This window comes from Rhineura floridana, chromosome 3, assembly GCF_030035675.1.
Source record: "Rhineura floridana isolate rRhiFlo1 chromosome 3, rRhiFlo1.hap2, whole genome shotgun sequence".
NCBI classification, from domain to species: Eukaryota; Metazoa; Chordata; class Lepidosauria; order Squamata; family Rhineuridae; genus Rhineura; species Rhineura floridana.
In genome coordinates this window covers 202,912,521-203,049,463 of record NC_084482.1, presented here as the reverse complement: position 1 = coordinate 203,049,463, position 136,943 = coordinate 202,912,521, and the positions used below count along the sequence as shown (strand labels likewise).

The 136,943-nt window shown below is 42.7% G+C and overlaps 4 protein-coding genes and 3 pseudogenes across 9 annotated transcripts; 4 read left to right on the top strand and 3 right to left on the bottom strand.

Moving 5' to 3' along the window:
* Positions 1–29,362: 29,362 nt before the first annotated feature.
* LOC133381173 (zinc finger protein 91-like) lies at positions 29,363–39,722 on the bottom strand. The gene is made up of 2 exons (XM_061619859.1): positions 39,634–39,722; positions 29,363–32,553 (listed from the first exon to the last, which is right to left on the bottom strand). The coding sequence occupies exon 2, from the start codon at positions 31,883–31,885 to the stop codon at positions 29,513–29,515; it is 2,373 nt and encodes a 790-aa protein (XP_061475843.1). The 5' UTR covers positions 31,886–32,553; positions 39,634–39,722; the 3' UTR covers positions 29,363–29,512.
* Positions 39,723–43,025: 3,303 nt separating this feature from the next.
* LOC133381186 (zinc finger protein 79-like) lies at positions 43,026–48,933 on the bottom strand. Of its 3 annotated transcripts, XM_061619888.1 has the most exons (3): positions 48,865–48,933; positions 48,651–48,712; positions 43,026–46,718 (listed from the first exon to the last, which is right to left on the bottom strand). In XM_061619888.1, the coding sequence occupies exon 3, from the start codon at positions 46,024–46,026 to the stop codon at positions 45,370–45,372; it is 657 nt and encodes a 218-aa protein (XP_061475872.1). In that variant the 5' UTR covers positions 46,027–46,718; positions 48,651–48,712; positions 48,865–48,933; the 3' UTR covers positions 43,026–45,369. The 3 variants fall into 3 exon arrangements, with proteins under 3 accessions (XP_061475872.1, XP_061475874.1, XP_061475873.1); XM_061619890.1 differs by lacking the exon at positions 48,651–48,712 and having other exon boundaries at positions 48,865–48,905; XM_061619889.1 differs by lacking the exons at positions 48,651–48,712; positions 48,865–48,933 and adding an exon at positions 46,987–47,143.
* Positions 48,934–49,245: 312 nt separating this feature from the next.
* LOC133381184 (protein arginine N-methyltransferase 9-like) lies at positions 49,246–58,249 on the bottom strand (annotated as a pseudogene).
* Positions 57,817–115,901, top strand: LOC133381174 (zinc finger protein 624-like). 4 transcript variants are annotated; one of them, XM_061619860.1, is made up of 3 exons: positions 57,817–58,201; positions 107,850–108,006; positions 111,463–115,901. In XM_061619860.1, the coding sequence occupies exon 3, from the start codon at positions 111,700–111,702 to the stop codon at positions 113,647–113,649; it is 1,950 nt and encodes a 649-aa protein (XP_061475844.1). In that variant the 5' UTR covers positions 57,817–58,201; positions 107,850–108,006; positions 111,463–111,699; the 3' UTR covers positions 113,650–115,901. The 4 variants fall into 4 exon arrangements, 3 of the variants coding, with proteins under 3 accessions (XP_061475844.1, XP_061475846.1, XP_061475845.1); XM_061619862.1 differs by lacking the exon at positions 57,817–58,201 and adding an exon at positions 66,062–66,115; XM_061619861.1 differs by lacking the exon at positions 57,817–58,201 and adding an exon at positions 105,798–105,873.
* On the top strand, positions 88,209–96,244 carry LOC133378877 (zinc finger protein 850-like; annotated as a pseudogene).
* A 9,382-nt stretch (positions 115,902–125,283) lies between the features above and the next one.
* Positions 125,284–126,179, top strand: LOC133381188 (zinc finger protein 664-like; annotated as a pseudogene).
* Positions 125,931–126,641, top strand: LOC133381189 (zinc finger protein 41 homolog). The gene has a single exon (XM_061619892.1). It carries the CDS (start codon positions 126,195–126,197, stop codon positions 126,444–126,446), a length of 252 nt encoding a protein of 83 aa, XP_061475876.1. The 5' UTR covers positions 125,931–126,194; the 3' UTR covers positions 126,447–126,641.
* The last annotated feature ends 10,302 nt before the right edge of the window (positions 126,642–136,943 follow it).

Here is a 136,943-nt window from a genome sequence, read left to right as displayed (position 1 = left end):
ACGTGGGATTAGAATTGCAGCTCATTATTCCCCGAAGCCTCCAAGTTTGTTCCTGTACCAGGGAAATATTTCCTAGAAACGTTTAACCCTATTTTCCTGATTGTCTCGGTACACTTTTAGGATCTTTCATTTATTTCTTTTGCTCTTAAAATTGGCTGGACTGGAGGGAGAATATTAACAAATGTGCTGTATTGAAAACCTGTCATTTGTCTGTCATCTATAATTTCCTGTTGTACTTTAATTAATACAATTAATTTGTTTGCCATTGCCCATGTGGCAACCACATAGGGATTGCTTCATTTAGTGTGGCAATTTATTATTTGTTTTTATGCAATGCCTTCTTTGTTCTTAAGGAATACTTTTCACCATTTGTTTCAATAAAATGTTTGTCTTTTTGGTGTGGTTCTGGCTTTTCCGTCACTTCCCATTGCTCTGGAGCCAGTTAATACAGACGGGGAAAGAATCGCTTTTCATTCTTGAAAGAACATGTCATGTAAGGAAGCATGAATCGCTTGCTTGCTTGCTTTTCCAACTGCACATTTTCATTTTCACTGCCCAAGCATTCTCAGTGATTGAGACGGTCCTCAGCCAGAAGCGCTATTCAGAATGCCCTCCTTATGCACCTACATTTTTTTCTGATTGGCTCCTGCAAATCTCTCAAGAGCTTCTGTTTTAATTTTAAAATATTTATTAGGGCTGTGCATGGATTCCCTGATCCGATTTGTGGCTCCAGTTTGGAAATACAGATCAGGTCCAATCTGGTCTGGATAGATTCAGACATGATCTGACCCGATACAAATCCAGATCACAATCCGGATATTACAAATCTCCAGAAATCTCATTGATTTACATTGCAAAACCAAAGGGCATAACTTTCTGAATGTTTTTTAAACCTAGGGACAAGACATTTGAAGACATGATAGCTACTATATAGGGGATTAAACCTGCCAAGTTGCAGATGAATAGCTCCAGGGTTTTCAGGCCAGCAACCTTGAAAGTTTAAATGTTTTAAAAGTTTAAATGGTCATAACAGTTTTGTTTTTTCACACAGGCATGAAATTTGATGACATTGTAGCCCCTGTAGAGAGAATTAATCACGCTAAATTTCAGGGGGGGTTTCATGCTAACCCTTTAAGGTTGCCTTTTTCCAAAGATTGTTTTTTTAAAGAGACATGCCAATTCTCATGTTCCTGTGCTTCCCCTATTCCTTTCTTCAAGATTTTGAAAAAATTGAGGTTTTTAAAAATTAGGTTTGCAATACTAGACATTAGTAGGTAGCATTATGGAGACAATATGCACGTAGGGACATAAACTTTGGGGGCATGGTAGTTCCTATACAGAATATTAACCCTGCCAAATTTCAGGTAGGTAGCTGCAGAGGATTTCATGCTAACCACCTTTAAAGTTTGCTTTTTCAAAACAAATGTTTAAAAATAGACTGTAAGTGTTCATATGCCTGTGTTTCCCCTATTCTTCAAGATTTTGAAAAAAATAGTGTGTGATACTAGACACGTCTAGATTTTTTTTTAAAGACTCTGTCTTAAAGAATGCCACCAGCAGGGAAAAATGAAAATAGTATGCTCCATTTCAGAGACACCCTGTCTGGGTTCCTTAGAGACTGTTTTGAGCTAGAGATCTGTACTAATCTCTACAAATCGATTCACGACTAGCCGATTTTGAAGGAAATGTTTTTAAAGATCTGTTTCAGCCTGATTTCTGGCCTGGTTCAGGGATAGAAATACTTTTGGTCACCCTGGCACATGTCTCCTGGGAAATAGGTGGAGTAGAGACCTCTCAGCTTTCATCATCCTTGACCATGGTATCCTGGGTTATTTTGCTGGGTTAAATTAGGGTTGCAATTTTGTGGTAGCCTCAGTCGTTCCTGGTGGGATGGACTCGGTTGGTGGCCTAGGGACGTCTGCCTCATGGACTTTGGCTTATGGGGTGCTGCAAGGTTCCATTCCATCCCTCGTGCTTTTCAATATCTTTATCAAAGCATTGGTTTGGGTTGCAGTACCTTCGATCAGCTTAGGGTGCTTCCCCAGCTGTGAGTATTCTTGCCCCCTCATTTGACCCTCTCATCACCCACATGCTCCCCATTGCCTCCAAACGTGAATCTGGGAGAGAGAGGTTTTCTGTGGGATGTGGGGAGGAAGGGCAGGGGACTGGAGTATATTTTTGTTGCTACGTTATACTTGAAAATTTATGAATAAAACGGTGTTTTAATCCTGCTTCCCTAGGAAGCAGAGCTCAGTTCATTTGTCCTGGAGAGGACTGAGTGACGGACACTGTCTCTCCCCATCTACAAACCGTACGACAGGACTTTTTAATGAAAAAAAAAACATTTATTTAATAAAAAACAAACATAAATAAAAGAAGGCCCATGTATGGTGGAACTCATGTATGCACCCTTCTATATAATCAGAAAGAGAAAGAAAATTATGTCAAGGATCTTCCTGTGCCAGCATAACGCTGTATGTCTCTACCACACAGTTCTTCAACCTTGGATCCCCAGACGTTGTTGGACTACAACCCCCATCATCCTTGGCCATTGGCTAAGCTGGTTGGGGTTGATGGGAATTGTGTTCTGACAACATCTGGGGATCCAAGGTTGAAGAACACAGCTCTACCATCTACATCCCCTTCCAGATTATATCTCCGCACAAAAAGAAGTCTTGAAAGTCTTTCTGCTGGTCTTGAAAGCCAAGTGATCTGTACTCCCCACACACCCCAATTATTCCTCTGTGTAAGTCATCTACCAAGGCTTTTTCTGTCCTGTGTGGAAGGAAAATAACTTCAATAATCAAATTTAGGAGAAGCAGTCAATTGGACAAGTTTATTGCAATAAAGAAAATGCTGATGTACATCAGGAGACAGTTACCTGCACACAGGAGAAAGTCTCTCTGCCTGTGACATAGACGCACACAGTTATATAGGCATGGCAAAGCATCAACAAGATTACCATATATGGAGATTGACAAGAATGAGGAGGGGTTTCCAGAGCACGTGATGAGTGCCTTCTGAATGTTACCTCCCATTTCATATTTCTTGCTAATTCCAGTTCCAAAAGACATCTGCTACATGTGAAATCCCTCTCTTAACCACAACTTCCCCTTTTTCCCAGCTAGCTGGCCCGGAGTATATTTCTTCATTTCCTCTAGCTTAGCAAAATGCACTTTAATATGTGAGCTTAAAGAACACATTTTAGCTTTATAGGCAGATACAGGCATATTGATTATTGAATCCCTCTTTATTGAGGAGGGACCCGAGTCAGACCAGGAACCAGACCTAACTGAATGGCTTCTTTCAAAACTGCCAGCGAGACATGGAGGAGCCTGGTGCATGCTGCAACTCTATGACATCAAGGAAAAGACTGAGGGTTTAGCAATTGTAGGTTGTGCTTAGGGTTGCTGATAGAGCCATATTTCCCTGTATCGATGTACCTTGTGCCTGTGGTGGGTGGCTATGCTTCAGGCTTTTCAGAAGGCCTCAAAGACTCATTTGTTTCATTTGCCTTTTGTTACGTGCCCTCAAGTCGATTATGACTTTTGGCTATCTTATGAATCAATGACCTCCAAGAGCATCCCACATGCTGCATAAGGCTGAATTGTTAATAGAATCCCACTTTTATTCCTATGAATCTAGCTTTAGTTGTAGTACTATTGATTTTTCATACCTGAAAGATAGCCTTACCCCTCATATACCCAGCTGATCACTGCACTCTGCAGGTGAGGGCCTCCTGCAGATACCATCTTATCAAGAGGTCCATTCCACATCACATAGGAAGCAGGCTTTTAGTGTTGTGGCACCTACCCTCTTGAATTCTCTTCCCTTTTCCTAATTACTGATTGGTTCCTTTTCAGTTTCCCCCTTGCTCACAACTAAACTGTGTTCCATATTGGTTAATGACAGGTCACAACGGAAACACCTGCAGGAACAGTTTTCTGTTGTTTTAGAGGTCGACATAATCTCAAATCTTGCATTCCACCCAGAGTGGCATCACATTCAGGCAACATTCTATCATACATTTATTCCACTATTATTCCACTTTAAACAGTCATGGCTTCCCCCAAAGAATCCTGGGAGCTGCAGTTTGTTAAGGGTGCTGAGAGCTCTTAGGGGACTCCTATTCTCACAGTGCTACAGTTCCATGAGTGATTTAACAGTCAGTTCTTCCCAGAGAATTCAGGGAATTGTAGCTCTGTGATGGGAAGAGGGGTCTCCTCACAGCTCTCAGCACCCTTCACAAACTACACTTCCCACAATGCTTTGGGGGAAGCCATGACTGTTTAAAGTGGAATAATAGTGGGATAAATGTATGGTATGAATGTAGCCTCAGTCAAGTTCTCTTTCAAGCCTCCTCATGATTGGAAACCTCAAGAAAGAGTTTCCAATAATTGGGGGCAGTTGCAGAACTGAATGTGATGACAACCCCTCTTCAGACCTTCACACTCAATGCAGGAAAGCATGGGGTTAAACCAGTGTGTCTGCCCATCTGTGCAGTATTATAGGTGCTAGATGTATGCCCAATACATCTAAAGCACATTCAAAGCACATTTTCCCCTAAAAGAATTTTTATCCCTCACAGAGTTACAATTCTCAGCAACGCTTAAGAAACTGCAGTGCCCAGAATTCTCTGAAGGAAAAAATGTGCTTTGAGTGTACTGTAAATGTATAGTGCATACACAGCCTTTATCCTGACAACCACCCAGTGAGGTAGGCTGGACAGAGGGGGGAAATGGCTCAAGACAACCCAGTGAGTTCCATAGCCCAGTTGGGATTTGAGCCTGTGGGGCCTTGTTATATCAGTACACCACCCAGACTCTCACTCTGGTTCATCTTACAGGGTTGTTTCCAGGAATGCTGCGGAATGCTGCTATGAACCAGTAGTGTAGTGGCAAACTGAGAAGTGCAAGGTCCCTTTATGAGAGTCACAGCCATGCCGCTCTCATAGCCACACACCCTTCTAAGATTATACAACCTTCTATGAGTCTGCGAGCTTCATTCAGGTGGATGTGGATTTGTGGTTGAAGCAGGAGAATTAACTGGAGCAAAAAAATCTCATTGTTTTCAAGGGCATCACTAGGGTGGTGCGGCAGGTGCGGGCCGCACCGGGTGACACCCTGAGATGGGGTGACACCACGAGCCCCCCCCCCCGTGGCCACCGTCGAACAACAGTCGGCGAGGCAAAGTCCTCCTCGCCAGATCCAAAGAGGCCCCCCTACTGCCCTCGGGGAGATTCTGGCCAGAGCCGGAAATGAACGGTCGCGCGCTCGCCAGGCCAGCACGGAGCACCAAAGGCCCACGGTACCTTGGAGGGAGGGGCTGTCCACAGAGAGAGAAATGACCTCTCCAGGGTGGAAACCGGAGGCGTGGCCGTGAAGATGAGAGCCCCTGGTGGCTCCCTGCCTTCCCCTCCCCGCGTCTCCTCACCTAAGGGACGCTCTTGTCACTCCACACAGCAGCCCTCCATCCCTCTATTCACTCAGCCCCTGCCACCTTGTGCCCCCAGAAAGGGGCTCTCCTCCATCCCACACCCTTTTTACCCCCTCCACGACAGCTCATCCCTGCTCCAGATTAGCTCCCCGCCGCAGTTGGTGATAAGCCTGGCCTCAGCCCAAGCATGAGAGACGTGGAGGAGCCTGGCGGCGACCCCACCCTCTACCGGCTGCCTCTCCTCCGGCGGGCTGAGGCTGGGCTGAGGCTGGGGCGGTGGGTGAGCAGGGAATGAAAGGCCTCCTCACTCTCTCACAGGGGCAGCTCCACCCTCACGGCGCCCAGCCTGAGCAAACAAAACCTTGCAGAGGCCCAGTCGGGGGAGGGGGAGAGAAAATTGGACGGGGGGGACCCCTGCATTGGGGGCCTGCTGCTTAAGGGCGGCAGAAGGGACACTGCTGTGAGGGCTCGTGAGCGACAGCTTGGCCATTCAGAAAGGGAGCAGCAGAACTGGGCACCCCCAACTTGGCCGGTTCCCCAGCACAGAAAGGGGCGTGGTGCCGAAGATGGTGGCCGGGACCCTTCGGACACTGCATTGTGGCTGCCAACTCCTCCCACAGAAACAGTAGAGCCTGGACAGATCCAGAATCCCATTTGAAAAGCGGAGGAGGAGGAAGAAGCACCTGTTGCCTTTGGCTCAGGTAGATGCAATGGCAGGTGGGCGAGGGAGGCGCACTGGCATTCCCAGGCCTGCTTCTCCAGCTGGGTGCCCCTCCAGCGCGCGCCCTCCCAGGGGCATGGGTGACTGGCGTTGTGTGCATGCGTGCACACTCAGCAGGACATTTGGGGGCTCGCCAAGGAGTTACCGCACCGGGTGACACCAACCCTAGTGACGCCACTGATTGTTTTAACTGCATTTTTATCGCTTGTCTTATTTCTTATATTGTATTTTATTTAACAGATTATTTGGGATTCATATCGCGGCACAATAAGACACAATATATAAGAAATAAAAAAGCAATAAAATAGAATTAAAAATCATTCATCATCTAGACAACACACGGCAATTGCTACAGCAGGTGGAAGAATGATTAAGTAGTTCGCCAAGACCATCAGCAATTTTCAAGAGGTCCTTGTAAAGCAAAGTTTGGGAACCACCGCACTGCACCACACAGCCTCACCTTACAGGGCTGTTGTGAAGACTGCACGGGTATTCTGCTATGAACTGTCAATAGCACTACAAGAAACTCCAGAAAAGGGATGTTATAAGGCAAGTTGTGAGGCTGAGCGTAGGCAAGGCTGGCCCCAGCAGAGAAGACCCTGCGGCCTCAGCAACCCGCAGCTCCTAATACTGCAAAAGAAGCAAGAGCCATCTGGCAGCTTATAATTTATTTATTTATTTATTGGATTTCTTTGTTGCCCATCTGGCTGGCCATCCAGCCACTCTGGATGGCCAGAGTGGCCACAACAGAGAGTCCAGCTGAACTCTGAAGAGGATGTTGGCAGAAGCCCCTTAGACCTGAGCAACAGGAAGTCCAGCTAGGGAGGGGCATTTATTTTCCCCAGTCCCTGCCTTGAGACGTTTGAAAGTGAAGAAAACCTGGTTTGTTCAACCGACAGAAATTCAAAGGTGGCTGTCCTCCAGCTTTGGCCCTCAAAAGCAGGCTCATCCTCCTGTCCCCTTTCACACACTGTTCTCTGTGCATCCCCCCACCCTGACACATCTCATTGACACAATTCATGTTTGTAGTCTACTTTGCAGTGGGGTACCTTTGGATTCTTGGGGGAATTATCTGTTTTTATTATTTATTCATTTTACTATTGCATGTATATCCCACCTTCATGGAGCTCAAGTTGGCGTACATGGTTCTCCTCCCTCTCCATTTGATCCTCACAACAACCCTGTGAGGAAGGTTAGGCTGGGAGGCAGTGACTGGCCCAAGGTCTCGCAGTGAGCTTCCTGGCTGAGTGGGGATTTAAACCTTGGTCTCCCAGGTCCTAGGCAGACACTGGATTTAGATTAACTGATTCTCTTTGAAGCCCTCCTGGGAGATCAAACCAGTCCCCTTGGGCTTTTGCAGGGGGAGGGTACATGAGTGCAGAAGAAAAAACAACTCTCTAATTAGGTTGGAAGAGAAAGGAGAGAAGAGCCCCCTCCTTTCCCTCTCACACCTATACCTACATAGGACTCAACCTCCTTTCCTCTCCTGCCACTAGGTAATGCTGCTTCCCAGAATGCAAGGCACTCAGGGGCAGCACCAAAAAGGGGGGCAGGAGGGAAGCACCCCCCCAAACAAGGACTCACGCCTCCCACCTAGAATATTTCACCCATCTAGGAATATAGTTTGCCCCTTCTGTGCCCCCCATTTTTTTCTGGGGCCATTGCTGAAGGCACCCCCATTTCACCTCCCCTAGGCTCTAAACACACTAGTCACCAGATCAAAGTGTTTTCATTGGCTACACTTGGAGGGGGAATGGGTTGATCTGCCAATCAGTTGCAAAATCTCTTTGAAGGTGAGTAAAAAAAAAGAAGCACTCAAGCTGCTCCCACCTGGTTTTACAGTAAAAGGGGTGGGGTTTGACTAGTATTGTGTGCCCCCATCTTCAGAAGAGAGAGGTGGAAACGCACTAGAACCGGCAGAACGGTGAGTGTGTTTCTACCCCAAAAGCTCACAGTGAGTGAGTTGATCTCCAAGGAAATCTTCAAAGAGGATCCTGCAATTAAAAAAAAATGCAGCTGGAATTAATAGACCAGCCTCTGCCTAGGATTCAGAGAGGGAAGTAAGGTTTGTCTCTTTCTTCCCCTAAGAACAGATTCTTGTCCCGCCTTTTTCCCCATCACCCCAATGCTCCCCACGCATCACCTCCTTTGCCTTGTCCTCTGAGCGTATCAGTCTCCACACTTCCTCACCAAAGAATCTCACGAGGCTTACCCCCACCCCTGCTCCTGAATACAAAGGTAGCACATTCACTATGATCTGCCTCTCTAGGGACCACCACTCTAGTCGTCTAACCCTTGGAGTCCCTCAAGGATGGATATTGGGACCTGTGCTTTTTAACTTACTCATAAATGATCTAGAATTGGGAAGCAGTGAGGTGGCCAAGATTGCTGACGATACTAAATTTTGTTCAGGGTTGTTAAAACAAAAAGGAATTACAAAGAGCTCGAAAAGGAGCTCTCCAAACTTAATGAATGGGCAGTAAAATGGCAAATGCAATTCAATGTAAACAAGTTATGCATATTGGAACAAAAATCTTAATTTCACATATACGCTCATGGGGTCTGAACTGGCAGTGACTGAACAAGAATGAGATTTTGGGCTGGTTGTGAATGACTCAATGAAGATGTTGACCTAGTGTGGCAGCTGTGAAAAAGGCAAATTCCAGGTTAGGGATCACTAGGAAAGGTATTGAAAATAAAACTACCAGTATCATAATGCCATTAAAAAAATCTATGGTGTGGCCACATTTGAAATACTGTGTACAGTCTGGGTAACTTCACCTTAAGAAAGATACTGTAGAGCTAGGTTCAGAAAAGGGCAACCAAAATGGAGCGACTGCCCCATAAGGTTGCATAATTTGGGGGCTTTTTAGTTTAGAGAAAAGGTGAGTCAGAGGTGACAGATTGAATGAATGAATAGTTTATTGTTCATAGCCATTGGCCGCCACAACATATAAAATATATTAAAAAGTACATATAAATCAGCAAACGTATAATACATATAACACCAAATCAACATACCTATAACATACGCAGTGAAAGTGATATTTTAGCCTATAACAAATTTGCATTAACTATCAGGATTAGTGTGATTGGTTTAGGAATTTAGCCCTGATTTTAGCTGCTGCCAAAGCAAATTTTGCTACTTGGGTGGTTAAGTAAATATCACTGCCGGCCAAAAGTATACAGATTCGCTCAAGGGCAGTCCTGTTTGACAGGGATAATAGAATGGAATGAAGAAATCTAAGCCGTGGAGGATTGTACAATGGGCAGCTTAATAGATAGCAGACAATGTCCTCAACCTGTCCTGTTTGGCAAATACATAATCTTTGTTGTATTGGGGTATTTGCATATCTCCCTTCTAAGAGGGCGGAGGGCATAGTCTGGAATCGTAGCGCTGTAAACGATTTTCTCAACATTCTGGAGGTCAAGAAAATAAAATAATATTCCAAGCCAAAGGTTGTTTTAAACAAAGGGTACCATCGAGAAAAGGCTGAGTGAATAACTGCATAGAGCTCCCATCTTCTGGAGTAGAGCTGGATTCTGTCCCTAAGGAGACGCTTCGCTTGATGAGAGGGATTGATTGGAAGAGTGTCTATACTTATCCCATAGGTGGCAAGAATTAACTTGGTCCGGTTGAACCAAGAAAAGGGGGATGAGTTTTGCATTTGTTCAAGTAGACTTTTTTTGGGAGTCTCGACTCGTTCATGCAGGCCAATTTAAACCAATACCAGGCGAGGGCGGAGTGGATCAAAGACTGCAACGAGGGGAGTCCGGTTTCTGTCCTCATTAGGGCGACTGGCATGCCTTGTGGGGCCACCAGAATAGATCTTAAAAAAGAGTTCTGATTTATCTCTAAAGAGGACATATTTGCATACCCCCAGATCTCAGCCCCGTAGAGAAGCTGGGGAACGATTTTCCTCTTAAAGGCTTCTAGAACTGGAGAGACCAAGCATCCGCCTTTGATATTATAAAAGCGGAGAAGCGAGTGAATGGAAGGTGAGGTCTTCAATTTAACTACTTCAAAGTGTGGATTCCATGTGAGCTTAGTGTTTAATCTCAGCCCTAGGTATCTGGCGCTACTTCGTTGGCCAATCGGTTTGGCATTTAATTTCCAGACGTGGGTCTTCCTTTTCCTTCCAAAAACCACCACATTGGTTTTTTCATGGTTAATCACTAGGTGTTTCTTGACGCAGAACTTGTCCAGATTTCTTAATAGCTTTCTCATCCCAATTAATGTAATGGAGAGTAGAACTAAATCATCTGCGTACAAAAGAACTGACAGTTTAGCATCTAAAACTGGGAGGAAAATAATCAGGGCCAGTCAGATCCTGAACAATATTATTAATATAAAAATTAAAAAGAAAGGGAGCTAGAAGACAACCTTGACGAACCCCTCTCGAGGTAGAAATGGGTTCAGATAACAAGCCATTTGCGCCAAATCTGACCTTGAGTGAGGTGTTTGAATGCAGCATCTGAATTAGATAAAATAATCTTCTGTCGATATTAGTGGATGCTAGTTTTTGCCACAGTCGACCCCGGTCTATAAGGTCGAAAGCAGAGGAAAAGTCAACAAAAGTGGCGAATAACTCTTTCCTATCACTAACGGGATATTTCTGAATTAGGTGCAAAAGCGTGAAGCATTGATCTATGGTAGATTTCCCTCTGATAAACTCTGCTTGTTCTTCTGCAAAAACCATGCTCACTTCAGCCCACTGTTCCACTTTAATTAACAGAAATTTAGCGTACATTTTAGCCACCACATCCAAAAGGCTAATTGGTCTGAAGTTTTTTGGATTTGCGTTGGATCCCTTTTTGTGGATGGGAACCACGATACTTAAGTCCCAGCCCGGGGGGGGGGGGTTCTGTGTTGGTTAATAAATGTAAAGAGTTCAGCAAGAATTGGTGCCCACCACTCCGGGTTGGATATGAAGAGTTCTGCCAGTAACATATCCTCACCGGGAGCTTTTTTTGGTGGGAGAGATTTTATCAATGCTACTATTTCACCTGGGGTTACTGGGTCCCATTCTGGGCACAAATGCAGGGGAGAGAGATTTAACGTCTGTGGGATGTCTGCCATAGAGGAGGAACCAATGAGGAAAAAAGGTCAGTAAAATGAGAGCACCGTTGTTCAGAAGTGACTTGATTATCCAGGGGGGTATAGACCCCCTTTAACCTTTTGAGATCAACTCCCAGGACCTTACCGAATTCTTTTCAAGAGAGGCAAGACCAAGTTCCCTCCACTGTTGGGTTATAAAATTTTATTTTTTCAGACGGAGAAGGTTTTTATACGCTCTGCGTGAGAGAATATAATTATTAAAATTTTCTAAAGTGTCTGCCGTCCTTAACTTGCATATGGCTCTTGTAAGAGAGCGTTTATAAGAAGCACACTGCTTATCAAACCAACCAAAACCTGTCTGTCTAGAGGGGGCTGAGGAGACCAGTAAGGGTCTAATGGTAGTTACTATGGTATTATACAGTTCCAATGGATCTAACGAATTTAGTAACTGGTCTCTCAGGATTAATAAACTGGATGAATTTAGTTGTAATTTTATGTCTTCTTGAAGCATCCCATTCCAGCAGACTCTTTTATTGCCCTGTGAACATAAATTCTCAGGGGGAATGGGTGCAGTGGGTATGGAGACAGCTGGGAGAGCAAAGTGTGCTTGGAACGGCATGTGGTCACTCTCCGCTCTTGCTAAAACCTCAAAGAAAACCAGGTAGGGAACCAGAGGTTGGGAGAGAATCATATAATAATACTCTTGCCCCTGGGACCAATGTATCTATATTAGTCCAATGTCATTCCTTTAAAAACTCCGTTGCAAATGAACAACTGAAACTTAAAAATCAGGGCGAATAAAGACTGTCCCGCGGTGTTGATAACTGGATCTCTTGACGCCCTTACAGGTAGGAGCGCCAATTCCTCCTGGGCTAGGCCAAGTTTTTGTCCGATTTTAAAATTGTTTGGGCCCAGTCTTGCATTCAAGTCGCCAGCCATGACAATTAGAGGGTCTGGATTGGCTTGGTACAGACAGGAAAGGACCTGATTTAAATCGGCCCATATTTAGAATTCGATGGAGGGCAGTAGACATTAATCATAAAGAGCTTTAGCCCACTAGGCCAAACAATCTGGGTAGTTAGAATATTGCTAGAATTACCCATATCTATTTGAGTAACGGCTGGATTAGAGTCTACCGAAATTAGAGTTGCAAGTCCTCCTCTCGGTCTTCCACCAGTGTCAGATTTTGTTGCCGGGGCGAAGAAGGATAGATAGCCCGGATAGGAGGGAGAAAATGGCGTGGACATCCATGTTTCTTGGAGAAGAAGTATCTGAAATTGTTTACAGAAATCTTTAAAAGAATCGTCTGCAGTTTTAGCCGGCCAGCCCACTACATTCCAAGATAAGATCTTGATGGGTGGGGGAGCATTTATGGGCCCAATTTGCGAGGGTCATGAATGAAGACAGTCCAATGGTTTTTCGACAGGAAATGATGATGTATGGGAGTCATTATGATGGACTATCACTTCGCAGGTGTGTGCTGGCCTGCTGACATTTGATATAAACCCCATCCTGGGGTTTGGGGTCGCCTTTGTCCGGGGTTTCGCTGGGGATCCCAGTTCCTCTTCGTCCAGGTGTCTCACGTCCGTCCAAGAGGGGATAGGGTAGGTGTCAAGATATATCCTCTGCTGCAAGGTGGACGGACTGGGGCGGTCAGGGCAGTCGTATTTCCCTGGATTTTGTGCCTCGTGATTTCTGCCCACATAAGGGTCAGAGTCTTGTAAGTTAACTGGACAGTGGGGAGAGCCGAGAAGATTTGCTGGAATCATAGAGTGATTAATCCTGTCCTGCAATTGATTGTGCAATCTTTGAAGTCTTAGCATTATATCCAGCTGGGCGGGCGCTGGCAGGCTGTTGAATGCTTTGAGGAGATTCTCCTCCTCTTCAATGTTAAAACTATACAGTTCTGCGTTTTGAGTGTGGATTGGTTCAAATGTTCGATTTAAATCGAGGGTCTTACAAAATGTGGCAGGTTGTGGGTCATGTGGTAAGTCAAGCTTACTAATGGGGTTGACGGTAGAATTCACCTTATCAATAATGGGTGGATTCGTTATTTTTGCTGAAGCTCTATGGGAGGTATTTATCTTTCCAGTGTCCAGGCTAAAAGATTCAGCTCCAGGATATTGTTTTGTCATTGGACAAAGCAGATATGGGCCAGCAAAATTATGAAAATATCTTTAAACAGATATTCCATGAGTCAATAAATTTTGTTTACTTGCAGTGAGTTTGCTTTTTCTGGGGATCTGAACGTCAAAAGAATTTTTGTGTTTAAAGGATCGCTGTGTAAAAATCAAACTTTAATAATATCTTCTGGCTTTATTTGTTCTGGTAAAATTGGCTGCAGAAATCTAATAATGCGCAATTTTCTGGACAATTACAAAGTACGAGGCCCAATTGGAGGGCAGTTTATTAAGACTACTTTATGAGGAATCAATATTAAATTCCATAGGCTGTCCTTTTTTTTAACTGTCGGTTGAGGAGGTGAAACTTGTGAAACAGAATGTATGTGAAGTGTTTGTGACTGCAAGCTGTGGAGTTCAGATGTCTTAAGCGGCAGAGGAGGTGGAAATGACATCGGTTGGCCTTGTGTTTCCGTGATAGAGCTACAACAAAGTAGGTGGTTTTTCTGGGGTTGAGGATGATTATCTGGGGTTGGTAGAATTCTAACTTTAATTGGGTGCTCCAATAATTTAAAAAGTTTAGAAAAATTCATTTTCCTGATCCTGGGCGCCTTGAAGTTCTTAATATTTTTAGATTTTTTTGCCTTTACCGCCTTTTTAGCTTTATGTCGGGGGTTAGGATTGGATGCCCCCATAGGCTTTGTTGGTCATTTTAGGCTTTGGGTCTCAGCAGCCAGGAAATTGATAGCAGAGGCGTCAGTCTTTTGACATACACTCAGTTTCTTAAATTCTTCCATTAGAGTTGTAAGGAGACTGTTGACCTCTTTTATAAAAATTTTAATACAAAGAATCTCCCTCAATATTACAGACAGATGGACGTCCAAAGTGTTGTAATCTTCTGCTTGGGTTAAAGGAGACTTGAGAGGACTTGAAAGATTAAATGGAAAGTCCCCCTTTAATGATGTAATTGAGTTTAACTCTTGAGAAGAATTACCGGGGAGTGAATTTTTATGCAACAATTGACCCGAGTGACTGGAGATTAACATGTCCGCCTGCTCTAGTTCAAATGCAAGATTTATTGCTGAGCAGGGGAGTTGATCTGGGAGCATCGTGCCCTTCGTATCTAGCAACCAGTCAAGCATCTCCGGTGAAGGATTTTGGGTGGCAGTATTAATACTGAAATTGCTCCTGCCGACGCCATCATTGGATCTTAGGTCCTGAGTAAATGAGGGGGTAGAATTGATTTCTTTCTCCTTCAGGTTGGACTGAAAGAAGTGAGTTATTTTAGACTGCTTCACCTTGGGGGGAGAAGCTATTATTTCTCAATCTAAAGCTATTTCTAGATCTTTGCGCATCTTCTTGGTAAAGACCATCTTAAACTTCCTTTAACTGCCCTCAGCTGTGGAATTCACAGCATAAATAAGTCACTCATTCTTAGTCGTTCGTAGCGTTTCAAAGATTTATAAACACAACCAGGAGAGGCAAATTATCTTGCAGATAAGTTAAGATAACAAACCGGGCTTTGAGGGCTCAAGGTCAGTAGATAAGGTAAGAACAGATATTTTCTGTTCATTTGGTTCCGGAGAGGCTCATGCCGCTTTTACAGCCTCAGCTTGAAGGAGCCGTATCTCGGTCGAGAGAACATAAGATAACTAGTTCTTAGACAATAATATACAATACTGTCATGCAACCTTAAAGTCTTACGATGCTGTGCAGCAAAATAGTATGATGAGGCTGTGGGAGGAGTACAACCGCCCAGCTTCTTTCTTCAGGTGACAGAATAGAAATGCATAAAATTATGCATGGCATGGAGAAAGTCGATAGAGAAAAGCTTTTCTCCCTCTCTCATAACACTTGAACTCATGGACATCCAATGAAGCTGAATATTCAGGACAGACAAAATAAAGTCCTTCTTCCCACAGCACATAAACAATGGAATTCACTCCCACAGGAGGCAGTGATGGCAACCAACTTGGATGGATTTAAAAGAGGATTGGACATATTCATGGAGGAAAAGACTATCAATGGCTGCTAGCCATGGTGGTTATGCTCTGCCTCCATAAGCTGAGGCAATATCAGTTGCTGGAAACTGCTGGAGAAGACAGTGCTCTTTGCACTTAGGTCCTGCTTGCAGGCTTCCCATAGACACCTGGTTGACCATTGTGAGAACAGGATGCTGGATAATTTGGGCCACTGGCCTCATCCAGCAGGCTCTTCATACATTCTAAGGAAAATGCTAGAAGACACTCTGAACCAAATCTTTTCCCAATAACTGAACAACCTAGCACTAGAGAAATTAAGTAACAGAAAACCAAAGAGAATCAATAGATATTGAACAGAGGAATAAACTGAGTTAGTTAAATACTTAAATCAGTACGGTAATTCAGACAGATACTGGAGGTGTAGTGCTGGAAATGTCTCACTGAGGTACATGATGTGGGCATATCCACCAAAATTGTTGTCCATATTAACTCTGTATTGGCAAAATCCCTAAAATTTGAGGATGTTCATGTACTTTTCAATTATATTCCTGTTGTATGGGGATTAATGGCATGGGAATTAGACTTTATGTACCCTAATATTTCAAGCCTGGAAGAACACATACCTGCTACCTATTATGCAATGGTTTGATGACCTAAATGCCCTTGCGACAGTTGAGCATATTTTCTATAAACATCAACTTCACCTGGCCACATATTTGGACACTTGGATTGTCAAGAACGCCTGGTTTGCTAATAAAGATGGTTCTGTGGCAAGGAATTATGGGGAGAACATCTTGCCTGAATTAGGGCCTCTAGAAGACCACGAGACTATCAGTTCTCACAGCTGAATCCAATTAATTAGGCAGGCATTGGGAACACCTGCTTATCAGCTTGAGGCTAATACCTCAAGGCCACAGGCCTGGGAAGGTTGGAGAAATTGTGCAACTGTTAGACGCAAAACCCCTAGAACATTCCATCATCAGGAAGACCTAAAAAATGTAAATGTACTGCCTTCAAGTCGATTCCAACTTATGGCGACCCTATGACTAGGGTTTTCATGAGGCTGAGAGGCAGCGACTGGCCCAAGGTCACCCAGTGAGCTTCATGGCTATGTGGAGATTTGAACCCTGGTCTCCCAGGTCGTAGTCCAACACCTTAACCACTACACCACACTGGGTCTCCTCAGGAAGCCCTAGGATTGGCAAATCCTAAAATTTTGGGTCTTTGATCCCCAATATTCCATGGTATTCCTACCTGATGTTGGAGTTCCATCTTTCTGCACTATCCAGACTGTACTGTACATCTCTGGGGGAGATGTGGAACCATGAAGTACTTTGCCTGTCTTCCTTTACTGTGCGAGTATAGAATAGGCTAGACAGATGTTATTTTTATCCTATGACTGAACTCTGTATTTTTGTATTTTACCTAACTGCCTGGGTGTTTATTTTAAGGAACTATTTTGCTGCTATATTTTTGCACTTATATTCAATCAATCAATCAATCCTTTATTAACGATCACAAGGATCCATACAGCATATAAAAAACATTTATAACAACTCGGTTTACAGTTCCGAATATAGTCATATTTTAATTTAAAACTTTTATATCATATCTGGTTCTCATAATATTAAAAATTAAAATTCTATAAAGACTCTTTCCTTTTTAATATTGCTATTGTAGCAAATTTTGCTACCTTCCATGTGATTTCTTTCTTATGGTCAGACAATAAATAGTCTATTCGTGAAACATCAGAATTTAAAATTTGGTTGTCTAAAAGAGGTGTAATAAGGTGCAATCTAGGTTGATCGTATATAGGGCAATATAATAAAACATGGGCATTCGTTTCAATCTCTCTTCTTTCACAGGGGCATAGGCGTTCCATATATGGAGTCTTATTATATCGACCCTCCAGTACAGCTGATGGGAGGACATCACACCTAATCCAGGTAAATGCTTTTCTGTATTTGGGTATATTAAGATTAGTCAAGTAAGGCATCGGGAGGTATGGACTGACATTATATCTACATTTCTTCGCCATTTCTCGATTTGTTTGTAAGTCAATATCCCTTATAAGTTGCCTGATATTTATCCTTGCCGACTCGTATCCCATCTGTCTTATTATTTGTATGGTAAAGCCGAGATGTTGAAGTTTATCTGTAATTGTACTGTTCCATATTGACTTAAAATTATCCTCAAGAATGTGAGGTGCTAAGCCTTGGGGTTCTAAATATAATTTTAGCCAATAATTAATCCTCAATATCCAAATAATTGATTCTATGGATTGTACTCCAGTTTCTAGCCGTATAAGGCTATTGGGGACACATGTGGGTAGTGCCATAATGGACCGTATAAAAGAGGTTTGCAACGCTTCTATCTCTGGAAATTTGTCCCTTGTTGTCGCTTGCATACCATACGTCAGCTGTGGGATTATTTTGGCTTTAAATACTTTCAGGGCAGGGATAATTAGTTGTCCACCATTGGTGTAATAAAAAGTTATCAAGGCTTTTGATGTTCTCTTGGCATTTAATATAGTTGATTTAATATGATGGCTATGGCTGCCTGTCGCTTGGAAGGTGAAACCTAAGTATTTAAATGAGTTCACCTGTTCAATAATGCTTCCGTTTAGTATCCATTTATGTTTCAAATGTTTTTTACTAAATACTAATACCTTGGTCTTTTGGTAATTTATTTCTAGGCCTTCAATTTGACAATATTGAGCTGTTCCGCTTAGTAATTCCTTCAGTCCTATCGAGGTGCTTGATAATAGAGCAATATCATCAGCATATAAGAGGGCATTCCTGGGGATATTAGCTAGCATAGGGGAGTGTATAGCGCAATGATTTAGCTTTTTAATAATATATCATTAATATATAAATTAAAAAGTAAGGGTGATAAAACACATCCTTGTCTAACCCCTTTTTGCGTTTTTATCAGATTGGTTAGATGTCTCTGTATATTACATCTAACTCTTAGTTTAGTATTTTTATATAAGCCTTGCGGCAAGGTTAATAGACGTCTATCAACGCCAAGATGGTATAATTTCGACCATAGTCTTATCTTGGGATCGAATCAAATGCTGCTTTCAGATCGATATAGGCAACATAAAAAAAGCTCCCTTTTCTAAGAGTGTATTTATCAATAATATGCTGCAGGACTATTATGTGGTCCATTGTTGAGCGGTTTGGATGGAAGCCAGCTTGTTCTGGGATTATTACATCTGTTTGTTCAGCCCAAATACTCAGTTTGTTAAATAAGTGATCGGAATATAACTTACTTATGACATTTAACAAGCTGATTGGTCGATAATTAGCTGGATCTGTCCTTAGACCCTTCTTAAAAATAGGTACTACTGTCGCCATGCCCCAATCATCTGGTATAGTCATAGTATTATCAATATATGAAAATAATGTCGCCAAAATTGGAGCCCACCAATTAACATTATTTTTGAAGACTTCAGATGGGATGTTGTCAGGCCCAGGGGCTTTGTTAGATTTTAAATTCTTAATCAGTCCTATAATTTCCTCTTCAAATGCAGATGTCCATGTATGCAAATCATTCAATAATGCATATTCATATATGTCCTCTCTTCCTAGATTATTATATAATATTTCAAAGTGTTTTTCCCAGTCTCTAGCCAAAATATTACAATTAGAGTGTAGATGAGATCTTGGCCAGTAATGTGTAATCAATTTCCAAAATATATTTGGGTTTCTTAATTTAGAAGCTTCCAGCAATCGTATCCATATTTCCGATCTTTCTTTTCGTTTATTCATCTTGATTAGTTGTTTGTATTTTTTCTTGACTATTGCATATCTATGTAAGTCATCATGTAGGCCTGTCCTAATGTATGTTTTATATATTTTGCGGAGTTGTTTTTTTAATTGGATACATTCCTGGTCGAACCAAGTTTTCCTTCTATTGACTTTACCTTTTGAGTTTTTTAGAGTCTGTTTTGACAAGGAATTCTTTAATATATCCATTATTTTTTGGAATTGATTCACTGTTTCATTTACTTCTAATTTATTTATTATTTTTTGTTTAATCATGAACATCTCTGTGGAGTTAAGTATATTTGTAATTTGATCAGCTATTCTGGGAATCCATCTAACTCTCTTAGCATTTACCTCTATACTCTCATTGGGGAAGGAGTCTTTAACTAAATGGATATGTTCTTTATTAACATTTATTGTTAAAGCGATTGGAAAGTGGTCACTTTCTATACGTCTAATAACTGTAAAATTTGACACCAAAAGAAAAAGTTCGTTTGAAATAAAACTTAGGTCTATAAGAGATGTTCCTGAATATGAGACATAAGTAAGTTCTCCTTCTATATCCCCCGGGCAACGGCCATTCATCAGAGTCATATTCATTTTGTGTGTTAGTTTCAATAGCAAAAGTCCCGCATAATTTATTCCAGGGTCTTTTGAGGCTCTTGTAGGAAAGATCGGTAGCTCATCAGGGATTAAATGTTGTTGAGAGTACTTAGAATACAATGCTTCATCGGAACTGCCCATTCTGGCATTAAAATCTCCCATTAGCAGTATCGGGAATGCTGGGTATTTAATTGCCAATTCAGTAAGATATTTTCCTAAGAGGTTAAAACTATTAATAATAAGATCTTTAGCCCGGCCAGGGGGTATATAGACGTTAATCAAAATAATTGATATATAGGAGAATTCCAATATTATAGCAACTGCTACGTCATCGAGGGAATTTAATTGCTTTAATTTAACAATTAGCGATGTTGAGATTAGTACTGCCATCCCTCCCTTAGGTCTCCCTCCCGTAGAACTTGAAGTGGCTGGAATCTCAAAAGTAATATATCCACTGATATAAAGGTTTTCTTTTAACCAGGTTTCTTGCAATAGGATAATGTCATGGGATAGTAGAAACAGCTTTAGATTTTCATCGTTTGCTTTGGTTTGCCAACCTGCGATGTTCCAAGATATTATTTTAAGGTCATCCGATGAAGAGTATCTATTCCGTCAAGAGGATGGACCTGTAGTTTTACTATATTCCTGAATTTGGTCCAGTATGATAGGATTGGTTGACGGTGTAATGGAGTTCATCTTTGTATAATCCAAATGTGATGGTTCTAGGTTATGTTCGGAGGGTTCAGCATCTGTATTCAAATTTAAAGGGGACTCTTTTAGTTCTTCATCTTGGTTAATTTATATATTTCTTGTCGTTTCCCTTTCAACAATTGATAGTAGCGTTCTCAATCGAGTGATGACATTTAGCCGCTCTGATATATTGTTTCCTTTACATAGATCTATAAGCATCAATTCTTCTGGAAGAGTAGCCGGGGATGAACAGTTGTCTATGATAGTAGGTTGGTCAGATGTGTCCTGCAGATAAATTATAGACTTTTCTGGAGGAGATGTTTTTGATGTTAATTTAGGGGCTAAGTTTCTCTTTATGGTTTTTTGGTAGGTAGACGTTTGTTTAGTAGATTTAAATATATTAAAGTTCAACGGGGAGCGATATTTTTGAATAATCTTGATATTTGGATGTTCTGATAATTAAATATTGACCTTTTATTATATATGAGTTTCACAGTATCATGATCTTTAAAAGTGACTATTGCTCTTGCCTTTTTATAATTAAAAAATAGATATTGGATTGATAGGATCCTATCTATGCTTATCAATCCAGTTTCCGTGGCTTCTATAATATTCCAGCAGTGTAATTAGCGTTGGTAAGGACTTAGCATACCTCTCGGTTTTGGATAGTTGATAAACACCAATTTATAATCGTTTAAAATTAAATTCCATTTATATTCAGCTGGATTTGATTCATTATTGGGCACTGAATCTAAATTGAAGCACGTCTCTTCTTTGGCAGACTCCGATATAATAATCCGATCGCTCTCCCCGTCAGCCGCGTCCTCCATCATCTCTCCCGTGATAGCCCCTCCTCGACATTTACTCGAAGCACTCAGCGGGGGTCACCCATCACCAGGTAGAATCTCCGGAGTGTGGCACTTCCTCTCCCCAGTAGGCTCCGCAATCAGCCGACCGCTCCCACTATCGATCACATCCACCATCATCTCTCTCAAGGCCTCATATCTCCGAAGCTGGGTCATTGGGGGTAAAGGTGAAGGTAGATTTTGTTCTAGGGACCGGCTCAGTGAGGATGTGAGTGAGGGAAAGTTTTGTTCCTGGTTAAATCCGTTCTTACATTTTTTATGTTTCCTTCTCCTTTTCTTTTTCTTTTCTTCTTTTTTCTTAGCCAGCTGTTGTTGCGGGGTATGTAAGAGAGCAAACAGTTTCTTAAAATTAAAAGAAGAATGGTACTTTTCTTTATTAGCTTTTGCTTTCTGGTTTTTTTTATTATTTATTATCTTCCGGGTCATCTTTATTCCCTTTTTTTCCATTAGCGAGGGATCTGTTAATATTGTTTGTGTAGCTTGTGTTTTCCTGGTGAGTTTCATACCATCTTTGATTTCAGGGATCTTTGTATTCGTTATAATTTCTGTTAATAGTGTAAGTAAAGGTACAGATTCTTCAATGTATTTGGAGATTTGTGCCAAGGAAGCTGTAACTGCTGTTGTCCATGGTTCTTCTATTGTATTTCTATCATGGGCAGGTATCGTCTCTAAGTTCTCCATATATCTCCAGAATGATGTTGATGATCCATCCCTATTCCGTTGCGAAGTCCTATCTTCGAGACTTTCATGATATCTGGTATTAGGGGTTGTCAGAGATAAATTCTCGTAGTACTCAGGTCCTTGGTCGATATTCCCGGGGTGTTGAATCAAATCTTTTAAAGGAGACTGATCTCTCTCGAAAGATGATTCTAGTGTTGGCATGGAGCTGCTTGTACTATTATTTATGATCATATTTGTAGGTGTATCCAAGCTTAGATCTTCTTCGTCTGAGGCTGGAAAAAAGTTTTTTAATTCACCTTCCCCTAGTAGTTCAAAGGCTATGCTATCTTTTGGTAAAATGTTTTCTCTTGATGGAAGTGAGGATAATCTTTCTATTGTACCGTGTTCCTTTAAGTTACATCCAATTAGTTCGTTCACTGGCAGGTGGGTTGATTCTCCTTGCTCTCTCTGTTTATAATATTGTGTTATTTTTGGTTGTTTTTTCTTTGAAGGTTTTTTATTTATATTACTTTTACTTATATTCACTTGTGCATTCATGACTGTAGAGGGGGTAATACCCTGCTCTCTGTAAGCTTGTCTTGTTAAGACCATTTTATTTCAGTTACTCCCCACTCCTTTTTATAGCGTACACAGTTTGGTCTTTCTTTTTTCTTTCTAGCACTATCTGTTTATTTTCTAATTTAGTTTTTCTTCTCCTCATGAGAATATTTCAAAAGTTTCGAGGGTCCAGGTTAAAAAATATCCGTCCTTCAATGATAAGACTAGAGTTTGGAGGGAAGTTCTTTAAGTTATAGCTGAGTTACTTGCTGTCTCTAGCGTCGAATGGACTTCAAATAAATAGTCGCAATGTTCATAAATTACAAAAGTCCTGCATTCATCAAGCTAGTAATATCTTCTAGGGAGTAGCACAGGAAGTAAATCTGGTATTTATGAGTCTCAGAGTCAAGGTTAAAATGCAATAAATAAAATATATTCACGGAGCTTCGCTGCTATGCGTCCTATCGCGTAGCCATCTTGCTCACTCTCCTTGCACTTATATTGTATTTTAATAAAGCCTCTTATTTACCAGTGTGTATTTTGCCTGAAGGCTCCAAGACAAGGAGTGCACTTTTGGCTTTTTTAATCCTTAGCAGGTCTATTTCTGGCACTTTGAGTTTCCCGTTGGCCCTGAGTGGGTGACCAGGTTTAAGGGGTGGTGTCTTTCTACCTACCTTACAGGGTTGGTGTTGGTTTACTCAGCCCTGGTAAGGGAGGCACAGGTTGTGCCTGGCTGGGACCAACTGCCCTGGAGTTGGCGGGTGAGCCCAGGGAACTCTTCACAAGTTCTTTACATGGATGTCATATATTGATTGATATGTGTAAGCTAAATGCTGTTTAAATGTACTGTTAATGTGAGCTGACAGTCTTTTCTTTTTCTTTTTTTCTTTAACAAAATTGCAATTAAAAAAAAAGTACTTAAAAAAGGGTATAAATTCCCATTGGCTTTTTTTTCTTGGATATAAATTAGTGTTTGTGTTAAACTGTTTGACTGCAATTTAATCTGGAAAATCTTTAACTCGGAAAAGTGACCAAAAACCTAAAATGATATCAAAAAGAACACTATTTTATTTAAATAACATTGACAATTTCTGCAAAAATTGGAGTGCAAGTATTATATAAAAACAAGCAATATATCAAAAGGGTGATGGTAAAAAAGAAAACAGGAACTACTACCCTAATTGCATTAAGTAAATAAGAAATCATAGGTGACAAATACAACATATCTTTTAATATCCTGCCTTCGGTCCTGCTGCCTTATATACCCAGTTGGTCACTGGGCTCTACAGGTGAGGGCCTCCTGAAGATACCTTCTCATCAGGAGGTCCATTCCACGCAACACAGGAAGAAGACAAATGTGTACGCGTTGTGGCACCGACCCTTTGGAATTCCCTCCCCTTGAATATTATCCAGGCACCATCTCTCTTATCTTTCGGCACCTATGAAGACCTTCCTCTTTCAATAAGCCTTTTAGGTAGAAGCCTTACCCCAGTCTGCATATGTGTTGGAATTGCTTTTAAAGACTTTTAAATATGTTTTGTTTCTAAGGTATTTAATAGATGTTTTTAGTGTTTTATCACCTGTTTGCTGGGCTCAGTTTGGGAGGAAGGGCGGGATATAAATTTAATAAATAAAAACATAAAATACCTTGAGAACAGAAGCCGAGCAGTGGTTTATATTTTTTTTCTGAATAATTTTGTAAAGGGTCAGGAGAACCACGATCCTTAAAACATGGGAGGTCATGAGCAAAGCATCCCATCACTGGAGCCCGAACTACACTTCCCTTCTTCCTAAAGGTTAACCACCACCATGTAAACTGCAAAATATTCTAAAGGTCCAGGCCTACCAAATTGGCTATGGCGAGGTCTGCTGGCTCCAGTTGTAGGATTCCAGAACAGTGAGAGTCCACGGAGACTAAGAGGAAACAAGAAAATAAAAGAACCTAGAAAAATTAGCCTATGCCAAGCTGGCCCTGAGAGTACAGACCTCCTCTTGGTAAGAGTAGAATAGTTTATCCCCAAAATGATTTAGGGTAAAAGCTAAATTTAAATGCAAAAGGCAACAGACCTGCTCTACATCCAAAGAAAACCAAACCTTTAGCATCCAGGAGGGATGCTGCTAGGAGTTAGCAATGTCTGGAGGTGCTATGTGTGTGAGAGAGAAATAGTAATATGCACTGGAAGTTGGAAGACAGAAGAGACCAGGAAGAAGACAACTTGTCCTATTACCTTCCCGATATAAACCTCCTCTTTTTCTAAAACAGAAGAAATTGATTCCCAAATAGGAATATGCCTTGTTGCAGATATGAAAGTGGTGAGTCTTCAACAAAGGAACTTCAAGGCAGAGTCTAACATGAAAGTGGTAAATTATGACATTAGAAGAGGTTAGAAATGGAGTGTTAGTCAGGGATGATTTGGACTAAATCGTCCAGCTAAAGCATTTCTCCAATTTCTAATACAGAATAGGTTAGTTTATTATGTTCAACGTGACTTTAGCACGTGGTCCAAATTGTCTTGACTACCTAATTTACAGGTATATTATGAAGCATTTCAGTTATATCAATTAACCTTTATTATTTTAAAAGCTAATAAAACCTGGATCCAGTTAGAAGAAAGAGCACTAAATTTAAGTCCCCCATTTACTTCAATACAAAGATCCTTTATAAACAGAAAATAAAACCCTTTTACGAGATCTACTTTTATAGTTTGGAAGAAATGGTAATTAAAATTATCTCTGGTATATTCCCCTCTTTATCCCATTTCAGAGATATCTAGGTCTACATGATGAGTCACTAAGACAAATTCTTAGGGGATGGGAAAGATAGGAATATCATTGTCTACGAGATTTTTCCCCCAGGGGAACACCAGTTACAATAGCCCAGCATACAGTAGATATACGCAATTTAAATCTAAGCTGGTTACAGTTACATCTGTTAGAGGGTAGCCTGAAAAATCCCTATATAAAAACTCATGCAATAAAGCCATAGACAAGAGGGAAAATACTTTGTTTTGGTTTTCTAGAGAACTCTGTTGCAAACACACGAGAGGCTACTTCCCAGGCCTTCAAAAACAGTGGGAAGACCTGTGAATACATATTGAAATACCGGAGTGGCTTGCCCTGTGCTATACGAAGAGGAACAAGTCTATTTCTGCAGCCATTGGAGAAATTAATCTAAAAACATTTCATAGGTGGTACAGAACACCCGTTCAAATGTCACATATATCATCATCATCAAATGCACCTACTTGCTGGCAAGGCTGTACGGACATGGGGATGTACCTTCATCTCTGGTGGTCATGTCCAAAAGTAAACATTTTGGAAAGTTGTACATCAAAATATTTTCAATATTACTGGAGAGAATGTGGAATTAACACCAAGTTTATGATTCATAGGGTCACCATAAGTCGTACTTGATTTGAAGGCACATAACAACAATGAGGGGCCTAGTCTGGATTTAAGATTTAAAGAGTTAATTTCACTTTTATTAATGATGGCAAGGCAAGCAATAACACTGAGGTGGAAGGACTTGGATGGGCTGGATACATCTGCTTGGTTTAAAAATATATGCAGTATGGCAGTCTTAGAAAAAATCACAGATAATCTACATCTCCTAAATGGAAGAACTAATCCGGGAGTCCTTTAATATCACATGGTAAAAATTTATGGAATATACCATTGATCATGACATGTATCAACTGCCAAGCGTAGCTAAAAAGGATATGGTTATAATGATACTATACACTCAAATAATGAAATGTAGTTTTAAAAATATGTACTGCAAACTCCTACTGGGGAGGGGTATAAATGTTGACACTTTATGTTACATTACTTCTTAAAATAATAAAAATATACAGTAAATATACTTGCAAAAGTACTCAGACTTTCAAATCAGCACGGCCCAATAAACTGCATCCCAAACTATTGAAGGAACTGCCTGAAGAACTCTCAGAACTGCTGTCTACTATCTTTGCAAAATCGTGGAGGACTGGTGAAGTGCCGGATGACTGGAGGAGAGCTAATGTTGTCCCTATCTGCAAAAAGGAGGAACCAGGGAACTACAGACCAGTCAGCTTAACATCAATCCCTGGAAAAATTCTGGAGCAGATTATAAAGCAGTCAATCTGTAAGCACCTTGAAAACAATGCAGTGATTACTAAAGCCAACAGGGATTTATGAAGAACAAATCCTGCCAAACTAATCTCATCTCGTTTTTTGATCGGGTAACCTCTCTTGTAGAATGTGGGAATGCTGTGGACATAATATATCTTGACGTCAGCAAAGCTTTTGACAAAATGCCCCATGATATTCTAACAAGCTAGCTAAATGTGGGCTGGATGGAATACCTATCAGGTGGATCCACAGTTGGCTCCAGAATTGTACTCAAAGAGTGCTTATCAATGATTCCTTCTCAAACGGAGCGGATGTAACGAGTGGGGTACCACAGGGCTTGGTCCTGGGCCCAGTGCTCTTCAACATTTTTATTAATGACTTGGATGAGGAGGTACAGAGCATGCTTATCAGATTTGCAGATACAAAATTGGGGGGTACAGCTAATACCGTGGAAGACAGAAACAAAATTCAAAGGGACATTGATAGGCTGGAGTATTGGGCTGAAAACAACAGAATGAAATTCAACAGGGATAAATGTAAAGTTCTTCACCTAGGAAAAAGAAACCAAATGCACAGTTATAAGATGGGGGATACTTGGCTCAGCAATATGACATGTGAGAAGGATCTTGGAATTGTTGTTGATCACAAGCTGAATATGAGCCAACAGTGCGATGTGGCTGCAAAAAAGGCGAATGTTATGTTAGGCTGCATTAACAGAAGTATAGTTTCCAAATCAAGTGAAGTATTAGTTCTCCTCTATTCAGCACTGGTTAGGCCTCATCTTGAGTACTGTGTCCAGTTCTGGACTCCGCACTTCAAGAAGGATGTAGACAAACTGGAACGGATTCAGAGGAGAGCAACAAAGGTGATCACTGAAAGAACTGGGCATCTTTAGCCTGAAGAGAAGACTGAAGAGAGATATGATAGCGCTCTTCAAGTACATGAAAGGTTGTCACACAGAGGAGGGCTGGGATCTCTTCTCAATCGTCCCAGAGTGCAGGGGACAGAATAATGGGCTCAAGTTGCAGGAAGCCAGATTTCAACTGAACATCAGGAAAAACACCTTAACTGTTAAAGTGGTATGACAATGGAACCAATTACCTAGGGAGGTAGTGGGCTCTCCAACACTGGAGGCATTCAAGAGGCAGCTGGACAGCCATCTGTCAGGGATGCTTTGATTTGGATTTCTGCATTGAGCAGGGGGTTGGATTTATAGGCCCCATCCAACTCTACTATTCTATGATTCCTGACCAATACTCTCATATTACTGAATTACAAATGGTACATTGTAATTTTGTTCTGTATGATATTTTATTTTGAAACACTGAAGCTCAAAATCAATTACTGTAAGGTGACATTGATTTTATGTTGGGAAAGGTTTGTAAGAAACATAAAAAGCTGAAACATATTGCTTGCATAAGTATTCAACCCCTGTGCTGTGGAAGCTCCCAGTTTACACAGATGGAAGAAATTGCCCTACTGAGGACACAATACCACTGGCCTCCACCTGTGAACCACTAAAGTTGCTGTCACATTGGCAGGATAAAAACCTGACTCCTTCCTTTCCATTATTCTTATCCTCCCCTCCTAATCCTCCCCAATAATCATTGCCCAGTGAATGGGCAGTCCCCCTGCACTGCTGAAAAGGCCCTTGGAAGAATGAGTGGTCTTTCGAAGAAAGGTACCATAGACTGTGCATCTTAGGAGCCTAGACTTCCCTATCAAAATAATCACAGCTATGCTCCGAAAAGCAAATCTAGTGCCTGCTGACTGTCTCTACTGGAAAGAATATTCCCCAGGTGGATTAGTGTAGAATATCTGGCTTTGTGAAAAATCAGAAGATCAGAATCTTAAACCTGGTTTCTCAAAGCAGCTTTAGACACTGAGTAAACATCTGTATGGTTCACTGATGCTAGTAAGATCTCCAAGTACTGAAACGGTTTCTCTTCTGTGTGTGGTCTGTTAACAACAAATCAGGTCTGGAAGTTGACTGAAGCTTTTTCTACACTCCATATATTGTTTTACAGGGCTGTTGTAAGGATCAGGGCTAGATAATACATCTGAAGTTTGAAAACCTCAAAAACACGGTATAAATATGAAGTATTATTAAGAAGGAGAGGAGCATCCCAGTCTTGAATGCACTGCATGGAAGCCCTATTGATTCCAAGTGAGTGTACTCCCAGCTGATGATGCTTGCCCTCTGGTTAACAAAATCTTGCAAGTCTGAAGGCTTCCGAGCTCTTGCCTAGTGGAAGCCCACAAGCACGACATGAGGGCGATAGCTCCCTCATGCTGTGACTGCCCAGGGACTGATATTCTCAGGAATGGTGCCTCTGATCCCAGACTTAGTTTATATAGTTTATAGGAGTAAGAACATTACTCCTATATTAATATATATACTCCACATATTGATATAGTTCCACCAAAACATTAAGAAGCTGTATCAGTTCCTCATACGTTGATATGATTTTGTCCCAGTGTGAGTTGTTTCAGTGTGAATTAAGGCTTGAGCATTGAGTAAAACTCTTAGTAGACACCAAGCATTCATATGATTTATCTTGTGTGGATTCTTTGATGTAAAGCAGAGGCTCTACTCTCTCTGAAGCTCTGTATATATTTATATGGTTTCTCCTGTGTGGGTTGTTTGATGTTTATTAAGGGCTGCACTCCAGGTGAAGCTCTTTCCACATTCCATGCGTTTATATGACTTCTCACCTGTGTGGGTTCTTTGATGTAAAGCAATGTCTCCATGTCTCCAGTCTGACCTAAACTCTTTCCACACTCTATGCATTTATATTGTTTCTTCCCTTTGTGGGAATTTTGATGTTTATTAAGATTTTCACTCTGACTGAAGCTCTTTCCGCACGCCAGGCATTCAAATATTTTCTCCTTTAAGAAGGTTCTTAGACTGAAGCTATTTCCACGCTCTATGCATATTTATGACTTCTCACCTGTGTGGGTTCTTAGATGTGAATTAAGATGTCCACTCTGACTGAAGCTCTTTCCACATTCCATGCATTGATAGGGCTTCTCACCTGTGTGGGTTCTTTGATGTATAGTTAGACTTCCCCTATCGCTGAAGCTCTTTCCACACTCTATGCATTTATATGGTTTCTCACCCGTGTGGGTTCTTAGGTGTGTATTAAGATTTCCACTGATACTGAAGCTCTTTCCACACACCATGCATTTATATGGCTTCTCACCTGTGTGCGTTCTCTGATGTTTAGTTAGACCTCCACTATCACTGAAGCTCTTTCCACACACCATGCATTTGTATGGTTTCTCACCCGTGTGGGTTCTTAGATGTATATGAAGATGTCCACTCTGACTGAAGCTCTTTCCACATTCCATACATTGATAGGGCTTCTCACCCATGTGGCTTCTTAGATGAGTATTAAGATAGCTACTCTGCCTGAACTTTTGTCCACATTCCATACATTGATAAGGCTTCTCACCCAGATGGCTTCTTAGATGCACATTAAGATATCCAGTCTTACTGAAGCTCTTTCCACACACCATGCATTTATATGGTTTCTCACCCGTGTGGGTTCTTAGATGTGTATTAAGACTTCCACTGGTACTGAAGCTCTTTCCACACACCATGCATTTATATGGCTTCTCACCTGTGTGGGTTCTTTGATGTTTAGTTAGATTTCCACTATCACTGAAGCTCTTTCCACATTCCATACATTTATATGGCTTCTCACCTGTGTGGATTCTTTGATGCTTAGTTAGACTTCCCCTATAACTGAAGCTCTTTCCACACACCATGCATTTATATGGTTTCTCACCCCTGTGGGTTCTTAGATGTATATTAAGATGTCCACTCTGACTGAACTTTTTTCCACATTCCATGCATTGAAAGGGCTTCTCACCCGTGTGGGTTCTTAGATGCATATTAAGACATCCAGCCTGACTGAAGCTCTTTCCACACTCTATGCATTTATATGGTTTCTCACCCGTGTGGGTTCTTAGATGTGTATGAAGATGTCCACTGATACTGAAGCTCTTTCCACATGCCATGCATTTATATGGTTTCTCACCCGTGTGGGTTCTTAGATGTGTATGAAGATGTCCACTGATACTGAAGCTCTTTCCACATTCCATACATTTATATGGTTTCTCACCCGTGTGGGTTCTTAGATGTATATTAAGATGTCCACTATCACTGAAGCTCTTTCCACATTCCATACATTTATATGACTTCTCACCTTTGTGGCTTCTTAGATGTTTGTTAAGTTGTCCACTCTGACTGAAGCTCTTTCCACACACTATGCATTTATATGGTTTCTCCCCTGTATGGGTTCTTAGATGTGTATTAAGACTTCCACTGGTACTGAAGCTCTTTCCACACACTATGCATTTATATGGTTTGTCACCCGTGTGGGTTCTTAGATGTGTATTAAGATTTCCACTGGTACTGAAGCTCTTTCCACACACCATGCATTTATATGGCTTCTCACCTGTGTGGGTTCTTTGATGTTTAGTTAGACTTACGCTATCACTGAAGCTCTTTCCACATTCCATACATTTATATGGCTTCTCACCTGTGTGGCTTCTTAGATGCCTATTAAGATGTCCAATCTGACTGAAGCTCTTTCCACACACCATGCATTTATATGGTTTCTCACCCGTGTGGGTTCTTAGATGTGTATTAAGACTTCCACTGGTACTGAAGCTCTTTCCACATTCCATACATTTATATGACTTCTCACCTGTGTGGGTTCTTAGATGTTTATTAAGTTGTCCACTCTGACTGAAGCTCTTTCCACACACTATGCATTTATATGGTTTCTCCCCTGTATGGGTTCTTAGATGTGTATTAAGACTTCCACTGGTACTGAAGCTCTTTCCACACACTATGCATTTATATGGTTTCTCACCCGTGTGGGTTCTTAGATGTGTATTAAGATTTCCACTGGTACTGAAGCTCTTTCCACACACCATGCATTTATATGGCTTCTCACCTGTGTGGGTTCTTTGATGTTTAGTTAGACTTCCACTATCACTGAAGCTCTTTCCACATTCCATACATTTATATGGCTTCTCACCTGTGTGGGTTCTTAGATGCCTATTAAGATGTCCAATCTGACTGAAGCTCTTTCCACACACCATGCATTTATATGGTTTCTCACCCGTGTGGGTTCTTAGATGTGTATTAAGACTTCCACTGGTACTGAAGCTCTTTCCACACACTATGCATTTATATGGTTTCTCCCCTGTATGGGTTCTTTGGTGTGTATTAAGATGTGCCCTCTGACTGAAGCTCTTTCCACACACTAAGCATTCATATGGTTTCTCCGAGTGCATTCTCAGATGTAAGGGTACCACTACATCTAAAACTCTTTCCACAGTCCGTGCAGTTATATGCCTTTCCGCATTCTATACATATAGGGCTTCTCACCAATTTGAGTTCTTTGGTGTATAGTGAGGCATGTACTCCAACTGAAGCTCTTTCCACACTCCGTGCATTTCTAAGGCTTCTCCCATGTGTGGGTTCTTTGTTGCGCATTAAAATGTCCCCTCTGACTAAACTTTTTTTGATATACCAAGCATTTATATGGTTTCTTCCCTGTGTGGGTTTTTTCATGCAAAAGTGCCATGCCGACTGGAACTCTTTCTACACACAAAGCACTCATATGATTTCTCCTGTATTTCTCTTTGACGAAGCTCTTGCCACGTTCTATGTGGATTCTTTGATGTAATTTAAATTTTCCATTGCTCTTTCCACATCCCATGCATTTATGAGGATTCTCCCCTGTTTGGGTTCTGCAATGTCTATTTATTACCAGTTGGTCATTGAATATTTTCACATACACTGGAAACTTTTCTGTCTTTTTCCTTCACAATCATCTGCATTTAGGAGTTCATAGATGCCGGCATCCCGAGAAATTAAATTCAAAATGCCTCTTTTCCCAATTCATTCTTAGTTCTTTCCAATGATTTCACAAATGGCTCCCTAGTGTCTTAGCTATTATCTGGGGAGAAAAAGAACATCCTATTATGAGTTCACATCAGAAACAGGATCACATCAGAGAACAAACACAATTAGCTCTGTTCTCAGCATCTCCAAGGTTCCTCCATTTACTCTCTGTATACCCTGCTGAAACATGACACCTTTCAAATATGCTCCCATCTCTGACAACATGAATTCCTTTCTGCTCCATTTCCCCCTTGATTTCAGTAGCCTCAGCACTATGTGGATTTTCCCCTGCTTTGATATAAAGGGGGTAATTTCCACAAGATTATATACAGAAAAAGGGTAAAACACAGCTTGTGAGAGAAGACAAAGATAAACCAGGATAAAACTCTTTCTTCTGTAGTTGTATTTCAATCTGGCTGCAGTCAAAAAAGTAGATGGTCAGATGCGAAGGCTGTGATGCGCACTGGTGTTCTGTACTGTAAGGGGAATTCCTCACCAGTAAATACCCAGGAGACTACGTATACCTCTGGACGGGATTGCACTCCCTCTGAAGGAACAGATGTGCAGTTTGTGGATACTCCTAGATTCATCTGTCACTAGAGACTCACGTGAACTCTGTGGCAAGGAGCCCCTGTTATCAGCTTAGGTTGTTATGCCAACTACACTTTTTTCCACTGTGATTGATAGGTTGGTAACCTCACAACTGGACTACTGCAAGGCACTGCACGTGGGGCTTCCCTTGGGATTGGTCCGGAACCTGCAGCTAGTGCAGAATGCTGTGGCCAGGCTGCTGAGTTGGGAGCACCTGCATGTCCATACATTACTCCTGTATTGAGGGAACCACACTGGATGATCAGCTGCTGAGCCATGTTCTAGGTCTTGTTGTTAGAACAGAAAACCCTGAACAATTCAGGAGCACTCGGGAGCAAGTTACCTAAAAGACCATCTGTCTCTATATCGACCTGTAAGATCACTTCGATCATCTGTGGAAATTCTACTCATGGCACTGCACCCTACAGAATATCAGCCACTTTCTACTCTTGCTCCGCTACCGCGGAATGCCCTTCCCTCTGCCATACATGAAGTCACTTCAGATGTCTTGCGACTTCTCTTTTGCCCAGGCTTTTCCTGACCCATAAGACTGAATCCTGTTTTACATGCTTAAATCCTGATTCTCTGTTTTATTTGCTTTTATAGTTTTTTATGTTGTTGTTTTATTGGTTTTAGATTGTGTTTGTTCTTGTTTCCATGATATATTCTTGGTTTTTTAGACTGTACACTGTACAAAAATTAGAAAATTTTGAATTATGAAGCGATTTATAAATGTGTTTAAAGAAATAAATAAAATCTACAGGCAAGGCAATGGTGCTTGAGGCTTCTGCATTCATCTGGTCACTGGATTTGACCTGGGAGGGATTTTGAGGGAACAACTGGGGTTTTCTGACCTTTGCACCAACCTGAGGGAAGTTTTGTATGGATGATTCTATAGGGGCTAGGAATCCTAACCTCTCTCAGCCCCATCTCTGATATGTCATATTTATATCCTGTAGTAGGCCCATTTAAATAATATATGTTTTATATAAGGTTATAGAGTTATAAGTTTGCCCCCCTTCAGAGTTGGAGAAAATGCATTTTAAAAATACAAGCGTTCCTGTACCCATTCTCCCCCTCCAGGAAGTCTGGGCAGTGACCTGACCACCTCACCTGACCACCTCACCCACATCTCTGGGAATATCTATGAGGAAGTTTATAAAATGGAATGGCTATGAGAACAATCAAAGGTGATTGTTTCTAAGAATGTCCCATGAGAAAGTTTATGACAAATTTGTGGGAATGAATTTGTGAGAAAAGATTGTGGGAACAGTATGATGTTGCAGATCAGATGATCTAGAGATGGGAGACTATAAAGAGAGATCACAAACGCAGTTGTTTACCAGTCTAATGCACAAGTCATGCTGCTGTCAGGTTGCCTAATTGCTGAGTTTTATTCTGAGCCCCTGTGGGTGAGATTTAAACTGTCATTCTTTTATATATGTATGTGTGAAGGTATTTAGGTTGTATAAGAATGTATTGCATTACTTAATAATCTTGGGTTCTGTGTTGTATTATTAATTCTGATTTATTCATTTACTGGTTTTGACCAGACTAAGTATATTCATACATACTCATACAGAAATGTGTAGTCAATAAAAAGCCTAAGCTCCTTCCACTGTTCAACTCTGTTTTTTTATTCTGATTTCTCTCTAGTCCTGATAGATTTCCGGTGGGAGTTTCCTGTTAAAGTCTGCCCATATTAGATTTCCTGCTGAGGCGCAGCACAAGTCCAGGCAATTGCGATTGCCTCATACAAGGACTCTATACAGCCTTAGGCTTAAGGGACAGGTGAAGAACTCTTGAATCTATGAATAGGCACAAAAGAGGTAGTTCAAACTATTTCAGTCTTCTCCTTCAGCAGAGCCCAGAACTCAAGCTTAGTTGATGGCAAGCATGCGTGCTACATGTGCGCACTACTGCCATCAACCAAGATGGCGGCAGAGGCTTCAGCCCCTTAGGGAAACCTCGGCTGCCATCTTGATTGATGGCAAACCTGCATGCGCAGTGCGCGCAGCCGCAAAAAACAGCAGAGACAAAGGTAGGTGAAGTGGGGGAATGGTGGGCGGCTCTGAAGCTCCTGCCCTGCTATCCATGGCAGCAATCCTGTCGTGGACTGTGGAAGGGGAGCGCAGGGTCCCCCACAGGGGCCCCTGTAGCTCCAGGGGCCCTCAGCCAGTGTCCCACCTGGCCATCCTTTAGAACTGGCCCTGATGACATCATGCCAAGGCCAGGGGAGGGCTGGGGGGACAGAAGACGTGATAGGAAGACCGTTATTCTTTTTTACTTGCTTGAGTTTCATAGCTCTTATCATTATAAGCTGCCTCATGTTTCTCAGGAGTGATAAATGGGCAAATGGCTCTTTGCCATGCGTGTCTATTTGGCTCTGTTTTAGATGCATCTGCTGATTTTTGCATGTTTAAGTGGTTTCTTTTTCTTTTTTATTGTACATCACCTTCAGATGATTGCGTAGAAGGAAATTAATAAATTATTAATATTTCATTTTCCTACGTTGTTATCCTTCATGTCCCATTTGCTTCAAAGGGTCTGATTAGAAACGGCCTAACATTTACACCAGGTGTGGGGAACCTATGGCCCTCCCGATGTTGCTGAACTACAACTCCCATCAGCTCCAGCAAACATGGGTGATGCCAGGGATGATGGGAGCTGTAATTCTGCAAACATCAGGAGGGCCAGATTTAGACCCTCAATGTATTTCCAACCTCCTTCCAGTCGATGCTTGGGAAAGTCTCTCCTGTGCCCACAATTCAGTCTAGGTTATCTTGGTCCCCCACCACCCTGCTCGCTTCCATACATTTTATCCTCCACTTTGTGACCCAGGTCCAGCTGTGCAGGTAGGTCTCTTTTACCAACCTCCAGGGGATGTGAAAAGGCTCTGTCATGAACCCTCCACATGAAATATGGAGATAGCTAATAGTCTGGGGCAATTCAGTGGGCAACTAAAACAATTTTAAATAGAACTGGATACAAAGCACCTTATAATCTATATCATCTAATACACATTATGTATAATTGAATATGTATTACAATCTAATTTACAATATCTACAATCTATAATACACATCAAAGTAAAAAATTAGGGTGAATAGAATATAGATCAGGACCTACTAATATATCTATGGGTAATTTGTTGTATTTTAGCAAAGATTTATTTTCAATTGTTAAATTACAGAAACAGCAAAATGACTTTCCCCACCTAAATGAAGCTGCTGAAACAAAGAAAGCTAATGAAGAGTGGAGTGTTATGAGAAAGGACTGTGAATTCAGTTAAGTTCTGGTAGTGAAAACAGATGTCTTGGCTCTGCATGTGGTCCACCAGCAGGACCTGAGTGCAAAGAGCACTCTCCCTCCTGCGGTTTCCAGGAATTGGTATTCAAAGGCATGCTGCCTTTGCCTATGAAGGCAAAGCATGACCACCATGCCTAGTAGCCGCTGACAGCCATTTCCTCCATGAATTTGTCTAATTGGCTTTTAAAGCCATCCAAGCTGGTGGCCATCACTGCCTCTTAAGGGAATTGTCAATAATTTATGTTTTCTAAAATAGCTCAGAGGCAAGGAATTGTGGGGGAAACATCTCGATTGAAATGGGGCCTCTGTGAAGGCCGTGAGTTTGCCATTTTCACATCTGAAGTCAGTTAATTAGGCTGCAAGTAAGAACACCTGCTTATCAGTGGAGATTGGTACTTCAAGGCCAAGTGGCCTGGGAGGGTGGGGAGTGCGTGACCATTAGGTGCAAAAACTCCAGAAATGTTTCATCATCAGAAAGCCCCCCGATTGGCTAATTAATTCCTGGCTGTTGCTGGGCATTTTCCCATAAGTATAGGATCCAAACCTTAGCCTTTGTTCCCCACTGTTGCCTTATGGTTGTTGATGCTACCTAGGTGGGGTTCCATCTTACCATCTGCTACACATCTCTAGGGAGATGTGGAACCATGAAGCTGCATTACTGTTTACCTCTTTGTAAGTATAGATTAGGCTAGATAGCTTTGTTATTTTTTGTCTGTAACTCTCGGTGTTTTACCTGGTCCCCAGGGGTGTGGGAGTTAAGGACTATTTTGCTACTATATTTGTGCACACATATTTTATTTAATACAGCTACTTCACATTTACCTGTGTGTGTTCATTGTAGGGGTAGTGTGGCTCTGCATCCAGCACCTTGGCCAATTGACCATGGGCTACTGTATATTTGGGCATTTTGCCTGAAGGCTCCAAGACAAGGAGTGTGGTTTGGCTTTTCTCTGTTGGAATTCTTGGCAGGTCTATTTCTGGCACTTTGGGTTTCCCCTTGGCCCAGAGTGTGTGACCAGATTAAGGGGTGGTGGCAGTCTACCTACCTTACAGGGTTGTTCTTGGCTTACTCAGCCCTAATAAGGGGAGGCACGGGGTTGTGCCTTGCCAGGATCAATTGCCCTGGGTTTGGGAAACTGAGTCCTGGCACTGAACTGGCAGCAGCAGTTCATGACAGGAGCAAATTCCATTGTTTAACTATGTGCTGTGTGAAGAACTGCCTGTCCTGAATCTTCCAACATTCAGTTTCATTGGATGACCACAGACTGAAGTGATACGAGAGGGAGAAAAGCTTTTCTCTATTCACTTTCTCCATGTCATGCATAATTTTATAAACATCTATCAGGTTGCCTCTGACTCGCCTTTTTTTTCTGAACTAAAAAGTCCTAAATGCTGCAACGTTTCCTCATAGGGGAGTCACTCCATCCACTTGGTCATTTTGATTGCCTTTTTCTTAACCCTTTCCAGCTCTAATATCCTTTTGGAGGACACAAAATTCCGAATTCAGCAGCACCATAGATTTACATAACATTATATGATATCAGTAGTTTTGTCTTCAATACCTTTCATAATGATTCCTAGCATTGAATTTGCCTTTTTCACAACTAATTGGGGCTGACGTCTTCATTGAGCTATCTATGACGACCCCAGGGTCTCATTCCTCCTCAGTCACAGCCAGTTCAGACCCCATGAGTGTAAATGTGAACTTAAGATTTTTTACTCCAATATGGATAGAGAAATGTTTTTCTCCCTCTCTCATAACACAAGAACTCGTGGACATCCAGTGAAGATGAATGTTGGATGACTTAGGCCAAACAAAACAAAGTACCTCACCACAAAGCACCTAATTAGACTATAGAATTTGATCCCAGTGATGGCCACCAACCTGGTTGGCTTTAAAAAAGGATCTGAAATGTTCAAGGAGGAGAAGGCTATCAGTGGCTGTGCTCTACCTCCACAGTCAGAGGCAGTATTTTTCCAAATACCAGTTGCTGGAAACCGCAGGAGGGGAGAGTGGTCTTGCATTCACCTCCTGCTTGCTGGCCTCTCATGGGCATCTGCTTGGATGCTGGACTAGATGGGCCACTAGCCTGATCCAGCAGGCTTTTTTTATGCTCTTATGTCAGTTCAAACAGAAGGAACCAGAAGGAATCAAGGGGATGGAGCGACTCCCTTACGAGGAAAGGTTGCAGCATTTGGGGCTTTTTAGTTTAGAGAAAAGGCGGGTCAGAGGAGACATGATAGAAGTGTATAAAATTATGCATGGCATTGAGAAAGTGGATAGAGAAAAGTTCTTCTCCCTCTCTCATAATACTAGAACTCGTGGACATTCAAAGAAGCTGAATGTTGGAAGATTCAGGACAGACAAAAGGAAGTACTTCTTTACTCAGCGCATAGTTAAACTATGGAATTTGCTCCCACAAGATGCAGTAATGGCCACCAGCTTGGGCAGCTTTAAAAGAAGATTAGACAAATTCATGGAGGACAGGGCTATCAATGGCTACTAGCCGTGATGGCTGTGCTGTGCCACCCTAGTCAGAGGCAGCATGCTTCTGAAAACCGGTTGCCGGAAGCCTCAGGAGGGGAGAGTGTTCTTGCACTCAGGTCCTGCTTGCGGGCTTCCCCCAGGCACCTGGTTGGCCACTGTGAGAACAGGATGCTGGACTAGATGGGCCACTGGCCTGATCCAGCAGGCTCTTCTTATGTTCTTATGAACTTCAGGAAGGTCCACAAAAGCTGCACAGCTATCTTCCCCCTCCACCCCCCCGTTCAGAAGCTATTTCATAGGCACACACGCTGCTTCCATGTCTAATCGACAAAATGCAGGTTTGTGGTCTAGTGGGTGCATTTGGGTTATTCGAGAGCTTATTAATCATCCTCTTTAAAGCTCTCTGGGAGATCAACCGCGTCCCCTTGAGTTTTGGAGAGGGAGGATTGGAGGAGGAAGAAATGAAAAAGGCCACTCCTTTCAAAAATGTGATAAACCCTCCCCACTAAATAAAGATGATTCGGCGACCCCAAGGCGCCCCACCTCCCCACCACCGCCCAAATGTCACCAAGACTGAACCGATCTCCAAGGAGCGCTTCAAAGAGCATCCTGCAGCAGAAACCCTGCAGCTGGACTGGGGAGACCAGCCCCTGCCTGCGATGCTGAGAGCGGAGTCGGCTGAAGAGTCTTTTCCCCACTAGAAAGCAAATTCTCTTCCTAATCACCCAAATGCTCCCCCCACATCACCTCCAATGGGGCCCTTTTATGTTTCTCCTCGGGTCTCTGAGTCCATAATTCTCCCGCCTCCTCCCGAAGGAATAGCAGGGGTCTTATTTCCCTTCCGGGGAACAGAACAGGAACCCAATGCGCTATTATCTTCCCCCTTCTCAGTTGTCCAGCCTCTCTAGGAACCAGAGCTCGGTACATTTAACCCTTGGAAGACTAAGTGCCAGAAGTGGACATTTTCTTCTCTCTCTCTGTTGTTCTTACGTGCCTTCAAGTCGATTTCAAATTATGGCGACCCTAGCAATCAGCGAAATCCAGCAGCATTTCTTGTAAACCACCCTGTTCAGATCTTGTAAATTCAGATCTGTGGCTTTCTTTATGGAATCAATCCATCTCTTGTTTGGCCTTCCTCTTTTTCTACTCCCATCTGTTTTTCCCAGCATTATTATCTTTTCTAGTGAATCAGGTCTTCTCATAATGTGTCCAAAGTATGATAACCTCAGTTTCATCATTTTAGCTTCTAGTGATAGTTCTGGTTTAATTTGTTCTAACACCCAATTATTTGTCTTTTTTGTGGTCCATAGTATCTTCAAAGCTCTCCTCCAACACCACATTTCAAATGAGTTGATTTTTCTCTTATCCGCTTTTTTCACTGTCCAACTTTCACATCCATACATAGTGATCGGGAATACCATGGTTTGAATTATCCTGACTTTAGTGTTCAGTGATACATCTTTGCATTTGAGGACCTTTTCTAGTTCTATCACTAGAAGCTAAAATGATGAAACTGAGGTTATCATACTTTGGACACATCATGAGAAGACATGATTCATTAGAAAAGATAATAATGCTTGGAAAAACAGAAGGAAGTAGAAAAAGAGGAAGACCAAACAAGAGATGGATTGATTCCATAAAGGAAGCCACAAACCTGAACTTACAAGATCTGAACAGGGTGGTTCATGACAGACGCTCTTGGAGGTCACTGATTCATAGGGTTGCCATAAGTCGTAGTCGACTTGGAGGCACATAACAACAACAAATCCATGTACATGTTGTTTGTGGCAGATGGCTGCACTTCAGGCTTTGGTGAACAAAAATTTGGTGAACAAAAGCCCAAAGCAGAGGCAAAACCTCACAACTTCAGAGGTGCTTATCCCTATTTGAGAAATATAAGCATAGGACTGAAAACATCTCTGCAACTACAGCTGCACATTTGGCAACTCCCCAACGAATTTCATGTGCTTACAGATGCACACTGTTAAGGACCTCCAGGGACCACCCCACGGCACCTAGGTCTTCCTGCCTGCTTAGAGGCAGGATAGGTGCTCTAGTCAACAGGAGCTGCTGGTAAAGGATAACTAGAAAGAAAGTCTGCTGGCAGAATAAGCATGCAGCTTCCTGTCCTGGATGACCTGAGGAGGCAGACAGGAAACTGCTGGAGCCAGGTATAGCTGATGACCCTGAGACTTCAGAGCGGCTCATAAGAAGAACTCAGGAGGACGATATTGTAGAGTTGAAAAAATTTCAGAAAAGGCCAACCAGAAAGATCAAAGGGATGCAGCGACTCCCCTATGAGAAAAGGTAAGAGGTGACATGATAGAAGTGTATAAATTTTGCATGGTATGGAGAAAGTGGGCAGAGAAAAGTTCTTCTCCCTCTATCATAACACTAGGACCTGTGGACATCCAATGAAGTGAATTATGGAAGATTCAGGGCAGACAAAACGAAAATACTTCTTCAGCAGCACGTAGTTTAGCTATGGAACTAGGGGACGAGTGCTCTTGTGTTCAGGTCATGCTTGTGAGCTTCTCATGGACATGTGGCTGGCCACTGTAGAAACAGGATGCTAGACTAGATGGTCATTGGCCTGATCCAGCAGGCTCTTCTTACGTTCTAATAGTCGCTAAGAGACTTATACTTCAAGCCTGGAAGACCAAATAACCAATTATGCAATTGCTTGATGACCTAAACACCCTTGCTACATTTGTGCTACTTTCTATGAACACCAACTTTGCTTGGCTATGCATTTGGACATTTCGATGCCATATATTGTGAACTGACAGTTTCTTTTTCTTTTTCGTTTCATTTTTTTTCTTTAATGAAATTGCAATTTAAAAAATCAAATATATATATACATATATCGTACTTAAGAAGGGGTATAAATACCCATTGGCATTTTTTTACATAAATTAATGTTGGAATTAAAATGTTTGACTGCAATTTTTATTTGGGAAATCTTTTGAGTTATCTCAGAAAATAGCCAAAAATCTAAAATCACATTTAAAAAGTTGTTTTATTGAAATGACAGTGAAAATTTCTACAAAAATGTAGTGGCAGTGTTATATAAAAACAAGCAATATATTGGATTTATGCATAATCAATCAAGCAATTAAAATGTGGCTAGCACAAGGGCAATGGTATATATGAAAAAAGGAACTATTACCCTAATTGCATTAAAGACAAGCAAAAATAATAGGTGATGAATATAGCATATGTTCTAATACCCTCCCTCCAGTCCAGCTACCTTAAGAGCAAAAGCAGAGAAGTAGTGGTTTATCATGGTTTCTAAATAATTTTCTAAAGGGAGAAACACAAACCTTAAAAACATGGGAGGTCATCCTGTCACTGGAACCCAAACCACACTCCCCTTCTTCCCAAAGGTTAACCACTACCATGTAATCTGCACTATATGCCAAAGGTCCAGGCCTACCAAATTGGCTATGGCGAGGTCTGCTGGCTCCAGTTGTAGGATTCCAGAACAGTGAGAGTCCACGGAGACTAAGAGGAAACAAGAAAATAAAAGAACCTAGCAAGATTAGCCTCTGCCAAGCTGGCCCTGGGAGGACAGGCCTCCTCTTGGTAAAAGTAGAATAGTTAGCCCCTAAAATGAGTTAAAAGCTAAATTTAAATGCAAAAGGCACAGACCTGCTCTACTTCCAAAGAAAACCAACCTTTTCGCATCCAGGAAGGATCCTGCTAGGAGTTAGCATGTCCAGAGATGGTATGTATGTGAGAAAGAAATAGTAAAATAAGCTGTAAGTTGGAAAACAGAAAGATCAGGAAGAAAACTTGCTCTGTTACCTTCTCACTATAAACCTCCTCTCTTTTTCTAAAATGGATGAAACTGATTCCCAAAAGAGTAGGAGTATGCTTTGTTGCAGATATGAAAGTGGTGAATCTTCAGCTAAGTATCTTCAAGGCAGATTCTAATGTGAAAGTGGTGAATTATGACATTAGAATAGGTCAGAAATGAAGTATTAGGGGCAGTTTATGTTGTGCGGTGATTCCAGCGTATGCCCAGAGACCAGTTGTACCCGGTTGTGCCCAGCCGTGTGCCCAAGACAAATAGACGCAGTCTGGTATAGGTTTAAGAGTCTTTTACTGACTAGCAGTTACAGACATTAATGCAATCCTGGCTTCTCCTTACTTCTAACAACACCCCCACACTCTGTGCTTCAGCTATCAAGATTATATAGTTTACACTGCCCTTCGCCAGCCGCATCTGCTGTGAGCTGACCTTGGCAGTCCTGCACACAGTTTAACTCCTTAATAGTCATTTCTGCACCGTCTTTCTGGAAAACTCTTTTTACACTTCTGAGCAGCCTACAGTTTATACCACCAGCTGCAGTTATGCCAAGCATTTCCTCAATTTCTAATACAGATATTGGTTTCTTAGATTTCTTAGAAACATTACCCACACCTGACACAATAATTCTTATTGATTATTGTGACATGTTGTTACTCAAATCTCACTTCCTCATCTCTCTCAACCATAACTCTTTTACCCATTTAATTTCTTGGGTCCAACATAACACTCAACTCTTTCCTTCCCATTATTATCCCTTCATCCAAATCCTCCCCAATAATTATTCCGCAGTGAATGGGCAGTCCCCCTGCACTGCTGAAAAGACCCTTGGAAGAATGAGTGGTCCTTTGTAGAAAGGTACCATAGACAGCAAATCTTAGGAGCCTAGACTTCCCTGTCAGATAATTATGGCCATGCTCCAAAAGGCAAAACTATTGCCTGCAGATTGTCCTCTACTGGAATATTCCCTAGAAGCATGAGTGTAGAATATCTGATTTAGGGAAAATTCAGAAGATCATAAGCTTAAAATCAAACCTGGTTTCTCACAGTGGCTTTAGCCATTGGGTAAACATCTGTATAGTTCACTGATACTAGTAAGATCTCCAAGTATTTAAATGGTTTCTCTTCTGTGTGGGGTCTGTTAACAACAAATCGGGTTTGGATGTTGACTGACGTTTTTTCCACACTCCATATATTGCTTTACAGGGCTGTTGTAAGGATCACAACTAGATAATGCATGTGAAGTGCTTTGAAAAAAATAATAAAATGCACAATACAAATGTGAAGTATTATTAGGGAGAGGGGCATCCCAATCCTGAATTCACTGCATGGAAGCCCTGCTGATTCAGAGGGAGTGTACTCCCAGCTGATGTTGCTTGTCCTCTGGTTAACAAAGTAGATCTTGCAAGCAGGGCCAGTGTCAGCGGGTGGCCACGTCGGGCCATGGCTAAGGGTCCCTGGTGGCTAGTGCTCCCTTCTGTGATCCACAGCAGCGTCGGCTCCTGACCGTGCCGCGGATCACAGAGAGGGAGCTCCCAGGCAACCCCTACTACTGTGCAGGCCCGCGATGCCCACCAGCATGCCCCACCTACCTTTCCTTTGAAGCAAACGCTGGCTGCGCTGTGGGCGCGTGCCTGCCAAGATGGTGGCCAAGGTTTCCCTAAGGGGCTGATGCCCATGTAACCATCTTGGTTGATGGCAGGCCTGTGTGCATGTAGCATGCATGTGTGCCATCAACAAAGATGGCGGCAGAGGCATCAGCCCCTTAGGGAAGCCTTAGCCGCCATCTTGATTGATGGGAGGCATGTGCGCACAGTGCGGCCAGCATTCACTTCAAGGGAAAGGTAGATGGAGCATGTGGGTGGGTGCTGGGGCCCAGGACAGGCTGGTGCCCAAGGGTCCCGGCCTGCCTGGTGCCAGCCCTGCTTGCAAGTCTGCAGTCTTTCTAGCCCTTGTCTACTGGAAGCCCACAAACAGGACATGAGGGCAATAGCAACCTAATGCTATTATCCCCCAGGGACTGATATTTCAGGAGTGGTGACTCTGATCCCAGAGGCTGTTTATACCAATCACGAATATTAATATATAAGCACTACTCTGACAGAGGTTCTTTCCACACTCCATATATTGATATTGTTCCCCCAAAGATAAAGAGCTCTAAAGAAGCTCTGTCAGCTTTTCACACATTTATGTAATTTTGTCCCAATGTGAATTGTTTGGTGTGAATTAAGTCTTGAAAGTCAAGTGAAGGTCTTAGCAGACATCAGGCATTCATATTGTTTTTCCTATGCGGATTCTCTGATGTAAAGCAGAGGCTCCACTCTCTGAAGCTCTTTCTATTCATTTATATGGATTGTTTGATGTCAATTAAGGGTTCCACTCCAACTGAAGCTGTTTCCACATTCCATACATTTATATGGCTTCTTGTCTGTGTGACTTTTTTTTAATGTTCAGTCAGAGTTCTCCTCTCACTGAAGCTCTTTCCACATTCCACACACTTATATGGTTTCTCCCGTGTAGGTCCTTTGATGTGTATTAAGGGTTCTGCCTTAACTGAAGCACTTTTGACAGTCTGTGCATTTATATGGTTTCTCACCTGTCTGGGTTGTTTGATGTTTATTAAGATTTCCACTCTGACTGAAGCTCTTTCCACATACCACACATTCAAATGTTTACATTTTGTGGGTTCTTAGACGGCTATTAAATGGTTCACTCCGACTGAAACACATTCCACACTCCATGCATTTATATGGCTTCTCCCCTGTATGGATTCTGTGATGGATAGTTAGTTTTCCACTTTCTCTGAAGCTCTTTCCACATTCCGCACATTGATAGGGCTTCTCACCTGTGTGTGTTCTTTGATGGTGAATTAGATTTCCAAGGACACTGAAGCTCTTTCCACATTCCATACATTGATAGGGCTTCTCACCTGTGTGGGTCCTTTTATGTTGAGTTAGATTTCCACTGACAGTGAAGCTCTTTTCACACTCCAGACATTTAAATGGATTCTCCCCTGTATGGGTTCTTTTATGTTTAGTTAGACTTCCACGCTCACTGAAGCTCTTTCCACACTCCATACATTTATGTGGCTTCTCACCTGTGTAGGTTCTTTGATGTTTAATTAGGCTTCCACTGTCACTGAAGCCCTTTCCACACTCCATGCAGTTATATGGCTTTTCACCTGTATGAGTTCTTAGATGTGTATTAATGGTTCTTCTCCAGTTGAAACCCTTTCTGCACTCCATTGATTTATATGGCTTCGTACCTGTGAGGGTTCTTTGATGTTTAGTTAGACTTCCGCTGTCACTGAAGCTCTTTCCACATTCCATGCATTTACATGGTTTCTATGTGGATTTTTTGATGCACATTGAAGTCTCTGCTCTGATGGAAGCTCTTTCCACACACCAAGCATTTATATAGTTTCACTCCTGTGTGGGTTTTTTTTTTCATGTGCTGTAAAGTAAGGCTGATATGCTGGCTGAAACCTTTCCCACAAACTATGCATTTATATGGCTTCTCTCCTGTGTGGTTCTGTGATGTAAATAAAGGGGTCTACTTTCTGTGCATTTATATGGTTTCTCCCCTTTGTGGGTGTTTTCTGTGAAGTAGGTGATGCAGACTGAAACCTTTTCCACACTCCATGCACTTAAACATTTTCTTCCCCCATGTAGGTTCATTGACATACATTAATGTTTCCTCTCCTGTTGAAGCTCTTTCCACACTCCATGCTTTTATCCGGGTTCTTCCCTGTGTAGGTTCTGCAATGTCTATTTAATACAAAATTGTATTTGAATATTTATCCACACGCTGGACCCTTTTTACCTTTTTTTCCTGAATTTAGGAGGTCCTATATGTTAGCACCCTGTGACCTAGAGGATTTCTTCCCCCACTTCCCTGCTTGGCTTCTCTTGTGCCTTTTTGCTCCCCTTTGATTCTGAAATATCTTGCTCCTCTCTGTGCTTAGTTATTTCCAAAGATATCACAGTTGGCTCTCTAGAGTTGTCATTGTCTGAGCCACTCCCTGCTTGGGAAAAAGAACATAATGAGTTTAAAGCAGAAACAGAGAATCACGTTAGGAATCAAGCACAACTTTTCTGTATGACTCAGCTGATTACCCAAGAATTGCATTGATACTATTTGCACCTGGCACAGCTCTAATGACATTATCACCCAAGGCTGCAGTCCTAACCACAGAGGGGCCTATTGAAGAAGAAGCAATACAGAGAGTTGCACCGCCTGGATACGGGTGAAAAAGATGCAACTGCTAGCAGTTTCACAGAGCTTGTTACCTTTGAAGTATGATCTTGAACATTAACTTGTGCATAGGTTGATCAGGAGTAGTGGAACTGAACACCACTGCTGTGTCCATCCTTCGCTGCTGGTCTCCAGATATTTTCGAGTACAACTCCCATCAGCCCCAGCCAGAACAACACTGGCGGGCACCAAACTGATGAAGTCTACCCTACATGGTTATAGGAAGCACTATGGTGACTTCCTCACAGTGCTTACACTTCCTTCTTCCCCTTCCCTGTGGTAATCTTGTGGGCTTTCCTCCCCCATTGCTCTAGCTCTCCTTCCTCTTGCTCCCAGCCTTTCCCAACACCACTCGGATAAAGTAAAAACTGTGCATAGAAATCAAGAGACAAATTCAAGATTTTATTATAGTTGTACTTGGACAGCACATATCCCACCCAAAAAAACAAAATGGAGTAGCAATAAGAGGTACCCCTGGTATATCTAGCTTGGGTCCGCCGTGGTGTACAAAATTCATTTTTTAAAGTTTTTTGAAGAGCCTGACCCATCTGCCTGCGAGTCAATGAAGCATGAGGCTTCTGCAAGCAACAGACAGCTGTATGTCCTGACCCAGGAGGGGTTTGAAGGAACAACTGAGATTGTTTTAGGATTACAGCGACCCCAGAAATGTTTAGTATGAAGCCTTGGATGGTCCATTGTTGCTCTTTCCACTCTGCTGGCTGGGGCAGATGGGAACTGGAGAAGCAGGAAAGGGAAGACCTTCATTCTTTTTACATGTTTGGTTTCATGGCTCTATTATAAGTTGCCTCGTGTTTCTTGTGACTGGTAAATGAACCACATCAATTAATCAACCAATTATTTCACTTAGTGGTATTTCCCCTGGATGCTCCCTTTGCTTCAGATGGCTTGACCTAGAAACGGCCTCACCTTTATGCCCTCAATAGGTTCCCAACCACCTTTCCAGCTCTATACCTCTGAGTGTCTCCCCAATCCAACAAGCCATCTTGATTATTGCTTGTTTGTTACTACTTGAGAAATAAAATTAAGAACGCATAAGGACTGGAAATGTCTCTTTGTAATTTCTCCCTAGGGAGGCTGTTTCGTGTGTATCAGGGCACCCCACCCCTCAAGGTCCCTTGGAGACTGGACCGAGCTCCAAGAGGCATAACAGGGAAGAGTGTGGCATCAACACACTGCACTTTGGGGTCCACTTTGCAACTGGAACCTCTTGGATTTTTTTGGGGGGAGGGGGTTTCTATTGCGTGATTCTCTTTGAAGCTTTCCTCAAAGATCAACCCATCCCTTGAATTTTGGAGGGAACCGTTTATTGGTGCAGAGAAATTAACTTTCTTAGGCGAAGAGATGGGGGTGGGGAAGGGGAGGAAGAAGATCTTTCTCAGACCCACACAGAAGCTCTTTCCCCGCCTCTTCTCTCCCCCCACAGCAGCTTTCGCAAAGCAACCCACCTCCCCTTCCCCGTCCAAATCTCCTGGCGGCTGGGCTGAACTCCACGTGAAGTTCCAAAGAGGATCCTGCAATGGAAATCATGCAGCTGGGCTGCATAGAGTAGCCCTTGCCTAGGATTCTGAGAGGGGAGTCGCGGGGAGGTTCCTCCTCTCTCTCTTTCTTGCTCCAAACCTTCTCCCCTCTTCCTCCTCACCCAAATACCCCTCCCTCCCCGTCATCTCCAGGGATGTACCTTGATCTCTTTCTTTGACCTGGTCTCTGCCCGCATCAGCCTCCCTCCCTCAGTCAAGGAAACTTACGAGGAAGAGAAAAAGAAGCACGTTGACTACAGTATTAGCTTCCCTTTTTATGTACAACTTAATTCATTTAACCGTTGGAAGACTGGGTGGCGGAAGCAGTCTCTTCCCGGGCTACAAGTCTGCAAACTGCATTCATTTGAACCTTACCGATGGTTCTCTCTGTTCCAGGATTGTTTCCCCTTTCTGGAATAAACCAAGATAACCTGGGAGGGAACCCTTTGGCTTTAGGGGAGATAGAACAGCCCAATTGGTTTTTTTAAACCTTGCTCGGAAGACGTGAAAAGAGAGCATTTCCATCCGGAGCCCATTGCAGTCAGCGGGGAAGGGGGCACTGGGTAACTTTATTATTTATTTATGACATTTGTATACTGCCCCATAGCCGAAGCCCTCTGGGCGGTTTACAACAATTACACATAAAAACAAATATACAAATTTAAAAACACATATTTAAAAGTTGTTGCCAAACCAGTACTACATTTCACAATTGTTCAATAGAAGCTGAGATCAATTAAGAAAGTGTAACCCTAGGACGTGATTAACTTATGTATAAAAAACTAAAATTGGGCTTCTTTTTAAACATACTAAAAACAAACAAAAAAGCCCTGTAGCTGATGGCAGTTTACTGTTTTACTGTAATGCTAACATTACTTTTGTGATACTGAATGCTGAGCACAAGTTCATCTCCTGCTTGAACTTGAATAGGCTTATCTAATACAACAGTAGCTTGCTTCCAGTAACTTCTCTACTAGAACTATTCAAATATGGATTAATGAGATCCACTCGCAGAAGTTCCACTGGTTTGCTTAAAGGCATGTATGGTATTGTAGACAAATCCAAAAAAACAGGGACAGGCACCTTGAACTGGTTGATAAAAGGTGCAATGTTGAAACTGAGTGTGGGATCTGTCCCTTGAACTGTGGTCTCAAGTACCAATGACCTGGATTCCACAAGCCTTCCATACATCTTCACATGCTGTGGGAATATCTTCCCTCCAGAGTGAAGCAAACACCTGGATATTGCAGCCTTTTCCATCACATCCTGCTGAATCAGACCAGATATCTCTATGACATCCAAAATTATAATACTCCACAACTTGTCAGTTTTAGGCCTCTGCAATACGACGTTTTCGTCCTGTAGGTGGTTAAGCCAAAACTCTGTTTCCCTAGGAAATTTGTTGGCTTCCGAAATCAGGCTGAGAGCTACTTGGTGCTGCTCTTTTTCAAGAGCTATATGCCTTAACTGGCCCAAATTTGCCTGCAATTACTGGCAAAATTGAAACGCCCTCTGATACATCCAACACATACAGAGGATCAGGAATCATGGAGTTCTTGCTTTGGTTCTTTTCAAGACTCAGCTCATCACTGTGGTTATCCACATCCATTGAGTGTAATTGTTCATGGAGGCTTAATGATGACAGCACTTTGCTTTAGCCCTCTTCAAGCACTCTGAAGGAACACTGAGGTCGTACATGGGGAGAGGGAGTGCCTGAGTCTGGATCAGTAGAGTAATCAGAAGTGCAGGGCCCCTTCATGGTAATCACAGCCATGTCTCCTCGCTGGCTTTTTTTGCTGTGGGGTTGAGAATGAGATCCTTGATAATGCTTAGGAAGAAGGAAATGATATTTTAGAAGGAACCCGTTCCTTGGGGGAACCAGCAGATATCCTCTAATACTGAGGATACGTCTCCAGGGAGTGGAGGGATCCTCATAGTGGGTGGTTTGAAAATTTGTACCATAGTTAATGGGGGGTTTTATGGGCTTTCAGACCACAGAGTGATTTGCTCACCTGCCTGACATGAAGGTTGCGGACGTCACCCATCGATTAGGTATCTTGGTAAATAGTGCTGGAGAAGAGTCAGTGGTCGTGGTACATGGAGGCACCAATTACATGGGGAAATGCAGTTGTGAGCTCCTGAAAGCAAAATTTAGTCTCAATGCATGGATCAGAGGATGGTGTCTGGAGGACCAGGGGTTCAGATTTGTTAGGCACTGGGGAACATTTTGGGACAAGCCAGGCCTACAGAAAAGGGACGGGCTCCACTTGAACTAGGATGGAACCAGACTGCTGGCACTTAAAATAAAAAAGACGGCAGAGCAGCTTTTAAACTGATTGAGGGAGGAAAGCCGACAGGAGCTGAGGAGGGAACAAATCTGGATAAAGACCAAAAAAAGATGAAATTTTCAATGGGGCAGGCCTAGAACTGGGCACTCTTGAGTGCAGGGACGCAGGATAGCAATCCGGAGAAGCAAAAGTACGACAAGCCAAAATTAAAGTGCCAAAGAGAGTTAAGGCAAGAGACACGGTAGATGAATGTTTATACACTGATGTTAGAAACCTCTGAGCCAAGATTGGAGAACTGGAGTGCTTGGTCTTAAGAGGACAGCACTGATATAGTGAGCATAACAGAAACATGGTGGAATGGATAAAACCAGTCGGATATGGTTATCTCTGGATATAAACGATATTGAATGATACTGAAGGACAGGGAAGGGCTTATTGAAAGTGGTGGTGCTCTACACGTGAAAGAGGGCATTGAATCCAGCAAGCTGGAAACTCCCAAGAGGCAGACTCCTGCACAGAACCTTTGGGGTGGTGATATCAGCCCTAAGAGTAATTCAATACTGGGGACGTTCTATCTTCCTCCTGACCAAAAATGGTGAGGGAGATCTTGAGATGAAAAATTTAATTGAGGAAGCATCCAAACCAGGCAATGTAGTAATTGGTGACTTCAACTACCCTGTCACAGACTGGCTATATATGTGTTCCAGTCATGACAAAGAAGTGCATTTTAATTGTCTGTTTGTTTTGTCTGTTGTGTGTATGAATGAGATTGTGTGGATGTGTTTGTGTATATTTATGTGTATTTTTATGCGTTGTTGTGTGAATGTGTTTGTTTGTATTTAAATATTTTTAAAATGTGCCTGGGAGAGCATGCTTTGTATTTAACGGGGGGCTTCCGGGGGCCCCAATTAGCGTAGTGACGGGTAATGGGAGGTATGGCGTTAGGAGGAGAACGTGCCAGGTAAGGGGAACTCGCCCCAGACAAGTTGTGTCTGTGCCTTGTTCCGGTTCTCCTCAAGACCACAGAACTGCTGGTTGTTCTATCAGCCAGCCCTTAGATCTCCAGGTGCTGCTTTTGAATGCCAGGTCGGTATATAATAAAACCTCCCTTGTCCATGATTTAATTGTGGATGAGGGTGCCGACCTGGTGTGTATAACCGAGACCTGGGTGGGTGAGCAGGGAGGAGTTGCCCTCTCTCAGCTTTGCCCACCTGGGTATATGGTGCAGCACTATGGCAGATCTGAGGGCCGGGGAGGCGGGGTCGCTGTGGTCTATAGGAGTATTTTCTCTCTCACCAGGCATCCTGTCCAGATGACGACTGGTCTAGAGTGCCTCCACCTTGTACTGGGCCAAGGAGACAGACTGGGAATCTTGTTGGTGTACCGCCCACCTTGCTGCCCAACAGCTTCCCTAGCTGAGCTGACAGAGATAGTCTCGGAGGTGTTGTTGAGGTCCCCCAAACTTGTGGTGTTGGGGGATATCAACGTTCATGCCGAGACTGTCTTATCTGGAGTGGCTCAGGACTTCATGGCCTCCATGACAACCATGGGGCTGTCTCAATTTGTTACTGGCCCAACGCATGTGTCGGGTCACACTCTTGATTTGATCTTCGCCACTGGTCATGGAGATGGTGATCTGGAGGTGGGGTATTTTTCATCTACTCCATTGTCATGGACAGATCACCGCCTGCTGAGTTTTAGACTTACGACGACTCTTTCCCTCTGCAAGGGTGGGGGACCTATTAAGTTGGTCCGCTCCCGGAGGCTTATGGATCCTATTGGTTTTCAGAGGGCTCTGGGAGTTTTTCCAGCTGATAGTACTGGTGCTCCTGTCGAGGCGTTGGTCGAACTGTGGAATACAGAGATGGCCCGGGCTATCAACACAATCGCTCCCGCGCGCCCTCTTCAATGCAGAGCTCATATAGCTCCGTGGTATACCCCGGAGCTGAGAGTGATGAAGCAAGAGAGAAGGAGGCTGGAGAGCAGATGGAGATGAACTCCAGACGGATGCAATTATGCTTTGGTAAGTGCCTCTACTAAGTCGTACATAAAAGCGGTAAGGGCGGCGAAGAAGTCCTACTTCGCTGCCTCTATCAAGACATCTCTCTGCCGCCCAGCAGAGCTTTTTAGGGTTGTACGAGGACTCTTACATTCTGGTCCTCAAGATACCATTGAAACATCTGAAGCTCGCTGTAACGACATTGCAGGGCACTTCCAAAATAAAATCGCATGCATCTGTAGGGACCTAGACTCTGATGTTATGACAGATGGATCCATTGAAGTGTCCAGAACACGGTCTTGTCTTTCATTATTGGATGAGTTTCAGTTGGTGCAGCTTGAGGAAGTGGACAAGGTGCTTGGAATGGTGCGGGCGACCACGTCTGCTCTAGATCCTTGTCCATCTTGGCTGGTCAAGGCTAGCAGGACTAGTACCACCGGCTGGGCCAAGGAAGTGATAAATGCCTCCTTGAGTGAGGGAGTAGTCCATAGTAGCCTCAAGGAGGCAGTAGTGAGACCTCTTTTGAAGAAACCTTCCTTAGACCCAGATAACTTGAACAATTATAGACCGGTGGCAAATATCCCCTTTTTGGGCAAGGTTCTGGAGCGGGTGGTTGCCAATCAGCTCTAGGTGGTCTTGGATGAGACCGATTATCTGGATCCGTTTCAATCCGGTTTTAGACCTGGTTTTGGCACTGAAACAGCCTTGGTCGCCCTGTACGATGACCTCTGTCGGGAGAGGGACAGAGGGAGTGTGACTCTGTTGATTCTCCTTGATCTCTCAGCAGCATTTGATACCATCGACCATGGTATCCTTCTGGGGAGACTCGTGGAGTTGGGAGTTGGAGGCACTGCTTGGCAGTGGTTCCGCTCCTACTTGGCGGATTGTCGCCAGAAGGTAGTGCTTGGGGAACATTGCTCGACACCTTGGACTCTCCATTGTGGAGTCCCTCAGGGGTCGATTTTGTCCCCCATGCTTTTTAACATCTACATGCAGCCTCTGGGTGCCGTCATCAGGAGTTTTGGAGTGCGTTGCCACCAGTACGCTGATGACACGCAGCTCTATTTCTCCTTTTCATCTTCTACAGGTGAGTCTGTGGATGTGCTGAATCATTGCCTGACCGCAATAATGGACTGGATGAGAGCTAATAAACTGAGACTCAATCCAGACAAGACTGAGACACTGTTGGTGAGTGCCTTCCCTGCCCACATGGTGGATGTTCACCCTGTTCTAGATGGGGTTACACTCCCCTTGAAGGAACAGGTTTGTAGTCTGGGAGTTCTTTTCGATCCTTCCTTGTCTCTTGAGGCGCAAGTGGCCTCGGTGGCAAGGAATGCATTCTACCACCTTCGGTTGGTAGCCCAGCTACGCCCCTATCTGGACAGGGATGACCTCGCCTCAGTTGTTCATGCTCTGGTAACTTCTAGGCTGGATTACTGTAATGCGCTCTACGTAGGGCTGCCCTTGAAGACAGTTCGGAAGCTTCAGCTAGTGCAAAACGCAGCAGCCAGACTGCTGATGAGGACCAGCCGGTCAGCACATATAACACCTGTTCTAGCCCGTTTGCACTGGCTACCTATTTGTTTCCAAGCCAGATTCAAGGTGCTGGTGTTGACCTATAAAGCCTTACACGGCGTGGGACCACAATATCTTGTGGAACGCCTCTCCCGCTATGAACCGACCAGGTCACTTCGCTCAGCATCTAAGGCCCTCCTCCGGGTACCAACCCATCGAGAAGCCCAGAGGACAGTTACTCGATCTAGGGCCTTTTCTGTAGTGGCCCCCGAACTGTGGAACAGCCTCCCCGAAGAAGTACGCCTGGCGCCTACGCTTCTATCTTTTCGGCGCCAGGTTAAGACCTGGCTATGCTCCCAGGCATTTTAAGCGTTTATGTTATAATTTTATATTTTTCTTTTTTCTTTTTTCTTTAGTTGCTGCTTGTGTTTATTGTTTGTTGTCTGATTTTATTGTTGATATTTTGTATTTTAACCTTTTTGTACACCGCCCAGAGAGCCACTCGCTATGGGCGGTCTATAAATGAAACAAATTTAAAAAAATAAAAAAAATAAAATAAGTAACATTTCTAGATAACTTAAATGACTGTGCCCTAGAACAGATGGTCATGGAACCAACCAGAGGGACAGCAAGTCAAAGAAACTATTAGCAGCAAGAAGGCTTCCTTCAAAAATTTGTTACCCGAATGGGAATAAAAAGGAACACAAACTCTGGCAAAAGAAATGCAAGATGACAAGAACAATGCTAAAAAGGAATTCAAGGAGCACATTGCTAAAAACATAAAAGCCAACAACAATGAATTCTTTAAATACATCTAAAGCAGGAGACCGTCTAGGAAGGTGGCTGGACCCTTGGGTGACAAGGGAGCCAAAGATGAGCTAAGCAGGATGAGCATATTGCAGAGGAGCTAAATGAATTTTCTGCATGTGTCTTTACAGTGGAGGATATGGGGCAGATCCCTGTGCCTGAACTATTGCAGGAAAGGTGAAGAACTGAGGCAAATAATAGTGATGAGAGATGAAGTTCCAGGCTGAATAGCCAAAATAAAAACTGACAAATTGTAGGTGGATGGCATCCACCAGAGAATTCTCAAAGAACGCAAATGTGAGATTGCTGATCTTCTAACAAAAAATATACAGCCATGAGAGAGAAAATTAGGAAGATATACTTAAATCTATACTGTACAGTAAATGTTTCCCTGATACCGGGATAGACTTAGCGGCTTTGGGGAACAATGACAAAGAAAAGGGTAATCTTTTTAAATATACAATTTCATGTACCACTGCTTAATTTATTATTATTCCTAAATTGCAACTTCTTATGAATGAACAGTAACGATAAAAAGGAAGAGGAGCAGCACAGTCCTTAAAGCCATTCACTGGAAGCCAAACTACACTCCCCTTCTTCCCAAAGGTGAATAGCAACCATGTAATCTGAAAAATATCCAGAAGGCCCATGTCTACCAAACAGGGTATTGTGAGCTCTGCTGAATCTAATCAAAGCACTCTAGAACAAAAATAAGAGTGCACAGAGACTAAGAAAAACCAAAAAGGGTAAAGAAAAGAACACAGAAAGATTATCCTCTGCTGGGTTGGCCCTGGGAAGAGTACAGAGAAGTTTACTCCAAAAATGATTTGGGGGAGAAGCTAAATTTAAATGCAAAAAGCATATCCTTCCCACGAAACTCAAGCTGGTGTGCTGCGGGATCAAAGAAATATACTGGCAGGCCTTGAGGGGGGTGGAATATAGGGTTCCTCGTTCTGGGAGGAAGGGTGAGGTATAAATTTAATAAATAAATAAAGGAGCTGGATGTTAGAAGTCAGAGAGCCCTGGAAGAAGAAAACTTACTCCAGTACATTCCAATATAAACCACCTCTCTTTTTCTGAAACAGAAGAAATTCATTCCAGGCAATAGATGTGTGTTTGGTGTGCGGATCATGACTGGTGCATTTGATTGGCTTGGCTAGTTCGGATATTAGTGTTCTGACATATGTACAGCAAAAATGTATTATTGCATGGAACATGGTTTCTGTGAATGCTTTGTGGCTTATTGCATGAATCCCATCCAGTACTTTGGGAAGTGCATAGGTTGACATGCCTAAGTGCTGATTACCCCAGATAAATTTTGTGAATCCCTCCAAATCAGACTTCTGTTTCATTTCCCCAGGCCCGGCTTCTCCTCCCTTTACAGCAGGAGTGGGGAATCTGTGGCCCTCCAGATGGTGCAAGACTCCAGTTCCCATCAGCCCTAGCCAGCATGGCCAATGGTCAAGGACGATGGGAGCTGACTTTCAGCAACATCTGGAGAGCAACAGGTTCCCCACCCCTGATTTACATGGCCCAGTGGAGACAGCACAAGTCCCAGAAATGGCCTAGTTTCCCGCTCCTTTCTCTTAAAAGCAGGCAAGTCGACAGATCTATAGAGCACTTGACATGCATACATATGTGTCTTTCACCCTCCAGTCACATAGCTTTAAAACCTTGTCACTCTCCACCAGCTTGTGCAAAAACCTTGGGGTACCTTGGTTACTGTCTCAGCCAAGAACTGAAGCATGTCAATAAAGCATGTAGTTTCTCCAACTCAGGCTCCAAGATACTGGATAGTCTGTCGAAACATATCTATGAAAACAGAGCAGAGTTCACAAAAGCTCCTTCCCAGTTCACTGGTTACAAAATGGCTTCCCACTGGCTCACTTTGGAGACTTCCATTCTCTGTGAAATGGCTAAATACAAGGGGCCACCTCAGCTTTGTTGCAGTGCCATTGGGACGTGTGGGTCTGATATTGTTGCCCGAGACTGACAAAAAGCTGGAGCCCACCCCCTAGGTAAAAAAGAGATTTTTTGGGAGAGATGCTAGGTGCCTCTATATTTGCCTCTCTCCTGCTTGAGGAGGGCAAAAGTTACCCTGTGGTTCCTTCCTCACTTAAAGCAAACACAATGATAGCCTGACCACTGTTGTCCATGTACTGGTAACCTCCAGGCTGGATTACTGTAATGTGCTGTATGTGGGCTGCCCTTAAAGTTGGTCCAGAAGCTGCAAAATGCAGTGGCGTGACTGCTCACTGGGGCAGGGTATCACCAACATGTCACCCGACTGTGAAAAGTAGAGCACTGGCTGCCCATTAGCTACCGGGCTAAGTTCAGGGTTCTGGTTTTGGTGTACCAAGCCCTAAACAGATTGGGACCAGATACCTGAAAGATTGTCTTCGCCCTTATATACCCAGTCAATCACTATACTCTGCAGGTGAGGGCGTCCTGCAGATACCATATTATCAGGAAGTCCATTCTGTACAACATAAGAAGCAGATTTTTCAGAGCTTGGAAGTAACTCGTTAAAAATATCGTTCCTTTTTTACCTAACGAGTGGGTAATTCCATTACCTTTTGCAAGTAATAGAACGTCTAGTAATTTCACTACTTTTCAGCTGCTACTTTAACGTTTTAGCGTTAGGTTTTGACGTTACTTGGGGGTGGGAGCAATCGGAAGAGTTCAGCTCCTGTGACTGGTGGACACAAGACATGTGCCTCACACACTTCTGCGCAGCCTCAATCTTCCCTCTGTGTTAGGAGACAGGAGGCAGGGGGCCGTGGAGCGCCAGAGAGAAAAAATGGATGGTGGAGAAGAAGGCAGCAGCAGCAGCAGAAAGCAGGTGAAGAGCTGTGGAGGGAAGTGATGATGGTGTGTGTGTGTACCCCCCCACACCTCCTGCTGTCCCCCTGTGCGTCCTGTTTCCCCCACCACGTGTCCTGCCTGCTGCCATCGATCACCGCCATCGCCTATTCCCCCTGCTGCCGATCGCTTCCACCGCCCCCCCACCGGTCTTCCCCCTCTGAGTTTTACCTGAAAAGTTCTCTCTCTCTCTCTAACACACACACACGTGCAAGTCTTCTGCTCCTGAAGAGCTGTGGAGGTAAGCAAAGATTGTGTGTGTATATATGTGTGTGTGTGTGTGTGTGTGTGTGTGTGTCCCCTACGTCTCCTGCCGGCCCCGCTCGTCACCTCCCTCGTGCTTCCCGCACCTCCTGCCGGCCCCCTGCGCGTCCTGCTTTCCCCACCGTGTGTCCTACTGCCCATCGCCGCCATCGCCTATCCCCCCCTGCTGCCGATTGCTGCCCCTCCATGGTCTTTCCCCCGAGTTTTACCTGAAAAGCGCGCTCTCTCTCTCTCACACACACACCACACACACACGCACGCACGCACACACAAGCACAAGTCTTCTGCTCCTGAAGAGTTGTGGAGGTGACAGTGGTGTTTGTGTGTGCGTGTGCCCCATGTGTGTCCTGCCGCCCCCCGCTCCTCACCCCCTCATGCTTCCCGCACCTCCTGCCGTCCCCCTCGCGTGTCCTGCTGTCCCCTGCACATCTTGCTGGTCCCTATTGCCGATCACTGCCGCTGCCCATCCCCCAATCGTAGTGACTGCCAGGGAATGGATTACAGTACTTTGTTTTTAGTATATTTAAGAGCAGGAACCATGTAAAGGCTGTGTAAATAAGGGTGAAGAAATCTCGCTAGAGAGAGGCACGTTGTGGGACAATCTGATTGGCTGTTTGGTTCAGAGTGCAGCCAAGTTTTTTGGCTACTGGCAGTCATAAACTCAGTGGGCTGGTGCTCGGCTTTATAGCTGCCCTTTTGATCTTCCTTCCTTGATTTACCTTTCTGTTGTCTTCCCTGACAGCATAAGAGACAGGCGCTTGGGAGACAGGGTAATACGTTCCTGTTACTCTTGTTACTCTGCAGGTGCTTTCCACTCTCCCTGCCCCGCTTATTGTTGGCTGCACATAAACTCCTGTCATTCCTAGTATTTATCATATGTACACCCTTCCAGACGACAGCTTTCCTGTATTAGACACACATACACCTGCATTTTATTCCTAGTTTAGCAAAGCCCTGAGCTCCAGTTATTGGGGCTCATGAAGCTTATGCCAGTGCAGCGAAGTGTTAGTTGGAACTGAAAGGCCTAAGTTAGACCAACATCTCACCAATGGCATTTGGTGTATTTGTTGCCAGACCTGAGCCTCAACTATTTCCACTCCTTTTTCAAAACAACATTCACAGAAATAGACCTTTTACACACACACACACACACACACACACACACACACACACACACACACACACACACACACACACACACACACACACACACACACACACACACACACACACACACACACACACACACACACACACACACACACACACACACTCTCTCTCTCTCTCTCTCTCTCTCTCTCTCTCTCTCTCTCTCTCTCTCTCTCTCTCTCTCTCTCTCTCTCTCTCTCTCTCTCTCCCCAGGAGAAAAAAGACTGTATACAATTGCATAATTCTCAGGTCTGTTAAAGCACTTGCCTGCACCAATAAATATTACCTTTTTCATGGAATTAGGGGGAAAGATTAGAAGAATAACTCATATCTCAATAGAGAAGCATGAGAGACACAACCCCCCTCCCCTGCATCCCCCACAAAGGTATTATCTCCTTTATTATTTGGGACTGGCTCCATTTCATCCATGTTTTCCTGCTCTATATTTTCTTCAAGACCATCTCTTCCTTGGACTTTGTGTGTGCGTCTGGCCTACCACCAAAGGGACAAGTGGACCTTTGATCTATTGTGGATGATTAAACTCCTATCCAGACTGGCAGCTTAACATGCCTCAGTGAGGCCTTACTAAATTAGTTGTGTCTGTCTTGCCAAAGCTGCTTCAACAAATGCCTTCTGACAGTTATTGGCACTTGGTACCCTTCCCCTTCTTTTAATATACAGCTAGGACTGCCATTCTCCTAGATTCCAGGGTATCTGTGCTGATGTTTCATATAGACTGATCTAGTACTGCTGAAGTCTCTCTCTCTCTCTCTCACACACACACACACACACACACACAAGAGAGAGAGAGAGAGAGAGAGAGAGAGAGTTGTGCTTAAGTGCTTTTTCTCTCATGCTGGCCCTTTAAAACCAAATTCCTAAGCGTTCATTTGCATTAGATCTCTTTGGTTCCTTCTCATCTTAAGACAAATCTCAAAGGCTGCTTTATTAGACCAAATTAGATTTCAAAATGTCTTTAAAGTCTCTAACATCAATTTCTGCCTTCACCTATCCCTCTTCATAGTGCCATCTGTAGCAGATTGATTTTCCTGTTTCACCTTTCCCTAGACACCATCTACCCAGTTACTAAGCCATATAGGCTGAGATATGTAGAAAGCTCCCCCCCCATGGTGAACCTACGCAATCTTTTATTTTAATTTCAAGTACTTAAAAAAAATTCTGCTCTTCAGCCAAACAGGCTCTCGGGGGGGGGCTTAAATAAAAAATCTCTCTCTCTCTCTCTCTCTCTCTCTCACACACACACACACACACACACACACAGAGAGAGAGAGAGAGAGAGAGAGAGAGAGAGAGAGAGAGAGAGAGAGCTACTTAGCATTCCATAACAGCATGCTCAGTACTCATTTGGGCTGTTGTGGAAGTCATCCCCTTTCTGTTTTTTCTCTCACTTTTTTTTTAATATTCTGCAACACTTGGGGTTCCCTCTTGCCCACTAATACTCATTATGTGTGGGGTGATACCATGGCTACATAAGCAACACTTCTAGCCTTAGCTTCAGAAATAGAGGGAATGACACTCTGACCAGTTTAAGTGGCTAAAGTGTTTAAATCTGATTGGAAACTGTATTCTGTTCAATTTAACATAAGGTGGCTATTAAGCATGACATAAAAGCTGCAATCCCAAGCATACTTACTTGGGAGTAGTTCCCATAGGAGTCAATAGGATTTACTTCTGGGAGTATAGGATCAGTCCGTAAGACTCTCCCTGTAGACACCATACATGTAAGCACATGGCTTTTCCCCAAGAATCTTGGGAACTGTAGTTTACCCCTCACAGAGCTACAATTCCCAGCACCCTTAACAAACTACAGGATTTGATATTAGTTCTGATTGTCTATGGGGCTATCATAGGGTATGTGTTTTTTGCCTTTTCTATGACAAAAACTCCAGCTTCAGTGGAGTTTATGTGATCTAATCATTTGAATTTGGCTAATGAACGCTTTATTCTTTCATCAGAACTTTAGCAATAGTACTAAAATAATAAGAAAAAAGAAAAAGAGAAAAAATGCTTTACATACATCATTCAGCTGTATTGCTAATTATAGATAGAGATATAAAGGATAAATAGCATTTTGTCAAAGTATTTTTGTCTATATTTTATACCTCCTCCTTGGTTTTCCAAGCTTGGCATGGAATGTTTCTCATACAGAATTAATTTGAAATGCTACATATTTATTATCATAATCATCATCTTCAAAATAAAAAATAAATGTACTACCTTCAAGTCGATTCTGACTTATGGCGGCCCTATTAACAGGGTTTTCATGAGGCTGAGAGGCAGTGACTGGCCCAAGGTCACCCAGTGAGCTTCATGGCTATGTGGGGATTCGAACCCTTCTACTACCCCCTATGTGTGTGTGTTTAGTTTTAATATTATTTTAGGCTACTTTGATGTGCAGCAGCCAAGGCCAGCACCTTGTAGGAGTTTTTTTAAAAAAGTAACTGAAATGTAATTGTAGTGATTACTTTTGAGAAAAAGTAAAGTAATCAGTTACTTTCAGAGCAATTGTAATTGTAACAGTAATTACTACTTTTTGGGGCCAAGTAATTGTAACTGTAATTTATTACTTTTTAAAAGTAATCTTCCAAGCTCTGAGATTTTTAGTGTAGTGGCACTTACCCTTTGGAATTCCCTTCTCTTAAATATTAGACAAGTGTCATCTCTGTTATCTTTGCTTCACCTACTGAAGATCTTCCTCATTCAACAAGCCTTTTAAGTAGAGACCTTATCCCAGTCTGTGTTTGTGTTGGAATTGCTTTTTAAGATGTTTTTTAAGCTTTTTTAAAAAGATGTTTTTAAAGATGTTTTGTTTTAATATATTTTAAAGTCTGTTTTTAAGGTGTTTTAGAGTATTTTGAGTGTTTTGGTTTGCCACCCTGGGCTCCTACTGGGAGGAAAGGTGGGATATAAATTGAATGAATGAATGAATGAATATCTGGAAGGATATGATTTCTGTGTGTAAGGGAATGTAGGTAGGAGAGATTATTTCTAGTAGAGGTTTCTTCCACCCACCCCTTTCTTCCAGTGGCTGGTAGCCTTTGAGGAGGTGGCTGTGTATTTCCCCAAGAGGGAGTGAGATCTCCCAGATCCGAGGACAGGGAAGTCATGCCAGAGAATGCCGAGAGTGTAAATCACTTTGGCTAGGAATGACAGATTTGGCAGATGCTTGATGGGATGAATTCCTATTCTTTTGGTATTTCTCAATGCATGGTAGGGATGCCTGTGTGGACATGGGGGGCCAGGCCAGGTGGTCTGGTCTTGCCTCCTATGCCACACTGTGCTGGACCTCAGCTTGGCTGATGCCATTTGGGAAAGTGTAACCTTCCATTTTTGGAGAGGCAATTCTTTGAAGTGTCAGTCACATGTCACTGATGTGAGTGCAGTCCCTTGTTCTCCTCCTCCTCCTCTGGCCCTGTTCTCTCAAAGGGGATGAGGTGGTAAACCTCAGACTCCTGGTGAGGACCCCCGAGAATTAATCCCCCTTTCCTTGCAAAAAAGAAACAAGCCTCCTGCACATAGAAAGCTGGTTTTGAATGACAAAGTATCTTGCCTAGCTGTTTCCCTAATATGCTGTTTTTCTCTGGGTGTGCAAATCTTTTTATTTTTGTATTTTTTTCTCAGAGTCTTCGGTAATGTGGCCCTCTAGATGTTGCTGGGCTGCAATTCCCATCATCCCTTTGCCTGAGCCAGATTGAAGTTTGAAGTCCTACAAAATCCAGGGGGGGGGCAAGTGAGGCAAACAAACATAATGTTAGAAATCTGAGGTGTTCTGGAGCCTACTGGACTCTGTTTAACAGGGGTGGTGTGTAACGTGTATTTTGACTGAAATTAAAATTTAAAAATCCGTTATGTTTTCTGTCAACCTAACACTAGTAGAAGGTTAAATACTGAGAACAGTGCAGAAAGAATATGTTAAATACTGAGACCCCCCAAGAGGCAGGGTTTAAATTAATTTGGTGGGCCAAGGCTGGTTAAGAATAGAATAAAACACAAAACTGCTGAAGCTGGTGAAGAATGGTACCAGAAGGAAAATGGATTAGAGCCACTTGCTTTAGAGAAGGGGAGGTTTCCAGCGGGAGAAGGCAGATTGGTTAGTGATTTTATGGGGTTCTGGGGGAGACATCAGGCAAGGCTAGAAGATGGAGTGAAGGGAACTTCCAGTTTCTACAGTGGTGGGTGCCTCTGGGAAGTGCGGCAGGGGGAATCTTGAGATTCTGGGGTGAGACAGGCAAGCAAGAAGAAAAGAGTATAGCTAGGGGAAGAAAGAAATGAGATCACCCCAAGAAAGAGGGACTTGATTGGGTTGAAAAGCCCAAGGAGTGAGAAAGTGAGGATAAAGACTAAGAACATCAGAAGAGCCTGCTGGATCAGGCCAATGGCCCATCCAGCCCAGCATCCTGTTTTCACAATGGCCAACCAGATGTGTATGGGAAGCCCACAAGCAGGACCTACGTACAAGAGGATTCTCCCCTCTGGCGTTTTCCAGCAACTGGTATTCAGAAGCACTAGCTGAGTCCCCCAGTCCCCAATGACAGCAAGATAGGAGGGAGCAGGAACTGACAGGATACAAAAAGGTGGTGAAGGAAATAGGAAGAAGCTGCCCTCCGGAGCAAGGAAAGTGTGGGAGAAGGCCGATAGGGCAGCTTTGGGCACTGCTGGCCAGGAGGAAGACCAAGGGGATCAGTCAGTTGGCGCTTGATGGCCTTGCCAGGGCAGAGAGGGGTTAGTACCTGCCCTTGGTTTTTGTGAGGCTGGGATGCAGTGTGGTGGGGATGGGGGCAGTGATAGAGACTGGGGTGGGGTGAAGAAGTAGAAAAGGCAGAGGAGGTCCACTGAAGGGTTCCAATGCAGGGAAATGAGGAGTTCTTGGGATTCAAAAGACTGTTACTTGCCAAGGCAAACAGCAACTATTTTTATCTCTGAGCTGATTGTTCAATGAGTTGAAAAGACAGCAAAAACTAAAAAGAAACATTTTCCTGTCTCATTAAAGTCTTTATAATTGGGTGAAGAGGTAATATAGTTGGGCTGAAAATGTTTCCTGGCCATTGATTATTACTCAGTTGGGGTTTAGGATGCAATCCTAACCTTGTCTACTCCAAGGAGGGGCACACAGGAGGCTTGGGACTATGTCCAGACTCCATTTACTAGGGAGTAAGCCCCATTGACTCCCATATAACTTACTTCTGAGTAGACTAGAGATGTGAAGGCACAGCAAGAAAAAATTGGGGGGAAGATGGGTTTTTCCCATTTTTTTCCAAAACGTTTTCCCCCCCAAAATCAAAAAATCTTGGGCTATGAAATTCAAAAGGGTATCAGAAGCTGGGAAATCCTTTATTTTTTCAAAGTCCATGATAAATATGATTACATATATGAGGAAGCAAAAGAAGCAGAAATTGGTAGTGATAGCAACCAATAGTTGGTCTCTCCCTTCTGTCCAAAGAATTGCTGCAGTTGTGTTTTACCTCTTTTCAGTATATAATTGTATCAAATGAGGGGGGAAATCCACATAAGTAGGCTATGTCTACTTAAATCAAGTGGAAAATGGAATAGAAAGGAACTCGTGTTTTGGACAAGATATTGGGGGGGGGTGACAGAAGGAACAGAAAAGCTTCAAAAGTGCCCATTCAGAATCTGAGGGCTTCTCCATGCAGCCCTGTTGTTGATGTTGTTATTTAGATATATTAGTGTTGTCTTTGGGTCGTTTTTAATTGTATAATGCTGTATTTTAAAACGGTAACCCGCCAGGTACCTCCACGTGGAAAGCAGGTAATAAATGTTGTTGTTGATGATGATGATGATAATAATGTTATTCTTGGAGACAGGAGCATATTGAAAAGGCATCATATTTCAGCAGAGTATACAGAGGAAATGCGAGTGTCTCGAGAGCTAATTGTTCCCTGATGTGATTCTGTTTCTGCCTTGAACTCATTATTGAATGTTCTCTCCCCCTCCCCCCCCCCCGTGATGGCTAAGATACTAGGGAGCAGTCATCAGAAACAACTAAGTAGGAAATGTGAAAAAAGACATTTTGAAATCAAAGGGTAGACCTAAGAGGCACAAGAGGAGCCAACCAAGTAATGGGATGAAGAAATCCTCAAGATCTCGGGGTGCCAACATCCATGAACTAAATGCAGATGATCATGAAGGAAAGAGAAGGAAAAAGGGCCTAGTGTATGAGGAAATATTCAAAGACAAATTGGTATTAAATAGACATTGCAGAACAGAAACAAAGGAGAACCCACATAAATGCATGCAGTATGGAAAGAGTTAGACATCTTAATATACATCAAAGAACCTACACAGGACACAAGTCTCATAAATGCATTCAGTGTGGAAAGATCTTCAGAAAGATTGGAAATCTGAATATACATCAAAGAACCCACACTGGAGATAAACCATATAAATGTATGGAATGTAGTAACAGCTTCAGCCAGAGTGGAAATCTTAAAGAACATCAAAGAATGCACACAGGGGAGAAACCATATGAATGCTTGGTCTGTGGAAAGTGTTTCAGTCGGCATGGCACCCTTACTTTACATGAAAAAACCCACACGGGAGAAACCATATGAATGCTTGGTGTGTGGAAAGAGCTTCAGTCAGAGGGTACATCTTAATACACATCAAAGAACGCACACAGGGGAGACGCCTTTTAAATGCATGGTGTATGGAAAGAGCTTCAGTGACAGCAGCCATCTTGTCTTGCATCAAAGAATCCACACAGGTGAGAAACCATATAAGTGTATGGAATGCAGAAAGATGTTCAGATCTAGTGTAGCCCTTAATGTACATCAAAGAACCCACATGGGGGAGAAGCCATATAAATGCATGGAATGTGGAAAGAACTTCAGTCGGAGTAGTCACCTCACTTTACATCAAAGAACCCACTCAGGAAAAAAAACCATATAAATGCTTGGTGTGTGGAAGGAGCTTCAGCCAGAGCAGAAATCTTAAGATACATCAAAGAACCCACACAGGGCAGAAATCATATCAGTGCCTAGTGTGTAGAAAGAGGTTCCGTCAGAGTGGAACTCTTGCTGTACATCAACAAACCCACACTGGGGAGAAGCCATATACATGCATTGAGTGTGGAAAGTGCTTCCGTCAGCGTGGAATGCTTGCTGTTCATCAACGAACCCACACGGGAGATAAACCATATGAATGCATCAAGTGTGGAAAGACATTCATGGATAGCAGTAGTCTTGCTAAACATGAAAGAATCCACACAGGTGAGAAACCATATAAATGCTTGGTGTGTGGTAAGAGCTTCCGTGAGAGTGGAGCCCTTGCTTCACATCAAAGAACCCACACGGGAGAAGCCATATGAATGCATGGAGTGTGGCAAGAGCTTCAGTCGGAGCGGAGCACTTGTTTTGCATAAAAGATCCCACACAGGGGAGAAACCATATGAATGCATGGAGTGCAGAAAGACATTCAGTAATAGCAGTTCTCTTGCTAAACATCAAACTCACACTGGTGAGAAATCATATAAACGCATGGAATGTGGAAAGAGCTTCAGGAGTGGTACCAGCCTTACTTCACATCATAGAACCCACTCTAGGAAGCAATCATATAAATGCTTGGAGTGTTGATGGTTGATAGGCATTACCATAAGAGTACACATCATATGGGACCCAAGGATATCCACATAAGGGAGAAGACATTTAAGTGCATGTGGTATGGAAGGGGCTTGAGTAACACTCAAACCTTATTTGAGATTACAGACCCCAGTCAGGAGAAAAACCATATAAATACTGGGAGATCTTACTAGCGTGCAAAATAGGAATGCTCACTCTGTGACTAAAGCTGCTGTGAAGACCCATGATTGATTTTCTATTTCCTCTTCCCTCTGTGGAGAAATACTTTATATATGTCTGTTTATGTTTGTGTTTGATGACAAAATATGTTCTGTGACTGTCATGAGACCTTGTATTGTTACATAGTTACAAGCCTGCTTAGCAATGGTTGCTTCTTGACAGGTTCTGTGAGGGGAGACAAGATCATTTTTGAGAATTTATTAGATGGGGTCTGGATCAGGTACATTTATTCTGATTGGTCTGGGTGACAGCAAACTCCACCGTCGGTGTGCAGACCAGTTGGTGAAAGTCGGTGGGAGTGAAAGGTGTTGCCATAAGGGAAGTGTGAAGAATTAAGACCAGAGTATAGCTTCTAGTGATAGTTCTGGTTTAATTTGTTCTAGCACCCAATTATTTCTCTTTTTCATGATCCATGGTATCTGCAAAGTTCTCCTCCAACACCACATTTCGAATCAGTGGATAAGAGAAAAATCAACTCATTTAAAAAAAATCCTCTCTGTCTTCTTAAATTGTTTTTAAAATATGTGTTTTAAATTGTATATTTGTTTTAATGTTTTTGATTGCTGTAAACCGCCCAGAGAGCTTTGGCTATGGGGCGGTATACAAGTGCAATAAATAAATAAATAAATAAATAAATAAATTCTTGTGTGAGGATTGAATGGACTAATAGGAGAGAGGGCAAGTTCTCTTTTATAGAATCCTCTGCCTGTCTTCAATCATATCAAAACATTCTAGCCTCTATTGGTGAAGAGAAGCTGTTATGCCTCATTATGAGGCACTTACTTTTGATATCCAATGGAATCTAGGGGCAGATAGCTCTTTGGCTGGTGGTAAATATTATAGGAACAAAAGCTGGTTTGACCATGATTGTGGGCTGCTTAAGAAACAGATTAGCCAGGTTTATTCCATATATCGTAATAGAGGTGATAAATGTCTACCTGAAGTGTACTATAAACTGAAACGAGAATACAAAGCACTTATCATTCAAAAGAAAAGAGCTAAAGAGAAAGGGAAATTGAATCAGCTACTATATGCCACACAAAATAAGGATAGTAAATTATTTTGGCAAATTGTCACAGAGGCTCTCTCAGAGCAACAAGAACATCCTACTTGCTGTATTTCCAACTATGAATGGGAAAGATACTTTACTGCAATTCTCCAGGATCCAAACAATTTCTTATCGTTTAGTTTCCTATTGTCCCCTGATGCCCCAGAGTAGCAACCTGTTACGGTGAAATTATTGATTTGATTTACTGAACTTAAATCTGGCAAAGCTTCAGGCCCAGATTCTATACCCCCTGATCTTTTAAAATCTAATCTTGAATGGTGGGCTCCCCTATTAGCAGCTCTATTTATTTTTATTAATAACTATTTGGAGTAAAGTGATTATAGTTCCCATTTTTAAGAAGGGTGACAGGTCCAATTCAGCTAACTATCGCCCCATCGGCCACCTTTAAGTCACTGGGAAACTCTATGCCAGGTATTTCAAATGTAAGCTTTTAATTTGGATGGAGGATAATAGTATAATAGGTGAGGAACAAATTGGGTTTAAAGCTGGCCACTCAACCTTAGACCATTGTTGTGTGTTAGCTCATTTGGCGGAGAAATATACTTCCTTTCTTGGTGGTAAGCTGTTTACTGCCTTTATTGACCTTAAGTCTCTTTTTGACTTAGTCTCAAGGGATCTGCTACGGTCCAAATTACATGAAAGTTCTGTGGACAAGCGCCTACTGTTTCTCATCAGATGCCTGTATAATCAGACTTCTAGTTAAGTCAGATGTGGGCAGCAGGGACAAGTTTCCAACCTAACCTTGCTACATGAGGTGTAAGACAAGGCTGTATTTTGGGCCGTTTTCTTTTTAATTTCTTTTTAAATGATTTGCCTTCTTATGTCTGCAATGTCGATTCCCATGCTCCCAAACTGTCCAATACTAAGATATCCTTACTTTTTTATGCTGATGATGCTGTACTGTTATTACTCTCCAGAATTGGGCTAAACCAACTACTGTCTGCATTTGGGACCTATTGCTCTTAGAACAGTCTGATTATCAATTATAGTAGGTCTAAAGTTTTGGTGTTTTCTAAAGCTCGGAAAAATATAAATGGATTTTAAATAGTAATATCATTAAGCAAATTGCCCATATAAAATATCTAGGCATACAAATGCAAAGCACTGGACTTTGGTCGAAACATTGAAGGCAGGCAATTGTCTCAGCAAATTTTAGTCAGCAGCTGATCCCAAGATTCTTTTTTATGCAAGGTAGTCAATTTATCCATTGTACAATTCAAATTTACAAAGCTAAGACTCTGGCCCAACTTACTTATGGTATTCCTATTTGGATATTGGGATTTAATGCCCAAATTGAAAGAATCCAGTCTGTATTTTTTAGGAAGTTATTGGGCCTTCCTTCCTGTGTGGGGAATGCAGCTATTTATTTGGAAGTGGGTATTCAAGAAAAATCAACTCATTTGAAATGTGGTGTTGGAGGAGAGCTTTGCGCATACCACGGACTGCAAAAAAGGCAAATAATTGGGTGTTAGAACAAATTAAACCAGAACTGTCACTAGAAGCTAAAATCATGGAACTGAGGTTATCATACTTTGGACACATGATGAGAAGACATGACTCACTAGAAAAGACAACAATGCTGGGAAAAACAAGGGAGTAGAAAAAGAGGAAGACCAAACAAGAGATGGATTGATTCCATAAAGGAAGCCACAGACCTAAACTTACAAGTGCTGAACAGGGTTGTTTATAACAGATGCTATTGGAGGTCACTGATTCATACGGTTGCCATAAGTCGTAATCAGCTTGAAGTATATAACAACATTTGATCAGTCAAATGCAAGGCATGGATCGATGCCTTTAAATGGGGGCTATGGTTACACATCCTGGCAGTTCTTGGTAGCTATGTCTTCTTACTGCTTTCAGATTCCTATGTCACTCGTTGGATGGCAGAGCTGGAGAAGAAGCTACTTAGGCTAGGCTTCTCTGTGGAAGCTGTGGGCAACTATGGGCTTCAAACTGTCCAATTTTTTTGTTTTTCAAAGATTAATAGACTTAGATCTACAGCATTTAAGAACTGCTTCTAACAAATCTTGTTCCCCATTACTCTATAATCACTTTACTAACTATGGACTCACTGCAGCTTTATGTCTGCATACGCTAACCACCCCAAAGTACAGAACAGCATCTACCCTTGCTCACTTTAATGTGTTGCCATTAGCACTGTTAGAAGGATGATTTAGCAACATCCTGATTAATGAATGGTTATGTCCCTGTGGCATTGGAACAACAGAATCTGTTGAATGTATCTTTTTGTATCGTAACATATATAAGGAATGCCTTTTCTGGAAGTAACTCCACAACCTTGATACTAAAGTGTTTAAGGGATGTGTCCTCTTATATCACTGAAAGGGTTTCTAAGTTTACTGTGATTTCAATGCAAATTAGGGTAAAAATGAATTTTCTTATGTCAGTTTTTAACTATCTTTTATATGTTTTATATAACTTTGCTGGTCTGTGACCATAATAAATAAATGATGATGAAAAACAAAATCAACCACAAAGCTACTAGTATATATAAAAAAATCCCCATTACTAAAAGCAAAAACAAAAGCAATTTCATAGAAATAAAAACAGACTTTGAATTCCAACAAAATAGTAATATTCCTGCCTTTATGCAGCAATTGAAATTGCCTGTAAGACTTTCTTAAAATTCCTGAAGTGTAGCCACCTGCCACCTGCCGGGCCTGTACAAAAGGGATGGGCTCCACTTGAACCAGAATGGAACCAGACTGCTGGCACTTAAAATTAAAAAGGTGGCAGAGCAGCTTTTAAACTGACTGAGGGGGAAACCCGACAGGAGCTGAGAAAGGTCCGGTTCGGAATAAACCTCCCCCCTGGGATAAAAACCAAAGAAATGATGAAATTTTAAAAGGGGTAGGCCTAGAAGTAGGCATTGTGAGAGCAGGGGCACAGGATATAAATTCAGAAGAGCAAAATTACCACAGGCCTAACCACAAGTGCCAAAGACACTTGAAGAGAGACACTGCTTACAAGTGCCTGTACGCTAATGCTAGGAGCCTGCGAACCAAGATGGGAGAACTGGAGTGCTTGGTCTTAGAGGAGAGCATTGATATAGTGAGCATAACGGAGACCTGGTGGAATGGAGAAAACCAGTGGGATACGGTTATCCCTGGATATAAACTATATCGGAAGGACAGGGAAGGACATATTGGTGGCGGAGTCGCTCTATACGTGAAAGAAGGCATTGAATCCAGCAAGCTCGAAACCCCAAATGAGGCAGACTCCTCCACAGAATCGTTGTGGGTGGTGATACCATGCCCCAGGAGGGACTTAATACTGGGAACGATCTATCGTCCCCCTGATCAAAATGCTCAGGGAGACCTTGAGATGAGATATGAAATTGAGGAAGCATCCAAACTAGGAAATGTGGTAGTAATGGGTGACTTCAACTACCCGGACATAGACTGGCTGCATATGTGTTCCAGTCATGACAAAGAAGCAGAGTTTCTAGATATTCTAAATGACTATTCCCTAGACCAGTTGGTCATGGAACCGACCAGAGGGACGGCAACCCTGGACTTAATCCTCAGTGGGGACCGGGACCTGGTGCGAGATGTAAGTGTTGTTGAACCGATTGGGAGCAGTGACCACAGTGCTATTAAATTAAACATACATGTAACTGGCCAATTGCCAAGAAAATCCAACACGGTCACATTTGACTTCAAAAGAGGAAACTTCACAAAAATGAGGGGATTGGTAAAAAGAAAGCTGAAAAACCAAGTCCAGAGGGTCACATCACTCGAAAATGCTTGGAAGTTGTTTAAAAACACTATATTAGAAGCTCAACTGGAGTGCATACCGCAGATCAGAAAAGATACCGCCAGGGCCAAGAAGATGCCAGCATGGTTAACAAGCAAAGTCAAGGAAGCTCTTAGAGGCAAAAAGTCTTCCTTCAGAAAATGGAAGTCTTGTCCGAATGAAGAAAATAAAAAAGAACACAAACTCTGGCAAAAGAAATGCAAGAAGACAATAAGGGATGCTAAAAAAGAATTTGAGGAGCACATTGCTAAGAACATAAAAACCAACAACAAAAAATTCTATAAATACATTCAAAGCAGGAGACCATCTAGGGAGACAATTGGACCCTTGGATGATAAGGGAGTCAAAGGTGTACTAAAGAACGATAAGGAGATTGCAGAGAAGCTAAATGAATTCTTTGCATCTGTCTTCACAGTGGAAGATATAGGGCAGATCCCTGAACCTGAACTAACATTTGCAGGAAGGGATTCTGAGGAACTGAGACAAATAGTGGTAACGAGAGAGGAAGTTCTAAGCTTAATGAACAATATAAAAACTGACAAATCACCGGGCCCGGATGGCATCCACCCGAGAGTTCTCAAAGAACTCAAATGTGAAATTGCTGATCTGCTAACTAAAATATGTAACTTGTCCCTCGGGTCCTCCTCCGTGCCTGAGGACTGGAAAGTGGCAAATGTAACGCCAATCTTCAAAAAGGGATCCAGAGGGGATCCCGGAAATTACAGGCCAGTTAGCTTAACTTCTGTCCCTGGAAAACTGGTAGAAAGTATTATTAAAGCTAGATTAACTAAGCACATAGAAGAACAAGCCTTGCTGAAGCAGAGCCAGCATGGCTTCTGCAAGGGAAAGTCCTGTCTCAGTAACCTATTAGAATTCTTTGAGAGTGTCAACAAGCATATAGATAGAGGTGATCCAGTGGACATAGTGTACTTAGACTTTCAAAAAGCGTTTGACAAGGTACCTCACCAAAGGCTTCTGAGGAAGCTTAGCAGTCATGGAATAAGAGGAGAGGTCCTCTTGTGGATAATAAATTGGTTAAGAAGCAGAAAGCAAAGAGTAGGAATAAACGGACAGTTCTCCCAATGGAGGGCTGTAGAAAGTGGAGTCCCTCAAGGATCGGTATTGGGACCTGTACTTTTCAACTTGTTCATTAATGACCTAGAATTAGGAGTGAGCAGTGAAGTGGCCAAGTTTGCTGATGACACTAAATTGTTCAGGGTTGTTAAAACAAAAAGGGATTGCGAAGAGCTTCAAAAAGACCTCTCCAAACTGAGTGAATGGGCAGAAAAATGGCAAATGCAATTCAATATAAACAAGTGTAAAATTATGCATATTGGAGCAAAAAATCTTAATTTCACATACATGCTCATGGGGTCTGAACTGGCGGTGACCGACCAGGAGAGAGACCTCGGGGTTGTAGTGGACAGCACGATGAAAATGTCGACCCAGTGTGCGGCAGCTGTGAAAAAAGCAAATTCCATGCTAGCGATAATTAGGAAAGGTATTGAAAATAAAACAGCCGATATCATAATGCCATTGTATAAATCTATGGTGCGGCCGCATTTGGAATACTGTGTACAGTTCTGGTCGCCTCATCTCAAAAAGGATATTATAGAGTTGGAAAAGGTTCAGAAGAGGGCAACCAGAATGATCAAGGGGATGGAGCGACTCCCTTACGAGGAAAGGTTGCAGCATTTGGGGCTTTTTAGTTTAGAGAAAAGGCGGGTCAGAGGAGACATGATAGAAGTGTATAAAATTATGCATGGCATTGAGAAAGTGGATAGAGAAAAGTTCTTCTCCCTCTCTCATAATACTAGAACTCGTGGACATTCAAAGAAGCTGAATGTTGGAAGATTCAGGACAGACAAAAGGAAGTACTTCTTTACTCAGCGCATAGTTAAACTATGGAATTTGCTCCCACAAGATGCAGTAATGGCCACCAGCTTGGATGGCTTTAAAAGAAGATTAGACAAATTCATGGAGGACAGGGCTATCAATGGCTACTAGCCGTGATGGCTGTGCTCTGCCACCCTAGTCAGAGGCAGCATGCTTCTGAAAACCAGTTGCTGGAAGCCTCAGGAGGGGAGAGTGTTCTTGCACTCGGGTCCTGCTTGCGGGCTTCCCCCAGGCACCTGGTTGGCCACTGTGAGAACAGGATGCCGGACTAGATGGGCCACTGGCCTGATCCAGCAGGCTCTTCTTATGTTCTTATGTTCTTATGTTCACAGACAATACGTAGTTAGATACAGGGAGAGAATATTCCATAAGCATCTTTAAGCATGATCTTCAATTTTTTTAGCTTCAGTCTTTCCTGTGGCAGTTTTGAAGAAAACAGTTTATTTAGATCTGTTTATTGCAGTCTGGTTTCTGGCCTGGCCATGGGATAGAAATAGCCGTGGCCACCCTGGGAGATGAGATGTTGGAAAACGGAAGGCAGAATCTGGGCAGCTCAGCCGGGTTCAAGACCAGGTGAAGGTTTGTGGATATAAGAAACAAACAAACCTGGTTCCTCCATTCAGTCCTCAAATGAAGTGCGGTCTGCTTCCTGGAGAAGCCGACAAGAGTGAGCAAGAGAATAAACTATTTTTCCGTCTCCGGAAGAGAAATAAACTAAATAAACTACGTGCATGAAGAGTCTGAAGGGTACAAAAAAAGCGGTAAAAGGGGCTACATTTGCGGCAATGGGGGGGAACTTTTGGGTGACAAGAGAGAGAGAAAAGAGGCGGGGGGAATATACTTTTTGGGACGATTGGGAGAAAAAGAAGACCCCCCTGCTCCCCCCGGGAATCCTCGGCAGGAGCTATTCAGTCCAGCTGCATGATTTCTATGGCAGGAGATCCTCTTGGAAGCTCGCATTGGATCCTCTCGCTGCTGCTGCATTTGTTTTTCGGGACGGATCCCTGCTGCCCAATTTAAGCTATAGTAAAACCTTGTCCCTTGATTCCTGTGGACTGTCCTTACATCAGACGATCTCTTAAATTTCTTCTGAGCAAGGTGAACACGAACAATGGGCTGTTCTATCTCCCCTGCAGCCGAAGGGTTCCCTCCCACCTTCTCGTGGTTTATTCTAGAAAGGGAGAAAAGCCTGGAACAGAGAGAACCATCGTTAAGGTGCAATGAGTGCAGTTTACAGACTTGCAGGCCTAGAAACAGACTGCTTCCGCCACCCAGTCCTCCAAGGGTTAAATGAACTGAGTTGTGCATCCTAGAGAGGCAAGATTTTTTTAAAAATTGGAAAGTTAAGCACTTCCTTTTCTTTTCCTCGTGAGTTTAGAACCTGTGGGAAGAGGGTGGAAAGCTCTTGAGGGCATAAATGTTAGGCTGTTTCACCACGCTGAAGTTGGTTCCTAGTTCCCAGTTCCTTATTTGTGTGAAATTTCAGTCACTAACAAAGAAGAAAAGTTGACAGCTACAGCAACGTCAAGCCAAATTTAAAATGCCCCTGAACCCCAAAATAAATAATGGGGTACCCTGTATGATATATCGCTGTAATCAGGAGACTCTCCCCATCAAGACCGACAATAAATTTATACAATCAAAATCATCAGGATTCCGATATTATAAATATATAATGATGTCATAAAATCATAAATCATAAGTAACTGGGGGTACACACCCCAAACTCTGCTCTGGGCCAGGACAAATCATATACTCCAGGAAAGGGGAGGGTGTCCCCTACGAGATGCCACTGCGTCCCGCCTGGCCCAGAGCCTCTGCTGGGCGCAGGGCGCATGGGCGGGCATCTATCCAAAACCAAAGCAGACAAAAAGATACAGGAAAAATAAGTAACTGGGGGTACATGCCCCCAAATCTGCTCTGGGCCAGGACAAATCTTATACCCCAGGAAAGTTGAGGGTGTCCCCTACGAGATGCCACTGAGTCCCGTCCGGCCCAGAGCTTCTGCTGGGCACCAGACACTCACGAGGGCATCTATGCAAAATCGAACTGGACAAAAACATACAGGAAAAAATAAGTAACTGGGGGTACATGCCCCCAAATCTGCTCTGGGCCAGGACAAATCTTATACCCCAGGAAAGGGGAGGGTGTCCCCTACGAGATGCCACTGAGTCCCGTCCGGCCCAGAGCTTCTGCTGGGTGCAGGGCACATGGGAGGGCATCTATCCAAAATCAAACTGGACAAAAACTTACAGGAAAAAATAAGTAACTGGGGGTACACACCCCAAAATCTGCTCTGGGCCAGGACAGATCATATATCCCAGGAAAGGGGAGGGTGTCCCCTACGAGATGCCACTCGTCTTGCCCGGCCCAGAGCTTCTGCTGGGTGCAGGGCACATGGGAGGGCATCTATGCAAAATCGAACTGGACAAAAACACGCAGAAAAAAATAAGTAACTGGGGGTACACGCCCCCAAATCTGCTCTGGTCCAGGACAAATCATATACTCCAGGAAAGGGGAGGGTGTCCCCTACGAGATGCCACTGAGTCCCGTCCGGCCCAGAGCTTCTGCTGGGCACCAGACACTCACGAGGGCATCTATGCAAAATTGAACTGGAGAAAAACATACAGGAAAAAATAAGTAACTGGGGGTACATGCCCCAAAATCTGCTCTGGGCCAGGACAAATCTTATACCCCAGGAAAGGGGAGGGTGTCCCCTACAGGATTCCACTGCGTCCCGCCGGGCCCAGAGCCTCTGCTGGGTGCAGGGCACATGGGAGGGCATCTATCCAAAATCAAACTGGACAAAAACTTACAGGAAAAAATAAGTAACTGGGGGTACATGCCCCAAAATCTGCTCTGGGCCAGGACAAATCGTATACCCGAGGAAAGGGGAGGGTGTCCCCTACAGGATTCCACTGCGTCCCGCCGGGCCCAGAGCCTCTGCTGGGTGCAGGGTACATGGGAGGGCATCTATCCAAAATCAAACTGGACAAAAACTTCAGGAAAAATAAGTAACTGGGGGTATATGCCCCAAAATCTGCTCTGGACCAGGACAAATCATACACCCCAGGAAAGGGGACGGTGTCCCCTACAAGATTCCACTGCGTCCCGCCCGGCCCAGAGCCTCTGCTGGGTGCAGGGCACATGGGAGGGCATCTATCCAAAATCAAACTGGACAAAAACTTACAGGAAAAAATAAGTAACTGGGGGTACACGCCCCCAAATCTGCTCTGGGCCAGGACAAATCTTATACCCCAGGAAAGGGGAGGGTGTCCCCTACGAGATGCCACTGAGTCCCGTCCGGCCCAGAGCTTCTGCTGGGCACCAGACACTCACGAGGGCATCTATGCAAAATTGAACTGGAGAAAAACATACAGGAAAAAATAAGTAACTGGGGGTACATGCCCCAAAATCTGCTCTGGGCCAGGACAAATCTTATACCCCAGGAAAGGGGAGGGTGTCCCCTACGAGATGCCACTGAGTCCCGTCCGGCCCAGAGCTTCTGCTGGGTGCAGGGCACATGGGAGGGCATCTATCCAAAATCAAACTGGACAAAAACTTACAGGAAAAAATAAGGAACTGGGGGTACACGCCCCAAAATCTGCTCTGGGCCAGGACAAATCGTATACCCCAGGAAAGGGGAGGGTGTCCCCTACAGGATTCCACTGTGTCCCGCCTGGCCCGGAGCCTCTGCTGGGTGCAGGGTACATGGGAGGGCATCTATCCAAAATCAAACTGGACAAAAACTTACAGGAAAAAATAAGTAACTGGGGGTACACACCCCAAAATCTGCTCTGGTCCAGGACAGATCATATATCCCAGGAAAGGGGAGGGTGTCCCCTATGAGATGCCACTGCGTCCCGCCCGGCCCAGAGCTTCTGCTGGGTGCAGGGCACATGGGAGGGAATTATGCGAAATCGAACTGGACAAAAACACGCAGAAAAAAAATAAGTAACTGGGGGTACATGCCCCCAAATCTGCTCTGGGCCAGGACAAATCATATACTCCAGGAAAGGGGAGGGTGTCCCCTACGAGATGCCACTGTGTCCCGCCTGGCCCAGAGCCTCTGCTGGATGCAGGGCACATGGGAGGGCATCTATCCAAAATCAAACTGGACAAAAACTTACAGGAAAAATAAGTAACTGGGGGTATATGCCCCAAAATCTGCTCTGGGCGAGGACAAATCATACACTCCAGGAAAGGGGAGGGTGTCCTCTATAACATTCCAGTGCGTCCTGCTTAGCCCAGAGGTTGTGGAGGCCGCAGGGCATGTATGATGGCATGTACTCACAACTAAAATGGACAAAAACATTCTCTACAAGAATCCATGGCTTCCTGACTTGCCCAGAATTTCTTGTGTGCAGAAGGAGTGGATCTGAGCAACTATACACATCCAAATGTTTAAATTAGGTAGGGGAAAAAAGGATCTGGTGGTGCCCACCCCAAAACTTTATTTGAAGTATTATATATCATTCATTCATTCCTTTCATTCATTCATTCATTGGCGATCACTCGTGGCCGAGTAAGACTGTAAGGTCTTTAGCGGTGGGTCCATAAGTGACTGTAGAGGCCAATTCTGGATCCACACAGCCTCCCACAGTGAGGACATAGGTTTCCAGATGGAAGATGGTCACGATGAGGATTTGCTTGGCGTGCCTTCCGCTTAGCTCGCTTGTCCCTTTTGCCCTCTACTCGTGCTTCTTCAAAGTCCATAGCACCTTTGATAATGGCCGACCTCCATTTGGGACGTTCATGGGCCAAGGCTTCCCAGTTCTTAATGCATGTTTCATCTTTTAAGATTAGCTTTGATAACATCTTTAAACCTCTTTTGCTGTCCACTGATATTCCTTTTTCCATCCTTAAGTTGGGAGCAAAGTACCTGCTTTGGAAGACAGCGATCAGGCATTCGAACCACATGGCTGGTCCAGCGAAGTTGGGGTTGAAGGATCATTGCTTCAACACTGGTGGTCTTTGCTTCTTCCAATACGCTAACATTAGTCTGCCTATCTTCCCAAGTAATTTGCAGAATTTTCTGGAGGCAGCGTTGGTGGAATCTTTCAAGAAGTTGGGAGTGGCGTTTATAGATGGTCCATGTTTCACAGGCGTACAGTAAGGTCAGTAGTACAATGGCTTTGTAAATAAGCATTTTGGTCTCCCTGCGAATATCCCAATCCTCATACACTCTACGTTTCATTCGGGAGAATGCGGCACTTGCAGAACTCAGATTAAGCTGAATTTCAGCATCGATGTCAGCTTTTACAGAGAGATGGCTGCCAAGGTAAGAAAATTGATTGACATTCTCCAGCATTGCACCATTAAACTGGATTGACGGTGCTACAGAGGAATTGGTTCGCACTTGCTGATGAAGCACTTTGGGTTTTCTTATGTTAAGCGAGAGGCCAAGCTTTTCATATGCTTCTGCAAAGACATTTAGGATAGTTTGAAGATCTTCCTCTGAATGTGTGGAGACTACATTATCATCGGCATATTGAAGTTCTATGACAGAGGTTGTAATTACCTTACTTTTTGCTTTCAGCCTACTGAGATTAAAAAGCTTTCCATCTGTTCGATATGTGATTTCCACGACAGTGGGAAGTTTCCCCTCAACAAGGTGTAGAATCATGGCGATAAAAATAGCAAATAAGGTCCGAGCAATGACACATCCCTGTTTGACGCCTGATCCCACTTTGAATGGATCACTTTGAGAGCCGCTGTTATCCAAAATTGTTGCCCTCGTGTCGTCATGGAGGAGTCGCAAAACATTCACAAATTTATCAGGGCATCCAATTTTCAGAAGGATGGTCCAGAGGGCAGTTCGATTTACAGTATCAAAGGCCTTAGTCAGATCAATAAATGCCATATACAGAGGTCGGTTTTGCTCCCTGCATTTTTCTTGAAGCTGTTGTGCAGTGAAGATCATGTCCACTGTCCGCCTGGAAACCATTTTGGAATTCAGGGCGAATGTCTTCTGAAATAGGTAGGAGGCAATTTGCAAGGATCCTTGCAAGGATTTTACCTGCGGTAGCAAGAAGAGAGATACCTCGGTAGTTCCCACAATCTGTTCTATCACCCTTCTTGAAAAGAGTGATAATTATGGCATCCCTAAAGTCTTCCGGGATCTCCTCCCTCATCCAGATTTTTTCGATGAGCTTATTAAGTTGTTGCGTAAGTTCAGGCCCACCTTTTTTAAAGACTTCAGCAGGAATCCCATCAGGTCCACTAGCTTTGTTATTTTTCATTTGATTAATGGCTTTACTGACTTCATCCAAATTAGGGGATACTGTAAGCTCATCTCTAATTTGTTGTTGCGGGATTTGCGAAAAGACCTCATCAGCCACAATAGAGTTACGATTAAGGAGATCGTGGTAATGCTCTTTCCAATGCAGTGCAATAGACTCTTTGTCCTTTAGAAGTTTGGTACCATCTGTTGAACGTAAGGGATTTGTACCATAATTTGTTGGTCCGTAGATGGCCTTTGTGGCATTAAAAAAGCCCCGTGCATCATGAGCATCTGCAAAATGTTGGATTTCTTGAGCTTTCTTTATCCACTGGGCGTTCTTCTCTAGTTCTTCTTTGGACCTCAGCCTTTGCACTAGCATAGATTTTTTTCTTAGCAGCACAGTTAATGTCTTTTTGCCATATCTGGAAGGCTTTCCTTTTCTTGTCAATGATATGTTCAATCTCACTATCATTCTCATCAAACCAGTCCTGATGTTTCTTAGTTTGGTATCCAATAGTTTGTTCACATGCTGCAATAATGGATGTCTTCAGTTTAATCCAGTGTTCCTCGACATTTTCAGGGAGTTCCGTCAGTAGATGTTTCTTGAGAGTTGTTTGAAAGCAAGCTCGCTTAATAGGATCTTGAAGGGCATGGGTGTTCATTTTATGCCTTGGTTTTCTTCCTTGGAGCCTACGTTGAGGAACAATATTAATGGCCATAGTGGATTGAATTAATCGGTGATCTGTCCATCAGTCATCGGCGCTCATCATGGCCCTGGTGAGGAGTACATCACGACGATCTCTGGCACGGACAATTATGTAATCCAGGAGATGCCAGTGCTTCGACCGAGGGTGCTTCCATGATGCTTTAAATTTATATTTCTGTCGAAAGAGTGTGTTTGTGATAACAAGATTATGCTCTGAACATTAACTCAGAAGTAGAGTTCCATTCAGGTTGCTATTGCCAACTCCTTCTTTCCCAAATATTTCTGGCCATAAATCAAAATCACGCCCAATTTTGTCCTCCTTAGGTATCTCTGATAAGATGGTGTCCAGCTGGGTATAAAAAATTTCCTTGATGTCTTCATCAGCATCTAATGTTGGTGCATAAGCACTTACAATAGTTGCCTGCTGGTTTTTGGCAAGTTTTAATTAGAGAGTTGAGAGTTGTTCATTAATGCCAGTAGGAACTTCTGACAAGAGCTTCACAAGATCATTTTTAATAGCAAAGCCTACTCCATGTATTTGTCATTCTTGTTCAGGCAGTCCTTTTCAGAAGGTGTAACCACCTTTTTCTTCCTTCAATTGTCCCACTCCTGCTCTTCGAGTTTCTCGGAGTGCTGCTATGTCAATACCAAAACATCTCAACTCCCTCACAATGATGGCAGTTCTGCGTTCAGGACGTTCACTATCTGTATGGTCCAGCAATGTCCGTATATTCCACGTTCCAAAGTTCATTTGTCTTTTGCGACTGCTAAGCGGTGACCCCACTGGACGTGGTAATCCAGTCAGGGAGAGAGATGAGGCAGACTATATTTAGGGCACCTTTTCTAGCACCTTCCCCATAAGGGGTGAGCAGAGTGGATCCTGAATCGGAATGCTCAGTCATGGATACAGCTGCCGAACAACTCAACTGCCTCGGTCCTTGAGCCAGGACTACTGAGTCTGTATCCACTGCCCATGTGCCGGTCCATGACTAGCGGCTTCCGGATTTCACAGTCCTGCCCCCGTTGCCATCCGCCAATCGCCATGTGACTTTTGGTTTGGTTTGGTTGGAAGACGCCTGTGCGTGAATTTGTTTTATGTGGGGAGATCAGTGCACGACGATCAACACACAATCTTGATAGAAAAAGGCTTTGATCCAATGGCATGGATACCACGTTGATTGGAAGTCTTTTATCTGCTGCAGCCTTCATCCGCCTTCACAGCCGTTGTAACATACACATTGTTATCCTCCGCTTGTTCTGCCGTTGAGGACTTTCTTTGATCGTTCTTTGTCTGGTTCCTCTCACTTGACCTTACCGCCATGGATGACCCCGCTGGGAGTACATGACTCCCGACGGCATCACTCACAGGTTTCATTGGAACACGCAAGCCACTCACCACTGCAAGGTGACGATCCATACACATATTCATACAGGACAGGGTCCTCTACAAGATGGCATTGGTTCCAACCCAGGTCAGAGCTTTTTGTTCAGTTATAGCTCAGACAAGGTCATTTATCGTTTCTGATTTTAGAGTGTTTTGAACTGTATTTAATTATGCATTTTATAACTTTTGTGATCCTCCTGAAACGTTTTAGTTAACTGCAGGGAATAAATCTAAACAACACCAACATTAATTTATGTATCAGAAGAATAGCCAAAATCTATCGGAAACATTATAAGAAACTTGGATGCCCATTCCAAATTATGATTTGGGGCACCACGAATCATAGTTCCACACATCAGGGATACTGTCTTCTATTAGATGCCATCCATGCATAGTTTAGAGTCTCATCTATGAAATTACATCTTTATGCTTCTTGAGTGAATCGTTGTCTGGTGATCCGGCCAAGTTTCCATCTGCCATGGCACCAGATAACATAGAGTCATACTGTGAGAAGAATTGTTGTGCATTTGATTTATTAGATCTCTAAATAAATTACTACACATATATATGATATTTCTCCAACAGGTAAGAACCAAGTATACAAATGAACATATAAACAAGTGCAGATTTAAAAAACAAATAAGGAAGTCACATTTATCAGAACTGGTAAAACGATAAAAAACATTTTGCTTAGAAATATATTAGAACATTTTTGCAGTTTACAAAATCAACACCATTTCACATGGGCTGGAATTAAACAATTTCACCCATTCGAAATAATCTCCTGGTTTTCAAACATCTCTGAAATAGTAGTAGATTTAGAAGAGGACCTTCTAAACTGCACAATGCACATTATCGTTATTGTTTGGTCCTTTATAGCCTCATTGCTACAATATGACTTGGAGTACTATTTTTCTTTGTGAAGTCTTGGAACAACTCATTTGTTGCACAAACATCACCACATTTGCCCAGGGTGGCAAAAAAGTGATACCCCCCCAAGTCTTTTAAAAACATCTTAAAAACAAAAGATCTTTACAAAATCAAATACAAAACATTGAAAAACACCTTTTGAAAATTACAAAACATTGTTGAAAACATCTTGAATATAATTCCAATACAGATGCACACTGGGACAAGGTCTCTCCTTAAAAGGGTTGTTGAAAGATGGGATTTTCTTATGTTTAATTTTTGTATCGGTCTACCCTCTTACTCACCTTGTTACAGCTCAAATATTATTATTTCAAAAAGCCATTGGTATTGGCGACAGAAGGAAACGTGGCAGGTTAAACAACAATGATTTCTTGAAGATGTAATTTCATAATTGACGCTCAAAAGCATTCATGGATGGCATCTCAGAGAAGACACTCTTCCAGGTGCAATGTAGTATGTTTTATGGTGCCCCAAACCATCTTTTGTGATGGGCACCTCATTTCCTTATTCTTTTCCTGTACATATTCGCTATATTTTCTAATACATATATGCCCTTGTCTGTGCCATACAGATACAAGAAATTCTGAATTGGGTGGGAACCCTCTCCAGAATGCATGGGTGTATGACCTGCAGTGCCCAAAGCATGTTTGATGGTGTAATCCCACAGTTCCTTATGTATTTTCTACATAGCTTGATTATTGTTGTTGTGCATAGATGTTGATACCTGTTCCGTATGACCACAAACCATGCCAGGCAGGATGCAGTGGCATCTCGCGGAGGACACTATTCACTTTGCTCAAGTGAATGATTTTTCATAGCCCACAGAAGATTTTGTAGTGGTCACCACAAATTATTTATTTATTTATTTATAGAATTTATTAGTCGCCCATCTGGCTGGCTGTCCAGCCACTCTGGGTGATGTACAACATAGGCATATAATACCTGGACATTGAAAATCTAAAAACAATGAAGATAAAATCTAGCCCACCCCAAAAGCCTGCCTGAAGAGTCCGGTCTTCAAGGCCCGGCGGAAGCTCATCACAGAAAGGACATGGCGGTGATCATTTGGGAGGGAGTTCCACAGGGCGGGGGCCACAATTGAAAAAGCCCTCTCTCTCGTTCTCACCAGTTTGGCTGTTTTGACTGATGGGATGGAGAGAAGGTCTTTTGAGGCTGATCTTGTTGGGCGGCATAGCTGATGTTGCTGGAGGCGCTCCTTTAGATAGACTGGGCCGAAACCGTATAGGGTTTTAAAGGTCAAAACTAACACCTTGAATTGGGCCTGGTAAGTAACTGGTAACCAGTGCAGCTCTTTTAGCACTGGAGTGATATGATCTCACCAGCAGCTGCCTTTAATCAGGCGCGCCGCCCCGTTCTGTACCAGTTTTGCCATATTTACTCTTCATTATTTTAGCTGGGAAAGACATGCACGTCATAGAGTACACCATCTTTTTTCCTGGGGTATATGATTGGTTCTGGCCCAGAGCGGTTTTTGGGGCATGTACCCCCAGTTACTTATTTTTTCCTGTATGTTTTTGTCTGCTTTGGTTTTGGATAGATGCCCTCCCATGTGCCCTGCACCCAGCAGAGGCTCTGGGCCAGGCGGGACGTAGTGGCATCTGGTAGGGGACACCCTCCCCTTTCCTGGGGTATATGATTTGTCCTGGCCCAGAGCAGATTTTGGGGCGTGTACCCCCAGTTACTTATTTTGTCCTGCATGTTTTTGTCCAGTTCGATTTTGCATAGATGCCCTCGTGAGTGTCTGGTGCCCAGCAGAAGCTCTGGGCCGGACTCAGTGGCATCTCTTAGGGGACACCCTCCCCTTTCCGGGGGTATAAGATTTGTCCTGGCCCAGAGCAGATTTGGGGGCGTGTACCCCCAGTTACTTATTTTTTCCTGTAAGTTTTTGTCTGCTTTGGTTTTGGATAGATGCCCTCCCATGTGACCTGTGTCCAGCAGAAGCTCTGGGCCAGGTGGGACGCAGTGGCATCTCATAGGGGACACCCTCCCCTTTCCTGGGGTATATGATTTGTCCTGGCCCAGAGCAGATTTTGGGGCGTGTACCCCCAGTTACTTATTTTTTCCTGTAAGTTTTTGTCCAGTTTGATTTTGGATAGATGCCCTCCCATGTGCCCTGCACCCAGCAGGGGCTCTGGGCCAGGCGGGACACAGTGGCATCTGGTAGGGGACACCCTCCCCTTTCCGGGGGTATATGATTTGTCCTGGTCCAGAGCAGATTTTGGGGCGTGTACCCCCAGTTACTTATTTTTTCCTGTAAGTTTTTGTCTGCTTTGGTTTTGGATAGATGCCCTCCCATGTGACCTGTGTCCAGCAGAAGCTCTGAGCCAGGTGGGTCGCAGTGGCATCTCATAGGGGACACCCTCCCCTTTCCTGGGGTATATGATTTGTCCTGGCCCAGAGCAGATTTTGGGGCGTGTACCCCCAGTTACTAATTTTTTTCTGCGTGTTTTTGTCCAGTTTGATTTTGCATAGATGCCCTCATGAGTGCCTGGTGCCCAGTAGAGGCTCTGGGCCAGGCGGAACGCAGTGGCATCTTGTAGGGGACACCCTCCCCTTTCCTGGGGTGTATGATTTGTCCTGGCCCAGAGCAGATTTTGGGGTGTGTATCCCCAGTTACTTATGATTTATGATTTTATGACATCATTATGTATTTATAATAATATCGGAATCCTGATGATTTTGATTGTATAAATTTATTGTCAGTCTTGACGGCGAGAGTCTCCTGATTACAGCGATATATCATACAGGGTACCCCATTATTTATTTTGGGGTTCAGGGGCATTTTAAATTTGGCTTGACGTTGCTGTAGCTGTCAACTTTTCTTCTTTGTTAGTGACTGAAATTTCACACAAATAAGGAACTGGGAACTGGGAACTAGGAACCAACTTCAGCGTCGTGGCTGTTTCTAGGCTAAGCCATCTGAAGCAAAGGGTGCAGAGAAGGGAAATACCACCAAGTGAAATGATTGACGGATGTTGTCTATTTGCCAGGCACGAGAAACACGAGGCAACTTAACAATAATTAGAGCCATGAAACCCAAATATGTAAAAAGAATGGAGGTCTTCCCATTTCTGCTTCTCCAGTTCCCATCCGCCCCAGCCACCAGAGTGGAAAGAGCCACCATAGACCATCCAGGGCTTCATGCTAAACATCTTTTGGGTTGCAGAAAGCTAAAACAACCGCAGTTGTTCCTTCAAACCGCTCTCTGTTGCTTGCAGAAGTCTCATACTCCTTTGACTTGCAGGCAGATGGGTCAGTCTCTTCAAAAAAAGAAAAATGAATCTTGTACACCAAGGCGGACGCAACCCAGATTTACCAGGGGTCATTGCTACTCCATTTTTTTTTCAGGGTGGGTGGGCTATGTGCTGTCCAAGTACAATTTTAGTAAAATTTAAATTTATCTCTTGATTTCTGTGGACAGTTTTTACTTTATCCGAGTGGTGTTGGGAAAGGCTGGGAGCAAGAGGAAGGAGATCTAGAGCAATGGGGGAGGAAAGCCCACAAGATTACCACAGGGAAGGGGAAGGACTGTAAGCACTATAGGAAAGTCACCATAGTGCTTCCTATCCACTGTGTAGGATAGTCTTTGTCAGTTTGGTGGCTGCCAGTATTGTGCTGGCTGGGGCTGATGGGAGTTGTACTCAAAAATATCTGGAGACCAGCAGGTTAGCGAAGGATGGTACACAGCAATGGTGCTGAGTTAGTCTACTCCAGATCAATATATGCACACACCAGTGTTCAGGATTATACTTCTAATGTAACAAGCTCTGTGAAACTGCCAGCAGTTGCATTTTTTGCATCCATCTTTTGCATCCATATCTAGGTTGTGCAACCCTTTGTGTTGCTTCTTCAGAAGGGCCCTCTGTGGTTAGGACTGCAGGCTTGGGTGATAATGTCCCTCAAACTGTGCCACATGCAAACAGTATCAATACAATTCTTGGATAATCAGTGGAATCATACATAAAATTGTGCTTGATTCCTAATGTGGACCTCTATTTCTGCCTTAAACATTATGGGGTGTTCTTTTTCCCAACCAGGGAGTGTCTCAGACAGTGACAATTCTAGGGAGTCATTTGTGGTGTCTTTGGAAACTACACATAGAGTGAAAAAAGAGATATTTCCGAAACAAAGAGGAGCAAAAAGGCACAAAAGAAGCCAATCAAGGAAGGGGAGGAAGAAATCCACTAGTTCTCAGGGTGCTAACATATAGGACCTCCTAAATTCAGAAGATACATAAAAAGGGTCCAGTGTGTGGATAAATATTCCAAGACAAATTGGTATTAAATAGACATTGAAGAACCTACACAGGGAACAACCCAGATAAAAGCATGGAGTGTGGAAAGAGCTTCAACAGAAGAGGAAATATTAATATATATGAAAGCATGTACACAGGGGGAGAAAATATTTAAGTGTGTGGAGTGTGGAAAGGGTTTCAGTTGGCATCACCACCTTACTTCAGAGAAAACACCGCCCTGGGAGCTGCTGGCTACAGGGCGGTTTAGAAATGCAACTAAATAAATAAATAAAATAAATAAATAAAAACACCCACATAAGGGAGAAACCATATAAATGCTTGGTGTGTGGATACAGCTTCCCTCAGAGTGGGAACTTTTATTTTATTTATTTATTTTATTTCTGCGATTTATTTATCGCCCATCTGGCTGGAAACCGAGCCACTCTGAGCGATGTACAAAGTCATAATATATAAGTATCACAACATCAAAACAGCAATAAAACTAAAACAACAGGTAAAGGTTACTACAGTAAAATTCAATAAAGCTTCTGGCCTGTATAGTCCACAAGGTGCGTCATTTGCGAAACCGAAAGCGGCATCTCCTCTCACTCTCAGCATCCAGCATCCAACGTAGCAAACAGCGAGAGGCGGCACAAACAGGCCCCACGAAGACACGACCAACAGGAAAGTTCTCCCCGAGAAGCCAAAAGCAAATGTGCATCAAAGAATCCACACAGGAGAGAAGCCATATAAATGAATGGAATGTGGAAAGAGCTTCTGTGACCATGGAAGTCTAACTCAACATCAAAGAACCCATTCAGGGGAGAAGCTGTATAAATGCATGGTGTGTGGAAAGAGCTTCACTGTCAGTGGAAGTCTAACTCAACATCAAAGAACCCACAGAGGTGAGAAGCCACATAAATGCATAGTATGTGGAAAGAGCTTCAGTCAGAGTGGAAATCTTAATAGACATCTATGAACCCACACAGGTGAGAAGCCATATAAATGTATGGGATGTGGAAAGAGCTTCAGTGATCGTGCAGGTCTGACTAAACATCAAAGAACCCACATAGGTGAGAAGCCATATCAATGTATGGAATGTGGAAAGAGCTTCAGTGAGAGTGGACAACTCACTAAACATCAAAGAACTCATACAGGTGAGAAACCATATAAATGTATGGAATATGGAAAGAGCTTCAGTATCAGTGGAAATCTAATTCAACATCAAAGAACCCACACAGGTGAGAAACCATATCAATGTATGGAATGTGGAAAGAGCTTCAGTGAGAGTGGACAACTCACTAAACATCAAAGAACTCATACAGGCGAGAAACCATATCAATCAATCAATCCTTTATTTTGCGGTCAACGACCCGTCTTTGATAAGAAACAATAAAGTACAATAAAAAAGGGAGACAATAAACGTTAAAATAACATAGTACATCAATTGGGAGCTAAGGACGATATACATTGCTCAGGAAAATTATTAGAACGTAAACATTGTGCAACATGTAAGAATTTGGCAACTCCCATTGTAGTTCTTTTATTGGTTCCTGAAATAAGGTAACGTATTTTATTGTCAATCGACATCCATGAAATGGTTTCCATTATTTTATTTAGAAATTGGTGGCGTATAGAACTGTACAAAGGACATGTTAATATAACATGTTCCAGTGTTTCAATACTGCCAATTCCGCAGGGACACAAATGACGCTCAAAGGGAATCCCCTTATACCTCCCAGTCAACAGTGCAGAATTTAGAGAATTAAATCTGGCCCTAGTAAAGGCCAGACGCAATTTGGATACTACAAGAAAATCCAGATATGAAGCCTGCATGAAAGGTTTAAAATCCACTTTAAAATGAGCTGGTGAACAGGTTTTAATAGCCTCGGTGTTGGCTATTTGGAAATCGATGTCATTAAGATGAGTACGGATAGCAAGTCTGGCCAAAGTAAGAGTTTGAGATGTCAAATAATTGAAGGATAGACCAATTTGGGAAAGCTTCTTCCTGACGTTATTACTCCAACGGGAGATATGAGTGTCATCCCAAATATAAGGTAGATAACCCGAGGGGGGCTCATAAGACACTCTGGTCCAGTAATTTAAGACTAGCAGCCATGCTTGGCATGCTAGTGATGATAGACCGACTTCCAGCCTAAGGGCTGCTGCCAGGGCTCATCTTGGTAAACCCATGATTTGACGCAGAAAAGAGGATAGGACAGATTCTACTGAGTTATTGAATGCCTGGACCCAAATTTGAACACCGAATAGTAGTTGTGGTATAATTTTCAATTGGAAGGTCTGAATTGCTGCCGGCAAGTACCTCCCCCCTTTATAATAAAAAAAGCGGAGAAGTTTTTTGGTGTTATTACGCGCAAGTGCAACAGCAGCTTTTATGTGAGTGGACCAATTCAGGGATGAATGAAAAGTAATACCTAAGTATTTATATTGAGAGACTAAGGTAATTTGTTGGTCATTAACAGTCCAGGAACCTACATTTCGACGTCTTGAAAAGACTAAAATTTTGGTTTTTTGGTAATTAATTTTTAAATGATTCTGGGTGCAATAAGCCATAAAGACGCGAATTAACCTTTTAAGTCCGATCTTAGAAAGAGATAGAAGAGCCGCATTGTCTGCATATAAGAGGAGAGGGCAAGATTGATTCCCAATTTTTGGCAGATGATACTCCCTAGACATAAACTTTGGGTTAAGATCATTCAAAAATAAGTTGAAGAGAAGGGGGGCTAACATACATCCCTGTCTTACCCCATTAGTGGTATGAATTGTGTTTGTTAGACCTCCCTCACTTCCACAACGAACTCTAAACGAAGTGTGTTGATGTAAATTGAAAATAATAATCTTTTGTCTATAGAAGATTGTGCTTATTCCAAAGGAGGTCTCTAGGGATATTGTCAAAAGCAGATTTCAAATCTATAAAAGCTACGTATAATCCGTTACCCCTAGGTTTCATATATTTCGATGCAAGATGGTTTAGGAAGAGGCAGTGATCAAGTACAGAATGTCCTGTTCTAAATCCAGCTTGTTCGTCACCTAATATTCTTTCTTCTTCTAGCCAGTTATTTAGTTTTACTTTCAGGTATGATGTATATAATTTTCCTATTACAGAAAGTAAACTAATAGGCCTGTAATTTGCTGGGTCCTCTCTATCTCCATTTTTATATATTGGCACAACTATTGCTTCTGACCAAGCTGTTGGAAAAAGGCCGGTATTATTAAGATTGGTGAAGATGTTAACCAGAATCGGTGCCCACCAGTCCAGGAAATTTTTCAAAAGTTCGGGGGAATATTGTCGGGACCAGGAGCCTTTGAAGGTTTTAACTTAGCAATCAGATCCATTATTTCCTTCTGGTTGGGGGGTGGCCATTGCGGGAGGTTAGAAAAAACTAAAGTAGAATTAAAATCTGGCGTTTTAAAAGGTTCAGCTCGGTAAAGCTCCATAAAATATTGCTCCCATCTTTGGGGGGGGATGTTACAGGGAGAATAAGGGGTGGATTTCCAAGCTGCAGAAATAATGGACCAAAATTTTTTGGTATTTTTAGATCTAGCTGCATTAATAAGATGTTGCCAGTCTTCCTGAATAGCCTGTTGTTTCTTAATTCTTAGAGTTGACTTGTATTTCCTTTTAACTTCATAGTATTTCTTAGGAAGAGCCATGGTATGGGAATGTCGATATTGTAGGTATATACACCTTAGCTGTCGTTTGAGTTCTAAGCATTTATTGTCAAACCATCTTGGGTTCGAGCTTAGGGTTTGCCTGGCTCTAGATGTTTTAGGAGTCAGGATTGGGGCAATGTGAGATATTAATTGTCCATAATGGGTAAGGCATATATGCACATCAGTATCCTTCGACAATTCTTCACGTATGTTCATAGCCCATAGGGTCTTAAAATAGATTGTAAATTTTGAACATAACTGCTCAGACCAAATCGTTTTTTTATGTACAAAATAAGCCTTATTTAAGATATGGTGATATTCTGAAGATAAATGAGTTTGTTCAGGAATATGGCATATTAGAGTAAGTGGGATGATCACTATTAAGTTTGGTTCCTACTTCAAATTTGGTAATTGCCCTCAATAATTGATTTGATATTATAGCATAATCGATTATGCTACTACAGCGGTTGGAAATGAAGGTATATTCCCCATTATCACCTATATATTTACAACCGTTTAAAATCATCATCTCATGGCTGCCCACAAGACGTGTCAAACAAATCCCCCCATAATTAATTTTGACATCCTTCAAAGTTCTGTCGCCGGCAGGGATGTAATATTCAGATGCTTCTCCTCGCCATAACTTGGAAATAGAAAGGGAATCCAGCGTGGCTCCAATCCTGGCATTAAAGTCTCCGATTAAAATAAATTCTGCATTTGGATAGGTATATTCAAAACTTGTTATATAATTATCCAGAGCTCCCCATAATGTATCCAAATGTATTCTCTTGTTAGACGGAGGAATATAGATGTTGATAATCAGTATAGTAACTGTTTTAAAGCTTAAGAGGATTGCCATAGCTATATTATCCAATGAATGTAATTCCGTATGGTATGCCGCCATCAAGGTGGAAAGAAGGATTGCTAAACCCCCTTTTGCTCTGCCTTTGTTATTATCCGGAGGTATTCCCTGGAGGAAGTAAGAGGAGTACCCATTCAGTGAAAAAGTATAAGACCAGGTTTCTTGTATGGCAATTATAGCGTATTTGTTGATGAAATTGAGGAATTCAGGATCACTTGATTTTGAGGTCCATTCAGAGATGTTCCAAGAGAGGAGACGAAAACCCTCTTTATTTGTTGGGAGAGATATAGAATATGATGATGCTGTTGTCGGTGAGCTGAATTCGTTCCCTTGACCCTTGTTTACACTGGAGGAATGATGTCAATTCCTTTCCTTGTTAGGGTCTATAGAGTCATACAGATGATCTTTGTTTGTGGTAGACCACCTAGGGGTATTATCCCTCTGAGAAAAGTCAGTTGGTCGGGAAGGAGAACCGAGTTCTGCTGGATATAAAAATTTTGCCTTCTCCCATTTGTCCCCCACCAATATAGGTTTAATTAGTGTGCTCATTCTGGCTTTACTGCAGACACAAGGTGGAGAATTCCTCAAATCCAGTGGGGAGATATTAAGATATTTATCTCCATTTGAGCTTGTTTCCGAGATCTTCGGGAGATGATCCACCTCTATTGCTGTTGTTTTGAGATGGTCAATCAGCCTATAGAGTTTATTGGTGAGAATTAAACGCTCTGCTTCTGGAAGTTGGACATACAGTTTTGTGAGCTGGGTTTCCTCAGGTTCCAGCTCTTCCAAGCAGTTTAATATAGGTTTAAAGGCTACGCCATTTCCAGAATAATAAGAGGAAGTGTCTGGAGATGTTTGCGTAGATTGAGGGGAGCTGGTACTTAAGACGGATTCTTCTGTAGTCTGTATTTTCCGACGGGACTCAGGTGCACAAATGGCAACCAATGGGCCTGGTGGAGCCATGTTGACATAGTATCTTTGAAGAGTAATATCATCTTCCTTTAAAAGGGTATCTCTTACTCTGAAGATTTGGTTAGCGGATTGATGTGAATGTAAGGTCACAATCAGGCGCCACTTATGTGTGCTTGTAGAAATGTTCGTCATTGATTTTATAAAGTTCGTCCGAGATCTTACATGAAGCGCTCTTCCAAAGCATTTATCCAAAAAGGGAATACTTGGATATTGGGGAATAGACCGACGAATGAAGGAATTATAAGAAATTACCAACTTGGAGGGTTGGAGTACTAGCTCCCACGAAGAATAATGAGTTTTAGCACTACATATAGGTGAATTCACTCTACTGTCTATTGCTGATATCGGTGTTGAAGTTATGTCCTTGGTTTTGGATATAAAAAGTACTGGTGCCTCATCTATGACTTTGGTGTCAGATGTTATTTGAGGTTGCTTGTAGGCATATCCGCCGGGAATGTCCTTTTGTTTTTGTTTAGATTGATTTGGTCTTGTTTGCTTATCTAGCAGTTTAAATAACGGTTTGTAATTAAAATTGGTAGATTGTTTATGCTTGGGGTTCTTGATATTTTTATATTTTTTTGTTGGTATGGTGCCTACATGTGCTATAGAGGATCTCTTGGCAGGGATGGCACTGGTTTTGCAGTCCTGATTGTACTTTCCAGTGGGTTTGGACACTTCCTGCTTATTATCTAGCACGGGTCCAATCGCTTGCACCAATGTATTGAGTAGCTTATTAGTTTCTATAATGTAAGATTTAAGCAATTTGAATTCCTCTAGTACGTCCAGATGCCTTTTTAGATATACATCCTCTAAACATATAAACTTTTTTGAATTCCTGTCACCAGGGGGTGTCTCTTGTTCCTCAGGTAGTTGATAGGAATCTAGTGTAAGAATTTCTGAGGGAAAACATTCATATATTGAGTTCATGTCTGCATTAAAACCGGCATCCAATAATTCATCGGCCAAGCTTTTAGCTGCTTGATTCATTGAGCTGTGTTTGTTAAAAATCTCATGGGGGAGAGGCCATTCATAATCCATTTCCGGTAATGAAGGAGCTCTTTGTTCGTGCTGAGGGCGTAATGTATGTTGCAAGGAGTTACTTTTGGTAGAGAAGAAGCTTGAAATTTTTGTTTGGACATTAGCCATGTATTTAAGAATTCCTTGTCTCAGTCCCTGCTCATGTAAATTCCCCTGTAAAAGGGTCATTTGCTCTTATTAGCTTCTATTAGTTGTTTCAATTCGGCTGTAAAAAAAGATTTACAGCCTTGTATATTTTACTGTCTAAGATTAGCGGGAAACTCCCACATCGCAAATAAATAAATATCCTGCTACTAATTGTGACTGTTTGAACTGTCCTTCATTAGCACGACTTGAGTTCTTTCGTCTTTTATTTGGTAACTTCTAAGTTGTTAAGTTGTTAAAAAGAAGGAAACACAGCAAGGAGAAAAAACGCATCTTACCTGCCGAGAAGCCGACCCGGAAGTCCGAAACCATATAAATGTATGGAATGTGGAAAGAGCTTCAGACACAGTGGAAGTCTAACTAAACATCAAAGAACCCACACAGGTGAGAAGCCCTATCAATGTATGGAATGTGGAAAGAGCTTCAGTATCAGTGGAAATCTAATTCAACATCAAAGAACTCATACAGGTGAGAAGCCATATCAATGTATGGAATGTGGAAAGAGCTTCAATGATAGTGGATGTGTAACTAAACATCAAAGAACCCACACAGGTGAGAAGCCATATAAATGCATGGAATGTAGAAAAAGCTTCAGTAGCAGTGGATATCTTAGTACACATCTAAGAACCCACACAGGTGAGAAGCCATATCAATGTATGGAATGTGGAAAGAGTTTCTGTGACAGTGGACAACTAACTAAACATCAAAGAACCCATACAGGTGAGAAGCCATATAAATGTGTGGAATGTGGAAAGAGCTTCAGTAATGGTGGGCTTCTAACTAGACATCAAAAAATCCACATAGGTGAGATGCCATTTCAATGTATGAAATGTGGAAAGAGCTTCTGTGACCATAGAAGTCTAACTCAATATCAAAGAACCCATTCAGGGGAGAAGCCGTATAAATGCATGGTGTGTGGAAAGAGCTTCACTGTCAGTGGAAGTCTAACTCAGCATCAAAGAACCCACACAGGAGAGAAGCCACATAAATGCATAGTGTGTGCAGTGGAAATCTAATTCAATGTGGAAAGAGCTTCAATATCAGTGGAAATCTAATTCAACATCAACGAACCCACACAGGTGAGAAGCCATATCAATGTATGGAATGTGGAAAGAGCTTCTGTGATAGTGGACAACTAACTAAACGTCAAAGAACCCACACAGGTGAGAAGCCATATAAATGTATGGAATGTGGAAAGAGCTTCAGTAGCAGTGGATATCTTAGTACACATCTAAGAACCCCCACAGGTGAGAAGCCATATCAATGTATGGAATGTGGAAAGAATTTCAGACACAGTGGAAGTCTAACTAAACATCAAAGAACCCACACAGGTGAGAAGCCCTATCAATGTATTTAATGTGGAAAGAGCTTCAATATCAGTGGAAATCTAATTCAACATCAACAAACCCACACAGGTGAGAAGCCATATCAATGTATGGAATGTGGAAAGAGCTTCTGTGACAGTGGACAACTAACTAAACATCAAAGAACCCATACAGGTGAGAAGCCATATAAATGTATGGAATGTGGAAAGAGCTTCAGTAATGGTGGACCTCTAACTAGACATAAAAAAAAGAATCCACATAGGTGAGAAGCCATTTCAATATATGAAATGTGGAAAGAGCTTCTGAGGCCGTGGAAGTCTAACTCAACATCAAAGAACCCATTCAGGGGAGAAGTGTACAAATGCATGTGTGGAAAGAGCTTCACTGTCAGTGGAAGGCTAACTAAACATCAAAGGACCCACACAGGTGAGAAGCCCTGTCAATGACAGTGGACAACTAACCAAACATCAAAGAACCCATATAGAGAAGAAGCCATATAAATGTATGGAGTATAGAAAGAGTTTCCATCAGAGTGGAGATATTGCTTTACATCAAAGAACCTACACAGATGAGAAGCCATATAAATGCATAAAGTATGGAAAGAACTTTAGTCGGAGTGGACATCTGAAGAGATATCTAAGAACCTACATAAAGAAGAAAACATTTGAATGCCTGGTGTGTGGAAATATCTTCAATGAGAGGAGAACTCTAACTGAGCATAAAAAACCCCACACAGGCAGAAAGCCATATAAATGTATGGAATGTGGAATGGAATAATAGACATCAAACAACCCACATAGATGAAAAACCCATATCAATTCATAGATAATGGAAAGAGCTTCAGAGAGAATGGAGCCTCTGCTTTACATCAAAGAATCCACCGAGGATAAACCATATGAATGCTTGGTGTCTGCCAACATCTTCACTTGATGTTCGACTTAATTCACATGAAACAGCTCACACTGGGACAATATCAGATAAATGTGTGAGGAGCTGATAGACCTTCTTTAGTGCTCTTAATCTTTCGGGGGAACTATATCAAGATATGGAGTATATTCACTAATAGGCAAAAAACCTTGTGGTTTAAGAACATACCTATAGCCCACAGCTATTTTATCAAACTTTAAAAAGCAGGGAAATTGGGCAGTTATAGTGAATGCACCAGGGGAGCAGGAGACCTGAACTCCTCTCTGAGATATTGGACTGCCCTACAAATTGGTCAAAATGCAAACATCATTTGGGTTGGTCTTTCACAGTCCAATCCACTTCCTGTGTAGCTTGGAAGAATTTGGTAACATGTGTTTCTGAGCAGATGGTGAGTGGTGGCAACACTTGCCATCTCCAAAGATAGAGAATTGTATTTTTGTATGTTTGCTGGTGTTCTTACTTTGCTTCTTTCCTCTGTTATTAATGTTTCTACAGAGAATCTACACTAGAAAATTTTATTTCCCTCATTATTCATCCCAGAAATCTGTGTCAAATTTATTTTTATTAATTTCAAAGCCTTTATATTGGTCAGTGTCATATGATGGTGAAGACAGCCTTTTGTGTTTCAAATTGGAGGTTATGTTCTATTTCTATTTTGGATGCATTAACAGTGGAATTTGGACCTGCAGTTTGATGAAAAATCAAATGGATTCCAATATGTTGCTACTTCAGCAATGACTCTAGCTGTTGGAAAAAAGAGGATGCATATTTTCAGCCTGCTATGTTTAAACCACTTCATTTAAGGCAAGGTGGGCACAGTCAATTAAAAACATAGAGCACACCTAGCATTTTGCTAGAATATATTTCACCTCCCACTGTTTTATCTTGTGCAAATTGAGACACTCCTGAGGTCCACTGGAGACTATTCTGCAGAAGTCAGTGCCATTATTCCACAATTATGTTTGGAGTTTTTTTAGTATAAATTTTGCAAAGAGTTGCTGTACTTCACATATTCACAGAAATAGAAACAAAAGAAAATGATTTCCTATAGGAAACTTCACTAAAATTGCAAAGGAAATCAGACATATTCAAAGTGACCATCTGAACTATATCAACTGTCTTAATAATGTTGCTTCCTCCCTGCTAAAACAAGATCAACACAGCACATGTCTTCTTTCTATTATTTGGGCTGATTGCAGGTGTTGCCACCACTCACCATCTGCTCAGAGGCACATTTTACCAAATTCTTCCAAGCTACACAGGAAGTGGATTGGACTGAAAGACCAACCCAAATGATGTTTGCATTTTGACCAATTTGTAGGGCAGTCCAGTATCTCAGAGAGGAGTTCAGGTCTCCTGCTCCCCTGGTGCATTCACTATAGCTGCCCAATTTCCCTGCTTTTTAAAGTGTGATAGAATAGCTGTGGGCTATAGGTATGTTCTTAAACAGCAAGGTTTTTTGCCTATTAGTGAATTTCCCTGCTTTTTAATCCGGGAGGTAAGAAATGGGATCCTGTCCAAGTTTGCTGAGAATGGATGGATCATTTGCATGCTTATTGAGTTCAATGGGATTAACTCCCCTGCAATCATGCTTAGGATAGGTGAAACTGACCACAGAGGATGAGGAGGAGGGAGGGGAGGAAATGCAGAGGGGAGGACTGGAAGGGGAGCAGGCAGGATGGGGAGGGGAGGAGAAGGACAGGTTTGATCATTTGCATATTTATTAAATTCAGTGCGATTTACTCCCGTGCAATCATGCTTAGGATAGGTAAAACTGACCGGGGGGGGGTGGAGGGAGGGAGGGCTTGAGTGGGCAGGGGAGGAGGAAGGGAGAGGAGAGGAGAGGAGAGGAGAGGGGAAAAGCAGGTCTGATCATTTGCATGCTTATTTTCAATGGGATTTACTCCTATGCAATCTTGGTTAGGATAAAACACTGACCATGGGGGAGGAGGAGGGAGAGGGGGAAGGAGCATATTGGAGGGGGGCAAAGGAAGGTGGAGGGGAGGGCAGGTTTGATCATTTGCATGCTTATAGAGTTTAATGGTATTTACTTCCGTGCAATCATGTTTAAGATAGGTAAAACTGACCATGGGGAGGAGGGGGAAGGAGAAAGAGGGGATTGGAAGGGGATGGGGAGTGAGGGGCAAAGGAAGGGGGAGGGAAGGGGCAAGAGGAGGGGATAGGAGGAAGAAGAAGGGAGGGTGGGTTTGATCATTTGCATATTTTTTGAGTTCAGTGGGATCTATTTCTATGCAATCATGTTTGAAAATGAAAATGGACTGCCTTCAAGTCAATCCCCACCTATTGCGACCCTTTGAATAGGGTTTTCATGGTAAATGGTATTCAGAGGTGATTTCACCATTGTCTTCCTCTGAGGCTAAGAGGCAGTGACTGGCCCAAGGTCACCCAGTCAGCTTCATGGCTGTGTGGGGATTCGAACCCTGGTCTCCCAGGTCGTAGTCCGACACTGACCCAGGGAAGGGGCAGGGAGTGGGAGGGGAGGAGATTGGGTGGGTGGGCACTGAGCAGAAGGGAAGCCCCTTTCCTTTCTAAAAGGAAAACATTGTAAACAGAATCATTCTTTTTCAGGCTTTCCCCCACCTTTTTATTCTACAGCAGACACATGTAGCCTCCCACCCAAATTTAAACCAAAGCTGTCCCTGGCCACATCCACACCAGGCCTTTATTTCACTTTGGACAGTCATGGCTTCTCTCAAAGAATCCTGGGAAGTGTAGTTAGTGAAGGGTGCTGAGAGTTGCTAGGAGACGCCCTGTTCCCCTCACAGACCTTCAATCAGAGTGGCTGACTGTTAACCATTCTCTCAGGGGAATATGAGTCTCTTAGCACCCTTCACAAACTACACTTCCCAGGATTCTTTGAGGGAAGCCATGACTGTCTCACATGAAATCAAAGTCTGGTGTGGGTGTGGCCCCCTGATTAGCCAAGCCCAGCAGCTGTGAGGCTTTTAGAATTCTGACAGTTGGTTCTTACTGAGCATGCTCCACGCTATCATTGGGTCCCAGCCAAAATTTATTAAATTAATTAAAAATCAGCCAGGCATTTTTTAAACTTTTAAACTGCAGCAGATGAAGATCAGAGTATAGGGCAACGTCAGTATTAGGATTACAGATACTCTGTGAGCATGGCTGATTTTTAATGAATTTCAACAGATTATAACTCTCAGAGAAAAAGGTCCAAAAGGGCTCTGAGGTTTTTCTCTCTTTTTACACTTTGAACTGTCTATTCTCTCTGACTGTTTTGTGTATCGCCATGAAAATTGACAGGGTTGTTAAGCAAGCGTTTCTGAGTTCAGGACTATAAGTTATGTAAGGTTTTGTTTTGAAATAAGCTTATGGGAAGCATCAGAATGGCATGGGGGTATTTTCAATTTAACATTGCGGAATGTGAAAAATCCCCGCTGGCTATAGTATACAGCCACTCTCGTGGCTGTATAATACAGTCCAATGCTGTCATATTACTGAATTTATATATAAACGGTACATTGTAATTTTGTTCTGTATGATATTTTATTTTGAAACACTGAAGCTCAAAATCAATTACTGTAAGGTGACATTGGTTTTATGTTGGGAAATGTTTGTAAGAAACATAAAAAGCTGAAACATGTTGCTTGCATAAGTATTCAACCCACACACATTAATATTTAGTAGAGCCACTTTTTGCTGCCATAACAGCTTTAGGTCCTTGTTGTCAACTTTAAAGTTACATAAATATTCTGTTGTCATTACAGAGCTACCAATTCCCTGAGTTGTCTGGGAAGAAGAACTGACTGTTAAATCACTCAGGGAACTGTAGCTCTGTGAGGAGAATAGGAGTCCCCTAAGAGCTCTCAGCACCCTTAACAAACTACAGTTCCCAGGATTCTACGGAGGAACAATGACTGTTTAAAGTGGCATAATAGTGGAATAGATATATGCTAGAATGTTGTCTGAATGTGATGCCACCCTGGATGGAATACAAAATTTGGGATCATGTCGACCTCTAAAACAATGGAAAACTGTTCCTGCAGGTATTTACCGTGTGACCTGTTATTAACCAATATGGAACAAAGTTTAGTTGTGAGCAGGGGAGAATTGAAAAGGAAACAATCAGCAATCTGAAAAAGGTTTCTGGGAATGGAGAGAAATGACGCTTTCTTCTCTGGATGCCAGCTTACTTTCATCTTTTTTCTATTTAAGCAGTTTTTTCTTCTTGAGATGTAACTTATCTCTTCTCTAGAACCCCACACAGAGAAGAAAATGTTGCTTTTAGATTCCATTCTTGCTTCTTCGAATAATTTTACATTGGATTAAGATTTTCAGGGCTGGGAAATCCACATACTTTTTGTATAGCTTCAATTATTTTATTGCGGTACAGACTACTGTTTTATTTTTAAACATTTGTCTATAATTTTTACCTAACTTTCAGATGCATTTTCCTGGATCCCAGATTGATCTCTACTGACATGCACCTGAAACCAATGGAAGCCTGTTTCCTGGAATGTCATTCTGGACTAGTAGCTATGTTCTTCTCTTAAACAAAAAGGCCATTTTTTTTTGTCTCTTGGGCAGAGCCTTTTATCAGCATTAGGTGTGCCACCATCATTGACTTTGGCATTGTTTATCACTCTTTTTCTTTTATTATATATATATATATATATGTTTATTTAAAACCATAGACCCAGTATACAGTTGGTTAGACAGTCAGATTTAAAAAACAGAAAGAAACAACTAAAAACAATCCGATACAGTATTAGAAATTGGTCAGTCCGAAAATAGGCAAACTAATATCAGATATCCTTTTATGTATGGACTGAGCTACATATAATAATTTTGCAACAGATTTGGTAGTGGCTTTATCTGTTATCAGATAGAAAATGCTTTAAAAGCCAATCAGTGGATCTACCAGGAAAAGTTTTAATAATTGGTAAAATAAGTCTAGTTCGGGCAACCTTATACATATCACAGGCGAAAAGAATATGTGCAATTGTTTCAATCTCTCAATGTACAAATACAAAAACGGCTTTCATATGGGACACCATTAAAGCGGCCTTCTAACATCGCAGACGGAAGGCAATTAAATCTTGCCTTGGCGTATAAGTTCCGATAGCGAGGAATGAACAAATCATCCAAATAGGCCGCATGTTTAGGAAAAAGGAAATTTAAGCCAAAATAAGATGGAGAGCAGGTTTTACGAGTGTTGGCCATAGAATATTGAAGGTCAATGTCCTTAATACGCTGGCCAATAATATGGTTTGCTGTGCCAATATCCACAGTGGATAGAAGATCCATTGAAAGGCCAAGAATCTTTATTTTCTCATTGAAGCTTTTAGATCAGGAGCTGGTATATGAGTCACTCCGGATTAAGTTTGGGAGTCCTGAAGGAGGCTTTGCATAGGTTATTTTGGTCCAAAATCTAAAAGCCTGGAACCAGGCAGAGCACTCAATTGAGGTAAATCCCGCTTCAAGACTCAAACTGGCCGCGGAAACACAGTGTGGCATTCTAAATATTGATCTCGGGAAGCCCGAAAGTACCGATTCAATCTTGGCATTAAAACACGGTACCCAAATTGGAATTCCATATAAGAGTTGCGGGAGTATTTTAGTTTTAAAAATTTGAAGAGCAGCCGGAATATACTGACTGCCCTTTATGAGAAAAAAACGAAGGATGGCCTTTAGATTATTATTTACAGATTGAATAGTAGCCCAAATATGTGTAGACCAGGAGAGTGAAGCACAGAACAAGATCCCTAAGTATCTGTACTGTCTGACCTGGTCTGTCTTTTGGCCGTTTATTAACCATGGATGCAACGAAGACCGATGGGAGAAAACCATAATTTTAGTCTTATTGAAGTTGATAGTAAGGGAATTTTTGTCACAATAAGTCATAAAGGCCCGTAGCAGCCGTTTAAGGCCAACCTTCGAAAAGGACATTAACACAGCATCATCTGCATATAGCAGTAACGGACACTTAATACCAGCCAGCTTTGGAGAATGAAAATTTTCGGCGAGACAGTGTTTAATCAGATCATTTAGAAACAAATTAAATAAAGTGGGGGCCAAAATACATCCCTGTCGTACCCCTTTAGTAGCGGGGATGGAATTTGTCAAACTGTCATCAGCTCCACAGCGTACCCGAAGTGTTGTGCATTGATAGAGGCATTTAATCAAGGACAAAAGTCGCTTGTCCATCGATGTCTGGGATAGCTTAACCCATAATAATTATCTCGGAATAGAGTCGAAGGTTGCCTTAAGATCAACAAAGGCAACAAAAAGGCCCTTACCGTAGGAGCTCTTATATTTCTCCGCCAGATGGCTATGAACTAGGCAATGGTCAGTTGTAGATCTCTTTTTCCTAAAACCTGCCTGCTCCCAGCCCAAAATATCCTCCTCCTCTATCCAAGATTTCAGTCTCTCATTTCTGTTTTTACCAAGAGGAGATTTGTACTCCCAGGGCTAGGTTGGCAAAGACTAATTTTTCTAGGTTCTTCTTTATTTTTGCTAGTCTTAATTTTTCTGAATTTCTGCAGAGCTTTTCATATATGGAATCATGAATATCTCTCTCTTCCCAACTCTTAAGTCCTCATTTTCACTGCACAAGCATCCTCCATTCTAGATACGGTTCTGAGCCAGCAACTCACTGCAGAGTCTCCTTCTGCTGGACTAACACTGTGTGTTATTGGCTCCTGCAGATCTCCCAAGATCTTTTATTTTTAAATATTTATATGAGACTTTTCTGGCCAGAGCCAAAGTATCCAAAAAATACTGTATCATTTATTATCTATTAAACTTATTTATTTTATTTATTAAATTTATATCCCGCCCTTCCTCCCAGAAGGAGCCCACTCGATCAGTTTGCACTTCAGGAAAAAACAAAAAGACGGAAAAATCTTCAAAACAAAACATTTTAAAAACATATTAAAACATATTTAAAAACACCTTTAAAAAGAAAGCTTTAAAAACATCTTAAAAAGTAATTCCAACACAGATGCAGACTGGGATAAGGTCTCTACTTAAAAAGCTTGTTGAAAGAGGAAGGTCTTCTGTAAGTACCAAAAGATAACAAAGATGGTGTCTGCCTAATATTGGGGAGGGAATTCCAAAGAGTTAGTGCTACAACACTGTAGGTCTGCTTCCTATGTTGTGTGGAACGAACCTCCTGATAGGACGGTATCTGCAGGAGCCCCTCACCTGGAGAGCGTAGTGATCGACTGGGTATAAGGGGTAAGATGATCTTTCAGGTATAAAAAATCAATAGTACCAAAACTAAAACTAGACTCATAGAAATACAAGTGGAATTCTATTAACAATTCAACTTTCATGCAGCATGCAGGATGAAAATTAGTGTGGGGTAAAGGCAAATGAAACAAATGACTCTTTGACACCTTCTGCAGAGCCTGAAGCCACCCACCATTAGGGATGGGTGGGAATTTGGATTGTTTGCATTTTAAGCAGAATTTATCAAATTCGCACTTTCCGAAACAATATGAGAACCAAAACCCAGCCACTCTTCGAAATTCGCATTTATTAGAATTTTGGGATGCAGTTCGCCACTAAACAATATTTACAAAAATGCACATATTAGGGCAAAGTGTGCATAAAAATGAATATCTGAGTGAAAATAACATGCAATAGGGCATGATATCTTGAGTAATGGCTTGCAAAAATGTGTACTTTTGTCCAAACTGCTTGTGTTTATTTGGAGAAATTTGCACTAATATGGTGAACTTTTATGAGGATTTTAAAAACTTTTTTTCAGATTGCTGCAGAAATGTAGAGAACTGAATTTAACATTAGAAAAGTGAGAAACTGAGAGAACCAAAATTGACAGATCTTTCCATCCCTGCCCACCGCATACAGGAGGTACATAGATGCAGGGAAATACGGCTCCATCAGCAACCCTAAACACAATCTACAATTGCTTTATCCTCAGTCTTTCCCCTGATGTCATAGAGTTGCAGCATGCACCAGGCTCCTCCATCTCTCACTGGCAGTTTTGAAGGAAGCCATTTAGTTAGATCTGTTTCAGTCTGGTTTCCGGCCTGGTTGCAGGACAGAAACAGCTTTGGTAGATGATTTACACAGGGGAATGGATTGGGGTGGGTGGGGGAGTACAGTTGAAAGACTTTCAAGCCTTCTTTTTGTGTGGAGATATTATCCGGAAGAGGATGTAGATGGTAGAGTTGTGTTCTTCAGCCTTGGATCCCCAGATGTTGTCAGAACACAATTCCCATCAACCCCAACCAGCTTAGCCAATGGCCAAGGATGATGGGGGTTGTAGTCCAACAACGTCTGGGGATCCAAGGTTGAAGAACTGTGTGGTAGAGACATACAGCGTTATGCTGGCACAGGAAGATCCTTGACATTATTATTCCTGTTGTAATGAGTTAAAATTAAAAATGTTATAGTGGAATAAAATCAAATAACATTAAATGAAACATATGCTTGCCTCCCTTATGAAAAAGTACGGGAGTTTTTCCGCTTATCAGCTTCATTTGCAATTAAAAATGTTGTTCCCAGCTTACCGGACCAAAGGTCAAGGATAAAGGAAGTTTGGAGGGAGGACAGAGAAGTGGACCAGAATAGACAGATGCTGAGAAATCAAATAATGATGTATTTCTGATTAGCTATGCATTTCTAATGATATGTATGTGACATACCTATAGCCTATAAATATGATGGATGTCAGCAATTCTGGAGAGTCACTTAAGGGTGGCCCTCCCTTTGCAAAGGCTTAATAAAGGCAAACATTTGCGGTACTCTGGTCTCGTCTCTATTCCTTATTGGCAACTTGGGGAATATAGAGTTCCTATCAGTCTGGCCTCCATTCAGGCTTGACTCCTTTTATAACATTCCTTCTCTTTCTGATTATATAAAAGGATGCATACATGTGTTGTACTACGCATGGGCCTTTTATTTATGCTTGTTCTTTATCAAATAAACGAGTTTTTTTATTAATTAAAAAGCTCCGTTGGACGCATCTGGCACTTAGTCCTCCTCCCAGGATAAATGAACTGAGCTCTGCTTCCTAGAGAAGCAGGATTAAAACAACACCACTGTATTCATAAATTTTCAAGTATAACGCAACAAGAAAAACATACACCAATCCCCTGCCCTTCCTCCCCACATCCCGCAGCAAACCTCTATCCCTCCCACGTTCTAGTTTGGAGGAGATGGGAAGGAGCACGTGGGTGATGGGCGGGTCAAAAGAGGGGGCAAGAATTCTGGGTGGGGAGAGAGAGAAGAAAATGTCCACTTCTTGCACTTAGTCTTCCAAGGGTTAAAAGATCCACGCTTTGGTTCCTAGAGGGGCCGGACAACTGAGAAGGGGGAAGATAATAGCGAATGTGCTTCCTTTTCTGTTCCCCCGGAAGAGGAATAAACCCCGTGCGATTCCTTCGGGAGGAGGCGAGAGGGTTATGCTCACAGAGACCCGAAGAAAAACATAAATGGAGGAGAAACATAAAAGGGCCTCATTGGAGGTGATGTGGGGGGAGCATTTGGCCAAATGCACCCACTAGACCACAAACCTGCATTGTGTCGATTAGACATGGAAGGGATGTGTGTGCCTATGAAACAGCTGCTGAAAGTGGGGGGGGGGAGGAATAGCTGTGCAGCTTTTGTGGAACTTCCTGAAATTCCTTCTGGTTGAACTGACATAAGACCATAAAAAAGCCTGCTGCATCAGGCTAGTGGCCCATCTAGTTCAGCATCCAACTAGATGCCCATGAGAAGCCAGCAAGCAGGGGGTGAGTGCAAGAGCACTCTCCCCTCCTGTGGTTTCCAGCAACTGGTATTTGGAAAAAATGTCTCTGACTGTGGAGGTAGAGCATAGCCACTGATAGCCTTCTCCTCCTTGAACATTTCTGATCCTCTTTTAAAGCCATCCAAGTTGGTGGCCATCACTGGGGTTGAATTCTATAGTTTAACTAGGTGCTGTGTGATGAGGTACTTTGTTTTCTTTCTTCTAAATCATACAACATTCATTTTCACTGGATGTCCACGGGTTCTTGTGTTATGAGAGAGTGAAAAAAACTTCTCTATCCACTTTCTCCATGCCATGCATAATGTTATACACCAGTCATGTTACCTCTTAGTCGCCTTTTTCTCAACTAAAAAGCCCCGAATGCTGCAACCTTTCCTCATAGGAGAGGTTTGAAAAGGACCTCTCCAAACTGAATGAATGGGTGATAAAATGTCAAATGCAATTCAATGTAAGAATTGTAAAGTTATGCATATTAGAGCAAAAAAACCTTAAGTTCAGATATATATATATATATATATATATACACACACACTCAGGGGTCTGAACTTGCTGTGACTGACGAGGAATGAGACCTTGGAGTCATCGTAGATAACTCAATGAAGATGTCAACCTTCATTAGTTCTGAAAAAGGCAAATTCATTGCTAGTGATCATTAGGAAAGGTACTGAAAATAAAACTGCTACTATCATGACGCTGTTATATAAGTCTGTGGAGCTGCTGCATTTGGAATTGTGTGTCCTCAAAAAGGATATTGTAGAGCTGGAAAGGGGTCAGAAAAGGGCAATGGAAATGACCAAAGGGATGGAGATACTCCCCTGTGAGGAAAGGTTGCAGCATTTGGGGCTTTTTAGTTCAGAAAAAAGGCGAGTCAGAAGCGACCTGATAGAAGTGTGTAAAATTATGTATGGCATGGAGAAAGTGAATAGAGAAAAGCTTTTCTCCCTCTCGTAACGCTTCAGTCTGTGGTCATCTAATAAAGCTGAATGTTGGAAGATTCAGGACAGGCAGTTCTTCCCACAGCACATAGTTAAACAATGGAATTTATTCCCATAAGAGGCAGTGATGACCACCACCTAGGATGGCTTTAAAAGCCAATTAGACAAATTCATGGAGGAAATGACTGTCAGCGGCTACTAGGCATGGTGGTCATGCTCTGCCTCCATAGTCAAAGGCAGCATGCCTTTGAATACCAGTTCCTGGAAACCGCAGGAGGGAGAGTGCTCTTTGCACTCAGGTCCTGCTGGTGGATTTCCCATGGGCAACCCCAAGGGTGCCTCTGACCACATGCAGAGCCAAGACATCTGTTTTCACTACCAGAACTGAACTGAATTCACAGTCCTTTCTCATAACACTCCACTCTTCATTAGCTTTCTGTGTTTCAGCAGCTTCATTTAGGTGGGGAAAGTCATATTGCTGTTTCTGCAATTTAACAATTGAGAATAAGAAATCTTTGCTAAAATACAACAAATTATCCAGAGATATATTAGTAGATCTTGATCTATCTTCTACTCACCCTGATTTTTCATTTTGATGTGTATTATAGATTGTAGATACTATAAATTAGATTGTAATATCTTGTATATTAAGTTGTACATAATGTATATTAGATTGTGCTTTGTATGCAGCTGTGTTTAAAATAGTTTTAGTTGCCCACTGAACTGCCCCAGACTATTAACTATCTCCATATTTCAGGTGGAGGGTACACGAAAAAAGGACAGAGCCTTTTCACATCCCCGGAGGTTTTCTGATGGAATCCATATGACCTCTCTCTCTTCCATTGTTCATTTACAGTACTTACAAAACCTATTTAATGCTATGAGGCCATGATATTGAATTGATACGCATGCTGGTAAGTTTATAATTTGATGTACTCTGTTTGGTAAAAGGGATTCACAAAGTGGAAGAGAAAATGTCTGGGAGTGAGCAGGGTGGTGGGTGGCTAAGATGACCTAGACTGAATTGTGGGCGAAGGAAAGATTTTCCCAAGCATCGATTGGAAGGAAGTTGGAAATGGATTGAGGGTCTAAATCTGATGGAGGGAACCTTTGGCCCTCCTGACGTTTGCTGAATCACAACTCCCATCATCCCTGGCTATTGCTCATGTTTGCTGGAGCTGATGGGAGTTGTAGTTCAGCAACATCGGGAGGGCCATAATTTGCCCACACCTGGTGTAAATGTTGGGCCATTTCTAGGTCAAGCCCCTTGAAGCAAAAGGGGCATGGAGGATAATAACATAGGAAAATGAAATATTAATATTTTATTTATTTTCCTCTACGCAATCATCTCAAGGTGATGTACAATAAAAAAGAAAAAGAAACCAGTTAAAAACACAAAAATCAGCAGATACATCTAAAACAAAACTAAAACATTACCAAACAGACACTTATGGCAAAGAGCCATTTATCCATCTATCACTCCTGAGAAACATGAGGCAGCTTACAATGATTAAAGTGAAACTCAAGCAAGTAAAAAGAATAAAGGTCTTCCTATCACGTCTTCTCTCCGCCCCGTCCTTCCCCTGGCCCTGGCATGATGTCATCTCCTCCTTTTACATCGGAGTGGGGAATCTGTAGCCCTCCGGATGGTCTTGGACTCCAGTTCCCAGCAGCCCAAGCCCAACTGACAGGGATGGTGAGAGTCGTACTGTAATTCATTGTTACATCCCCATTACAGCTTGAGTTTTGGGCTCTGTTGAAGGAGAAGACTGAAATAGTTTGAACTACCTCTTGTGTGCCTATGCACAGATTCAAGAGTCCTTCACTTTTCCCTTAAGCCTAAGGCTGCATAGAGTCCTTGTAAGAAGCAACCACACTCGCCTGGACTTGTGCTGCCCTTCAGCAGTAAATCTAATATGGACAGACTTTAAGAGGAAACTCCCACCCAAAATCTCTCAGGAGTAAGGAGAAATCAGGATTTAAAAAAAAGAGTTCCACAGTGGTAGGAGGTTATGCTTTTTATTGACTACACATTTCTATATGAGTCTATATGAGCATAGAGAGCCAGTGTGGCGTAATGGTTAGAGTGTTGGACTATGACCTGGGGGTTCAAATCCACACACAGCCATGAAGCTCACTGGGTGACCTTGGGCCAGTCACTGCCTCTCAGCCTCAGTGGAAGGCAATGGTAAAACCCCTCTGAATACACCTTACCATGAAAACCCTGTTCATAGGGTCGCCATAAGTTGGGATCGACTTGAAGGCAGTCCATTTCATATATGAGCATACTTTGTCTGGTCAAGGTCAAAACCAGTTAAGATTATTCAGTAATGCAATACATTCTTATACAATCTAGATACCTTCACTCATACATATATAAAAAAATGACAGTTTAAATCTCACCCTCGGGGGCTCAGAATAAAACTCAGCAATTAGGCAAACTGACAACAGCATGAGCAGTCCATTAGACTGGTAAACAACTGCGTTTGTGATCTCTCTTTACAGTCTCCCATCTCTAGATCATCTGATCTGCAACTACAGCATCTTAGTGTTACAATCTTTTCTCATAATTCATTCCCACAGATTTGTTATAAACATTCTCATGGGACAGTCCCTTCTCACAGATGTTCTCTTTTATATACATCCTCATAGATGTTCCGAGAGATGTATGTCAATTTATAGGTGAGTTGGTTGGGTCACTGCCAACCATTTGGAAAATCCTAATAAGGTATTTCCTGTTCTCTTCAACTGTTTACCTTCTAACTCAGACATGTTGATTTAGAAGCTGCTATCTTGGCTGTATGCCCAGACTTCCTGGAGGGGGAGAATGGGTACAGGAACGCTTGTCTTTTTAAAATGCATTTTCTACACCACTGTAGGGAGGCAAACCTATAACTCTATAAACTTATATAAAACATACATTATTTAAATGGGCTTACTACAGAATATAAATATGACATATCAGAGATGGGGCTGAGAGAGGTTAGGATTCCTAGCCCCTATAGAATCACCCATCCAAAACATCCCTCAGGTTGGAGCAAAGGTCAGACAATCTCAGTTATTCCCTCAAAGCCCCTCTCAGGTCAAATCCAGTGAATGCAGAAGCCTCAAGCACCATTGCCTTGCCTGTAGATTTTATTTTATTTATTTATTTAAACACATTTATAAATCGCTTCATATTTTAAAAATTTCTAAGCAGTGTACAGTCTAAAACACCAAGAATATATCAACTAGAAAAGCAAATAAAACAGAGAATCAGGATTTAAGCATGTAAAACAGGATTCAGTCTGTTTTAAAACCTGGGCAAGACATCTGAAGTGACTTCATGTATGGCAGAGGGAAGGGCATTCCGCAGTAGAGGAGCCACAGCAGAAAGCGGCTGATATTCTATAGGGTGCAGTGCCATGAGTAGAATTTCCACAGATGATCGAAGTGATCTTACAGGTCGATACAGAGACAGACGGTCTTTTAGTTAACTTGCTCCCGAGTGCTCCTGAATTGTTCAGGGTTTTCTGTTCTAACAACAAGACCTAGAACATGGCTCAGCAGCTGATCATCCAGTGTGGTTCCCTCAATACAGGAGTAATGTATGCACCTGCAGGTGCTCCCAACTCAACAGCCTGGCCACAGCATTCTGCACTAGCTGCAGGTTCTGGACCAATCGCAAAGGAAGCCGCATGTGCAGTGCCTTGCAGTAGTCCAGTTGTGAGGTTACCAACCTATCAATCACAGTAGCTAAGCTGTCCTGACCAGAAAAAAGTGTAGTTGGCATAACAACCTAAGCTGATAACAGGTGCTCCTTGCCACAGAGTTCACCTGAGTCTCTAGTGACAGATGAATCTAGGAGTATCCACAAACTGCACATCTGTTCCTTCAGAGAGAGTGCAACCCCATCCAGAGGTATACGTAGTCTCCTGGGTATTTACTGGTGAGGAATTCTCCTTACTGGACAGAACACCAATTTGCATCACAGCCTTCGCATCTGATCATCTACTTTTTTGACTGCAGCCAAATTAATTAGAACCACAGAAGAAAGAGTTTTATCCAGGTTGGTCTCTCTCTTCTGTCACAAGTTGTGTTTTGCCCTTTTCCAGTACATAATCTTGTGGAAATTACCCCCTTTATATCAAAGCAGAGGGAAATCCACACAGTGCTAAGGCTACTGAAATAAGCGGAAAATGGAGCAGAAAGGAATTCATGTTGTTGTCTGAGATGAGAGCGTATTCGAAAGATGACATGTTTCAGCAGAACATACAGAGAGTAAATGGGAGAATCTTGGAGATGCTGAGAACAGAGCTAATTGTGTTTGTTCCCTGATGTGATCCTGTTTCTGATGTGAACTCATAGTAGGATGTTCTTTTTCTCCCCAGGTAATAGCTAAGACACTAGAGCCATTTGTGAAATCATTGGAAAGAGCTAAGCATGAAATGAGAAAAGAGGCATTTTGTATTTAATTTCTCGGGATGCCGGCATCCATGAACTCCCTAATGGAGATGATTGTGAAGGACAAAGACAGAAAAAGTTTCCAGTGTATGTGAAAATATTCAATGACCAACTGGTAATAGATAGACATTGCAGAACCCAAACGGGAGAATCCTCATAAATGCATGGGATGTGGAAAGACCAATGGAAAATTTAAATTTAAATTACATCAAAGAATCCACATAGAACGTGGCAAGAGCTTCGTCAAAGAGAAATACAGGAGAAATCATATGAGTGCTTTGTGTGTAGAAAGGGTTCCAGTCGGCATGGCACTTTTGCATGAAAAAACCCACACGGGGAAGAAACCATATAAATGCTTGGTATGTCGAAAAAACTTTAGTCAGAGGGGACATTTTAATGCACATCAAAGAACTCACACAGGGGAGAAGCCTTATAAATGCACGGAGTGTGGAAAGAGCTTCAATTGGAGTACATGCCTCACTTTACACCAAAGAACTCACACCGGTGAGAAGCCATATAAATGTATAGAATGCGGAAAGGCGTTCAGCTCTAGTGGAGCCCTTAAAATACACCAAAGAATCCACACAGGTGACAAGCCGTATAAGTGCATGAAGTGTGGAAGGAGTTTCAGTCGGAGTACATCCCTCGCTTTACACCAAAGAACTCACACAGGTGAGAAGCCATATAAATGCACAGAATGTGGAAAGTGCTTCAGTAGGAATGATGAGCTCACTTCACACCAAAGAACCCACACGGGAGAGAAACCACATGAATGCTTGGTGTGTGGAAAAAGCTTCAGTTGGAGGGGACATCTTAAAGCACATGAAAGAACCCACACAGGGGAGAAGCCTTATAACTGCACGGACTGTGGAAAGAGTTTCAGATGTAGTGGTACCCTTGCTTTGCATCAGAGAATGCACTCGGGGGAGAAACCATATGAATGCTTAGTGTGTGAAAAGCGCTTCAGTCAGAAGGGACAGCTTAATGCACATCAAAGAACCCACACAGGGGAGAAACCTTATACATGCATGGAGTGTGGAAGGAGCTTCAGAAACAATGGGACTCTTGCTTTACATCAAAGAATCCATACAGGGGAAAAACCATATAAATGCATGGAGTGTGGAAAGAGCTTCAGACACGGTGGAACCCTTGCTTTACATCAGAGAATCCACACAGGAGAGAAACCATATACATGCAGAGAGTGTGGAAGAAACTTCAATAACTCCAGTGGTCTTACTGCTCATGAGAGAACACACATATGTGAGAAGCCATATAAATGCACAGAATGTGGGAAGTGCTTCCGTAGGAATGATGTGCTCACTTCACACCAGAGAACTCACACGGGGGAGAAACCATATAAATGCATGGTGTGTGAAAGGACCTTCAGCCAGAAAGGAAATCTTAATATACATAGAAGAACACACACGGGGGAGAAACCATACAAATGTATGGAATGCAAAAAGACCTTTCGTCAGAGTGCAGCTCTTGCTTCCCATCGGAGGATCCACACAGGGGATAAACCATATAAATGTTTGGTGTGTGGAAAGTGTTTTGGTCGGCAGGACAGCCTGACCTTACATGAAAAAACCCACACGGGGGAGAAACCATATAGATGCTTGGTGTGTCGGAAGAGCTTCAGTCAGAGGGGACATCTTAATACACATCAAAGAATCCACACAGGGGAGAAGCCTTATAAATGCATGGAGTGTAGAAAGAGTTTTAGTGACAGCAACTATCTTGTCTTGCATCAAAGAACCCACACAGGGGAGAAACCATATAAATGTTTGGAGTGTGGAAAGAGCTTCAGAGTGAGAAGCCATCTTACCTTGCATCAAAGAACCCACACAGGGGAGAAACCATATACATGTATGGAGTGTGGAAAGAGTTTCAGTGGGAGTAGTCACCTTACTTTACATCAAAGAACCCATACAGGGGAGAAACCATATAAATGCTTGTTGTGTGGAAAGAGCTTCAGCAATAGTGGAAGTCTTAGAATTCATCAAAGAATTCACACAGGGGAGAAGCCATATAAATGCAAAGAGTGTGGGAAGACCTTCAGTCAGAGCGGATCCCTTGTTTCACATCAAAGAACACACACGGGAGAAACCATATAAATTATGGATTGCGGAAAAAACTTCATCACCAGTGTGAGCCTTACTTCACATAGAACACACTGTGTGGAGAATTGATAGAACTTTGATGTTTAGTAAAGACTGCTCTCAAAGAACTTGCATTGGGGGGACATATGCATATATGGAGTGTAAAAAGAACTGGAGTGATGTTCTTTAGTTACATGAAAGAATGCACCCTCACTTTTGTGAGTGACAAGTGACAGATTTAGGGATGAAACAACATAAGGAATGGGAGTAGCAACTGGCCTCAGATCCTGCCTGCCTCAAAATCTAAGAGGAGTAGACATGGGGAATGTGCTATTGAGGGAAAGCTTATAATTGGAACAGAAGTTCCCACTGCTAAATTACAGTGCAATTGCTGCCCCTTTCTACTGGATTCAGAGGTTGCAGAGAAGATACTCACCCTATTGGGTGTTCTGTTGAGGAATTCCTCTTAAAGTGCAGAACAGCAGCATGAACATTTGTAGTATTGGTCTTGGGCATTGCAGAATTTGTATTTCACCATCTACTCTTTGGGCTACAGGCAAGTTAATTAGAACTATGGAACAGTGAGTTCACTGGTCTCTTTCTTCGAACACAAGACTTGCTGTAGTTTGTCCCCTTCTCGTTAGATAATTTTGTATAACTTTCCACCATGACATCAAGGGAGAAAAAAAATCCACATACAGCAGCGCCTACTGAAATCAAGTAGGAATGGGAGCAGAAAGGAATTGCCGTTTGTGTTCTTGTCTGAGACAGGAGCATATTCCAACGGTAACAATTTTCCATAGGGCATATAGAGAGGAAATGAAAGAACCTTTGAGATATTGGGAGAAGGAAAGCTAATTATGCTTGATTCTTGATGTCATCCTAGGTTCCTGCCTTGAACCCATTATAGGATGCCCTTTTACCTCCTCCAGGTGATAGCTAAGGCATTAGAAAGCCATTTCTGATGTCATCAGCAATTACTAACCATGAAGGGTAAAAAGAGACATTGCAAAATTGACGGAGACCAAACAAGCACAAGAGGAGCCCGACCCTATCTCTGGGTGTGGACATTCATGAACTCCTAAACACAAGAAAGCACAAAGGAAGGAGATGGGGAAAGTGTCCTGTGTATGGGAAAATATGCAAAGACAAATTGGTATTAAATGCATAGAAATGCATGGAGTGTGGAAAGAATTTCAGGCAGGGTGGAGTACTTGCTTCACATCAGAGAATCCACATGTGAGAAACCTATGAACATTTGGTATGTGCTAAGACTTCCCTCAAAGAACTTGACATCAAAGAACATAGGAAGCTGCCTTATGTTGAATCAGACCATTGGTCCATCTAGCTCAGTATTATTTACACTGACTGGCAGCAGTTCTCCAGGGTTTTCTAACTTGAGATGTTGGAGATTAAACATGGGACCTTCTGCATGCCAAGCAGATACTCTGCTGCTGAGCTCTTCCCCTATCGTTTAACTATGGAGAGTTGATAGTATGGTGTTCAATAGAGACTAACCTGTTATCCTCATTCGCCCAGTAATCTGTTCAGTGTGTATTTGTTTCTGCATGTGTTAAGAGACATTCTTGTTCTTATTTGTGTTTTGATTGTTTTATGTTTTGTATTTGTGTTGCAAAATAAATAAACAATATATTAAACAAAGGCGATCCATTGATATGTTCATTCTAAGACTAAAGCTTCTGGGAGAAACCAGGATTGATTAAGATTGTGATTTTATAGGGCCGACTAAAACTCTTTCCATGCACCAAACATACATCTATTGCCTGGAATGAATTTCTTCTGTTTCAGAAAAAGAGGTGGTCTATGTTGAGAAGGTAGTGGAGCAGGTTTTCTTCCAGGGCTCTTCTAACGTGCACCTTTATTTATTTATTAAATTTATACCTCACTCTTCCTCCCAGAAGGAGGAACCCTATACTCCACCCCCATCAAGGCCCACCAGTATATTTCTTTGATCCCGAAGCACACCAGCTTGAGTTTTGTGGGAAGGATATGCTTTTTGCATTTAAATTTAGCTTCTCCCCCAAATCATTTTTGGAGTAAACTTCTCTGTACTCTTCCCAGGGCCAACCCAGCAGAGGATAATCTTTCTGTGTTCTTTTCTTTACCCTTTTTGATTTTTCTTAGTCTCTGTGCACTCTTATTTTTGTTCTAGAGTGCTTTGATTGGAGGCAGCAGAGTTCACAATACCCTGTTTGGTAGACACGGGCCTTTTGGATATTTTTCAATTACATGGTTGCTATTAACCTTTGGGAAGAAGGGGAGAGTAGTTTGGCTTCCAGTGAGTGGTTTTAAGGACTGAGCTGCTCCTGTTCCTTAATATTGTTACTGTTCATTTATAAAAAGTTGTAATTTATGAATAATAAACTAAGGAGTGGGACATGAAATTGTATCTTTTAAAAAAGTATCCTTTTCTTTCTCATTATTCCCCAAAGCCACTAAGTTTATTCCTATACTGGGGAAACATGTACTGTATAGATTTAAGCATATCTTCTCAATTTTCTCTATAGTTTTCTGATCTTTGATTTATTCCGTTATAATATAGTATAATATATTCACTGCTTTTGCTGCTATGTTAGTTGGACAAGGGAGAATATTAAAAGATATATGGTACTGAAAGCATATAATTTGTCGCCTATAAAAACGTAAGGAGAGCCTGTTGGATCAGGCCAGTGGTCCATCTAGTCCAGCATACTGTTCTCACAGTGGCCACCAGTTGCCCATGGGAAGCCCACAAGCAGAACCTGAGCACAAAGAGCACTCTCGCATCCTTCAGTTTCCAGCAACTGGTATTCAGAAGCATGCTTCCCCCACCAATGGAGGCAGAGCATAGCCATCGTGGTCAGTAGATTTGTCTAATCCTATTTTAAAGCCATCCAAGTTAGCAGCCATCACTCCCTCCTGTGGGAGCAAATTCCATAGTTTAAGTATGTGCTACGTGAAGAAGCACTGTCTGTCCCGAATCGTCCAACATTCACCTTCCTTGAATGACCACGAATTCAAGTGTTACGAGAGGGAGAAAAGCTTTTCTCTACGCACTGTCTCCCTGCCATGCATAATTTTATGCATTTCTATGATGTCACCACTGACTCGCCTTTTCTCTGAACTAAAAAGCCTCAAATGCTGCAGCCTTTCCTCACACGGGAGTCGCCCCATCCCCTTGATCATTCTGGATGCCTTTTTCGGAACCTTTGCCAACTCTACAGTATCCTTCCTGAGGTGATACGACCAGAACTGTACACAGTATTCCAAATGCGGCTGCACCATAGATTTATATAACAGCATTCTGATATCAGCAGTTTTATTTTCAATAGCTTTCCTTAGCATGGAATTTGCCTTTTTCAAATCTGCTGCATACTGTGTCAACATGTTCATTGCGCTATCCACTACAACCCCAAAGTCTCATTCCTGGTCAGTCACCGCCAGTTCAAACCCCATGGACATATATGTGAACTTTAGATTTTTTGCTCCAATATGCGTAACTTTACACTTCCTTGCATTGAATTGCATTTGCCATTTTACCATTCAGTAAAGTGGTACCTCAGTTTGCAAGAGGTCGTTTTGGAACTCTCCACAATCCCTTTTTGTTTGAACCACCCTGAACAATTCAGTATCATAAGCAAACTTGGCCACCTCACTGTAATTTCCAGGATCCCCCCCCTTTTTAAAGATTGGTCACTTTCTGTTCCTCAGGTATGGAGAGATGTGAGGGACAAGTTACATATTTTTGTTAGAAGGTCAGCAATCTCACATTTGAGTTCTTTGAGAATTCTCTGGTGGATGCCATCCGGACCCCTGCAATTTGTCAGTTTTTATTTTGTCTATTAAGCCTAGAACTTCATCTCTCATCACTATTATTTGTCTCAGTTCTTCACCTTTCCTGCAATAGTTCAGGCACAGGGATCTGCCCCATATCCTCCACTGTGAAGACACATGCAGAAAATTCATTTAGCTCCTCTGCAATCTGCTCATCCTGCTTAGCTCATCTTTGGCTCCCTTGTCACCCAAGGGTCCAGCCACCTTCCTAGACGGTCTCCTGCTTTAGATGTATTTAAAGAATTCATTGTTGTTGGTTTTTATGTTTTTAGCAATGTGCTCCTTGAATTCCTTTTTAGCATTCTTACTGCCGTCTTGCATTTTTTTTTGCAAGAGTTTGTGTTCCTTTTTATTTTCATTCGGATAACAAATTTTTGAAGGAAGCCTTCTTGCTGCTAATAGCTTCTTTGACCCCTCTGGTTGGTTCCATGACCATCTGTTCTAGGGCACAGTCATTTAAGTTATCTAGGAATTTTACTTCTTTGATATGACTGGAATATATATATATATATATATAGCCAGTCTATGACAGGGTAGTTGAAGTCACCTGTTACTACATTTCCTAGTTTGGATGCTTCCTCAATTTCATTTTTCATCTCAAGATCTCCCTCACCATTTTTGGTCAGGAGGAAGATAGAATGTCCCCAGTATTGAATTACTCTTGGGCCTGATATCGCCACCCCAAAGGTTCTGTGCAGGAGTCTGCCTCCTGGGGGTTTCCAGCTTGCTGGATTCAATGCCCTCTTTCACATATAGAGCAACACCACCTTCAATAAGCCCTTCCCTGTCCTTCAGTATCGTTCAATATCGTTTATATCCAGGGAGAACCGTGTCCCACTGTTTTTCTCCATTCCATCATGTTTCTGTTATGCTGACTATATCAGTGCTGTCCTCTTAAGACCAAGCACTCCAGTTCTCCCATCTTGGCTTGGAGTCTTCTAACATCAGTGTATAAACATTCGTGTAAAGTGACTCTCGCCTTAACTCTCTGGTACTGTGGCACTTTTGCCCCTCCGGGTTGCTATCCTCTCTCCGTGCACTCACAGTGTCCAGTTCTAGGCCTACCCCGTTTTTTGGACTTTATCAGAGGGGAGATTTGTTCTGAACCAGACGCTCCTCAGCTCCTCTCGGCTTTCCTCCCCTCAATCAGTTGAAAAGCTGCTCTGCGCCTTTTTGAGTGCCAGGAGTCTAGTTCCATCGTAACTCAACTGGAGCCCATCCCTTTGGTACAGCTTGTCCCAAAATGTTCCCCAGTGCCTAACAAATCCAAACCCCTCCTCCCGACATCATCGTCTGATCAATGCATTGAGACTACAGAGCTGGGCCTGACTAGCTGGGCCTGCGTGTAGAACAGGCAGCATTTCAGAAAAAGCTACCTTGGAGGTCCTGGCTCTCAGCATCCCACCTAGCAACCTAACGTTTGCCCCCAGGAGCTCACAACTGCATTTCCCCATGTAATTGGTGCCTCCATGCACTACGGCCACTGACTCCTCCCCAGCACTATTTACCAATCAACGGGTGACATCTGTGACCTTTGTGCCAGGCAGGTGGGCACATCACACTGTGGTCTGCATGCCCATCAAACTGCCCATTAACTATATTACTAATTATATTACTAATTATATTTATAGTTATATTTATAATTATAGATGTGAAAGTTGGACAGTGAAAAAAGCGAATAAGAGAAAAATTATTATTATTATTATTATTATTATTTATTAAATTTTTATACCGCCCGACTAGCATTAGCTCTCTGGGCGGTGAACAACAAAGTACAATAAAATCATACAATACACTACAGCAAAAACATATAAAAATACGTAAAAGATCTAAAATCAATTACAACAAATTTTTAAAACTGAGTTAAATTGAATTAAAATGCCTCGGAAAATAGGAAGGTTTTAATTTGGCGCCGAAAAGATGGCAATGTCGGCGCCAAGCGCACCTCCTCAGGGAGACTATTCCATAGTTCGGGGGCCACCACTGAGAAGGCCCTAGTTCTTGTTACCACCCTCCGGGCTTCTCTATGAGTCGGAGCCCGGAGGAGGCCCTTCGTTGTAGAGCGTAGTGTGCGGGCAGATTCATATCGGGAGAGGCGTTCCAGCAGGTATTGTGGTCCCACGCCGTGCAAGGCTTTATAGGTTAATACCAGCACTTTGAATTTAGCCCGGAAGCGTACTGGTAGCCAGTGCAAGCGGGCCAGAGCAGGTGTTGTATGTTCGGATCGCTTGGTCCTTGTTAACAATCTGGCAGCCGCATTTTGCACTAGCTGCAGCTTCCGAACTGTCTTCAAAGGCAGCCCAACGTAGAGCGCATTGCAGTAATCCAATCGTGAGGTTACTAGAGCATGAACAACTGATGTGAGGTCCTCCCTGCTCAGATAGGGACGTAGCTGGGCTACCAGCCGAAGCTGGTAGAACGCATTCCGTGCCACCGAGGCTACTTGAGCCTGAAGTGACAAGGAAGAGTCTAAAAGGACTCCCAAACTACAAACCCGCTCCTTTAGGGGGAGTGTAACCACATCCAGGACAGGGTGTATATCCACCATCTGATCAGGGAAACCGCGCACCAGCAGCATCTCAGTCTTGTCTGGATTGAGCCTCAATTTGTTAGCTCTCCAGTCCATTATCGCGGCCAGGCAATGGTTCAGCACATTGACAGCCTCACCTGAAGAAGATGAAAAGGAGAAGTAGAGCTGCGTGTCATCAGCATACTGATGGCAGCGCACTCCAAAACTCCTGATGACCGCACCCAACGGCTTCATGTAGATGTTAAAAAGCATGGGAGACAAAACTGACCCCTGCGGAACTCCACATTGGAGAGCCCACGGTGTCGAGCAATGTTCCCCAAGCACTACCTACTGGAGACGATCTGCCAAGTAGGAGCGGAACCACTGACGAACAGTACCTCCAACTCCCAACTCCGCGAGCCTCTCCAGAAGGATACCATGGTCGATGGTATCAAAAGCCGCTGAGAGATCAAGGAGAATCAACAGAGTCACACTCCCTCTGTCCCTCTCCCGACACAGGTCATCATACAGGGCGACCAAGGCTGTCTCGGTGCCGAAACCAGGCCTAAAACCCGATTGAAATGGATCTAGATAATCGGTTTCATCCAATAGCGCCTGGAGCTGGCCGGCAACCACTCGTTCCAGGATCTTGCCCAGGAATGGAACATTCACTACTGGTCTGTAGCTGTTGAAATTTTCTGGGTCCAAGGAAGGTTTTTTCAGAAGTGGTCTCACTGCCGCCTCTTTCAGACAGCCCGGGACCACTCCCTCTCGTAAATGTGTTGGAGGAGAGTGTTGCGCATACCATGGACTGCGAAAAAGACAAATAATTGGGAGTTAGAACAAATTAAACCAGAACTGTCACTAGAAGCTAAAATGATGAAACTGAGGTTATCATACTTTGGACACATCATGAGAAGACAGGAATCACTAGAAAAGACAATAATGCTGGGGAAAACAGCAGGGAGTAGAAAAAGAGGAAGGCCAAACAAGAGATGGATTGATTCTATGAAGGAAGCCGCAACCCTGAACTTACAAGATCTGAACAGGGTGGTTTATAACATGCTATTGGATGTCGCTGATTCATAGGGTCGCCATAAGTCATGATCAACTTGAAGGCATATAACAATGACAATGATCAGATCACCCACTACGCGGATCCCTCCACCCCCTGGAGATGTATCCTCGTATCAGAAGATATCTGCTCGTTCCCCCAAGGAAGGGGTTCCTTCTAGGATTGTTTCCTTCTTCCTTGGATAGATGGCCTCCTTCCCCAAGACCCTCATTCTCCCCGATAGCAGGAGAGCATTCATCCTGGGGCACAGCTATAATGTTCCCAATGATCTCTTGTACTTTAATGAATGCATTTTGATGTTTAGTTCATTTATTCATCTTTTGTTTTACTGTTCATTTATGATGTAGGCTTTATTGTTGTTCTTTTATTGTTTGCTTTATATGCTACCTTCACTATTTTTTATGAATAAAATATTCACAAACTCCAATTTTGTTTATTTTTTCAATAAAATGACTTTTTTATGTGGTTATGACTTTTTGGTCACTCTCCACATCTCACTGAAGCAAGATAATATAAAGTGAATAAAAAACCTGTTTTTCATACTTGAAAGTGTCATGTAAGGAAGTGTGAATCTCTCTCCCCCTTCAGCTAGAAGTCCTTGATTTCACCACAAAGGGCATCTGCAGCTCTAGAGCAGGAGCTGGGCCAGTGGCTCACAGTGCAGAATATTACGTCTTCTGCACTAACACTGGTTCTTATTGGCTCTTGCAAAATTCACTGGATCATTTATTTTTATTTTAAAATATTTTTATGCAACTTTCTCGGCATAGTTTGTCCAAAGTGGCTTACAACACCAAAGCTGTATGTATAAACAAAATTACTAAAACAAAAAATTGAAACCGTTTCATAAAAATAAAAACATTTGGAATTGCAACAGAATAGTAACGCTCTAACCTTCACTTCAAGTCAGATGGGCTTGGGCAAGAAGGGTAGTTGAAATTGTCTGTAAGGCCTTAAACTGTGTGAAGTGTAGCCAGAGCCACAGACGGGGGTGTAGTTGGACCTCTTACTTTTTTGGGAGTAGAGTCCCAGGAAGGTCCCAATATCTTCAGCATCCTTTCCTGCTGGCTGGAGCCAATCAGAATGAAAGGAGGTGAGTCAGCCAGTGAGAAGACTTATCAGGAGCTAACACCCACTCCTTTCATCCTGATTGGCTCCTAGGGGTGTCTGTTGTGGGGTGCACAGGGGAAGGACTGATAAGTGTGCAGATGATGATGGAGAGTGGAGAACTTGGGCAGAAGGGGAGAGACTCTGTCTCATTCTCTGCTGCACAGCCTCCAGTTTTTTTTTAAAAAAAGGATCTTATTCTCAACTCATCAACTAATGTTAGCATTTTGGAAGAAGCAAAGACTACCAGTGTTGAAACACTTATCCTTCAACATCAACTTTGCTGGACCGGCCATGTTGTTCAAATGCCTGATCACCATCTTCTAAAGCAGCTACTTTCAATTTAAGGATGGAAAACGGAATATCAGTGGACTGCAAAAGAGGTTTAAAGATGCTCTTAAAGCTAATCTACAAAAATATAACATGAGCATTGAGACCTGGGAAGCTTTGGCCCATGAGTGTCCTAACTGGAGGTCGGCTATTATCAGAGGTGCTATGGACTTTGAAGAAGCATGAGCACAGGGCAAAAGGGACAAACGAGCTAAGTGGAAGGCACGTCAAGCAAATCCTCATTGCGACTGTCTTCCATCTGGAAACCGATGTCCTCACTGTGAGAGGCTGTATGGATCTAGGATTGGCCTCCACAGTCACTTACGGATCCACCGTTAAAGACCTTACCTTGGAAGATAATCTTACTTGGCCACGAGTGATCACCAATGAATGAATGACATTTGCCCATGTACGTGCATGAAAAATAGTAGACCTAGCTGAAAGACAACACAGGGATATCTGCATTGATTGTTGCAATGCATCACAAGGGAAAGTAGTCCAAACAAATTAAGAGACTGGAAGTTCATTTTATTGTATAATCTTAAAGGGGTGTGGCTGTAAAGGAGGCATGGCTGTGAGGAGGTGTGGTGTGACTATCATCAAGGGCCACTGCACTTCTGAGTTTGCCACTACACTACTGGCCACAGGCAATAACAGGGAAATAAGTCTCCACATGCATTTTTAAGCATGACCTACAATTTCTTTAGCCTCAATCTTTTCCCCAGGAGTTTTGAAGGGAACAGTTTATTTAGATCTCTTTCCATCTGGTTTCTGAAATAGCCTTGGTTTTCCCTTTTTCTACTCCCCTCTGTTTTTCCCAGCATTATTATATTTTCTAGTGAATCATGTCTTCTCATGATGTGTCCAAAGTATGATAACCTCATTTCATCATTTTGGCTTCTAGTAACAGTTCTGGTTTAATTTGTTCTAACACCCAATTATTTGTGTTTTTCACAGTCCATGCCATGTGCAAAACTCTCTTCCAACAACACATTTCAAATGAGTTGACTTTTCTCTTATCCGCTTTTTTCACTATCCAACTTTCACATCCATACGTAGAGATCGGGAACACCATGGTCTGAATGATCCTGACTTTAGTGTTCAGTGATACATCTTTGCATTTGAGGATCTTTTCTAGTTCTCTCATAGCTGCCCTCCCAGTCCTAGCCTTCTTCTGATTTCTTGGCTATTGTCTCCATTTTGGTTAATGACTGTGCCGAGGTATTGATAATCCTTGACAAGTGCAATGTACTCATTGTCAACTGTAAAGTTACATAAATCTTCTGTTGTCATTATTTTAGTCTTCTTGAGGTTCAGCAGTAGTCCTGCTTTTGTGCTTTCCTCTTTAACTTTCATCAGCATTCTTTTTAAATCGTTACTGGTTTCTGCTAGTAGTATGGTATTGTCTGCATATTTTAAATTATTGATATTTCTCCCTCCAATTTTCACACCTCCTTCATCTTGGTCCAATCCTGCTTTCCGTATGATATGTTCTGCATATAGATTAAACAAATAGGGTGATAAAATACACCCCTGTCTTACACCCTTTGCAATTGGGAACCAATCAGTTTCTCCATATTCTGTCCTTACAGGAAGGAAGCCACAGACCTGAACTTACAAGATCTGATCAGGGTGGTTCATGACAGATGCTTTTGGAGGTCACTGAAGGGGAGGGGGAGAAGGCCCCTGGGATCACCCCAGGGAAGGGAAGTGGTAGAAGATACTGTAAGGTCTGGGCAAAGTCAGCGCAGTGCTTCATATCCGCTGCAGAGCGAGAGGCTGTTCTCTTATTATTTATAACAGCCGGCGAGTTCTTGATGCAGATCGGCACGCGCCAGCGCTTGGGCAGCAAGCTCTGTCTGTGCTATTGTCACCGACGGCATAATTTAGACCCAGGTCCAAGCGGTGGGAGAAGACGCATTACTGGTTCTGCAGCAAGCCCTGCTCTATGTTTAGGGCTGCAGCCTCTCCAGCGACTTTATCTTTCAGGCTGTGCCAGATGCAAACATGATCGACCTGAGCATGTGGTCATCAGTGGACTCCTGCACATTTCCACTTGGGTAGGGGGTTTCTGCGTGCGCTCCACAGAATGTGATGACAAGGCGCTGCCTCCCCCCCTTTCAAGCTCAACCCACGAGAGTTTGGACTGAGCGGGTCTACCTTGCACGTGTGAGGGTTCGGACTCAGGCACTCCCTCTCTCTGTGTTAGACCTTTGCTGTTCCTTCAGAGTGCTTGAAGAGAGTGAAAGTTACCCGGTGCCCTCTTCCCCGCTGAGCGCAATGAGGTGAACAAGAACAATGGGCTGTTCTATCTTCCCTGCTCAAATGTCAAGATGTATCACTGAACACCAAAGTCAGGATCATTCAGACCATGGTATTCCTGATCTCTATGTATGGATGTGAAAGTTGGACAGTGAAAAAGGCGGATAAGAGAAAAATCAACTCATTTGAAATGTGGTGCTGGAGGAGAGCTTTGTGCATACCATGAACTGCAAAAAAGACAAATGATTGGGTGTTAGAACAAACTAAACCAGAACTGTCACTAGAGGGTAAAATGATGAAACTGAGGTTATCATACTTTGGACACATCATGAGAAGACAGGAATCACTGGAAAAGACAATAATGCTGAGGAAAACAGCAGGGAGTAGAAAAAGAGGAAGGCCAAACAAGAGATGGATTGATTCCATGAAGGAAGCCGCAACCCTGAACTTACAAGATCTGAACAGGGTGGTTTATAACATGCTATTGGATGTTGCTGATTCATAGGGTCGCCATAACATCAAAGGACCCACACAGGTGAGAAGCCATATAAATGCATAGTGTGTGGAAAGAGCTTCAGTGACAATGGACAACTAACTAAACATCAAAGAAGTGTGGAAAGAGCTTCACTGTCAGTGGAAATCTAACTAAACATCAAAGGACCCACACAGGTGAGAAGCCCTATCAATGTATGGAATGTGGAAAGAGCTTCATTGCCCGTCAAAGTTTAACTAAACATCTAAGAACCCACACAGGTGAGAAGCCATAAAAATGTATGGAATGTGGAAAGTGCTACAGTGACAGTGGACAAATAACTAATCATCAAAGAACCTATACAGGGGAGAAACCATATAAATGCATAGAGTGTGGAAAGAACTTCAGTCAGAATGGAGCCCTTGCTATACATAAAAGAGTCCACACGGGTGAGAAACCATATAAATGCATGGAATGTGGAAAGAGCTTCAGTCAGAGTGGAAATCTTAATAAATATAAAAAAAAGAACAAGGGAGAAACCATATAAATGTATGGAGTGTGGAAAGAACTTCAGTCACAGTGTACATCTCAATTCACATCTAAGAACCCACACGGGTGAGAAACCATATAAATGTATGTGATGTAGAAAGAACTTCAGTCAAAGTGGAAGTCTAACTAAACATCAAAGAACCCACACAGGTGAGAAGCCATATCAATGTATGGAATATGGAAAGAGCTTCGGGGACACTGGAAGTCTAACTAAACATCAAAGGACCCACACAGGTGAGAAGCCATATAAATGCATAGAGTGTGGAAAGAGCTTCAGTGACAATGGACAACTAACTAAACATCAAAGAACTCATACAGGTGCGAAGCCACATAAATGTATGGAATGTGGAAAGAGCTTCAGTGACAGTGGACAACTAACTAAACATGAAAGAGTCCATACAGGTTAGAAGCCATATAAACGCATGGTGTGTGGAAAAAGTTTCAGCTGGAATAGAACTGTTTATACACATCAAAGAACCCATACAGGGGAGAAGCCATATAAATGCACGGAGTGCGGAAAACGTTTCACTGTCAGTGGAAATCTAACTAAACATCAATGGACCCATTCAGGGGAGAAGCCATATAAATGCATGGAGTGTGGAAAGAGCTTCACTGTCAGTGGAAATCTAACTAAACATCAAACAACCCACGCAGGTGAGAAGCCATATAAATGAATGGAACGTGGAAAGGGTTTCAGCAGTGGAAGAACTCTTAATACACATCTAAGAACTCATATAGGTGAGAAGCCATATAAATGCATAGTGTGTGGCAAGAGCTTCAGTCGGGGTGGACATTTTAATACACATCTAAGAACCCACACGGCGTAGAGCCATGAAACCCAAATATGTAAAAAGAATGGAGGTCTTCCCAATCCAGTTCCCATCAGCGACATCCACCAGGGTAGAAAGAGTTACCATGGACCATCTAGGGCTTCATACTAAACATCTCTTGCGTTGCAGTAAAGCTAAAACAACATCAGTTGGCCTTCAGACTCCTCCCAGGTAAAATCCGGACCAGCTCTGTTGTTTGCAGAAGCCTCACACTCCATTGACTTGCAGGCAGATGGGTCAGTCTCTTCAAAAAAGGAAGATTAATTTTGTATGCCAAGGTGGACCCAAGCTAGATATCCCACGGGCTTCTCTCCTTGCTGCTCCATTTTGGTTTTTTTGGGGTGGGTGGGACAAGTGCTGTACAAGTACAAGTACTTTATAATAAAACTTGAATTTATCTCGATTTCTATGGACAGTCCTTGCTTCAAACAAGTGGTGTGCCTGGAAAAGGCTGGGGGCAAGAGGAAGGAGAGCTAGAGCAATGGGGGAGGGAAGCCCACAAGATTACCACAGAGAAGGGGAAGAAGGAAGTGTAAGTATTGTCTGAAAGTCACCATAGTGCTTCCTATTCACTGTGTAGGATAGCCATTGTCAGTTTGGTGCCTGCCAGTATTGTGCTGGCTGGGGCTAATGGGATGTGTCCACAAAAAGATCTCGAGACCACCAAATTAGTGAAGGATGGTACACAGCAATGGCGTTGAGTTAGTCTACTCCAGATTAACATATGCACATACCAATCCTCAGGATTATACTTCAGAGGTAACAAGTTTCAACCAGCATAACAGCCTTATTTTACATGGAAAAAAACCACAGCTCCTGTTGACTAGGGCCCTAATCCTGCTTCTAAGCAGGTAGGAAGCGCTCGGTGCCGTGGAGTGGTCCCTGGAGGTCCTTCACAGTGTATTTCTGGAAGCACATGCAATTATTTGGGGCGTTTCCAAATGTGCAGCTGTAGTTGCAGAGATGTTTTCAATCCTATGTTTATATTTCTTTTTCAAATAGGGATAAACACCTCTGAAGTTGGGAAACAATCCAGTACATGAGCTGTGCTTCTGTAGATATGAGTGTCTTGTAAGAGTCAGGGTGAGGTTTTGCCTCTGCGTTGGGCTTTTGTTCACTAAATTTTGGCATAGGTGGCCGGAGAGGGAAGGGAAAGCCCGAAGTGCAGCTGCCTGCCACAAATGATATGTACATAGATAGAGGGAAATAAGTTTCCATAACCATCCTTAAAAGCATGATCTACAATTGGCTTAGCCTTAGTGTTTTCCTAGATGGCTCCTGTCATGACCAAAGCAGTTCAGTTCATAAAGAATCAGAAGGCAGAAACAGACCACAAGTGAAAGAGGACTGTATCTGTAGGCGAAAACAAGCTTTTGAGTCTGGAATTCCTGGGTACCTCTCAAAAAAAGGGTGAGACAATTCAACAGGTTAACCTCTTCTAATGCCATAATTCACCACTTTCATGCTAGAGTCTGGCTTGAAGGGACTTTGTTAAAGATTCACCACTCTCACATCTGCAAGAAAGCATGCTCCTACTATTTTGGGAATCAGTTTCATCCATTTTAGAAAAAGAGAGGTTTATATTGGGAAGGTAACAGAGCAGGTTGTGTACCTGATCTTTCTGTTTTCCAACTTCTAGCTTATATTACTATTTCTCTCACACACACCACCTTCAGACATTACTAACTCCTAGCAGCTTCCTTTCTGGAACCTAAAAGCATGCCAGTTTGGTTTTCTTTCGACATAGAGCAGTTCTGTGCCTTTTGCATTTAAATTTAGCTTTTAACTCATTTTAGGGGCTAACTATTCTACTTTTACCAAGAGGAGGCCTGTCCTCCCAGGGCAAGCTTGGCAGAGGCTAATCTTGCTAGGTTCTTTTATTTTCTTGTTTCCTCTTAGTCTCCGTGGACTCTCACTGTTCTGGAATCCTACAACTGGAGCCAGCAGACCTCGCCATAGCCAATTTGGTAGGCCTGGACCTTTGGCATATAGTGCAGATTACATGGTGGTGGTTAACCTTTGGGAAGAAGGGGAGTGTGGTTTGGGTTCCAGTGACAGGATGACCTCCCATGTTTTTAAGGTTTGTGTTTCTCCCTTTAGAAAATTATTTAGAAACCATGATAAACCACTACTTCTCTGCTTTTGCTCTTAAGGTAGCTGGACTGGAGGGAGGGTATCAGAACATGCTGCATTTGTCACCTATGATTTATTCTTGTCCTTAGTCCAATTAGGGTAATTGGTCTTTTATTCATCCTTGCCCTTGTGGTAGCCATATTGTAATTGCTTCATTGATTATGCATGAATCCTATATATTGCTTGTTCTTATATAATAAGTTCACTACCATTTTTTGTAGAAATTTTCACGGTTATTTCAATAAAACAACTTTTTGTGTGATTTTAATTGTTTGGTTATTTTCTGAGATAACTCAAAAGATTTCCCAAATTAAATTGCAGTCAAACATTTGCTCTAGACATACTCTGGGGAATGGACTGCGGTGGAGGGGGGTGAGGCTGGGCCTTTCAGCCTCTTTCAACAGCAGTTGAATGGTTTGGAGAGAGAGAGAGAGACTGCTTCTGCCATTGACTAGGGTCTCGGGGTGTGTGTGTCTTAGACCCCTTACTTTCTTGGGTGCCAGGTCCCAGCAGGGTCCCTATGTCTCCAGCATCTTACAAGCCAATTGGCATGAAAGGGGAGTGTGTTAGCCATTGAGAACAGTCTTCTAACATGCTTTCTTGTTTTTTCCTGCTGATTGGAGCCAATCAGAGGGAAAGGAGGTCAGTCAGACACCAAGAAGACTCTTTTCAGTAGCTAACACTGCCCTTTCATGGTGTGGGCTCCTAGGGATGTCTGTTGCTGTGGGAGAAGGCATTAACAAGGATCTCATTCTCAACCTAGCAGCAAAAAAGGGGAGAGGGGGTGTGGCTGTGACTAACATGAAGGGGCCCTGTACAGTACAGTACTTCTGAATTTGCCATTACCGTATTGGAGGCAATAAAGTTTCAAAGAGGGGAAGTTGATAGTGAAGGTGCTTCCTTTTGTCTCTGGAAGAGGAATAAGCCAGGTTGGGGGGGGGGGCGGATGCCTGCAGAGAAGAGAGGAAAAGCCCAAAGGTGCAACAGTGGAGGGGACGCGGGGGAAGCTTTTTGGGTGAAGGGGGAGAGGATACGGGGCGTGCGTGAGGCGGGTGAGTCAGAGAGCGCCTCCGTCGGGCTCCCCTCTCGGAATCCGAGGCAGGAAGTGATCTGCCCCGACCAACTGAATGGTTTCCATCGGAGGCTCCTGGTTGAAGTTCACACTGACAATCCATTCAGTCGCCATGAGATTTCCCCGCGGGTGAGGGGAGGGGTCCGGGAAGCAGCTGTGCTTGGGGGGGGGAGTGAAGAGAGGGGGAAGGCGCTTCTCCTGCCCCTCTTCCCTTGCCCAAGGAGTCTGGGTAGACATTCTAGGAGGGCTTCAAAGAGGATCCTGCAATTGACCCCCCCCCCCCAGAAAAAGGTTGCCAGCCACAAAGTGGACCGCAAACGGACATTGCGCTGGCGGGACATGGGGGGGGTGCCCTGATGCACAGGAAAGGGCGTGGGGGGGAGGGATGGTTGTGCGGCTTTTCTGGGCCAGACCCGAGGTGAGCCGTCCCTGAAATTCTTCGGCCTGGATTTGTGCCTGTGTGTGAGTGAGTGCGAGAGGGAAGGGGTTGAACTGACCAGGATCTTCTTTTTCTCCAAAGCTTCAAGGCAAAGTTGGGGTAAACAGACGCTCCTCTTGCTGCTCCTCCAGGGGAAAAGGCTTCTTGTTTCTAGAACAAGAGTTTGGCAGGACTCTCCACTGTGGAAGGGAATGATACACGTTTATGGAAAAGGCGCCGAAGAGATGGTGCCCCCTTTTTAGGACTGGCCGCTGGCTGAGGCTGTGGGGGTCTTCTCTGCTGCTTCTAGCCTTGCTCCTTCCCTGCCTCACAACTAAGCGTAGAAAATCCAGGGCTGGAAATCCTTGCGGAGTTAGAGAGGGTTCATAGCAGGGGTGTAGTCGTCCACAGTCTTGGAGGGGGGTCTTAGACCCCTTACTTATTTAAGAGCAGGGTCCCAGCAGGGTCATTAAGTCTCCATGAGCCAATCAGCAGAAAAAGGGAGTGTGTTGGCCACTGAGAAGAGGCTTCTAACATGCTTCCTTGTCCTTACCTGCTGGCTGAAGACAATCAGCGAAAGGAGGTGAATCAGCCACTGAGAAGGCTCTTCTCTGTAGCCATCACACTCCCCTTTCCTGCTCATAGAAGGCTGTACAGGCGGCCCTGCTTTATGGTGCTTCGCCTTTTGACTTTCAATTAGGGAAAGTCCCCGCTTTAAGGCGCTTGTTCCGCTTTTACGGCGGTTTTTGCTTGTCACGCACCATTTTTGCCTCATTTTTGCGCAACGCGCACCATTATCTTCAATGGGTTCAGCGGTTTCCGCTTTTCCGCGACAGTCCGGAACAGAACCTGCCGTATAAGCGGGGCCCGCCTGTATAATCTTAGAAGGGGGCGTGGCTATGTGAGCAGCATGGCTGTGACATCATAAAGGGACCCTGCACTTCCAAATTTGCCACTACACTACCAGTTCATAGTAGCATTCCTGGCAGCAACCCTGTAAGATGAGCCAGAGTGAGAGCCTGGGTGGTGTACTGATATAACAAGGCCCCACAGGCTCAAACCCCAGCTGGGCTATGGAGCTCATTGGGTTGCCTTGAGCCATTTCCCCCTCTCTCTAGCCTACCTCACAGGGTGGTTGTGAGAATAAAGGCTGTTTAGGCACTGTACATTTAAAGCACACTCAAGCACATTTTTTTCCTTCAAAGAATTCTGGGCACTAATTTCTTAAGGGTTGCTGAGAATTGTAACTCTGAGGGGTAGAAATTCTTTTAGGAGAAAAATGTGATTTGAATATGCTTTAGATGTATCGGGCATACATCTAGCACCCACAATACCACACAGATGGGCAGACACACCAGTTTAACCCTATGCTTTCCTGCATTGAGTGTGAAGGACTGAAGAGGGGTTGTCATCACATTCAGTTCTGCAACCCCCTCAATGATTGGAAACTCTTTATTGAGATTTTCAGTCACGAGGAGGCTTGTAAGAGAACTCAACTGAGGCTACATTCATACTATACGTTTATCTCACTATTTCACTTTAAACAGTCATGGCTTCCCCCAAAGCATTGTGGGAAGTGTAGTTTGTGAACCATGCTGACTGAGAGTTGTGAAGAGACCTCTCTTCCCATCACAGAACTACAATTCTCCGAGTTCTCTGGGAAGAACTGACTGTTAAACCACTCAGGGAACTGTAGCTCTGTGAGGAGAATAGGAGTCCCCTAAGAGCTCTCAGCACCCTGAACAAACTACAGTTCCCAGGATTCTACGGGGGAACAATGACTGTTTAAAGTGGAATAACAGTGGAATAAATATATGCTAGACTGTTGTCTGAATGTGATGCCACCCTGGGTGGAATACAAAATTTGGGATCATGTCAACCTCTAAAACAATGGAAAACTGTTCCTACAGGTATTTACTGTGTGGCCTGTTATTAACCAATATGGAACAAAGTTTAGTTGTGAGCAGGGGAGAATTGAAAAGGAATCAATCAGCAATCTGAAAAAGGTTTCTGGGAATGGAGAGAAATGATGCTTTCTTCTCTGGATGCCACCTTACCTTCATCTTTTAAGCAGTTTTTTCTTTTTGAGATGTAACTGATCTCTTCTCTAGCACCCCACACAGAGAAGAAAACTTTGCTTTTAGATTCCATTCTTGCTGCTTCTAATAATTTTACATTGGGTTAAGATTTTCAGGGCTGGGGTTTCCACATACTTTTTGTATAGCTTCAATTATTTTATTGTGGTACAGACTACACTGTTTTATTTTTAAATATTTGTCTATAATTTTTAACTAATTTTTTGATGGATTTTCCTGGATCCCGGATTGATCTCTACTGACATGCATCTGAAACCAACGGAAGCTTGTTTCCTGGAATGTCACTCTGTATTAGTAGCTATGTTCTTCTCTTAAACAAAAAGGCCATGAGTTTAGGTGGAGTTTAGGTGGGCCAATTTAGGATTTTATTCTTACAAATTGTTCTTCTGAAAAAAGTTAAGTTTAATAGTTAAGTTGCATATTTGTATTCTGTTTTGTTTTTCCATTTAATCATTATTTCCATATACTGTTCCTTGTTTGGAATTATTGTGCTGATTTCTTTCATCTACTGAAATACATTCACTGGTCTTCTTCTAATATACTTAAAATGAATCTTTCCGATTTTAGCCTCTTGAGTCCTGTTTGGTCCCCACCCTCTCACCTGTTAGGGAAATTGAATAACCTCATTTTCAGAGAATAGGTCTTTGCTGTTTTTATTTAAGTTTAGCTTCTCCCCTAAGCCATTTTTAGCATAAGCCTTTCTGTTTTTACCAAGAGGAGACTTCTACTCCCTCCCAGGGCTAGGTTGGCAGAGACTAATTTTTCTAGGTTCTTTTTTATTTTTCTTAGTCTTAATTTTTCTGAATTTCTGTAGAGCTTTTCATATAAGGAATCATGAATCTCTCTCTCTTTCCATCTCTTAAGTCCTCATTTTCACTGCACAAGCATCCTCCATTCTAGATATGGTTCCAGACCAGCAACTCACTGTTCAGCGTCTCCTTCTTCTGGACTAACGCTGTGTGTTATTGGCTCCTGAAGATCCCCCAAGATCTTTTATTTTTAAAATATTTATATGCAACTTTTCTGGTCAAAGCCAAAGCATCCAAAAATACTTACACACAACAAGTATCTATTATCTATGATATTTATTTATTAAATTTATTAAATTTATATCCTGCCCTTCCTCCCAGAAGGAGCCCACTCCTTCATTTTGCACTTCAGGAAAAAACAAAAACATTAAAAAAATTTCAAAACAAAACATCTTTAAAAACACCTTTTAAAAAACATATTAAACAGCAACTCCAGTACAGATGCAGACGAAGAAAAGGTCTCAACTTAAAAGGCTTGTTGAAGGAGGAAGATCTTCAGTAGGCGCTGAAAAGATAAGAGACGGCACCTGTCTAATATTTTAAGGGGAGGGAATTCCAAGGGTAGATGCCACTACGCTTAAGGTCCACTTCCTATGTTGTGTGGAACAGACCTCCTGATAAGATGCTATCTGCAGGATGCTCTCACCTGCAGAGCGCAGTGATCAACTAAGTATATATAAGGGGTAAGATAGTTTTTCAGGTATCCTGGTCCTAGAATTTTTAATTTAGCCTGGCAGCTAATAGGCAGCCAGTGCAATTCTTTCAGCAGTGAGGTGACATACTGGCGATACCCAGCCCCAGTGAGCAGTCGCACCACCACATTTTGCACCAGCTGCAGCTTCCAGACCAACCTCAAGGGCAGCCCCACATAGAGCTTATTACAGTAATCCAGCCTGGAGGTTACAAGTGCATGCACAACAGTGGTCAGGCTATCCTGGTCCAGAAACGGCCACAGCTGTCTTACCAGTTGAATCTGGTAAAAGGCACTCCTAGCCACTGAGGTCATCTGGGCCTCTGTTAACAAAGATGGATCCAGGAGCAACCCCAGACTATGAATACCCATCTCACCAAGTTGGCCCAGAAGGATACCATGGTCAATGGTATCAAAAGCAGCTAAGAGTAACAGGGTTGTATCCCCCTGTCCTTCTCCCGATAAAGGTAATCCATCAGGGCAACCAAGGCTGATTCAGTCCCATAAACAGGCCTGAACCCAGACTAGAATGGGTCAAGATAATCTGTTTCATCCAAGAGTACTTGCAATTGCTGTGCCACAACCCTCTCAATCACCTTCCCTAAAAAAGGGGTGTTTTTTGCGACCAGGCAGTAGTTGTCACAAACCAATGGGTTAAGGGTGGGCTTTTTCAGGAGTGGTCAGATCACCACCTCTTTCATGGTGGCTGGAACCTCTCCCTCCCACAATGACACGTTGACCACACACTGGATCCACTCGGTCAACCCCCCTCGGCAAGTTTTAATAAGCCAAGAAGGGTTGAGAGGACACGTTGCTGGCCACATCATCAGAAGCGCCTTGTCCATGTCATCAGGCCACATCACCTGAAACCGATCCCAAGACATTGCAGCAGGCACTGCAAAAATCAATAGTACTAAAATTAAAATTAGATTCATAGAAATAAAAGTGGAATTCTATGAACAATTCAGGCTTCATGCAGCATGCGAGATAAAAATTACCGTAGGATAAAGACAAATGAAACAAATGAGTCTTTGAGGCCTTTTGAAAAGCCTGAAGCAAGCCACCCACCACAGGTACATCGATACAAGGAAATATGGCTAAGCGCAATCTACAACTGCTAGACCCCCAATCTTTTCCCTGATGTAATAGAGTTGCAGCATGCGCCTGGCACCTCCATGTCTCGCTGGCAGTGATGAAGGAAGCCATCCAGTTAGATCTCAGTCTGGTTTCTGGCCTGGTTATAGGACAGAAATAGCCTTGGTCACCTTGGTACATGACTTACACAGGGGAATGGATTAGGGTGTGTGGGGTGTCCAGATCACTTGGTAGCTTTCACAACTAGTTGAAACAATTTCAAGGCTTCTTTTTGTGCAGAGATATAATCTGGAAGGGGATGCAGATGGTACAGCAGTGTACTTCAACCTTGGGACATGGGTGTAGTCGTCCAAGGTCTTGGGGGCCTTAGACCCTTTACTTTTTTGGGAGCAGGGTCCGAAGCATCCTGTGAGCCAATCAGCATGAATGGAATCTGTTAGCCACTGAGAAGAGTCTACTAACATCCTTTCTTCTCCTTTCCTGCTGATTGGTGCCAACGAGAGTGAAAGGAGGTGAGTCATCCACTGAGAAGTCCCTTCTCAGTAGCTACACTCTCACCTTTCATGCTTATTGGCTCTTAGAGATGTCTGTTGTTGTGGGAGAAGGCAATAACAAGGATCTCATTCTCAACTCAGCAGCCTAAAGGGGGGAGGGGTAGCTGTGACTAACACAAAGACTTCTGAACTTGCCACTACACGATCCCAGATGTCAGAATACGACTCCCATCAACCCCAGCCAGCTTAGCCAACAGCCAATGATAATGGAAGTTTTAGTACAAGAACCTCTGGGGAGCCAAGGTTGAAGAACTGTGGTAGAGACATACAGCGTTACGCTGGCATAGGAAGATCACTGACATTTTTCTTTCTCTTTCTGATTATATAGAATGATGCATACATGTGTTGCACCACACATAGTCCTTTTATTTATGTTTGTTCTTTATTAAATAGAAGTGTTTAAAAAAAAATATTAAAAAGACCCGTTGGACAGTTTGTAGATGGGGAGAGACAGCATCTGGTGCTCTTTCTTCCCCAGGATAAATGAACTGAGCTCTGCTTCCAAGAGGAGCAGGATTAAAACAACACCACTTTATTAGTAAATTTTCAAGTATAACACAGCGACAAAAACGTACACCAGTCCCCTGTCCTTCCTCCCCACATCCCATAGAAAACCTCTATCCCTCCCTCTCCCAGGTTTAAGTTTGGAGGCGATGGGAAGGAGTATGTGGTCGATGAGAGGGTCCAACGATGGAGCAAGGATTGTGGGTAGGTAGAGAGAATATGGAGAAATACGAAGAATATGGACATAATATGGAGAAACCGATTGGTTCCCAATTGGAAAGGGTGTGAGACAGGGGTGTATTTTATCACCCTATTTGTTTAATTTATATGCAGAACATATCATACGGAAAGGGGGATTGGACCAAGATGAAGGAGGTGTGAAAATTGGAGGGAGAAATATCAGTAATTTAAGATATGCAGACAAAACCAGTAATGATTTGAAAGGAATGCTGTTGAAAGTTAAAGAGGAAAGCAAAAAGAGGTACAGCTGAATATCAAGACAACTGAAGTGATGACAACAGAAGATCAAACTTTAAAGTTGACAATGACATTGAACTTGTCAAGGATTATCAAAACCTTGGCACAATCATTAACCAAAAATGGAGACAATAGTCAAGAAATCAGAAGAAGGCTAGGACTGGGAGGGCAGCTATGAGAGGACTAGAAAAGGTCCTCAAATGCAAAGATGTATCACTGAACACCAAAGTCAGGATCATTCAGACTATGGTATTCCCGATTTCTATGTATGGACGTGAAAGTTGGACAGTGAAAAAAGTGGACAAAAGAAAAATCAACTCATTTGAAATGTGTTGTTGGAGGAGAGCTTGGACCATGAAAAAGACCAATAATTGGCTGGTAGAACAAATTAAACCAGAACTATCACTAGAAGCTAAAATGATGAAACTGAGGTTATCATACTTTGGGCACATCATGAGAAGACATGATTCACTAGAAAAGACAATAATGCTG

Bases quoted from the DNA above. Each gene is read 5' to 3' on its own strand.
- LOC133381173 (XM_061619859.1), bottom strand. From the start codon at position 31,885: ATGCACTCGGAGAAACCATATGAATGCTTAGTGTGTGGAAAGAGCTTC.
- LOC133381186 (XM_061619888.1), bottom strand. From the start codon at position 46,026: ATGGAATGTGGAAAGAGCTTCAGTGACAGCGGAAGTCTAACTAAACAT.
- LOC133381174 (XM_061619860.1), top strand. From the start codon at position 111,700: ATGGGATGTGGAAAGACCAATGGAAAATTTAAATTTAAATTACATCAA.
- LOC133381189 (XM_061619892.1), top strand. From the start codon at position 126,195: ATGGTGTGTGGAAAAAGTTTCAGCTGGAATAGAACTGTTTATACACAT.